The following is a 143,029-nucleotide window of genomic DNA, read 5'->3' as shown; positions in this document are numbered from 1 at the left end:
AAAAAGCCAACTGATTATGGACTTTAAAAAAAAAAAAAAAGGACAGAAGGAAAAACCTCAGCCCTCCTAATGCTAAAAGCTTCTGAAGTCTGATAAATACTATTTGGAAAATGCCTGATGATACATTTCTCTCCACAGCATCCCACAAAGTGCTGGGCATGGAGAGAAGGTAGTAGGAGGGCAGCAAACCGCAGTGGTTTGGAGCACTGGCTCAGCAACCAGGGTGCCTCTCTAAACTTCACTCTCATCATCTGTAATGTTACCCATAGTTGAATGTGAATGGCTTAGAGCAGTCCTCATAGACACTAAATGCTCAATGACTCCTAGTTATTATATTATTATATCATATTATTAGGGGAAGCACATATAAACACCTGCTAATTAACTGATTAGAAAAAATCTATTAAAGCCTGAATAGGCAGTAAAAATGTATATTCTGAGCTGCTCAAAGGTGAAGGTTATTCAGGGAAGAGGAGCTTTTCTCCTTCAATGTGATGGCAGTAAGAGGAAATGTGACCATTCTCCTAAACCAGTCTTGTCCTTGAGTCCTAGTCTCTTAGGGCAAAACAACCACCACTAATAACCTTGTATCCATTGAGTTGTCTCAAAGTTTCCAATTACCATAGAACCAGTTTCAAGTCACTTACTTAATGGCAGGCCAAGCTGTCTGTCCCACCCCTCCCGTGTTGGAACGTCTTTAGAAAATACTTTGACAGCAGCAGATGAAAGAAATGGTTTTGTGGAGGAGGATAAAGGCTCCAAGGCGTCTTTGAGCAAGAAAGGAAGGAAGCACAGCTTCTCTAAATCATGAGGTCATGATTCATATGGTCCCTCGACTCACCTTCCCTGGACAGGGAGCCAATCCAACGTTTTCCTCAGATGTTGAAATATCAGCTAGCCATGATGGACAGAGAAGGGAAAGCCCCAGATTCTCTCAAATGTCTCTGTTCCTCTTCATCTCCACTCCCACTACCCTGGCCTAAGCTGCTGTTTTGGCTCTTCTAGAAGAGACTTCTTAGAAGTCTCATATCCATAGTGGACAGAGGGATTTATTATTATTATTATTATTTGCTTTTATTTCAATTTAAGCTAGTTAACATATAGTGTATCATTAATTTCAGGGTAAAATTTAGTGATTCATCAGTTGCATACAACACACAGTGCTCATTACGTCAAGGGCCCTCCTTAGCGCCCATCACCCAGTTACCCCATCCCCCCACCACCTGCCCGCCTGTAACCCTCAGTTTGTTCTCTATAGTTAAGAGTCCCTTATAATTTGTTTCCTCTCTCTTTTTTCATCCTATTTTATTTTTCATGCAAATCTGATCATGGCAGATCCCTACTTGAGATTTCCACTGTCCTTAAATGAAAGGCAACCATTTTCCTCTGTTCCCACAGACAATTCCATGTGTTCCGACGCTGCCTCCCCTCAGCTTCTCTCTTGCCCAGCTCCCTGCACTCCAGCCACACAGGCTCTCCTTCAGTTCTTTTTTTTTTTTTTTTTAAGATTTTTATTTATTTATTTGATAGACAGAGAGAGATCACAAGTAGGCAGAGAGAGAGGGGGAAGCATGCTCCCTGCTGAGCAGAGAGCCCGATGTGGGGCTCAATCCCAGGACCCTGAGATCATGACCTGAGCTGAAGGCAGAGGCTTAAACCACTGAGCCACCCAGGCGCCCCTCTCCTTCAGTTCTTAAGTACACCAAGACACTCCTCGCTGTCTCAGGGCTTTGGACAGTTCTTCCCTCTGTTGGGAACATTCCCCTCCCCCCCACACACCATTCCTACCCTTCACCTTCACGCACCCCTGCTCTTCTTTGGGGAAGTCTCCCAGACTTCCCTAGACTAGATCAGGTCTCCAGGCCCCAAGTGATACCCTATGTTTCCCTTCCTATCATGTCTCCCAATATCCAGCAGGAGTCTGGCAATACATGAATGTGAATGATTTTAATATATTTAATAAATTAAATGAATGAATTTCATTTTCTAGGTAGCCAGAAATCCCCATTGCAAAATGGGGATTAAAATCAAAATTAAAATCCCCATTGCAAAATGAAAAGAGCATGGGAATATTGTCCAGAGATCTACATCTTGGCCCCACTCCCTTCCAGTCAGCGTTATGACCTTAGGCAAGTCTCTTCCCATCTGGGGACTCAAGAGTCCTTAAAGCGATACTGAGGATCTTGGGCCATTTGGTCTCTCAAGGCCCTCCCAGCTGGGCACACAGTTTTGTGTTGCAGAGTGCACTGACATGGATCCCTCCACCCACAGACAGACATTGGACCCAGCAAGTCACATGGTAGGAAGTGGAGGTGAGCACAAATATGGCTAGTGAAACAGACCCTCCTGCTCCCTCTGTTGTCAGAACACTTGCGCTTGACAGTCACTTTCACAACCAGAGCCAAGGGAAGATTTTGTCACCAGCAGTTTAATTTTTGGTTTCATTACTTAAACTGGTGACTAAAACATCCCATTTCTTCTCGAAACAGCCAGAAAGTGGACAAAGCTCACCACAGCCTGTCCCAAAGTCTATAGGCGGACAATCTAACACAGGCAAGTCTTTAAATCACTTGCCAAGTGTGATGTTGTATTCAAGAATAAACAAGGTCATCTCAGGCATGTTAGCTTGGGGAAGCTCCTTTCTGGCCTGGGATATATTCCTTCCCTCCTTAACTTCCATTCCTTCTGAGTTCCATTCTTAGATCTCTAGAATTAGATTGTCTAGCCTTCTTATGCTCGGGACACAAAGTAATAATTATTCTCTCTTTGTTTCCACAGCATCAGCCCGCGTCTTGCATTTGCCCACTTTAGTTCCAAACATTATTTAAATGCAACAGTTAGAAAATAGAGTCGTTCAAGTGGATCAGATAGGAACCTGATTCCAGGCACTCTCTGGACAAGACATTTTCTCTCAACTATGCAGAGACCCATGGAATGTGCACTTTCCCATACAACACGTTTTATGTGCTGGTGGAACCATCTCTTTGTGGAGAATTATTACATGCATTCCCTCTTGTTGAAATTACCCTCCAAGAACCAGGGATCCCAACTCTGGCACTGACACCTTGGGGTCAGGACTTCTCAGCCATTCAGAATCTGAGAGCCTGATGTTTGTGCAGTATTCCTGCTGAAAGCTTCTCTTTGCTGTGAAGATGACCCAAGAAGTCTTCACAGGGCAGAGCAATGTACCACGGACAAGGAGCCCTTCACTTCCCACGAAGTCACCCCATGGTCGCTTTGGGGCCACCTTCTTTGCATGGGTGCACTTCAAATAATCTTGGGAGCAAGATCACGGCCCCCTGGCCCAGCCCTAGATTGTGAGCACACTTGAGGGCAACAACTGAACGCAGTTCCTGCCGTGTAGTAATTCCTACTTCAAAGGATCAGCCCCACCCAGCTCTGGATGGTCCTCAGGTATTTGAAGATGAGTTCCATCTAATTAGGCTCATAAAAGTTCTTCCAATTTGTTCTGGGTAACTTGTGTAGAAAGCCTGAACACAAAAGAAAATTAAAATACATCCCAAAGTGGTGTTATTCTCCATCTCTTGTTGAACAGAGTGAAGAAATATGGACACTTCTATGATAGCAATACCATTTAGATCTTCATCAGAACAGTAACTGAAACTGTTAATTTCTCCTCTGTACACTAGGAAAAATGGAGAATAGTTTCTCAGCTGAAAATCTCTGTTGCACAATTTCTGTAGGATCACTCGCTCTAGGTAGGGCGATAATCCGTGACGTTGCGACAGCTGGTCTTCTCCCAGAACACACCAACCCCTGACAGCATCCATCTCTTGGATCTGAATCATTCTTGGCAGCGTACAAATAACTCTGACATGGGTGGAAACCAAGATACAGACAGGTTAAGTAACATACGCCGAGTCACGTGGCTAATTAGAGAGCTGGCTCCTAGCTGCCGTCTGAAGTTACTCCATTACCAAGCCGATTGAGATTCATGTCCCTTGTGGTAAAGTGAGGCTTTTAGAGGGAAAAGAAGCACAAAACAATGAATCCAAACCAAAAAAAGAAAAAGAAAAAAAAAAAAAGTCAAATGTTTGTTCCCAGGCTTATTCTCTTTGTACGTGACTTTGGAAAATAGTGCAGTCCGCGTTTTTCCTACCAATGGTTTTAATTTTCCCACCTCTAACATTGCAGGTATTGGCAAGAATCAGAGGGTGTTTTAAAAAACTGGAAGTTCTTGGTTGGTGGGATAGCCCTCTTTGGATCAGAAAGCCCCAGCACAGGGCCACCTCGGTGGCTCAGTTAGATAAGCATCCAACTCTTGATTTGGCTTAGGTCATGATCTCAGGGTCTTAGGATTGTCCACTGCCCTCTGCGTGGAGTCTGCTTGAGATTCTCTCTCTCCCTCCCTCTCTGCTCCTCCCCCGTTCACATGCTCGCTCGCTCTCTCTCTCTCTCTCTCTGTAAAATTAATAAATAAATAAAATCTTCTTAAAAAAAGAACCACTAGAAATCCCAGTACAGTCCAAGTTTCTCCAACCCCCTCCTCCTCCTCCTCTTCTTTCTCTCTCTCTTTCCCCTCTCTACACAGACACAAGATCATTCAGCCAGAAGGAGTTTGGGAAGAAGAGAGATAAGCCAGCAGACTTTTAGGTGCCTTTCACATTTCCCTTTCAATGAACTTAAGTAAAACATCTGTCTCTTTCGGCATATGGCCCAGAGAGTCACCTGTTAATACTGTGTCTCTAGCAAGGGCTCTTTAGCTAATGCAAAGTCAAAAGAGACTGGAATGAGCAGGTAATCAGTATTCCCACAGAGACGGATCACTTGGTGATACATAGAGCAAAGTAGAGGAGACAAACACTTAAAATTTTAAGTGTTCTTTTTATAAAATAATAACAATACAGGAAAATCAAGAGCTAAGCCCTGACAGCACGACTAATTTCAAAATAGTGCAAATTGGTCCGATGTTGTTCAAAAATCCTAAAAGTAAGGGCATCTGGGTGGCTCAGTTGGTCAAGTGTTTGCCTTCGGCTCAGGCCATGATCCCAGAGTCCTAGGATCGAGCCCCGCCTGGGGCTCCCTCTCAGCAGGGAGTCTGCTTCTCCCTCTACCCCTTACCTCCACTTATGCTCACTCTCTCTCTAAGCTCTCTCTCAATATTTTAATTAAAATATTGAGAATAAATATTAAAATTAAATTAAATTAAAATTAAGTTAAAAAATAAAAAACAAAAATAAAATATTAAAAATATTTCAATTTTAAAAATCCTAAAAGTAACAGTGCACAGACTCACCAACCCTCCCCATGTGCTTTCAGGAAACCCTACCAATGGCAGAGGAGAACCTGGAGGACGGGTCTGTCAAAGAAGATGAGGGAAGCCAGGTAGAAGCTAAGGCAAACCCTACAGCTGTGTTGTACCATTCACTCTGCCATGCCCAGTACCCTCTAACACTCACACTCTCCACTATTCTCTCCCTCTCCATTCACCTCTTTTTCAATCAGATCATTTCAACAGTTTTCAGTAAGGAAAAAAAAAAAATCCCTCCTCTTTCCAAGGTAGAAGGTAGGGAAAATTGTCCTCAAGAATGCAGGATTCACTTCATCAGCCTGCATTGATTGTGATAAACTGTGAGCACTCCCAAATGAACGATTTTTTTTTTTTTTAATCCTTAATCAAGGGGAGGTAACAGGCAGTAAACACACACTTCTTGTACGCATGCACATCACGGCTGTGAACAAGGCTAGGGCGTAGCCCCTGAGCTGGCCCCGGGTGAAGCCCCAGCTCATTCTCTTACTGGGCGCCTTTGGGCAAGTTATCTCATCTCTTGAGGCGTCCAATCCCTCATCTATAAAATAGGGATAATAGATAGATACATAGATACATAGATAGATACTTAGTTAAAATAGGGATAGTAATAATACTTCCTTCCAAATGTTGTTGGGAAGACTGAACGAGGTCAATCCTGTATGGGCAGCTAGTCACACTTGACGCAATATAAGTACCTAATGCGTGTGATTGATGATCATTTATCTTCCAGTATCTTTTCTGAGATATCCTACAGGGCATGGGACTGGGACAGGAGGTGCCTATCTATAAAGATTTTCAGAATAATGAAGCCCAGGTTCTAGCTCCCTGGAAATGGATACAATTCATCTCTGAGCATCAAGTGTCCCTGTCCTAGAGACTTCTGGGGGGAGCCTGAGGAGCAAGTGTTCACCCCTTCCGTGACTTGTGAATACAAGTTTGTACCACCAGGATGGCTTGGAGCAGTCCCGCTCTGTACTGGTCCTCGCAGGGAAGGCCGCCTGTGCTTGAAGTGCTTGCACTGTTGAATTGCCTTCTTTTAGTCGCATGGTCTATGATGGAAAACTGGACTCTCTCTAAACTATACTCGGGAGGAGCCTGAGGGCATGAGGGAAAGAGAGGTGCACCTATCACAGATCAGCGATAACTTCATAGGGAGTTCACCCCTCTGTCTCCCAAGTAGTTACAAGCACAGTTCAAATCCCGGCTCTCTCCCCTCCTGTGGAAACCTGTGCAGGTTACTCATCCTCTCTGAGCATGTTTTCCCATCTGAAAAATAAAGAGTTAGTCCTGCCTGCCTTGGAGCCTTGCTCTAAAGACTAGGGGTAATATATAAGGTGGGCACATGACACCTGGAAACGCATCCCACACCATGCAGCGGTTCATGAATCCTTCATAAACAACAGGGTGCATTCTGCAAACTGGAATGGCATGTGATCCTTCCTGGGTCAGAGAGGACAGTTTCCTTCTGTGAATACTGAGAGGTATTTGGCCCATGTGAGCCCGGAAATGAGCAGACCTGGAGCAAACACCCACTTGCTTTCCCTGTGACTTTGCACAGTGGCTTCCCCAGCCTGAGTGTCAGGCTTCTTTTTTTTTTTTTTTTTAAGATTTTATTTATTTATTTGACAGACAAAGATCACAAGTAGGCAGAAAGGCAGGCAAAGAGAGAGGAAGGGAAGCAGGCTCCCTGCCGAGCAGAGAGCCCAATGCGGGGCTCGATTCCAGCACTCTGGGATCATGACCTGAGCCGAAAGCAGAGGCTTTAACCCACTGAGCCACCCAGGCGCCCTGAGTGTCAGGCTTCTTGTATGAAAATGAAAGGACTGGACAGATCATCTCAGAGGTCCTGGAGCTTGGAGACTTGGAGAGTGTGGCCCTAGTATCTAGACTTATGCTCCTGGGCTTGTTGGATAACAATAACAAGATCAAATTATATGCAGCACTCTAATGTATGACCCAGCATCCCACTCTTGGTTACACACTCAGCAGGAAAGTGTACATGTGTGCAACTGTGTGTGCAAGGACATGCATTACAAGGCTAATTGTAAGAGTCGGGAGCCAAAAACAAACTAAATGTCGAGCTGCAATAGAATGAGTAAATAGGGGCACTGAGTGGCTCAGTCATTAAGTGCCTGCCTTCAGCTCAGGTCATGATCCCAACAGTCCTGGAGTTGAGCCCCGTATCTGACTTCCTGTTTAGTGGGGAGCCTGCTTCTCCCTCTCCCTCTGCCTGCTTCTCCCCCTACTTGTGTTCTCTCTCTCTCTGTCAAATAAATAAATAAAATCTTTTAAAAAATATATTAAAAAAAAGAATGGGTAAATAATTGTGGTGTCTTCACACAATCCAATACTACACAGCAAAGGCAATGAGTAGACCTGTACTACACACTAACAAAGGGAAGGGGATACAGAAATACAATATGAGCCAGAGAAGTCAGACATAAAGGAGTCCCTACTGTTTGTTTCCATTTACGTAAAGTTCAAAACCAGGAAAAAAATTAGATGTCCATCAACAGATGAATGGATAAAGAAGATGTGGTACAGGGGCGCCTGGGTGGCTCAGTGGGTTAAGCCGCTGCCTTCTGCTCAGGTCATGATCTCAGGGTCCTGGAATCGAGTCCGGCATCGGACTCTCTGCTCAGCAGGGAGCCTGCTTCCTCCTCTCTCTCTCTGCCTGCCTCTCTGCCTACTTGTAATCTCTCTCTGTCAAATAAATAAATTTTAAAAATTAAAAAAAAAAGAAGATGTGGTACATACATACAATGGAATATTACGCAGTCACCAAAAAATCCACAAAGTCTTGCCATTCACAACGATGTGGATAGAACTAGAGGGTATTATGCTAAGTGAAATAAGTCAATCAGAGAAAGACAATTATCATATGATCTCACTGATAATGAGGAATTTGAGAAACAGGACAGAGAATCATAGAAGAAGGGAGGGAAAAATGAAACAAGACAAAACCAGAGAAGGAGACAAACCATAAGAGATCTTAATCTCAGGAAACAAACTGAGGGGTTTCTGGAGGGGAGAGGGCGGGAGGGATGGCATGGCTAGGTGATAGACATTGGGGTATGTGCTATGGAGGGTGCTGTGAATTGTGTAAGACTGATGATTCACAGACCTGTACCCCCTGAAACAAATAATATATTATATGTTAATTTAAAAAAAAAAGGATGTTCAGTTTTAAAAAAAAACAGACAAAACTAATGCATGATGTTAGAAGTCAAGACCACCATTAGGTTGCAGTAACAACTTTGTGGGGGTCAGAGGAGAGTGTCAGGGGTGTGGGTAAGGCACTGTTTATAGACACAGGTGTGTTTGCTTTAAAAACACGTAAAGCTGATACACGTACAATTTGTGTGTGCGTATATATGTTATATAGTTCAACAAAATGTGTACATAAAAGTATGCACAGAAACATCTTTGGTCTCCAGAGTCCCCAACTTTTATTTCCTCCTCTGTGTGAGACACTGTCCTGGGGAAGCTGAATAAGAAGACAAAGCATCTACCATCAAAGAGCTCACAGCTTTGAGGGAAGACAGATGGGTAAACAAAAAATTACAATGTGATGAAAGGCTGTGATGTGGGTTTGAGCTGAGGAATGTGGGAACCCAGAGAGACAGAGGAGTAACGTTTGAACTGGGTCTTGAAGAGCACTCCAGGCAGAGAGAACCATGTGTGTAAACACAGACTGGGGAAGAGGATTGAGAAGGATCAGCATGGATGAGGAAGGATATATAACCCGGGGCCAAGTGTTTATCTTTTAAGTCCTTGTAACCTAGGCTGAGCTTAATGGACTCTATAATGTAGGGCACAATAAGGAGTTGCTGAAAGGTCTTTAAGCAGCTGAGATTTTCCAAAAGCACTTCCTATCACATCATCGTATCTTCCCATCTTACAGATGAAGTTTCCTCTCCAGACGCAAACCAGCTCCTCCACACCTACTCTAAAGCCCCATTCCCTCTCACCTACCCGAGAACATGACTCTAGAAATGCTACTTCTCTTGCCTGTATCATCAACATTTTTCTTTATGGAAAGAGACAATAGCACCTTTGACAATAGCACACAAACCTGCGATTACTTCTTCCATCCTAAAAATAAAAGGTGCCCTCAGCCTCATTTTTTTTCTCCAGCTACTATGTCCCTTCTTTCTCTGTATGACAAAACTCCTAAAAACATTGTTTATGCTTGACCCTTCCACTTCCTATCCTCCCATTCTCTAGTAAACACACTTCAGCTGTACCCTCACACCCAGAACTCCACCAAAACAATGATCTCCACATGGCCCCACCCAGTAGCCTGTTCTCCAGTGTCTACTTTGATTGACCTTAAAGCAGCAATGAGTTAGTCAATGACTTCTCCTCAAAGCACGCTCTTTACTTGGCTACCAGGGCACTCTGCTGGCTTTCCTTTTACCTTACACCCTGCTCTTTCTCAGTCCTTACTGGATCCTCCCCTTTTCTGGGCTTCTTTGTCTTGAAGTTGCCCCAAAGCTTGGCCTTTGAATCCCTTCTCTATCTCCACTTACTATCCTGGTGATCTCATTCATTTCCACACTTAAATTCTGTGCATAAGCTGATGACTCCCAGATTTATATCTGCGGTCTGTATTTTTCCTCTGACTTTCAGACACATCAATCCAATTGTTGCTGACATCTCCCACTTGGATCATTAGTAGGGATCTGAAACTGAGCTCATGATCAGTCCCTCATATCTGCTCCTCATACAGTCAACCTCACCTCAAAATGGCAACTCCATCATCCCCAGTTCCCTGGTCAGAATGGTCATCCTGACTCTTCTCCAATACAGTGCATCCAATCTGTCAGCAACACACTGCTGAATGGTGGGAAGTAAGATGTAGAACAGTAATGTCATGTACAACAGTCTAGAGGAGTGTGGGACACAAGCCTGACCATGAAGGTTGGACCCTGACCATTACTCTTTGAAAGAGAGTGTGGCCTCTTGCACTATAAGACCTCACAGACAACAAAGTTCTTCACTATGAATGAAAAAAAAAAGAATAATTGATAGTGGAGAGCTGTCATTCAGCCATAGTTGGAAAGGATTGTAGAGACCTTAGTCAAACCAACTGCTTCACTTGGTTAGGGAAACTCTCAACTAGGACTCCTAGCCAAAGGTTGCCAGGCTCTGTACCACACACTTAATTTCCAACACGGTCATATAGCTGTTTAGAAAAGGAGCAGCCCTTCTTATGATTAGCATAAGCCCACTGCCTAACCTAGAGTACTTGTCTGTCAAAAAATGGTATAACAAAAACCATATGGTTTCACTCATATGCTCACATGTGGAATCTGAGAAACCAAACAAACAAGGAAGCAAACAAAACCCAAAAATAGACCCATAAATACAGAGAACAAACTGATGGCCTTCAAAGGGGAGGAGAGTGGGGAAGAGCAAAATGGGTAAAGGGGAGAGGGGGAGGTCCAGGCTTCCAGTTATGGAATGAATAAACCACAGTGATGAAAGGCACAGCATAGGGAACAGAGTCAATGGTATTGTACAGCACTGTGTGGTGACAGATGATGACTACACCTGTGGTGAGCATAGTATAATGTATAGAGACATTGACTTGCTATGTTACACCTGAAGCTAAGGTAACATTGTGTGTGAACTATACTCAAATAAAAACTTTTTTTTGAAAAAAAAAGTAAAGGGTCTAAGATGATCTTCACAAATGCTTAGCATTCATGCTTCCGTTCCCTCCCCACATGTGCTCTAAGACATTACTAATCAATCTTGCTACTCTTTCGCTCTCAACGTAGATTTGATTTCAGAACCCCTTTCAACCCAGGAGCCTAAGAAGTCATCACCAACTGATCTATTAGCTTTGGCAAACAAGTTTAAACCTAATTATCTTCCTTCCTTCCTGGTCCTTGACAAGTAACTGTATAGTCACACATACATACTCAAAACAAACAAAAAAAGAAATGATAACAGTAACACTAGGCCATGAAAATTAGGCTCAAAACCCACCCCCTCTAAAATGGGGTTTCCTATCCTAGGATTTCTACCCCACACTCATCCCTCGCTCAAACCATACACATATCCTCTATTGGTTCATGTGAGAATGGGCAAGTCCTGTCCTCTTCCAAGGTGTATTTCTGAAAATCATATTAGAAGTGGGTTATATTTTCTTATAATAACAATAGAATAATTGGAGGTTGTGCTTCTGATTGAGAAGTTGGCAGCAAGTAAATCACAAAGATGATCAACAGTTTGTCATTCAAAGTCACCCAACAACAGCCTCCTAGAATTAATTAAAGTGTGAAACTTTAAAGTCCCTTAAAAATGGGCCTCGTATATGACACGTACAGATGAGTCAGTGTTTATGAAGTGATCACGCATCACGTAAGAGCACCCAACTCTCCTGAATCACCAGTTAACCCATCTAAAATGAATATGGGAATGTGAATAAATGGTAATTAACTTTTTTAATTTAAAGGATTGGGTTGTCTTTCTTATGAATTAAGAAGGCTTTTGGGGATAAGTGAGATGATCCAGATTTCTTTGGAGAAGAAAAGGAGTTGCCAAGGGAAATCTAAACCATGGCTTTCTCTTTTTCCTGAAGAGACACCATTGGTCAGTGTTTCTTGAAGCTTTCTTTGTGCCAGGCACGATGCTGAGGGCTCCAACAAACAAAATGATTCAAACTCATTCTGCTGACCTCAGAGCTGCATTTGTGGAACCATTCTTTCCAAGACAGCTCTCACATTGTCTGAATATTTGCAGACCTTACTAGAGAATTTGAGTACATCATAGATGTCACCTTTTTTTCCCCTAAAGATTTATGTATTTATTTATTTAAGAGACAGAGCACACAAGCTGTGGGGGGAGGAGAAGAGGGAAGAAAGGGAGAAGCAGACTCTCTGCTGAGCAGGAAGTCCGATGCAGGGCTTGATCCCAGGACCTTGAGATCATGACCTGAGCTGAAGGCAGATGCTTACCTGACTGAGCCACCCAGGCACCCCTGGATGTCCCCTTTTTGTTTAACTTCTTTTCTCTCTTTAATATGTATTTTAATATTTTTACTAATTTTCCTTAATTTATAGTAATCATACAGTACACCAATCATCTGGAATCTACAGGGACTTCTACTAGTGCTTCTCAACCCTAACTGCACAACAGAATCACCCAGGGAAACTTTCCAAAATCCTGATACCTGACAGTACCCCAGACTGCTTAAATTAGAATCTCTGGGGTGGGACCCCGGCATCAGGATTTTAGAGCTCCCAAGTGCTTATCATGCACCCAGGTGAAAAGCGGTCAGGTGTCCTTCCTTGCCGCTCAATAAATCCCTGTCGGTGCCCAAAGCCAACCTCCTGATGCTCTTGGATTCGGTCAGCTCCATGCTCTAGGAAGAGCCTCATTTTTCCCATATAAAAGTGGTTTGTTTCTTTGGTTGGTTGGTTGGTTTTGGTCTAGAGTTATCAGTTAACATGGTAATCAGATAACAGGAGAAAAGCCTTCATGGATGTTGCCAATTCCATTCCTGACTTCCAGGAGCTGTCGAGTTGTGTCTGGGTTTCTTTTTCTGGCCGCTGGGTGACATGCATGCTCCACCCACATCTAGTCCTCAACCCAAGGGTCTCCCAAAAAGGTAGAATGAGTGTCGATCCAAATTCCACCCTGAATTCCCTTATTACTTTTGTAGGGCTGCTGTAAGAAAGTACCATAGACAGTGTGGCCTCAATCAACAAATGTATGCTCTCACGGTGATTCTCTCATGGGCTAGAAGTCTGAGAGCAAGGTGTCCACAAGACCACGCTGCCCAAAGTCTCTAGCAGAGGACTCTTGACTCCCCCAGCTTCCCAGGTTGCTGCGTCCCTGCTCCCTGGCTCCCAGCTGCACCCCCTCGCCCCCCTCCATCATGTGTCATCTCCTCCTCTGTGTATCCTTCATGTGGCCTTCTTGTAAGGTCAGCAGCTATTGGATCCAAATCCCGCCCTCATCCAGGGCGACCTCACCTTAACTAACTACATCGGCCAAGACTTGATTTTCAAATAAGGTCACATTCCCAAATTCCAGAAGGACATGAATTTGGGGGACACAATTGAAGCCAGTACACCTCATAAAATACCTGTGGGTATTCTTTCATTCCTAGGATGCAGACAGTAGAAACATTTTATCCCAGTCTACCTGTAAATCTCATTAGGTAATTAATCCTTCTCTAGGATATGAGAAAGGAAACCATATGCCCATAGCAAAAGAAAACAATTTAGCTAATTAGATTGGCCTTTTAAATGTTTTTAAGACAGAGAAACGAAAAGGGCAAGTGTTATGCTTGTATTGTTCCGGTTTTATGCCATGTTTTTAGTCATTTTGCTAGTTCCATGCCTGTTAAGAACCAGCAAACATGTCATATTTAAAGGGTAATCAACTCATTTTTTCCCCTAATGAAGCTTGACAGGCTATAACACACACACAACACAAACACACACGCACACGTACACGCACACTCACAAAGGAACTGAACTGTAAACACCTTTTATTGTTCAAATTTGACATTGTAACTCTTCATTTAGATGGCCCCAGGAAGCTCCAAGCAGAGCCCAGGCCGATGATGATGATGGTCAGGCTTTGTAGGAATCCCTGTGAGATAATCATCTAACACGAATTGCGTCTACTTCACTAACAACTCTCCTTTACAAAATCGGAGGCAGGTTTTCTCCAGATCTGTTTATATTGCTCTTCAACCACATGCCCCAGGTGTATTTGCAAAATTAAATGGTGTTAGGCTTGGAGAAATGAAAAGAGGCATTTATAAAACCCCAAAAGTCCCTAAGGTTCCTGGGCTGACCTAGAGGTCTGGGTTTGGGAATTCACTATTCCCACTCCCATTTCTTCCTGTCATTTGAGCTGTCACCTTAGAGATGTCACAGCCCATATGTGCTTCCTTCTGCGAAACAAGGCCCATGATCATTGGTTATAGAACATCAGGGGAGCTGGAAGAGCAGCCCGGAGATGGTAGCTTATTCTCACCCCCAGGCCGCCCTGGCTCTGTGCTCAGAAAGGCAGCAGGCAGAAGCAGATCAGGGATGGAAAATGAATAGCAGGAAAGGGTGAAAATCAGGATGCAGGCTCTGGAGTTGGACATCCTGGGTTCAAATTTTAGATTCATTTTTGGGAGGGAGGGAGATACTTAACTTTTCTAAGCCTGTTTGCTCATCTGTAAGAGAATGACAGCACTTGCTTTGTGGAGTTGTATGGAAATAATGTGATAGTGAACATAGCAGAGAGCCCAACACATCATAAGCACCTTAGCAAATGCCGTCAGCATCTCAGGAGTCCATGAACCAAAATTAAGTAGAAACATTCCCTGAATACAGATTCTTTGCTGCCAGCTTTCCTTGGCTGGCACTGATGGGAGCTGTTGCTTTCAGGTCTGCAGCAAAGGAAAAGTGAGCCCTATAGGCAGACCTGTAACCCGGCTCCCAGGACAGGCAGAACAGAAGTACACATCGGGTCTCGGAGGAAACCTCAATTTGCTCTTCAGGGCAGCTTGGGCATGATTTCTGGTCCACCTACCACACCAGTCATCCAGTGTAGAAGTTAAGGAAGGACTATGTGAAGGACCTGTAAATTATTAGATATTTTCCAGGAAAGCATTTGGGAAATGGAAAAAATGAAGGGATGGTCATTTCTTCCCATTGTTATGATGACAGGGAAGCATCCCAAGGAGGGAAGGAGCCCAAGAGAAGGTTGAGCTGCTGATAGAGATCAGACTTTAGGGTCAACTAACTGCCTAGAGCGAGCATGGTGAGATGAAGACTATACAGTGTGTATCCTCCAGCCCCACACCACCTGAATCGCATTCAGTGAGGGTGGGCTGCAGCTTGGGGCAAGGGGGCTTGTTTGGGGCTGGGGTTTTTTGTGGGGTTGTTTTGGTGTTTTGTTTTGTTTTGTTTCACTCCCTAGAGGGTTCTAAGTTTCTTCCAGATTGAGAGCCACTGTTGGAAAGTCTTGTCCAGAGCTAGAGGCTGGGGCTTAGGCTGTTCTGTCTGAGCCTGAGCATCCAGAGATAACCTGGGGGAATGGACTTTGGATTAAGAGAGGAACAGAGGAAGGAAGAGAGGAAGCAGCATGGTGGGAAGAAAGAAATGATCTAAATCTGAAAGGCTCGCCAACGTTAATTGCTGACTTTGACCCTAGGAAAAGCTAGTCTGTTGTGTCTTGTGCAGACACTGTGCTTGGATCCTTGACAAGCGAGACATTATGCAATCGTGACATCATACCCACCCTGGGAGGCAGGCATCCCTGCCCCACTTACCAGAGGAAGAAAGGGAGGTTCAGAGAGGTGACACAGTTTGCCTAAAGGCATCTGGCTCCTGGCCAGCTGAACTGGGATCCCAGAGCAGTTCCCCTGATCCCAAGACCTGACAGGAGCCCTGGTGAGAAGGCCCAGTCTGGATTTTCTTGGAATGTTGGCACTGAGCTGGACGGGACTCAGGTCTGTGAGGTACAAGGAAGATGAGACAGACAGATGAGTAAGTATGTGAAAGCAGGACACTGGAGACAGGAACACCTGGGAAAGCCTAAGAAAGATAAAATAATCAGGATGTCCAGGCCTCCAAGATTCCTCCACGCCTTGGCAGGAGGTGGACATGAACTTGCACTGTTCTTGCACAAGACCCAGGGGTACATAGGCTAGAGCCACCCAAGGAGATGCACGGGGTGGGGGAGGGGGGAGAACCAAGCGAAGGTAGTCAGGAGCCGAATCTCGTTCCTAAGAGCTGCAGTTCCCAGCAGGCAGCACGGCCCCTCCGAGGAGCCGCCAAATAGGACTTGGAAACAAGAAGTGGAAAGAAGCACGGAGAAGCACGCCTGCGTGGGTAGGCGGGGCAGGGAGTGTGCACCCCGCAGGACGGCATCCAGGGCCTTCCAGTGCAGCCGGTGTGACCACATCGCCTCCCAGGGCTCCCCAGCCCGCCTCTCCATGCTTACCTCACCTGTCTCGCTCTCAGAGCATCCTGCCTTGGTGCCCTACTTTCTACTTGGTAATTTTGTTTTTAAATGATATATTCCCAAAAGGCAGAAGAGTATAGAGAAAAATATAATTTGTGCCCACCACCAGGCTTTGTCAAATTCTAACATTCTTTTCCATATTTGCTTCAGATGTATTTTTTTTAAGATTTTATTTATTTGACAGAGAGAGAGCACAAGGAGAGGGAGCAGCAGGCAGAAGAAGAGGGAGAAGCAGGTTCCCCAGGAGCAGGGAACCTGATCAGGACCCGGGGATCATGACCCAAGCAGAAGACAGAGCTTAACCAACTGAGCCATCCAAGCTCCTCTCAAGTATATTTTTTTTTTAGAGCAAAACCTCACAAATAGCTTTGAAGTCTCCATGTAGCACTCCCTGATTTCTTTTTCCTTCCACTGATCCCAAGGGAAAACACTCTTCAGAATTTGATGTTTATTATTCACAAGCATGACTTTTTACCTTTACCACATGGAGACATCCACAAATAATCAGTGGTATTTTCACATATTTTTAACTTAATTGTACTGGAATCATACTGTAAACTTAATAAAGCTGATTTAATGTTAATAGATTATAATAACAATTTTATATAAAATTAGAACTAAATAGATAAATAATATATAGAATGTGATTTTAAATACATATTAATACAGATGAAATCAAACAGCTGCTTGCTTTGCTTTTTGCTAACACCACTGATTTGGGATTCATCTATGTTCATGTTAATTCATTTATTTGGATGCTGTGTAGTGTCTCACTGTAGGAAAATATTATAATTCATGTATTCTTTGATAGACAGGAAGGTTTTCCACTTTTTTCCCAGTGTTCCAGTTTTTTCACTGTTGCAAACAAGAGCAGAATGAGTATTCATGTTTATGTATGGGTTTGCCTGGACTGTGCACCTGGGAGCAGCATTGCTGGGTCGAGGGATTGTGTATCTTTACTTCTTTTCAGCCTCTTTGCCCTATTCCTTGCTGTCATGAGTACCTCCCCAGACAGGAGAAGATCAGGAATAGAGTGGCCTTCCAGAACTCCTGGAACCAAAGATCCGGAAATGCAACCCATTCCAACAGAAATTGCTAGACATAAGCATGCACTACATTTGAGGGTCCACTCTGAGCTAGGCTCTGTGTGCCAGTTGTGGGATCCTCCAGCTCAGATGATCTCTGGGAGCTGAGGAAGGCAAGCTGCTCCTCAGAGATGGAAGTCTGTAGCATTCCCACCAGCTGGGCTTGGGGTTCAACCTGAAACAGATAGCTGCCCTGCCTTTGTTTTTTTTGTTTTTTTTTTCTTTTCCTTTTAAATATTTAACTTCATTTTCCCTGAACATCAAAGTAATATGTACCTTAACAAAGACCTTAGAAATTTTAGAAAAATATTTTTGTGTTAATCATGTAAAATTTCACTCTTCAGAGACATTCCTGATTAACATTTTAGCCTAGTTCTCTCATAATTTTTTAGTATTTTTCCCTTGCACGTATATTCTACTGTACTTGGATTTTTAGCCTAATAGTGTATAACTTCCATATTATTACCTTCCATATTATTAATTTCCATATTACTAACAGACTATAAACATAATTTGAATTTACTCAGATTATTTTATCTTTTACTTTATGTTTTATTATCTACCTAAGAATTCTTATATAGTGGATATTTAAGTTATTCTTAATTTCTATTTTCAAAATTATAAATGCAGTGGCCATCTTTGGGGATAAATAGTTGATGGCCTTTTGGACCCTTAAGAGAAAATCTTAGATGCAATTCTTAGAAGGGCAAAGAGCATTTTTTTAAGGTTTTGATAAACATTACTAAACTATTCTAGAGACACCATATTACAGGCCCGCTGACAAAGCATTCAGAGCACCGAGCTGGCCTACCTTCACCCAGTCCGCTAACTGGAAGCTCTTCTTACACCAGGGCTCACACATGGAAGGAAAGGGAACCTTTAAATGCTCCCAGTTTGGTGGAGAAGAACATTTGGCATTGTCCCCAGCAGTGTGTAGCAAGCTGCTTCCTTCCATGAGAACCAACAAGACAGCAAAATGGATGAATCATACTATGGGAAAGTCAGACTCCAGAACCAGGTACCTTATATATAGTAGACAATTGAAAGAGGCCCTTGGGGACAGAAGATAATGCTATTTAAATTTCCTTAGGTTGAAAGCAACAACAACAATAAAAAGACTCTGGCTACTTTAAACAAAACAGAAAGACTTTGCTGGAAGGATACTGGGGTCAAAGGGCTTTTGGGTATGTTGTGCACTGCACAACTCAGGCCATGGGGAATCATTCACGTCATCTGTGTGAATGGCACTTCCTAGGGTTGTACAGTTCACTGCCTACACAACTGTATTCAACAGCCCTGCTGGAATATCTGATAAAACAGTTATTTCTCAAATCATCTGTGCTGAAGGCCCAGGTGTATTATTGTTGTTGTTGTCAAAATCCATTGTAGATCAATACTTGGGTAAATTAAATAAATGTAAATTACTATAAAAATGAACTACCATTTGGTGTCTCAGTAGTGTCAATTACTACAGAAGTTCCTAAATGCTCAGTTTCTGAATGTCTGAATTTACGTCACGTTAGTTTGGGAAACATAGTTCAGGAAACAACACTGGCCCACAAAACACTTTGATTACACTTTGGGGGTAGTACTGACATAGATCACCCAAATGCAGAGACATGGAATGGAATCAGAAGTCCAGAACAAATAGAACCGGGAAGTCATTCTCCCATTCTCCACATGGTTTTCTCTCTGCCTCACTGCAGAATGACTTTCTCCAGATGGTAGCACGCATACCAACTAAGAGCTCTTTACATTTTATATCTTAAAACTTCAACCACCAGAGAAAGAATTATTTGGTCTCAAATCTAAAAATTCCAGGGAAGAGGCTTAGTGGCCTAGCCTGGGTCTAGAGCTCACTCCTACAGCTACAAACTGTGTCATTTATGGCCAAAGGGTAAAACACATAAGAAAACACCAGCTCCTTTGGGGATCAGACAAATGGTGCTGGGAGCAGTCTTTAGAAGAGGGGTTCAGTGTTACCCAAAATAAGTGAGTGTGCCAGGCAGATAAAACAGTAGGTTTCCAATTATTTGGTCTATGTTTTCCTTTTTCTCTATTCTGCTGCATTCTTCTGAAATGTATTTCCCTCCATAAAGAGGGCTGATAAATAATTAAGTGTGGGAAAAACTAAAGATTTCAGCACTCTCACAGAAATTTAGAAGACATGTTAGTATATTAAAGGCTCTGAGAAGTCCTGCAAGAAGGAAACCTATTTAACTGTGTTTAATCCAGTGTTTCCTGAGCTCATTTGACCACTGAGAACTTTTTTAACATAACATCCAATAACACCCCATGATTTAGTGTTTCAAGAACACGTTTTGGGAAAGTGCTTCTAGATGATGGATATTCTCCAGAAAGATGTGACTCAAATCCTTAAAAAAAAGAAAGAAAAGAAAAAAAACTTTTAAACAAACTAGACAGCTGGGTATTTACAGAAACTGTAAATTATTTGCAAAGAGTCATTTTATAAAAGAAGTTACACACCATCTTGGTTACCAGTTTGTAAGCTCAGAGTTTTATACGCTCAACTTTATTAACATGGGGTACATCTCTGCAATGCCAGACCCTCCCTCTCTGGAACATTCCTTTCCCAAGGCACTCTCTCCCTGGTTGTTCGCAACCCTTTCCATGTGATGTCTAGCACACACCCTTCTTCGAAGTAAGGCGTATTTTTATGCCATTATATGATTGGTCACTGTGGTTTGCAAAAGTGACTTAATAGCACGCAGCCCCTGTCCTACCCCGTGTGCTTGTGTAATAAAGGACCCCACTGAGGTGAGCAACACACCTGAGAGCAGTTTTAACAACACCCCACATCTGGGGAAGCTTGGAGGTGGGGCCCATATTAATAAGTATAATGAAGGCCTTCTCTTTAAGAAGAGATTAGAATCTTATCCCAGATCATCCAGCTGGATTACCAGCACAACTAAAGGACAGAGAAAGCCACTGGGGTGATCAGGATCAGAGGGCAGAATATAGGTTGGCCACCTCTAGTCTGGAAACAAAGGCAAATATATAATCAATGGGTTGATATGGTATTATAAGGCATTGATTGATTTTATCGTATAATGCATGATAAATTCCTGTATCAAGCAGGACCTAATGTCAGAAAGTGCTGTTCTAAATGCTTCACCTGAATTAGCTAATTTAATTCTCACAAAACCCATGCAAAATGGGCACTTTCGGTCCTTCCTAAGGGAATAGGGGAGGAAACAAGGCACACAGGGATTCCGTTCCTGGTCCGTTGGTGAGCAAGAGGAGCTGAGCGTTGAGCCCAGAAAACCTCACTCTAGAGTGCAAACTCGCAGCCACCACACTGCAGCTACCCCCTCCGGCCCTTCCCACCCCAGGGCTGGAGGCCCAGATACCTGGGTTTGGCTGAACAGCCATCAGTAAACAGGACTTTAGGGTTCTCTATCTTACTTGCTTTTGTTTTAACACAGGTGTCAGAGCAACAACCACCATCACCAACATCTGTATTGTTCTTTGCAGTTTGGTCGTCATCACAAGCCATTATGGCAAACCAGGCAGAAACTAGAGTTCCACCTATAGATGAGGAAGCTGAGCCTCTACCCACATGCCTGCCAACCAAGTGGCCAAACCAAGCCCTCTAAGTCGAGAGTCTCATGGGCTTAACTCATTTCCCATGTTGGGTTCTATGGTAGCCAACATCCAAGATGGTTCCCGACAATCCCTGACTCTTGCGTCGCCCTCCCCCGTACTGAATGAGACTCCCCTGTGTGACCACTAGGATGTTGTGGAAATGGGGCTGACTTCGAACACAAGTCATGATAGACGTTGGAGTTTCTGCTCTGATCTCTCTGAACCACTCACTCAGGAGGAAGCAGCGGCTGCATCATGGGGATGCTCCAGCAGCCCCAGAGAGGGGTCCTCAGCGAGAAAGTGGCGCTTCCTGCCCACAGCAGCACAAATGTGCCCACCATGTGAGTGAGCCCTATGGAAGGGGAGCCTTTAGCCCTGGCCAGCTGAGCACGGCCCCAGCTGACATCTTCACTGCAGTTTCATGAGACCCTGTGATTACTATCGTACACATCAGTTTGACTAGCCATGGGGTACCCGATTAAACATTATTTCTAGGGGTGTCTATGATGGTGTTTCTGATGGAATTAACGTTTGGATTGGTGGGCTTAGTAGAATAGACTGCTCTCCCCTGGGCGGGTGGCATTATCCAACTCACTGAGGGCCAGAATAGAACAAAAGATGGAGAGAGGAGGAGTTCACCTCTTTTTCTCCTGCCTCACTGCTTGAGCCAGAACATCTCATCTTCTCCTGTCCTCACACTGGGATTTACACCATCGGCTCCCCGATGCTCAAGCCTTCAGACTCAGACTGAACTACACCACCAGACTTCCTGGGTCTCTAGCCTATAGACAACAGACTGTGGGACTTCTTAGCCTCCATATTTGTGTGAGCTGATTCCTCATAATAAACTGGTTTTTTATATACTATATTCATAGGTGGTGATATTCATTCTGTGCTATATTCATACAGCATATGTTTACTATTGGTTCTGTTTCTCTGGGAAACCCTGACTAGTACAGACCTCAGGCCAAATCCACCTGGCTAAATGACTCCTGAACTTCCATGAGATAGGAGTGCCTAGGTGGCTCAGTTGGTGGAACATCTGCCTTGAGCTCAGGTCATGATCCCAGGGTCCTGGGAGCGACCTCAGTCTCCCACGTCAACAGGGAACCTGCTTCTCCCTCTGCTCCTTACCCTGCTGGTACTCTCTCTTGCTCTGTCCCTCTCAAATACATAAATAAAATCTTTTTTTTTAAAAAAGAAGATTAATATGAGATAATAAATGTTTTTTGTTGTTGTAAGCCATTTTTAACTGTGGTTTTATTTTTGTTTGTTTGTTTTTTAAGTTTGGGGGAAATTTGTTCTACAGCTCACCATAACTAATCCAGGTTTCAACTCCAAAGCTCTTCTCTGATGAGGGTCACTAACCCGCTGTGATCTTGAGAAAGTCTTTGAAACACACACTTGGACTCAGTTTCCTCCCCTGCTAAATAATAGTCTAGGAGAATTTCTGAGTCATTCTTAAGGTAACTAACCAACCATTACAGGGATTCAGGGAATGCTATCAAGATGAACATCTGGCACAAAGAGGCCAGTTCATGACCAATGTCCTCATACACTGTATTTAAGGGATATTTCATGTGTGCATCTGATCTATCAACTCATAGAGATCTAATTCAAGACTCTGCTAGCAATCACCCGCACACGGTCCCTGAGCCTCTCTTTACTCCCCTGCTCTGTGCTGAGGCTCTCCAGAAACAGGTGAGCCTTTGCTCACACTGTAGTTCACCAAAAATGCCTTCCCAGCCCTCCATCTCCCCAAACCTCTCCCCTGCCGAAGGTCCATCTCAGATGCCTTGGACCCTGTGACTCGGGACCACCCACAGCAGGAGAAGCAGCAGGCATCTCGGCAATGGTGGGCTGGTAAATGTGGAACAACCAGCTCTCTGGGGAGAAAAGGTTCGGATTTGCCATCTTTCTTGATTTCTGTGGTATTGACCCTTCTCCCACAGCCGGTTTGAAGCTCCCAACAGGGCACCCCTCAGCGCAGACTTGGGAGGGGACATGCACGGTCAGGTTACTCTGCCGGTACGGGCTGGCCCCAGGGCACCCCTGCATTTTGGACACCTCACCTTCCCTGACTGTCCTCTTCATCATTTTGGAATGTCCCTGGGGCCTGTCTCCCTCTCCCATCCCCAGCATTTCCCCCTCAGCCCAGACCTTCTTCATCTCCTGCCTGGACTACTGGGACAGCCTCCTCCCTGTTCTCTCTGCCCGCACACCCTCCTCACTCCCCTCCCTCCCCCCTGACACCACTGAGGGAGACTTCCTCTACCGTCACCTCATGGCCCCATGTTGCCCATCCTCGAAGTCCTTCAAAACCATGAGTTTCAAGGGGAAGGTCAAGGTTGTTGAATATGCAAGCCCTCTACAACCTGACCTCTGTCCACCTCTCCATCTTCTCATACACACACACACACACACACACACACACATGCAAACACATACATGCGCAGACACCCAAAGCACTTCTCTGAGGAACCATGGCGCTCTTCATGCACCCGATATTCCTACAGCCTTCTGGCTTCTCTCCAGTCACAAATCCCGCTCCCCCACTCTGGGCTCATCAGCTTCACCCTCTTCCTCGAGCCCCTGTGTCTACACATTCCCATGGTGTTTTCTTGAGAACTCAGTGAGGAAACTACCATGGGAAATCACAGCCCATTCTGTGGCCCACTGCCTTTCTCTCCCCTCTCAAAGCCACAAGCTCCTGGAGGGCAGAACCCTAGAGCAAGTCTCCTATTCTTCAGTGCCTGGCACTGTGTTGTGGCCTAATGGAAAGCCTCTCTGGGTCTGGAGGAGAGTGGCACCAGGAAGTCAATGGGTGAGGCAGTGGGAAAGGGCAGAGCCAAGGAACACTCCCACTAAAGCCTAGAATGGACCCCAACAAACAGAGATGTAGGTTGCTGAGGCCAGGGGTTGTAGAAGGAAGGGACTGAGAACTCTATAGTGGCTGAAGCTCCCAAGACCCCAGCCCTATCTATTCTCCCTATCCCTCTCCCTGGCTGGACAGGGACCCCACTCTTCCTAGTTAAAACCCCTCTCTTAGGCTCTGTGTTTTTTTCTGTTGCTTTAAATTGGATGGGTTCAAAATAGCTACTGGACCACATGTTAGAGGCTCTGGTCCAGGCCTGAGCCCAAGGGTGAAGGGCAACCTCTCCCCTTTCCCCCAAAAATATTCAAACCTAGGTCATGGATCACCTAGACAATATCTCAGAGTTTAGGTAATTTCCTTAAAATAATTATAAAAGAACCACCCTTGGCATGTCAGCTCTGCTCCACTTACTGAGAGACCAGTTTCTTCACTCCAGCTGGTTTTCCATCTGAAAAAGGAAGTTAGTGACCAGCTGATCACTAAAACCTCTGACACCGTGGTGCTAAGTCAGTTCCCCCTCTCTGTGCCTTTTCTCATCTGTAAAATGGGATTAATAGTATCTACCCATCTCAGAAGGTTATTGAAGATCAAATGAGATAATGGTTATAAAAATACCATTGTAGGGGGATGCCTGGGTGGCTCAGTGGGTTAAGTCTCTGCCTTCGGCTCAGGTCATGATCCCAGGGTGCTGAGATCAAGCCTGGCTTCGGGCTCTCTGTTCAGCAGGGAGCCTGCTTCCTCCTCTCTCTCTGCCTGCCTCTCTGACTACTTGTGATCTCTGTCTGCCAAATAAATAAATAAAATCTTTTTAAAAATTAAATAAATAAATAAATAAATAAATAATACCATTGTAGGGATGCCTGGGTGGCTTAGTACGTTAAGCATCCAGACTCTTTTTTTTTTCTTTTAAGATTTTATTTATTTATTTATTTGACAGAGAGAGACATAGTGAGAGAGGGAACACAAGCAGGGGGAGTGGGAGGGGGAGAAGCAGGCTTCCCGCAGGGCAGGGAGCCCGATGCGGGGCTCGATCCCAGGACCCCGGGATCATGACCTGAGCTGAAGGCAGATGCTTAATGACTGAGCCACCCAGGTGCCCCACACATCTGGGCTCTTGATTTCAGTTCAGGTCATGATCTCAGTGTTGTGAGATTGAGCCCCGTGTCAGGCTTCGCGCTAGGAAGGGAGCTTGCTTAAGATTCTCTCTCTCCCTCTCCTTCTACCCATCCCCCACTCTCTCCCTTCCTCTCAAATAAATAAATAATAAAACAAAATAAAAATAAATAAAATACCCGTAGTTATATCTATTAGTTATTACTTGTGAAAGTTAATTATTGTGCTGAAAGTCCTTTATAAACATTCCTAGGTGATTTAACTAAACTTTAACATGATCATAGGCATCTCAGAAATGTTAATTTAGAAGAAATAAAAAGAATACATTAAAGTTTCCTAAGTGAGGACCCTTCTCATCATTGGGCAAATGCAGAGATGAGACTTCGACTGGGTGAGCTATGGCAGAACTGCAGACCAAGCCCATAGCTTCATTCCTGCAATTTTATTCCCCAATATCTACACAGAGGACTGGCCATTAGAATCCAGGCATGCCTGTTTATTCTAAGGCTTGTCCCGAATGTTCAGTCAGCCTTTTAACAGAGCTGCTGGAGAGAATTAAAGTAACTCATGCCTGTTTGCCTTTCCCAGGTAGAGCATAACTAGGTCACTCTGGTATTCCAGAACGTCCTCTTTCCATCATCGTCATTTTATTGCAGGTGGTGTCATTATTCAGCCCTTCTGAAGCAAGGTCAAGGTTCAGAAGTAAGCCAGGACTCACTTTGATCTTCACGATCATGGTCACACTCTGTCCAGCAGCATGCCCTTTATCTCCTGGTCTCCAAGCACAATAAAAGTCTAATTAGGAAATCTCTATAATGTCTTTGAGAACTAGTACTTTTGGAGTGGCTGAAGCCAGGGACAGCAGGAATGACACCATGACACTCCACAGCTTTGGCCTGAAAATTACTGCTGACCACTGTCCCAAGCTGCCAACCAAAGAAGGCCGCTCCCTTTCATTTTGCTCTGCAGATAGGCAGGGAAGCTCTTTTGAGTAAACATCTGTGAGTAAATCACCATTGGCTCACGCCTCCCTGGGCCCCTGGTCACCCAGGCCCTCTCTCTGGAATCCTCCGGCCACTATACCCATGGCACGGGGAGTACAGTTTCTGTTACAGTCATTCCAACTGATGTTCAGAATAAAAAGTTGAATTCGAAGCAGCTTACTTTTTCATCAATGTATGCTTACTCAATCTAGAAAGGTAGACAGGAATGGACGGCCAGATGACCTAGCTACAGGTGACCATCTTATCTTGCAACAGTGCAAAAATCCCTGCGGGTGTAAGACACTGAGCAGGAAAGACTGCCTTATGTCTCCCACCACCCCCAAAGCAAGAGTTAGCCAAGGCCCACAGTTCCCTGATAAGCAGATCAGAAACCTCCTCTTGGGATTAGGAAAGCAGCTCATTAGATAAAAGGCATGACAGCAGAGCCCACTGGTGCTTCTGTGATAGGGTAAAATATCATTATTAATAAGAAAATGTTAATATTATGATTATAAAAGTTTTTATATTTGTCAATCAATTTACAGACTGAAAAACAAGCCGTTCTCAAGATTGACATCCTGCTAATACAGCCGAGCAGGTCAGTGAAATGTGGAATTGTGTCCGTATCTGTTGGTAAACAGCCACTGAACCAAGCTTCTTACTGTGCTCCTCCTTCTTGTGTCACCCTGGCCATCCAGCCACTTCCTCCAGAATCCCCCTGAAACACACTCCTGGCCAAGACCCAGCAATCAGAGTTCACGGCTGGCACCAAAGGGGCCCTCAGGACATGTCCTGGGCCAGTGCCATGGCCCATGGCCATTCAGATGGGTGGGTGAACCCACCACACTGGTTGTTAAATATTTTAATGCCTCCCCTGCCTATCTGCACTGAGATGTTTCCAATGGACCAGCCTTCAGGGTTCTTGTACTCTGCACCCCATGCTCTGCCCTTTGGCTTGGTGGCAGCCCCAGTCTGGGAACACAAGTCAGGTGGCTACAGAAAGCCACGGGGCAAATGCTGAGTACCTGGCCAGGCCTTTCTTTAACTGCAAGGGAGGAGTGAGAAATGTCCGCAGTGACTAGCACTTAAAAGTGACCTTCCCCCTCCACAGTGCCCCAAAGCCCCGGGTTGGGTGCCTCTTAAAAACCAGAAATAATAACACATCACAGCCACATGGGCAAGTCCCCAACCTGCCATCTGCATCCATTTCCCTCTGTTCAATCCAATGGAGAGAGATAATAACCTATCTTCGGCTTAATTAACATCTGGGCCCGCTGCTGGGAGATTCCCAAACCCACGTCTCCCTGTAATTGCAAACCTTTATTTATCTGGGCACTTTGATGACAGCCTCATAATGGGAGCTGTGGCCCCAACCCCACCCACATCCTCTCCCTTGCCAGCTGCCCACCTCCCCTTTGCATCCTCCCCAATGAGCCCTATTTCTCTGCTGCCTCTCTACCCCCAGGCCCTCAGGATCCCTTGCCCCTAATCCCTCTCTCCTGTGCCGTTCTGTGCTGAGAGCGCTGGGAATGTGGAGACCAGGACAGCAGTCCCAGAGCTGCCCATGACTTACTCCCCACCGTGAGATACCTGCACTTACAGTGCCCAGCCCTTTGCTTTGCACTCAGTAGGTGCTAAAGCTTGTCAGCAGTCCTCCTTTCTCCTCCATTCTACTCTTTAATCCCCAGATCTCTCATCTGAAAACTGAGTTATTGCTGCTTCCCATGCCTGCCTCCCTGGGTGGCTACAAGCATCAGGAAAGAAAGTGGCTGAAAACTTCCTTATGTTAAGTTTTTAAGTACCACCGACACAGAAAGTCAACCTCCTTGGAAGGAGAGGGGATTCAGTCATGGCCAGACAGGCCTCGCACAGGGCTGGCTCCTGGTGGAGCCACCCCAGGTCACGTTCTGGCCTCCCATAGTGCAGATCTTGAGGAAATATTTGATCTCCATCCCCAAGAAGGTTGGAGAAGCAGCACTCCCAGGAAGTAACAAGAGAAGGCCAGAGCAGGCTTGGCCACCATGTGGCCCAACCCGCCCAAGACCCAGCCCAAGCCCGCCCTTCAAGTCCCTCCAAGAGGATAGCAGTGAAAATGCCTCACATCTGTATCACACTTTTCCATAAAAAGTGGTTCATAGTCTTGATATTCTTTGAATTGCACAATGGCATAAGGTAGCATAAGAATCTCTATTTACAAACAAGGGCACTAGACCTCAAGGAATTGAACTTCTTTGTGCCAGGTCACACAGGGAGCCTTGTAGAAGGGGGGTCAATCCCAGGCCTCAGAGTTGGAATCCTGTGCTTCTCCCTGGTGGTGGTGACCTCCAGAAAAGACACCACTTTGTCTTTCTCCTTCCTTCCTTCCTTCCTTCCTTCCTTCCTTCCTTCCTTCCTTCTTTTTCCTGCCTTGATAACAGTACCTTTATTTCTACTATTTGCAGATTTATCCCTAAACTTATCAAAGGATAATGACTGAGAAGCTAATGTTATATTCCATTGACACGTGTAACAGTAAATTTCCAGAAAATTCTGTTAGATCCCACAAGCCTTTTTTAAAATACCATTTTCAGTGAAAGCATTTCTAAAATGCTTTATACAGTTCTTTCTTTTAAAATTAGATTGGTGGGGGGCACCTGGGTAGTTCAGTTGGTTAAGCATCTGGCTCTTGATTTCAGCTCTGGTCATCATCTCAGAGTCCTGGGATCAAGCCCTGCGTCCAGCTCTGCACTCAGCGGTAAGTCTGCTTGAGGCTTCTTTCACTCTCCCACTGCCCCTCCCCCTACTCGTGCTTTCTCTCTCTGTCTAAAATAAATAAATCTTAAAAATAAAAATCTATAATGAACTCCTCAAACTCAACACACACGAAACAGACAATCATATCAAAAAATGGGCAAAATATATGAACAGACACTTCTCCAGTGAAGACATACAAATGGCTATCAGACACATGAAAAAATGTTCATCATCACTAGCCCTCAGGGAGATTCAAATTAAAACCACACTGAGATATCACCTTACACCAGTTAGAATGGCCAAAGTTAACAAGACAGGAAACAACATGTGTTGGAGGGGATGTGGAGAAAGGGGAACCCTCTTACTCTGTTGGTGGGAATGCAAGTTGGTGCAGCCTCTTTGGAGAACAGTGTGGAGATTCCTCAAGAAATTAAAAATAGAACTTCCCTATGACCCTGCAATTGCACTCCTGGGTATTTACCCCAAAGATACAGATGTTGTGAAAAGAAGGGCCATCTGTACCCCAATGTTTATAGCAGCAATGGCCTCGGTCACCAAACTGTGGAAAGAACCAAGATGCCCTTCAACGGACGAATGAATAAGGAAGATGTGGTCCATATACACTATGGAGTATGATACCTCCAACAGAAAGGATGAATACCCAACTTTTGTAACAACATGGACGGAACTGGAAGAGATTATGCTGAGTGAAATCAGTCAAGCAGAGAGAGTCAATTATCATATGGTTTCACTTATTTGTGGAGCATAACAAATAGCATGGAGGACATGGGGAGTTAGAGAGGAGAAGGGAGTTGGGGGAAATTGGAAGGGGAGGTGAATCATGAGAGACAATGGACTCTAAAAAACAATCTGAGGGATTTGAAGTGGCGGGGGCAGGGGTGGGATACCAGGTGGTGGGTATTATAGAGGGCACGGATTGCATGGAGCACTGGGTGTGGTGAAAAAATAATGAATACTGTTATGCTGAAAATTAAAAAAAAAATAAAGACTAAATTTAAGTTCAAAAAAATTTAAAAAAATTAAAAAATAAAATTAGATTAAGTGTGCCTGGGTGACACAGTTTGTTAGGCCTCTAACTCCTGGTTTCAGCCCAGTTTGTGATCTCAGGGTCATGAGATCAAGCCCTGGGTCAGGCTCTGTGCTCAACATGGAGTCTGCTTCAGATTCTCTCTTCCTCCCCTTCTGCCCCTCCAGCTCATGTGCGCTTGCTCGCTCTCTGTCTCTCTCAAATATATAAACAAAATCCCTTAAAAAATAAAATAAATTAGATTAGGTTATTACAAATGTAACACACTAATAAAAAAAAATAACCCCACCAGTACAGTACAGTATAAAGTATAAAGTAAAAGTTCCCCTATCTTTCCTACCCCCTGGACCAGTGTGCAGTCTTGGCTGGCTGGTAGAGATGTTTCTGACAGGAGACAGCAGGACCTCTATTGGACCACTGGGTGGGGCTTGGAATTCTTTTCAGCCCTTCCAGGAGCACTCAGCAACCACTCACACACCTGGCCAGGTCCCCCTCTCGCCTGGAAAGCAGAGCTGTCCCTCTTCCCCAGTGTCTGGGTTCCATGGAGGGAGGAGCTGAGGCTTCAGTGGGAGAGAAGAGCACAAGCATCTCCCCTCAGGTGGCCAGAAATGGGTGAAGAAGGAACCTCCTTGTAGGGATTCTGCTCTGCCTGGCACACTGGGGAAGAATGAGCTGACCCACTCTGCAGTCTCACAGAAAAGTGTGACAGATGGCAGAAAGGCAAAACTTAGAAGAACTTTTCAAGAACCACATCTGCCCCTCCAGGTACAGGGCTGTCTCAGGAGAGAGGTCTGCTCTCAAAGGTGGCAGAAATTCCCAGACGCCCTACGGAGGAGAAAGCCCACCTCAAATGTTTCCTTTAGTCTTGAGCAGATGTTTGCAGCCTCTGTGTCTGAAAAGTTACTTGAGTTCTGGGTCCTGAGCTATTCAAAGCAACCCTTAGGACCAGGTGTCAACTGAATGATGCTTCCCTTCATAAACTCTTATAAATAGCAATTTCCTCTTGATCCTCCTAGGTCTTTGCTCAAATAAACCTGAGCTAGACTGCATTTCCAAGCTGTTCTTGTAGTTATGTGTAGCTAGGGGCTGAGTCCTAGCCACACACATAGAAGTTGTGTTCATCACTGCTAGGCATGCCTATTAAAATCTCCAAAAGATCATGCACTCTCTTTCTCTGTCCACTGGAAGACATTGTCTGGTAGAAACAGGTGACCCAGAGAGACTTCTGAGACACTGGGGTAGGGGTCAGCACATGTTTTCTGTAATGGGCCAGATAGTAAATATTTTAGGCCTGTGGGCTATGATCTTTGTTGCAAATACTCAACTGTGTAATGCAAAGCTGCCATAGAGAATACATAAATGAATGAGCGAGACTGTGTTCCAATAAAACTCCAGATACAGAAACAGCCAGGCCCAATTTAATCAACTCCTATTCTAGAAAGTGGTGGAGTCACAATACAGACAGAGCCTGGGCCCTGACTGATGGTTTGACAACCAAGACTCTTCATTCAGAACAGTGCATAGGTGAGAAATAAACTCTTCCTATGTTAAGCTAGTGAGTGTGGGACCTGTTAAAGCAGCTAGAATTCTTTATCCTATTTAATTATACCCACCATATTCTATTACTTCTGGTTGCCAAGTTCATGGGTTAGGAAATAGACCAATGAGAAAGAAATCCTAAATATTATTCTGGCCTTCAGAAGTACAGGGCTGGAGAGAGGTTGCAGGTAGGAGATCTTCAAACACATCCTACAACCACCTCCCCCTTCAAAAACAAAAAAGTTATAGAAAACTATGCTTCCTCTAGAACCTAGATCAGGCAAGTTTTGATGACTTTGTCAGAGCCTTTGAGGAGACCACTTTGATGGTTGAACAGGATGATCATCTCTTATGTGAAGCCCTCTACAACTACATCCCCTCCCTTGGATGGATTGGGGTGGGGGGGATTGCCCTTCCTCTGTGTTCCCTCAGTACTTTACACATAAATTTACTATACCTCTTTTGATGTTGAATGGATATCACATATTTTGGTCTTTCCCTCTGGATTATGAGCTTCATAAGGGCAAGGACTGCTTGTGGTTTCCATCCTTGTTTCCTTCTTGTTTCCCACCTCCATTCCCCCAATTCACACTGCCCCCATCCCTCCCCCACAACTAGCACAGTGCTCGGCACGCAAATAGGTGCATTATAAATGTACACAGTATGGGTTGCCCGGGTGGCTCAGTCGTTAAGCATCTGCCTTCCACTCAGGTCATGATCCCAGGGTCCTGGGGTCGAGCCCTGTACCAGGCTCCCTGCCCCATGGGAAACCTGTTCTCCCTCTCCTACTTCCCCTGCTTGTGTTCCCTCTCTTGCTGTGTCTCCCTCTGTCAAAAATATAAATAAAAATCTTTTTAAATAAATAAATACACACAGTAGATGCATTATAAATGTTTCTTCAGTGAGGGAGAGAACAGGAATGAATGGATGGAGACCTGCGAAAGTTAAGGTCAATATTACCTGAGTTATAGATTGGGAAACTACATTATTTATCATCCAAACTAGGACATTTTGAGAGTGAAGGGTGGCTCTGTTATAATTATGTGATGACCTTGGGCATAACTGGGACCGTTCTGAGCAAACCAGAATCAATGGCCACCCCAGCAGTAGGCTTCTCTGGATCAAGGATCATTCTGGATCATTCTCCAGTGATACCGAGCATTCTTAAAGGAATTTGGTGATTTCTGTTAGGTTAAGGACTTTTTTTAAGCTTAAAAATAAACAAGTAAGAAAACTCAGGGTACAAAGGAAAGGAAAGGGTGATGTGATTTGAAGTTTTTCTTGGCAGAAATGTGGGAGGATCAACATAGCTCTCTCATTGCGCTATGAGTGTTCACTGATCATTTCACACTAATGCCAACCACAACAGCTTGAGTTTACAGTACAGCTCATATTCATCCTTGAGCACAGTCCCAGGCATACCCACAGGAACACACACACACACACACACCAGTTCCATCAGGACAAGAGGACCCTAAATTTTCCTGTGTGTACTCTAACTATATAGAGGGTTTCCGATAAAAACCTTGAACATCCTCATTTCTTTTTTTTTTTTTTTAGGATTTTATTTATTTATTTGAGAGAGTGATCGAGAGAAAATATGAGTAGAGGCAGAGGGAGAGGGGGAAGAAGACTCCGCAGCTGAGCAGGGAGCCTCGTGCGAGGCTCCATCCCAGGACCCTGGGATCATGACCTGAGCCGAAGGCTGAGACTTAACAGACTCAGCCACCCAGGTGCCTGAACCTCCACATTTGTACAAAACAGTGTATAGAATTACTTTAAGAGGACTCTGTCCTAGTCATAAACATCTATCTGAGAGGTGAATTAAATTATGACTGCAAATATTTGTGGAGCGTTTTGGGGAAAGGTGTGTGTGTGTGTGTGTGTGTGTGTGTGCGCGCGCACGCGCTCACATGTGCCTGAGTATAGAGTACTAACCATAGTGGAATTACTGATCTGGGCTGATAATCTCATGCTGATGAAATGAATCCCATTACAAAGAACAAATAAAATCCCTGCAGAGAGCGCAAGCAGGCACCATGCTCTCCTGCCACGCCTGATGGAAGAGATTGGGCTGGACACAGAGCCACATGTTACATGTGGGTATCTAGAGCTTCAGACGGAAAGTTAGCCCCTAATCTTTCCACATAATGCACCCCATTTAGAGACCCACCTACTGTTTCCTATTCTTAATAGATTACTTCTCGTTTTGCCTTGTTTTCCGTCCTTCAGTCCTGGGAATATGTTTCATGGAAAATGTTCCTGCCCACGACACATTTGCACTATGGGGGAGCCCCACCGAGGCTCACTCATCCCAACTGTGGTATTTCAATCGGGATATTTCAGTAGCAACCACTCCTTTCCTGTACTACCCTTGACAAAACATCTGCTCTTTCATCCAAATTTTAGATTTTTGAACCTCAAAACAATCTGAAAGAACATTTAAATGTGACTGTCTCCATTTCACAGAAAGAACTGGCCCCCAAGGAGACTTGCTCAAGGTCAAGGAGCTACTATACAGGGAAACCAGAGCTGGAACCGAATCAAGTCCAGTTCTCTTTCAGCCATACCTTATAGCCTTGTCCACAGGAAGACGGCCCACCATCCACCATAGCTACCCAGGCCTACATCTTTCAGTTAATATGGGACATTTGCTAAGACCTGATTCAAGGCATAAGACTAATACCTCTTTTGACTTCAGCAGTGTGAACATCTCCAAACAGGTCTGACCAGCCGTGGTCTCTGGGAGCTTTCTTCCGTGGCAGCAACTGCTGCTGATATGAAAGGAAGGGTCCCCCACACCTTGGTATGTTTACATATCACTGTTGGACAACCATTATGTGGTTTGGTCGAAGCACAGATGGGAGCAGCAAATCATGTGATTCTCTTTTAAAGAGATGAGCTCCTCTGCTGGAAACCAGGTGGTGAACAGTTTTCCCTGAGAATCAGGGACATTGGGGGCAATTTGACATGCAAAGGCTAAGATATATATCTCTACAGAGGAGGCCTTGGGGGAAGACAGACAGCAGCCATAAATAAGGAAGTGCTGGTGGTTTTGCCGTTCGGTAGATGGTACTTGGGAATCATTTGCAAGCCCTGAAGTGGAACACAGAACTGAGAGTGTGCTGATGCAGGACCCTGTGGCCCTCCCCACCCATCCTCCTTGAACTCACATGACCTTGGAACTATCACTTTCTCTTTTTCTATATAGCCATTCAGCTGCAAGAGTGGAACCTTCAGGAATATAGCTTATGGGGTCAGAACATCTGTAATGTGAATATTTCTTCCTGCCTCCTTCCATCATGGTCCCCAAAACATCCTTCCTATTTGGCATCTTATATCTCAAAGGCTTTGAATATTCAAGAGTCCCCTATTAGAATGTTAATTCCCTAAAAAGGGCATTTAGGTATGGGACAGCCACTGTAGTCTGAGGAACAATAGCTTGAGAAGACAAAATTGCAGACCTTACCTCTTGCAGAGAGGAGGGAAGCCCTACACATCAGACACACACGGTGGGCCCCTGGCTCGAAGGAAGAGGGACTCCCCACATTACTGTTGAGAGTTTCTAAAAGAGGGTAATGTGGTGTCTTAGAAAGAGATGAGGGGAAAGTAGAAGCCTGCTACAAGCTCTGATCCCTGTGACACCTGTCTTTCCCTCTCCTGGGCCTCAGTTTCCTCATCTGTAGAGGGAAGGGACTGAGCTGGAGGAGTGCTAATGTTCTGTCTGGCTCTCAGGCTCTCAGCGCTAGGGAGTCAGCTGGTGACCCTTTGAGTTGAAGGTTAGCTAGTCCTGGAAAAGAGCAGAGGGAGAATCCCTGACAAGCAGCTAAGAAGAAATTCTCCTAGGAAAAGGATCTTGAATTGGGGTGGGTCTTGGAGCAGGGCCTGTCACAAGGGGAGGTAGGCAAGCATGCCCCAGGTTATCAACCTCCTCTTATTCCCAGACTTGCTGCAAGTGGGTCCTGGTCTCCATCATTAGGAGAACAAACACCCTGCTGCCTGGTGCCCTCAGGGCCTTTGATCAGATGCCTGGGCTCTGCCAAGTTTCTCTTGATAGTGGCTGGGTTGCTTCCAAACTTAACCTATCTCAACCCAAAAGACACAGGGAAAAGAGTATAGGACTTAGAGTCAGGAGACCTGAACTCCGGCCCCATCTTGCTGAGTGATCAAACTTAGGCAAGTCCTTTTATGGTCCTTTACCTTGCCCTAATCTGGTCCTTAGATTCAATGTGGGTCCCCATTTTAGGACCCACTATGGACTCCAAGCTTTGAGGTAGTGAAAGGGCTGCTTGACAAGCAAGCCTTGCCCTGGCTTGGTCGAGAAAACCTCTGCATTAAACTCCAGTGGGGGGGATCCAGGCCACAGGGGGCTCCCAATGATGAGCCCTGGTCCCTAGAGCCCCAGGATAGAGGTTTCTTCTATTCTTCCCACTAAGGGATGGAGGAAGGCAGAAACACACTTGAACTTAACCTTTACTCCTTTTTTAATTCAGAACATTAATGCTGAAAGTCTTGCTATTATATAATCCAACACATCCATTTTATTCATGAGGTCCTGAGGCTAGAGGGGGATTAGTGACTTGATTAGGTTAATGCGAAGGGATTCCAGGTCACTTCAAGGCCTGCATCCAAGGCTCTTCCTGAAGGCTTTCTGACATACCACATTATCTGAGCCTTCATTTGACTCAAATTAAAAGGGATTGGGGCCATAACCTTGGGGCTGGGATGAGCAGGAATGGGACTCCAACTCCATCCAGAGCCAATTCCAAATAAACTTCCCTTCTCCAGACCAGAATCACCCCTCCCTAGGAAGTTTAGGGAAGTTCCAAGGAAACTCTTGAGAATTGAATCTACTTCGTGTAGAGACGAGGAGTCAGTTGAACCCCAATCTTTCCTCCTTCCCAAACATATGTCCTCAAAACCTTAAGGGGCACCTGTGTGGCTCAGTCAGTTAAGCATCTGACTCTTGATTTCAGCTCAGGTCATGATCTCAAGGTCATGATCACACGGTCGTGAGATTGAGCCCCACATCAGGCTCCTTGCTGGGCCTGGAACCTGCTTAAGACTTTCCTTCTCCCTCTCCCTCTGCTCCTCCCTCCCTCCCACCTCAAGCACACACACACTCTCTCTCTAAAAACAAAAAACAACAACAACTACAAAAAGCAAAAAAAAACTTGACTCCTCCATCTAGGTAATGCCCTTGAACTTTATCAGGCCTATTCTCTTAGGCTGAAATGGAATGGTTCCTTTACTCCCTCACTGCTGTTGCCTGAGTACCAACTAGGTGCAAGGCTCTGTGTTAAGTTTGGTGAATCAGAGATGCCTGGAGACACATGCCTGTCCTTGGAGTGTTCAGCCAACCAGGAAAGATACGGATAATTAATAATCACGATGCAATGGGAAGAGCTCCCCCACCCTCAAACTAGACCTGCTCTTCTAGGGTGAGATCTCACCAGACCAGATCTCAGGGTAGGAGCAAGAGGAGACCAGGTTCCTCTGGGAGCCACCACCCCACCCACCAGGAGCATTCTTGCCAGGAAGACACCACCTGCCCTTTCTATCTCCAACATTAGGCAGCCAGCAGATACTCATTCACACCTGGTGGCAAGAATGCCATACTTAAGAATGACTTGACAAGTATTTATCATCAAGCATCTACCAGGCATGAAATGTAGAGGTATCAAAGAAGAAGGGGGGTGGATCACAGAAAAATTCCACTGCCAGTTTCTGCCATCCCAAAGTGAAAAATTTGGTTATAAGCCATGAGAATGGGAGGAATGTGAAAAGAGCATGGGTTTCAGAGTTTGGACCCTTGGGTCTTGGTCCCTCCTGTGTAAACTTGGACACGACATCTCCCCTCTAGGGCTCAGTTTGCTCATCTGTAAATGAAGGACAGAGCCCAGGGATTGCAGGACCAGGGCCAACTAATGACTGTGTTTGATTTGTTTGTCCTTTCAAGTTTGGGCTGCCTTTTCTTTTAGGTTTGGTTTCAGGTCTGAGCTAGGCTTGGAGGAAGGAGGAGACATGAAGACAGGATCAGGTGGGAAGCTGGGCAATTAGAGAAGCCAGAGAGAAATGAGGCCTTACAGGAGGAAATGGGATGGGACAGAGCTGAAGAGGAGATGTAGAAGAGGGGGCTGTCAGAAGGGCCACTGTCTGGCGGGGTTAGAAACATGACCCTTGCTGGTGCCACTGAACAGACCTAGAGAGGGGAGGGAATGGGTGCCACGTTCCAGGGCCACCTAGCCATTCCAGCCACCAACGTGGTGGTTATTCAGGGCTGCTCAAAATGGGATCACCTCACAGCGGCTCATGGTGGGGGCGGGTGGCCCCAGGCAGCCTGTGGCCTGGGATGGGCCAGCAGGAGCAGAAAAGGCCCCAGCTGACAATAAAGCCAGATCCAGATGTGGCCATATGCAGGAAAACCTGGTACTGGGGGTCCAGAGTGCCCTGACCTGTGGCTTCCCAGCCCTCCCTGAGCCTGGAGTAGTTTCTCGCATGTCACACATGATTCCCAGGCACCCGTTGCACACACACTTCTCACTCCGTCGTGCATCACTTCCCAGCAGATGTGAGGACCACTGATGCATACCACGTGGAGGAAAGTGTTCTGCTTATTAAATTACTAAATCCTGCTAAAAATGAGGGCAACTGGCTCCTACCAGAATTTGTATGTTTCTCGTGATCCTTGGTGGACTCCCGTGCAGTTTTTTCTGTCTCAAGTGTGGTGCCAGGGGTGTGTTCTACCAGCCCATTCCCTCTCCTTTCAAGAGCAGGGGGCCCTTGAAAAGCAGCTCTGTGTCTGGGAGGGAATTGTGCTTTCTCAGTCTAACAGAACCTTTCTCATTTGTTTAAAATCTGTTCTGCTGACTCTGGGGGCAGTGGGTGGGAGGTTTGCTTTAGGAACCAGCGTGCAAGTGCGTAGAGTGGGTGTTCTCTGCAACTCTCAGTGCTGAAAAGGTTTGTAATACTACTGTTTATTTCATGCTGTCCCATCTTTCCCTCGCTCCCCATCAACGCACACCACACATGGTACAAATGAATAGGGGAGAATGTTTTGCGGTCAAAGAAACGCGTCCTCCGGGGACTCGCGCTGCCGCTGACAAGACCTCTCTTGCCACCGGAAGTCACTTCGTTTTTCACGCAGTCCGTGGTGCGTTGCTGGACACAAAGGATTACTTGGGCTCGGGAAGAATGTGGAAAGTGTCTCGCAGCATTTAAAGTACCATCAGGTTACGCAGAGGAGGAACCTGAACCCCAGCTCGCAGGAAGGTAAAGCTAGATGGGATGAGGAAGCCAGACCTCATTGCTCTCTGGAAGGCAGGTTTTATCTAAGGGCTTCGTTTTGCTTTGGGCACCATTCTTTTCCATCCGAGTGTCAGGAGCAAAGCAGTGTTCCGTTTTTGGTTTTGTTTTTGTTTTTTTCATTCAGACTTCTCTTCTTATGCTAGTGATATCATCCCTGGAAGACTGAGATGTAAGAAGAGGTGAATCATGTATCACCTTCGGATCTCTTCTAGAATTACAGCAGCCAGAGTGCTATGGGTGCAGTGGGGATAAAAGCCAAAAGGTAGAGCGGAGGAAGGAGGGAAGGGGAGGGCACCAGGAGGGAGGGAGGGAACTGGTTCTTTTGCAGGCTGCTTATTTTCTTCTTCCTCCTTCCTCAACCACTAGACCCCCCTTCCCTATTTATAAATCAAATAACTGGAAAAATCAGACTTAAAGAAACAGTTGCTTTCCATTTATTGATGGTGTTGGTTTAAATGTCATTTGTCTGCACTTTCTGACCAATCGCCCTACCCCCATCAGTCACAGATAAATGCCAACCTTGGCATTGGCATTAAACCATTAACTGGTTGAGAATGAAAACACACAGGGGCACCTGGGTGGTTCAGTTGGTTACATGCCCAACTCTTGATTTCGGCTCACGTCATAATCTCAGGGGCGTGAGATGGAGTCCTGCATCAGGCTCCGTGCTCAGTGGGGTCTGCTTGAGATTCTCTTTCCTTCTGCCCCTCCCCCCACTCTCTCCCTCTCTCTCACACACACACACACTCTCTCAAATGAATCTTAAAAAAAAGGGGGGGGATGAAGACACACAGACCCTGCCCCACCACCATGTACCAGCCACGTGATCTTCACCCTCTTTAATGTTCTTATCTGTTTCAAAGAGCACAGGAACTTGACAATGTGTGAAAATAATTTCAAATGTGAAATCCAGTCATGCAAGATAGTGATAGCTGCCTGCCAGGCTGGTGAGAGCTGTACGGAAAGCACATGGTTTGAGTATCTGGGGAAGGGAAGATTAGACTCTCCCGATCTCTCTCTATATGGGGGTTTTAAAGCTCATGCAATGATGTATATCTGAGGCATTTGGGCAGAGGGGTAGGGACTCTCAACCAAACCAAAATATAAGACTCAAAAGCCTGGACCTTGTCTTAATGCCCTTAAAAAGTGATTCTGAGTATTTTTTTAGTTATTTCCCACCCACTTACACATTGCTTTTCGTTTCTCAAGGTAATCTTTTCTTTATTTTCAAAGATCTTACTTATCCATTTGAGAAAGCAAGTGAGAGAGAGCATGAGAGGGGAGAAGGTCAGAGGGAGAAGCCAACTCTCGGTGGAGCTGGGAGCCGGATGCTGGACTCGATCCTCGGACTCCAGGATCCTGACCTGAGCCGAACGCAGTCACTTAACCAACTGAGACACCCAAGCACCCCACGTTTCTCAAGTTAATCTTATGCCCAAACCAACTCTGTTAATTAGGAAGACAATCTTTCACCATCCCTCTATGGTTCTAACAAATTCCAGACTCCTCAGGATCTGTGGGTCTAGCTGTCCAAAACATAATTACGACGAAAACAAAACAGAGCGGCCTCGGGACAGCATGGAAGGCCAGAAGTGGGATCATTTCTGCAACACAGGAAATGGAGCCCAAAGGGGCAAAGGGAAGAAAATAATTTGAGGAAGGCACAGTTTTGGCAGTGTCTCATTACAACTTCCGGCTGATCGGGTATAGCCAAACCAGAGACATCTGTTTGGAGTTTACAACAGAACAAGCTCACAGAAAGCATGAACACACACACACACACACACACACACACACACCCCAAGCTCTACCAGTTCTTGTCTGCCTTGACCTCCACACTATTCCCCCACTGGGTCACGCTGGGTTGTAGAAGGGAAGGAAATAGGTTCTTCCGCCGGCCTCCCCACCGGCCCCACCTGCGCCATGACTCATTCGCGCCATGATCAGAACTTACCAACCTTCCTCTCTCTTGATTTTCCTCCAGGAAAAACAGAGATGGCCCCACTCCTCACAGAGCCCCAAGGACACTTTCTTGAAGTCTCCGGCTGATCTTTAAAGCCCCTTGAGCTGTTTGTAAGAGAAAAGGTGACCCAGAAGAAGGTGGTAAAACCTCAGAAGACCTTGAAAGTCACTCCTTCCTAAATTACCTCACAAGTATGGGAGTGAGGAACAGAACTCACCCTGTACCTCCAAGAATTAACTCCGAGAGACCAGAAAGTCCACACCGCCACAGTTTACTGCATGAAGAATATGGGAGGATAGGCTCAAAGATAAAGCAAGGGCTGGCCCCAGCCGCGGCGCCCACCCTGCTGGAGAGCGACAGAGGCCCTGGACTACGCAAACAGCGGGTTCTGGAATCACCTCCAAGCACCGTGAAGGCCAAACCCTGTCCTACCGCGCCATGGCACCGATGGCCAGGCCCTCCTCCAGCCCTGTGGCCCCCCCAGAATTTTCAGCAGCACTTCCAGACGCTCACCTGTTCTGTGACATTGTCCTCTTTATTCTCTCCCCACTGGCGTGCAAACACAACCAGAGCAGTGCTACTCTTAAAAAATAACAAAATGTTTTATACCCATTTCTGTATATACAACTGAACAACATTTTACATGTCCCTTTTGCACAGCAAAAGATATAAACATTTAGCTCTGGGAACACAGTTATGTACAAAAAAAAATGTCAAAAATACTTCACAACAGTGCAAAATATTTTACACAGTATCATGGAGGGAGATCTTTTGAGCAAAAGGAAGGTGTGTTTTTAAAGGAAAACTCCTTTTTTGTTGTTTTAAAGATATTAGATGTCTTTAACTGTAAACAAAATGCAACTTTCTTCCATTTCCCCCCACCACCATCCCCAAACAATTATTTGAGGAATTTGGCAGAATTTCAAGGGTCTGAGTCTGAGGTAAACAACCCAAGCTCTCGCACCAAAAAGACTGGGGGCAAGGAGGTGGCATTACAGCCTAAAACGTTGCGAGAGAGAGAAAAAAAAAATGTTTTTTAATGACATGTCAATGACAGCGCTAGGCCGCTCCCTGTTACTGGGTCCGGTCAGGGGAGGAAATTAACCCCTCTTCCTCAGGCCCCAGCTGCCCCACAAACAGGAAACTGGCCAGCTGGCAGGCATCCCTTGCTAACCAGCGGGCCCTTTTCTCACCGTCCGCCTGCCCCCCACCCTCACGCCCCCAGCCCTGTCTCTCTCTCCCTCCGTGCAGTCTGACCCCTCGCACCATCTCCACATGCAACCTGAGCCCCGCTTCAAACAGAGCCAAGTGTGCTGACGGAGAGGGCCAGGGTAACTCTGGGCCTCAAGTGTCCCATTTCCCCTTTCCTGGGGGCAGGCGGTGGACGGAGGAGATGTGTGTTGTCCAAAAGACTGGTGGGGAGTCACGGTGGGGCGCGAGTGGTGCGCACAAGGGGCTGCTGAGATCTCAACCCGAGTGGGGCTCCTCTGGGTTGGCGCCGTCGTTAGGGCCCGACCGGTCCGCTGCGGTAGCAGGGGAGGTGGCGTCCGGGGCCCCGCCTTCGATGGAGCTCTCGCTGCCGGTACTCTCGCCGGACAACAGGCGCGTCACCCGCAAGTCGGCCTGCAGGCTGCGCACATCGTTGCCAAAGCTGAGTTCTCCCAGGTCGTTAATAAGCTGAGACAGCTCTGCCTTCATGTCCGAGGCGCTGCCCAGCAGCAGAGGCGGCGGCCCAGCCCCAGGGCCCAGGGATACCCCGCCACCCCCTAGTGCCTCCTCGCGGCCACTTTCCAGTGTGTCCAGCAAGTCCCCACATTCCAAGTGCATGGCCACCACCAGTGCTCGCTGGGCCTCGGCCTCTTCCGCTGCCGCGTCCCCTTCCTCAGCACGGTCCGCCTCCTCCTCCTCTTCCTCCTCCAGGCAGCTCTCCGTGCGCTCCTCTTCCTCTTCCTCCTGCAGCTCCTGCTCCTGCTGTTCACCGAGCAAGTCCTCGGTGATGGAGCCCAGCTTAGGCGCGCTGCGGCTGCGTTCCACCGGTGGCTTATAGCAGCAGGGTCCGTGCAGGAGCAGCTTGCGCAGAGGCACTAGCGGGATGGTGTGCGCGCCCACCAGCTCCTGCTGCTGGTGACGCGCATCGTCCCTCCGCTTGAGCCGTTTAAATTCCGCCAGCGCGTTGGCCGACGTCTGGTACAGCAGCAGGGCCATAGCCTGAGCCTTCTCGGGCTTGGACACCAGCACCGCGTGGCAGCGCAGCATTACCGCCTTGTGCTTGAGCTCGTGCCGGTATACCCAGGCGAAGACCTTGGGCAGCCGCGCGTCTGCCACGCAATAGGTAACGCGGTGCAGCAGGTAGAGGTGGCCCGGGCGGCGCAGCGCGCGCTCCTCGGCATGCACCATGCGGATACCCTGCGCGCTCACAGTCAGCTTCATCTTGGTGCCCTGACGACCAGCCTCGCTCTTGCTCCAGATCTTGCCCACCGCTAGGTCAGTGCAGCCGTCGCCGCGCGCCTGGATGGTGGTGGCATTGCCCAGGTAGAGCACAGTGTAAGTGGGGTCCTCGCTGGTGATGTGCAGCTTCTTGCGCTTGGAGCGGAACATGCTGCCCACCCGGCTGAGCGCGCCTTCGGGGCACGCCCGCGCCAGCGAACTGAGCGCCGAGTAGTGCAGGCTCACCGCGTAGCCCTTAGGCTTGGACGCCTGCCGTGGCGGCGCCTCGGCCAGCAGCTCGAACTTGTGTTTCTTCCACGGCAGCATCTCCGGAGGGCGCCCCCGCGCAGCTGGGCGGCGGCGGCGGAGCGCCGGGTACGAGCCCCGCTGAGCCACCCGCCCTGGCCGGGCTCGGCCCGGGCAAGACAGAAAAATAAAACTAAGCTGGGAGTGGCCCACTGGTAGAGAGGGGCTTAGGGAATATCGTCCTCAGGGACCCCGCCGAAGTGGGTACGGGTTAAAATTTTAAAAGAGAAGAAAATAATCAGCTGCGAGTTGGGGGCGGGGGGGCGGTGAGGAGCGCGCACAGATTTACCCCAGCCACGGCAAGGACGAGGGCAGAGAGTCTTAGGCAAGCAAATTGAGAGAAAGACGAAATCAGAGTGGAACGTTAAAAAGAGATGCGCGCGCGCAGAGGGAGCCCCAGCCAAAGCAGCCGGGACGGGGCGAGAATATGCAGGAACTCCTCCGTGAACCTGGAAAGGGCCCCCGCGCTCGCTCGCTCTCTCTCTCTCTCTCTCTCACACACACACACACACACACACACACTCCCCAGGGCTGGAACTAGAAAGAGCGGAAACTCGATAGCGAGTGTGCCCAGGGGTCCGGGCTCCCGCCCCCCAGGGGGTGCTGGAAACCGAGAACCCCTCGGCGGGGCTGATCCCAGAATGTGCGGCTTGCCCCGAGTGCGGTCAGATGCTGCCCCGGCTGGCCGCGGCGGGCCCGGCGCAGCACTCCGGCGGTGGCTCACTGCATCTTCGCTCCGGCCGGACGCAGGGACTCGGACTCGGCGGGCTCACTGTCCCAGCTGGCTCCGCCAGGGCAGCGTGGGGCGCCGACGGCGGTACGCGCGCATGGTCGGCTCCGGGGACGGTCGCTACCTCATTTCTTCCCTCCGGGGGGGGGGTCCGACTCCGCTCCCGAGGTCCCCAAGGTCTGCTGCCCGCCCTTGCGGTGCGCCCCTCCAGTGCTGCAAGCGGTAGCCGGCTTGCCAGCCTCACATCCTTGCGGTCCCGGAGCAAGATCTCGGGTAAATATAGGCCGGCGCGAACCATTCGCCGCGCGGGGACAGGGGAGGAGCACAGAAGAGGATGCGTTTCGGGCCCGGACGCCCGGCGGGTTCCTGGTCTCTTAAAGGGACCTTGTTGCAGTCATTTGTCGAAGGAAAGGGGAAACCGGTCCAATCCCGCAATTACATCTCAAATTTACCAGCATCTCATTTATCTACAGGTATCGCCAAGACCCGGGGTTACCCCCTCGGGAAAGGCGACTTGAATTCTGACACTCCACCCTCCGGCTGAATTGCAACTCACTGAATAAATGTGTGTCTACATCGAAACTTCTGGGGGAAGTGGTGGAAGATGGGATTTAGACTAATTTACTATGTAAAGAGGTTGGGGGAAAGAGTGGTTCTTTCCTTGTGTGACAGCTCTCTGAGAATGACTGGTGTTGTTTAATAATGTATTTTTTCACAATTTATTTTTCATTAAAGGAAGGAAGGAAAGCCGGAAGCAAGGAAAACAGCGAGACTTATCTTTTAGGGACTTGGAGCCCTTTCTCCACAGACAAGCAGATAGTGAGAAGTGAGATGAGCGTAACGTCCTGATGAGGGTGAACAATATTGTACAGAGTCCATAAATAAAGTGTTTCTGTCCCTAATCCCTAGCAGTGGCCCTTCCTGCTCTCAGGCCTCAGAGAAGACTAGTATTCGGAGACCTATACCATTCCTAAGTAATTCTTATGTGTGGTTAGAACTCATTTTGTTTTCGCAGGCCAGTCATTCCGTTTTATTACATCATTGACACATTTTGGGTGAGAATTCCTAGTAAAAATCCAAATGATGTTTTTTATTTCACTAATAATACTCAGCCACCATCCACTAGGAATGACGATCACATTATTATCCTTTTCTCCTGGGCTGCCTGAACAGCATAGCCTCAGTCCTCTGACCAGCTTGACCCTTGGCTGGTAACTCATTTCTGGGATCCTCAAACAACAAGCTTGCCTCGGTGATCTGCTCAGTGAAAGCAAAAAGACTTCAACTCTGAGTGTGGGATAAATGTCCAGATGATCCTACATCAAACTGCCAAGTTTGTCCCAGAAGAGGACAATGGAACCCCTTTCCCCACCAGCCTCATCCCCTGAGGATCTTGGATATCTTTGGCTTCCATGCCAAAACCACTGATTTCAGAACCTCTGCAGCCCCTCCTGGAAATTCTCTGGAGCCCTACCTTTGCCAACTTTTAGCCTTTCTTTTAAATTTAAATAACCTTTCTTTAAATTCTAACCCAATTTTCTCAGACTCATTGGTGCTGAGCTTCAACGTAACTTTCCTGAGTACTTTTTGGTGCCAGGCCCTGAGCTAGGAGCAGACCCATTTCCTGTCTCCAAGGAGCTCCCAGTCCAACAAAGGATGCAAACTGCACCCAGCGCAGGCTTCCGCTGAATCTAGGAGAGCACCCTGTGTCCTCTAGTGCCTGGTACACAAATAGGCACTACTTGATTGCTGAATTAATGAATGAGATGTGCGCGTGAACAGGAAGACAGAGCAGGCTATGTGCCCTGAGAAAGACCCAATGTACTATGAGAAGTGGGAAGAAGAGAAAGTTCATTTTGAGTAGGAAAATCGGAACAGGCTCTGCAGAAGGTGATGTGTGAGGAATGAGCAGGCTTTCTCCAAGCAAGAAAGAATTAATGGGCCTTCTGGATATAGAGGACAGCAGAATTCTAGAACGTGAAAATGCATGCACACATGCAGATGAGGGTGGAGTTTAATGATTATAACAAGGAGAGAAGAAAGTTCCCTGGTGGTGCTTTTCAGGCCCTCCTAGTCTCTGAGGCAAGGAAAGCCTTTTCATGGCTAAGTCTTGCCCCAGGGTGTGATGCCTTACTTCCCAGCTGCACTAATGGACTAATGAAGGGACACCGGACCTGGTGCTGGAATGAACTAGTTAGGAAAATAATAAGCCACTTAAGTCAAGGTGAATTCCTATTCCGCTCGAATTCCTGGAAAATCTTGCAAAGGCAATCGGGTAGACCGCATGGGCTCCAAACCGAAAAGTGGTAAAAAAGCACACCAGATTCACCTGTGTTAAGTGACCTTAGATGGTCCATAATCTCCAAGTCTAAACTCTACAAGTAGAAGTCATGTTCAAGCGGGTACCATTTCCAAGTTGCTCAGAGGTCCGAGGGTCAGAAGGGCCTGGGGAAGACAAGAAAGGGCCAGTGGTGGGAACTAAGGCTGGTCTCAGCTTCCACAAGGGCACCCCCTTCGGCATCAGGTGGTAGCAGGGAGCGCTGGGGACTACAAGGGCAGGGAGGGTTCCACTGGCCAACCGGGCTTCTCTGAGGCAACGAGGACATCAGTTCTGGGGGCAGAGGCCCACAGAGTTGCTCCTCTGGGCTGGTGTCTGTGACGCCTGGGCTGCCTTCTCAATAAGTTTGTTTTCAACCTTGGGAGGGCAGAGAGGTTCTAGGTAAACGTGAACAGTCTGACGTGTGAGTCACAGTCTGTGCTGGGACTCACAGACCCAGGAGGAGGAGGGCCAGGCTGTCTCTTGCTAGCCTGGGCCCAGGGCCTGGACCTGGGCCTGAGCCTGGGCTGGCTGGCAGAGTTTCTTCAGCCGGGAAAACTGGTAGCACCATCTATGAGCCCACACCACGGACCTGAGACACAGGGCAGTTCCAGAACAGAACAGGAGCCACGGCTGTTGGGAAACAGTCAGCAACTGCATCAGACCTTGGACTGGGCTTTTTGTGTGTGATGCTGCCCCATCTACTGGTGCCAGGCAGAAGTGCCATTCCGTGGACTGGTTTCTCTTCCTACCCGGTAAGGCAGTGGTTGAATCAACTCACCGCCAAGTCACACCAGGTAAGAAACCTGGCCTCAGACCTGACATGGAGAGTCAGACTTTGAGCTCACAGAAAGCATTCCAGGCCAGCTCTCTCCCACCTTATTTCTTACATCATGGTCCTCCCTCTCGGGTTTCCTCCCCCAACACCCCATGGAATTCCTGTTGGCTTCGGAGATAACAAATGACTAATCTAGGATCCTCGAAGTCATCCAATAAACATTTGTTTACGGTGGTTGTGATGTAGTTGCTGGGGATACCGTATGAAAGCAGACAGACAGGTCTTTGCCCTCATGGGATTTATATCCCACAGGGAGGCAGATAATACGCAAACAAATAATAAAATCTCAAACAGTGATAAGTCTCAACACACACAAAAATTCAGGGCTAGGAGCAGAAGGTGGCTAGTGGAGACCACATGGCCAGGAAAGGAGTCTCTGGGCAGTAATCTCAAGGAGATGGAGTCAGCCATGCAGGAACATTCTAGCCTGTGCTGATGAGTAAGGAGGTTACAAGGCACGTGTGGTCATTGCACACATGAAATACAGTTGGTCCAAACTGAAGTGTGATGCAGGTGTGAAACACATGCTGAATTTTTCAAAGTTAGAAAAAATGAAAATGTCTCAATCGTCTCATAATAATTATATGTGGAATGATAATATTTGGGCTATGTATTGTTAAATACACCATATTTATTATTAAAATTAATTCTGCCTGTTCCCTTTTACCTATTTATTGTGGGTTCTAGAACACTCACAGCTATAGATCTGGAGAGCATTGTGCGAGGCTACAATGCAGGTCTGAAGGTGGGAATGAGCTCAGGGGGTCCAAGGACTCCCCAGCTTCAAAAATCCTACTGTGTGATGACGGCCTCTGGCCTTTCAGCCCTCCTCATTTCTAACTCCTATTTTATCAATTCTTTACCCTCCTCAAGACCTCCAGGATTGACATCAGCATCTGTTACAGGCTGAACTCACCCACAGGCCACACCAGGAGCCCCTGGGCCAATTTCTGGGTCCTTTAAATCAGAATCTCCACTGAAACACCTCTGTGGTTGAACACATCCTAAAGTTTGGGGAGCCCCCTGCCCTGGCCCACCTCATATCTTCCACTACCGACTTTCCTAGCCTCTTATCCTTCCTTCTCCCCCTTTCCAGGCTCCCTCAAAGTGGAGGGGGAACCCTCCAGGAGAGTGTGCTATGTGAGAGAAGCCAGACATAAAAGGTCACACATCATCAGAGTCCATTCATAGCAACTGTAGGCATTAGGTGAATGCACAGTGACAGAACACAGGTGGGTGTTTGCCAGGGGCTGGAGAGAGGAAGGAACGGGGAACAGCTGCTTATGGATATGGGGCTTCCTTCTGGGATGATGAAAATGTCTTGGAACTACATAGGAGTGGTGGCCGTACAACATTGTGAACATTAATTATTGTTTCGTTGTTGACCTCAAAATGGTTAATTTTATGGTATACACACCTCATCTCGGTATTTTTTCTAGAATGGAAGAAGGAGGCAGAGAGAGGTCAGAGCGATGTGATGTGAGGAGCCAACGCTCCCTTGTAAGCTTTGAAGGTGGAGGGAGGGGCCACATGCCAAAGAAGGCAGGCAGCCTCTAGAAACTGGAAAAGGTCAAGACAAATTCTCCCCCAGAGCGTCCACAAAGGGGACCCTGTGACACCTTGATTGCAGCCCACTGAGACCTGGGTTGGGCTTCTAACCCACAGAATTGTCAAGCTCCCGTTGACTTACACCAAGTGTATGGTCATCTGTTACAGAGGTCATACTCCTCTCTGCCAGCTATCTCATCTCTTCTCCTAATTCCATTTCCTCCCCCACTCACCTCAGTGAGCACCCTCCATCCTCACCACCCTTCCAAAGCTGCCCACTCCCCAGCAGAGCCAAGTTCAGGACCTAGAGTTTCTTCAAGAAAACCAAGGCAGTAAGAGCAATGTCCATGGTGTGCCAACCCCAACTAACCCACTCACTCAGCCACATCCATACCTTCTCCCTTCACCCCTTTCCTCCAGGCACCCACGGGCACATGGGTGGCTCAGTCGTTTGAGCCACCAGCTCTTGGCTTGAGCTCAGATTATGATTTCAGGGTCGTGAGATGGAGCCCCACGTGGGGCTCCGTGCTCAGCACCGGGTCTGCTGAAGATTCTTTCCCCCTCCCTCTCCCTTCCACGCTGCTGCTTATTCTGTTCTCAAATAAGTAAGTAAATAAATAAATAAAACCTTTTTAAAAAAGAAGTCTCTTCTCCTTTTAACCTGTCACTCCCAAATCCACCCCCCACACTGATACCAAGCCACAGATTTGACCTTGTACCTCCTCCCACTATAACCACTTGGTGGGTTCCTACCAACACAGGTTGCAGCCTCAGCGTCTCAGCAGAATACATGAGAATTTTCAGGTCTGGCACCTGCCTACCTCTCCAGCTTCATTCGCCGACTTTCCCTGGCTGACCCCTTCTCACTTTTAAAAAGCCAGCTCAGGCACCATCTTGTCGAGAAAGGGGGCCCAGGCCTCCCTAACTCCTTCTCCATGCTCCTTGTATCTCTATCTCTGCACTTGCCTTTTGGAATGTTATTGTCTTTAACTCTGCCTCCCTCACTGGACTGTGAGCTCTTGGAGAGCAGCAACTACACTGAATTCATCTTTCTGTCCTCAGCTCCTAGCACAATGCCTGCCACCAAGTCAGTACTCGATAAACAGTGTACAATGAACAAACATTAACCCCGTGTTTATTTTCACAGCAAGCGAACTATCACAAGCACAGGCTGTCAGAACTGGCAGGGCTCTTCAGGACAATCTTTTTTGTTTTGTTTTGTTTAAGATTTTATTCCTCTATTTATTTGAGAGAGTGAGGGGAGGGAGAAGGACAGGCTGACCCTATGCTGAGCATGAAGCCCGACACAGGGCTCGATCCTACCCCTCTGAGATCAGAACTTGAGCTGAAATCAAGGGTCGGATGCTCAACCGGCTGAGCCACCCAGGTAACCCCTTCAAGGACAATCTAGTCTCCCCTCTCCTGGCTTCACAGATGAGGACACTCAGGTCCAAAGAGTGCACATACATGGCTGTACCATTATTCAGCAGCCAAGCCCAAATCAGGTAGGACCCACGTGGGTCCTCCATTCAAGGCTTTCTCCTTCAGCTAAACATAAAGCCAGAGACTTTTAAATACACAAATATGCAGAGCACATTTCCTGCTCCCTCCTTCTATGAAGGGCTATATCTGGGGGGTGGGGGTTCATGGCTTCATTTGGTTGAATGGGCAGACTCAGCCCTCATCAACCAAACACTTCCCCCCATAACCTAAGCTGCCATTTGCCAGGTCCCTTAATGGAAATTCCCCTTGTTATTAGCTGTCGCTGCCACCAAAGAAGTCGGAGTCAAGCATGACTGTCATGGGATTTACACAGTGAGACTTTGGTCTCTCTAGCAGTCAAAATCACGTCCAGGTCCATGAGAGTCTGGTGGCCCACTGGGCTCCTCTGCTCAGCCCAGTGACCCTTAATTTCTCTGGGGTTTTCACTTCAAAAACAATGAGAGTTGTAGCAGTTCTTATCTTACAGGAAATGGCATAAAGAAGGACCAATGAAATTAAATGTGCATGGTAAATGCTTGGAGGTTTTCACATTGAGAAAGGATATTATGCAACTTGTGTTTTCGTTTGTCTCTTGTTTTGGAACGTCTCTCTGGGCATGTTGACCTGGCGCATCTTTAGCGAGCCTATGCAAATGAGCTGGCAAAGTTACAACTATTCCATCACAAACGGTAAGGGCACAGGCCTCGCCCCACTAGGTGCTGGGGAGATGCTCAAGGTCTCACCTTGAAGGTTCTAATCCAATATCCGTTGTTTCTGAAAGAACTTGAGGTACTTTCGGTATGCTGTAGGAGAGGAGATACAGGTGCAAATAATGTGATCTGAGCTAACACAGGCTGAGCTGAACACTAAACACTGGCTCAGAGGGAAAAACAATCTGCTCAGACATTGAAGACATTCATCAGGGAGGGGAAGGCTTCACGCTCCACTGAAAAACAAGCAGGTTGCTATGGACAGAGACAGAGGAAAGGAATCCAGAGGGAGAAAATGGCCCATGTAGATGGTGGTTAGTGTTGAACACTAAACAACTAGGCCAAAAGCAGGGAACTCAAGCATACTGAGCACTTACTAGGTGTCAGACTCTGTGTTAAATGCTTTGGATCCTTCCAGATGTTTCATTCTCCTAAGAGTGTGGTGAGGTCCGTGATATTCTCTTCACTAGAGGGAAAGGACTGAGGCTTGGTGGAGTTCAGAAATTGACCTAAGATTGCCCAGCTCTCTGGGTGTGAGTCAGGTGAGGACCTGACCCTGGAGGGCCTTGAATGGCAGGTGGAGGCATTTCCCAAGCTGTGGTGAGTCACTAGGCATCTGAGCAGGGACTTGCTGTGATCAGAGCCATGGCTCAGACACCCCCATCCCCGCCCTGACTCACTGAGGGTCCCAGGTCCTGCCCCTCTCTGAGCCCTGTCCTCCCAATGTGTGAGCTGAGAAAATTCCCTTCTAGTCCTTAGTTGCAGGAGGCTGTACTGGTTTCCTAGCGCCACCATAACAAATTACCATAAACAGGTGGCTTAAAACAACAGAAACTTTTTTCTCTCACAATTCTGGAAGCCAGAAGAAAGAAGCATTTTCCTTGCCTATTAGCTTCTAGCTCTAGCCAGCAATTCCTGTACTCCTGAAATTAAGAATCTTTGTCTCTGTCCTCACAGTCCCCGCCCCCCACCCCTGTGCTTTCTCTGTGTGTGTCCAAATTTGTATCTTCTTATAAAAACACATTATTGCATTAGGACCCATCCTGATTCAGTATGACCTCCTCTTCCCTTGATTACATCTATAAAGACCCTCTTTCCAAATAAGGCCACACTCACAAGTATCTAGGGTTAGGACAATAATCTTTGTTTTTGAGATACACCATTCAACTCAAAACAGACGCCATGACAGGAAATTGCAGGAATGAGAGAGGAAATTAACAAGTCAGACACCTACAAACTCCCGAAGTCACCCTGTGGCCCATGTTGGCCATGACGCCCCTCCTTTCACGGACTGCTGGCCTACAGTGTCTGCCGCCTAGACAGCACCCAGCCAGAAAAGCAAAGGCATGACAAAGAAATCAAAAGAAGCAAAACCTTGAGCCTTATGAGAGAGCCTTTCTCATCAGTGCCACCAGAGGCAGGAACCCGGTTGGTTTGTCCCCTCTGGAGTTGGAGGGAGGAGAAATCATTAGCCCCTGCATGGTTAGCTTTAAAACACACAAAACCTAGCCCCTTAACATTTTCACTTGTGATAACAGAATTTGTAACAAACATTGACTGAAATTGCTAGAGATGGCGGTTCACGGTGCCCTCAGCCTTCCCAAGACAAGCACTGTGGGATGTCATCCTCTCCCCAGGATACATGGTGAAGTCATGCCCTGCGATTGCCAGCCTGAGCACCCTTCCTGAGACCACCCTGTTAATGTCAAATACTGGGGTGACATAGGGTAGTGAGAAGAGGAAGGGAACCTTCCAGGGTAAGAAGTCTGTTAAGCACCTTAGTGATCATCTATTCCAGCCCCCACTTTGGAGCATGAACCTGCTTTAGAACATCCTGATGCTTGCTTGAATACCCCTGGTGGCAGGGAGCTCACTATCTTATAAAGCTGTCCACTCCATTTTTGAACCACTCTGATTATTCAAACAAATTAAACCTAAAATTGCCACTCTGTAGCTTCAACCCATTTGTTCTAGTTCTGGCTGCCTTGTGTCTACTCAGAGCAATCTTCTCTCCCTTCCCTGTAACAGTCCTTCACATAAATAGAAATGGCCCCCACATATCCTTGGAATCCCCACTCCCAAGGCTAGTCATACTTCCTTCACCTTTTTCTCATTCCCTCACCATCCAAGTTGACATGCTAACAGTTGTTAGCACATTAGAGTAATTTAAGGGGAGTGGTTGGAAGTCCATTCTGGTTGAGTAGGGTCTAACTGGCAGTGTAGGTCATGGCTCCACCACTGACCTGAGCTATTTAACCTTGGTTGAGTCCCTCTACCGTGGTTGGCTGCAGGACAACCACTCAAATTTAAGCTCATAGGGGCAGGGTGTTTGTCCAAAACTGAATCCCTGGGCCTAGCGATGAACAAGTGAATGAATGAATGAATAAATGAATGAGGAAAACCTGGCACTTCTTAGCTGCAGATTTTAGAGTTGGTCATTAGTAACTACATCTACTCTCCTTTACTTTGCTTCACTTTATTGGGTCTCAATTTGTGCAACTAAATATTCAGAAAAATAGGGGCACCTGATTTTTTTTATTTCGACTCAGTTTCTGACCTCAGGATTGTGAGATGGAGCCCCAAGTTGGGCTCCGCACTGAGCGTGGAGTCTGTTTAAGATTCTCTCTCTCCCTCTGCTACTTTCCCACCCCAGAAAAGAAAAACAAATGCATAAGGTGGGAATGAGAAGTTATTGTTTAATGGGTACAGGGGGAAAAGTTCCAAAAAATAAAAATTCCCTTTCTCACTTGACTACTGTAAGGACAAAAATAATTACAAAGTCATCTGTGAGTAAAAATCCCTGGCTATTCCACATAAAACTACAAGCGTTTTGGGGGTCTCCTGGGTGACTCAGTCACTTGAGTGTTTGACTCTTGATTTTGGCCCAGGTCATGATCTCAGGGTCATGGAATTGAGCCCCATGTTGTGTTCCATGCTTAGCAGTTTGCTTGTCTCTCTCCCTCTGCTCCTCCCCTGCTCTCTCTCTCTCTCTCTCAAATAAATAAATAAATAAAATCTTAAAAAAGGAAACTACAAGAGTTTGGGAAAAATTCATAGGTTCTAATATAATATATATAGGCTCTTGTAGCCTTTATCAACAAAGCAAAAGGTATTTTACACTTTTCATTGCACCAGCAGGCAATCAATGTTTGTTTGAAGCGATTTAAGTTAGTCACTTACAAGAACCCAATTAAGGGCCGCTAAGAATCCACCCACTTTTTACAGGGATAAATTGAGAATGGCAGATGATCGAAGGGAGTTTTCCTTACTGACTGAATGACTGCAGACACTGCCAGACTTCCATTTTCACAACCCTCAGACTCACGCAAACAGCTTTACTGTCCCAATGGAACGAGGTGCTGTAGAGAATGGGTGAGAGGGAGGAGCAGGGCTGCAAGCTTGCCTTGGAACAAGGTTTCTGCCATTGACCTGTTTTTGGCCAAAGGGTAAGAAGAAAAAATGGAAACCCACCCACTCTCCCTTCTCCCTCCCCAGACAGATGTGGGGTCCAGGGAGGCACAGCAGTGTGGAGATGGTGAGCAGAAAGCCACTCCAAAATTTGTTCCTGGGTGTGGGTGTCAGGGTTTGCAACTACATTTGTTTAGCCGAGGTAAATCAAGGATTATGCAACACTGTCAATGAGGAACACTCATTCTCTGTTGCTATTTGGAAGCTGGATATGACTCAGTATCAACAGAACCTCCTCCAGAGGTCAGCTGTGCAGAGAATCTCGGCTTCAACAGAAGATCTCAGCTATGTGGGGAATCAGGAGGATCTGACCAGTTTTCCAACATGGACCTGGTAGATGAGCATTTCCACTGTCGTGTCAAAGTGATGAAAGGAGTTTGGCTGGGTTGTGTTGTTCCCCAAAGTGTGTGGGTAGAATGGCTTCTACGGTGGGAGGTCAGGAACCTGGGCTGATTCGTCTTTGCAACACCTTCCACTTGGTCCGTAGCCGGCACTGTGCTCTACCCTCACCACCACTATCACCACTACCAACTCAATGTCACTTTCCTCTCAATCTGGATCCCATAATCTTATCTCATCAGGACCCTCAATCGCCTTCCTCCTTCTTCTTAATGAACTAGTCTCATAATCCCACATGTGGATTTTTACCTGCATTATCCAGTTGTTCGGGAAAGAAACTGTTCAGCTGTGAAAATTGGTACCCCATGAACTACGAGGCAATGATCTTTCAGCATTATCTTATTTGCTACTTCTGCAGGACAGGGATTATTCTTACCCCAATAAACAAATAAGAAAACTGAGGCTCAGATAGTTCTTTTTCCACAGTGAGAGATTTGAGAAATGTCTTGAGGGAACTATTAGAATTATTTTTGTCTTACTTATTTGTCAGCTAAGAATAGTTGCTGCTATTGTGATCTTACAATGTCAGTGTCTGCTTGACTCTCTGCTAGTCTCGATTAAATTTTCACTTTATTTGGTTAAGATTTTTTGGAGCCTGTAGATAATGACAATAGAACCCCAAAGTGCTTGCTCTCTCTAAATCTCTGGAGATGACAAATCTGGAAAAGGAAACGAGGGTGCAATCCCAAGTCCCTGACTAAGCTCTAGGAATGAGACGGCAGGCTGCTTTCTCTCACCTACTGTTGTAAAATCCATGCAATCTTACTTTATGAGTTAAGCTTTACTTTTTAAAAAAGATTTTATTTATTTATTTGACAGAGGTCACAAGTAGGCAGAGAGGCAGGCAGAGAGAGAGGAGGGGAAGCAGCGAGCCAGATGTCCCGCTCAAACCCAGGACCCTGGGATCATGAACTGAGCCAAAAGCAGAGGCTTTAACCCACTGAGCCACCCAGGTGCCCCAGAGTTAAGCTTTATTTTTAACCACTCAGCTTCAAGAGAATTCCAGGAACTGTCAATTTACTCTCTTCCATGGATCCTTCCCATACCTTACCATGGAGATTATGCAGTATTTAAAGATACACCATTTCTATGTTAGGAAATGGGAGGGAAACACATTCTGATTCATTCCTTCACTGATCTGCGGTCACTGACTTCCGGAAGCTTTGCCAACTACTACATTGCTTTTCAGCAATCCCCTGGCTGTTTCCCGAAGTTCACTCCAACTCAGTTAAGAGTTAGCTCATGGTGGGCTGGGCAGGGAATCCAGAGATAGTGGGTGATATGGTCCCAGCAGGTCATGCCCCTAATTCGCTGTGGTTGACCTTTTAGCCAGTCCAGTGCCTTCCCCTACATCGAAGGGAGTGGACTCCTCTTGCTACCCAAACCGTGGTGGCCCTTGGGCCAGAGCATTTGCATCGGCGTCACCCGGACACTTGTTAGAAGTGCAGATCTGCATTTTGACGCCATTCCACAGAGGATTCACAGGCATGACCAAGTCGAAGCAGCACTGGGTTCTGAAACGCACGCTAACAACCCTCATGCTTCCCTTTTCCCAGCAACATACGAGATGACTGATGAGATCTGGGGTTTGATACCTGACGCCATACAAATTCCATCCTTGACGTGAGCAAGCTTCTTCCTCTCTGAAGCGGTGACACTGCGGTGGTTCTCACGATGTAAGCAAAACGCGCAGCACCCCACAACCCTCACCCAGCCTTCCATCTGCCCGTCGCTGGGCCATGAACGATGGAGTGGGCCCCAAAAGCCCAGGTCGCAGAGCGAGCCGGCTCCCTGTTTTCACTTTAATAATAGGAAATGTTAGTGCAATTCTAAGTGGAGTTGTTGTTGTTTAAATAAAGCATTTAAGTCATCCGGTTGGCTTTCCTTGCAACCTGGCCAAGCTCTGGAAACATTCCTGACGCTTCCTTTCTGAGCTCCCATCCGGGCCGGGACTTTTCTCCCCAGTTCACAGCTAGGAAAGACGAAGTAAACAAAAACTATTTAGATTCTGGGCTTGACGGCGTTGTGGCCACACCTTGTGGCGCAGGCGAAAACCAGCGCCAGCCTGCGACGCCACTTGGAGCGGCAGAAATGTCCTTCACCCGTGTCTCCGCCCTTTAGTGACAAAAGCAGCTGGGAGGCGGGGCTAAGACGCGGAGTTCGCTCGGCCATGTTTTTCAGGTCTCCCCGTTCCTCACCGGACGTTAAAGATCGACGCACGAATCTGGAAGGTACCATTATTTTTGATTCAATCATTCTATCCGAATTTGAGATATTCGTAGACATAGCTATAGAAATTAAGTTCCTTGGACATTTTCATATTTATATTCTGTATCAGTGGCAAGGAGAGGTATACGAAGGGCAGCTTGCAGTAAGTCATTCCGCCTTCTTTTCAACTCGAGCCTCCGCTACTTGGGCTCGTTTATACGTCACTTCCGGGGACCGAGCTCTTGAATACCGGAAAACGCGCGTGCGGTACCGGGAGCGTTCGAGCTAGCGCTGTACTGCCATGGGCCGGCGGAGAGCGGCAGGTCCCGAGACCCTCGGCCGGGCCCTTATCCGCCAGAAGACTCAGCGAAGCCGTAACCACCGTCACAGCGACTTCTGGGTAAGACAGAGCTTATCGTGTTTCGTGGCCTTTTTTTCTAGCTATGAGAGTTTGAATGCTGCGAAGCCTCGGGGTCGGAAGTCCCAGGAAAATTTTGTAGGGAAAAGGGCGCCTCAGGAGGGCTCGGAGAGAGGAGTCTGTCTCCGGCGGATAAGCAGGCCCCCTTTCCACTGAGGCACAGGGCCCCGAGGTAGAGGCGGGAAAGGAGAGCTAGTGTGATGATGAGGCTGTTGGGAGAGCTTGAAGCGCTGTGAATGTAGGCAGCGTTTGATAGTTTTGGAGCAGAAGAAACCTAAAAGCTACTTCTTTTGGTCTTGTCCAAAGAAGGACTCCTCCAGGAGCGGCCGGTTGCCACCAGAAATACAAAATAACTCAGATGCTTGCTGCATCCTTTTTATTCCCTAACGGTGTCGGTGGACGGTGAACCCTGCATCTCCAAACTGTGGTGAGCTGGCCCAGGACTTCCCTGGACCTACGGATGAACACAATTTCAGGATCCTAGAAAAATGGATGAAGTAGTTTGATGCTTGCTTTTCTGACATACCCCCTAGGTATTTGAGATTCACTGTGCTGTGTGTGCGCCACTGTAATACCATCTGATGTCCAGCCATTTTGTGCGCAGAGTAAAGGCATACGGGGCTCTTCCATAGTCATCAGGTCCAGGTGACTCTAGACATTAGATTACATTAGGTCATTTTTAGTTGATTTTGAGGGAACTTGTTACAGTATAACCGTTACAAAGTGGGAGGAAGATTGAATATGAATTCTTAAGAATTGGATTTTGATTCTTACTCTGATTTTTTTTTTTTTTTTTGCTGACCTGTGGCCTTGAACCCACCACCTGCTCTTTTAACCTTCGGGTTTTTTATTTATTTGTACCTGTAATGAGAATATAGCTAGAATAGTGTTTATCAAGCTTTGGATTGCACCTGGCAATCAGTTAAGTAGGTTCCAACTAGTGGTTTTTTTAACCCAACAGGATAGAACTCAAAATATCAGTGTATTACATGCCATAAGGTAACTTTGTTTCAGCATTTTTCCCCCCATATTCTACTGCTTGGCACAGAATTGTATCATTGTGTGTATCACAGCATTTGAGTCCCTGTGTAATCTGTATTTTTTACTGTGGGTCTCCATAAAAATTTTCAATTATGTCTGCCAGGATCAGAGAGTCTGGATTCAGATTTTCTCTCTACCATTTATTAGCAGAACCTATAGACAAATTATTTTTATCTATTTGAAACTGTTTCCTTGTCAGCAAAATAGAGATACAGTAAAATTTATTTCAAAAGGTTTGAAAATTAAATGAAATAATGAAGGGAAAGTGCCTGTCGTATCTCAATGTTTACACTACTTAAATGTTAACTGATACTAGCTTTGACTCTAAAGGGGCTGACACCACCCTCACGACCACAGAACAGTTTCTTGGGAGGTTAGAGTTTGTTCAGTTGTCAGAAGCAGAAGAGAACAGCTGTATTATTACCCTGTGTTTTATTCATAGCTGCACACAAGTGAGCTCAATGATGGCTACGATTGGGGTCGTCTTAATCTTCAGTCAGTGACTGAACAAAGCTCCCTGGATGATTTCCTGGCGACTGCGGAACTTGCAGGAACAGAGTTTGTAGCTGGTAAGTTGTTTATTCCTGAGTACCTAAGACACTCTGGTCACTCTTCCAGCTTTGCTGACTAGATGCAGATTTGTCTACTTGGAAGTGTTCTGTGGACCGTACCAAACTCATAAATGGGTAGTCTTTAACCCAAAGCCAGATAGCCCAGAAGAGTGTAGGAAGGTCTGTCTAATCAAGTAGAATCAAGCTGTGACATTCAGAATGTACCACAGTTTTAAAATTAAGCTCTAAAAAACCTTCAGATTATACATTGTATCGAGTTCAAGAAACTCAGTCTTTGTAGAAAAATGACCAATCAGCATTGTGGCGGACAGTACCAGAATTTTCCAGAAAATGTTTTCTGATACCATTGTTAGAAGCCAACTCCCCTGGTCGGCTGTTGTTATGTAGGCAGTTTGAATTGTATTTTAAAGCACTTGTTGACACACTGTAGTGAATTTTCCATGCATGTAATTTTGTTTTAATCACTGCTCTCCCATGTTTTTCTATAAGTGTCTTCTGAGCACTTAGAAAAGTACCTGGCACAGGTAGCATTATAAACTATTTCTGTTGCTCTTTTGTTGTAAACCTTATTGTGCTGTTCAGGGAATTCATTCATTTATTTAAATGTTCTTATTGGGCTCCAGCTGCTCTCAGGAATTGTACTGGCTACTGAGAGTACAGTGTTGAATAAGATAACTTTGTTCCTGCAGAATTTTGTTTTAGGGGCTATGAAAGAAGTCTGTAGCAAACAATGGGATCATAAAAGATGTAGTTAGTATTCATTCTGTCTGAAGGACGGCTAGGGCCAAGCAAGGAAAGCTTTACGCTGGGACTGAGTCTCAGAGGATGAGTAGGTGTTAAGACAGGTGAGGTGACACAGGACGACGTATCCAGGCAGGTGGAGGACTCAAGCTAGTATGTGAGCAGTAGCTTACCTTGTTCAGAAAATGGTTGTAAGTCGGCCTTGCGGATACTTGAAGTACACAGGGACAAGATGTGATGCGCAAACACTAGGGGGTGGGCAAGGGCTAGAGCCTGAGAGAATAAGGGCTTTAAAGTAATCTTTCAACAGGTTTAAGCAGGTGTCAAACATGATTTTAGATTTCATTGTTTTGAAAGATCACTGATGGATTTTGAGGAGGAATGACCAGTTACATTAGTCCAGCAAGAGAAGTAGGCCAGACTGAAATAGTAGTGATGGAAGAATGGCACAAATAATCAGAACAAGATTAATAGGGAGATGGAACAAACCAGATGTTGTAGAAAGGCATGGAGTAAGTGCAAAAGAGTGGGGAGCGGTAGAGCCAGCACTGGAGGAGAGAGAAAAGGGCATAGAAGGAGAGGAAGGTGAGGAAGTAGAGTTCGTGAGCATGCTGTATTCTTTTGGAGATAGTTGACTATGGCAGGGAGAAGTGTGTGTGTGCATGCGAGCTTATCTGTGTAATCCAGGTTAATACCAGCAGGTGGGTAGGCTATGTGGTAAGAGCCAGCAGAGAGGGAGAGGTTGAAAATACAACATTTGGTTTCACAGTATCAAAAATGTAAAGTGCATATTTTATGACCTGGTGTTAACACAATATCTACACTAGATCAGTGGTTCTCAGGTGTTAGCATCAGAATTACCTAGAAAGCAGATTCCTGGGCCCCTTCTCTGGAGTTTGAATAGGTGTGGGTTGAGCCTGAGAATTTGCATTTCTGACAAGTTCCCAGATAATGCTGTATTTAAACAGTGAATACTTGGAAACAACCTAAGTGTTCAATAGGTGGGAAAATGGATAAACTGTGGCATAGACGTGCTATGGAATACTATGTGGCAGGTAAAAGGAATGAGGTAAATATGTGGATACTTAAGTGAAGGATGTCCATGCCCTGTTACCATATGAAAAGACCAAGTTGTGGAGTAGTACACATGGTATGGTACCATTTGCATTAAGAAAATAACCTGACTGGGTCACCTGGGTGGCTCAGTCAGTTAAGCATCTGACTCTTGATTTTGGCTCAGGGCCTTGTGATCACGCCTCACATTGGGTCCTGCATCGGGGTGTCTGCTTAAGATTCTCTCCTCCCTCCTCCAAAAAAAAGGAAAAGGAAATAATCTGACCAATCTGTATATCTATGTGTATATTAGGAAATAACTTAGAGGCCTTCTCATTTAATCAATAATCTGCAGGGAGAGAACTGAGATTGCAGGGGTGGGCAGAAGGAGGTTGGGGATGGGTCAAAGAGAATGTTTGCCTTTATGGTTGAATTTTTTTAAAAGGAGAGTTTATGGGGGCGCCTGGGTAGCTCAGTGGGTCAAGCCTCTGCCCTAGGCTCGGGTCATGATATCAGGGTCCTGGGATCGAGTCCCGCATCAAGCTCTGCTTGGCAGGGACTCTGCTTCCTTCTGTCTCTCTGACTGCCTCTCCGCCTACTTGTGATCTCTGTCAAATAAATAAATAAAATCTTTAAAAAAAAAAAGTTTATGTATTATGTAGTTAAACATTTTTTAATTTTTAGAAACATGAGGGGAAATAGAGTTTAATGAGGAAATGGAACAAAGTCTGAGTCTGGAAGGAGATGGGAATAGAATGGGGTCAAAAGGAAGCTGAAGGTTGGTGCACACATTAAGAAATGTGTAGATGAGAAGGTGAAATGGTGGGTATCTAATAGTTTAAATTTTTCTATTAAGGTAGAAGATCATCTGAAGGGAAAGTAGTTAGAGTTCAGGGACTGGAAGAACCAAGAATATAGAGAGATTGTCTTCCTTCTAGGTCAAGTCCTAGGACTTACCTAATGTTGAGCCCATAACATTTGTAGTGACACTGAATTGTCATATAATTAATATACATTTTACGTATCTTTGGAATCTCTGTAATGATAAGAATGTCCTTCTGTATGCTAGTAAGATAGTTGGTGCTTGAGGAATTTCAGGATAGCTTCAGGATGAGGTTTGGTCTCTAGACAGACCTAGTTGGTAATTAGAGGATTGAAATTTTTCGGCACTACCAAGTTAATCACAAAGGTAATTTAATCAATCATGCCTACACAGTGAACCCTTCATAAACCTTTCAAAAATCCATTAATACCTCATTGTTTCATACCTTCTCATCCTTTCCCTTAGTAATGCAGAGGTGATAGAATTCTGTTTCAGTTTTCTACAGTCTGAAGATCCTACTGGACATACAGAGATAGGGGTTCTTAATCTAGAAACTACATATTTCACTTGTCTGTGTGAACCCTGCAAACTGCATGCCAAGTGTGTGTGTTGTGTGCGTGCGCGCACATGTGAGAGAGAGAAAATGCGTGTTTTTGGATGGGTCAATGGTTTTTAAATAAATTTTTATATGGGCCCCTGGCCTAACCAAGGAGGGCAGAATAATAAGAGATGCTAAATGTTCTTTGGGAACTCTACTTTTAAAAGATGACACAGGTAGTACTCTTTATTTTCAGCAAATAAGTAAGCATGATGTTGCGCTGTTTTGTCTTTACTCCTGGTTCCAATAACTGGAGCTTCTAAAACCCTTGTTTGTAACTTCCTGAGTTGGGGGTGAGAGGAGGGTCTTTTGTTATTCATTATAATCCTCTTACAGCCATTCCAGAGTTTATGTTCATGGGGTGACTTGTGGACCCTAGGTAGCTTCTGCAGGGGGCTGATTGCACAAGGAACCAACCCTGTTATTAGGGGCTTGGAGTTCTGAAGACCTCAGTAGAGGTGCTAGAATTGAGCTCGCCACCAGTAACCAGTGATTAAATCAGTCGTGCCTGTGCAATAAAGCCTCCATAAAAGCCCATTCAGAGACTTGGCATCTGAAGTGCAACAGCTTTGGGGGACTGTGCCTTTAAACCTTGGGAGGCTCATACAACTCTTGATAGTGTCAGAATATATATGTGCTGCCGAAGCAAGCACTTGATAGTGTCAGAATATAATGGAATTGTAGGACATCAGTTGTTGTCCGGAGAGATGGAGAGCTCATTCCTGGTGTGGGAAAAGACACACTGGGTGTCAGGAGTATTCTGAGTAAAAAGAGTTCAGAGCCAAGTGGCTGCATTATCGTGCTACTTGCCGCAGCCCTCAGAGTAATGCTGCTGAAATGAGAACGAGAATGGATAGTTGGCTTTATCTGAGGGTTGGGAGATGAGACAGGGGGTGCAGTGGGTAAGGAACTTTGATGTTCAGTTGGAGAATGGTTGTACTATATGGTTTTGGCCAAATAGGAAAAGAAATGAATCTGTGAGCCGGACAAGGGACTGTAAGAAAAGGAAAGACTCAAGGGGCTAGAGGCATGTAGAGATTAGACAAAGCAGAGTGGGAACATCAGCTGGGAGATCACCCTTGGAAGGAGGAATTCTGTGAAAGAATTACCAGATACGGGGCTTGTGGTGTGTGTTTTTTGACTTTTGGTTGAGGATGCATGAATGAAAATAGTGGTTGGGTGGACTGGACTAGGCAGATGGAGCTCCTAGATGGTGTTGATGGTCTGACAAGGGTAGCAGACTAATCTGCTTAAAGATCAAGAGAAACATTGCTGAAGATGTTATCTTTGAATAGGACCTTCCCTTAGCCATTAGGTAAGAAGCTTAACTGGCTTCTCTCAGTGAGTCACCTGCCCATGGAGACTAGGTGGCTGTGTGTGAAATCGAGACCCAGAGCCCTAGAGCAGAGAGCTCTGTAGTTTGTACATGGACATGGCTTTTTTTATTATTATTCCTTTGAATTGTTATATAGTAGTAATTGTGAATTGGGTATTCATCATAAAACATCCTACATAAATGATGGCTGTGTGATAATTCACTAGTTATAGTTCACCAGTTTTAGTATATGTGCTGCCGAAGCGAGCACTAGTTCACCAGTTTTAACTGGAGTGAGTCTCCTTGCTGAATCTTTACTTCCCCACCCCCTCCCATTGGGTGATAATTATTCCCCATAAGTAAAATGAGATGGGTTGTACTCAATCTTTGCAACCCCTTCCCACTCCTACAGTTTCTGTTTCCTTGAAATGCATTCAGTATATGGAGTTTTATAAAATGAGTATTTGAAAAAATGATTGGCCTTTAGAAAACTTTAGTAAAGATTTTTCTCTTTCATTCCTTTTTTGGTAGATAACTTCACTTGGAAATTATTTATCCAAGGCTGGAGGCATCTACATCAAGAAAGCTCAAATTCTGTTTTAGATGCTATATTTTTTCATTTTAAGGTAATGACTAATATCCACTCAATAGATTGCCACTTTAGTTACAATACTTTCTTTTATTCTCTAAACAGAGAAGCTTAATATCAAGTTTGTGCATCCTGAGGCTAGAACTGGACTGCTGTCTTTTGAGGAGAGCCAGAGAATTAAGAAACTCCACGAAGAAAACAAACAGTTCTTGAGTGTGCCACGGAGGTGAGTTGAGCAGAAATTACAAGGCATCCTAAGTATAAAATTTTTCATTTGATGTTCTCTCTTTTCCTGTTTCCTTTTATCACTGCCATTATTAAATCCAAATTCCCTGTTTAATTTTGGTAATTCACATGGAATTTTTTTTTCCTTTGTGATTGTTTCAGACCAAAGTGGGACAAAAACACTAGTCCAGAAGAACTCAAACAGGCAGAGAAAGATAACTTTCTAGAATGGAGACGTCAACTTGTCCGGTGAGTGTTGGAATATAGAAAGATTGGTCTTGAAATTCTGAGCCTAGCATTTTGGTGTGTTTGCATTGGTCTTTGCATTTTGAAGGCCTGATTCTCTTAAAAAGGAAATGGTAAATTTCTTCTTTCAAGTGCAAATTATGTGTGTGACCAGCGTTATTGGGTACATGTGCATCTTTGCACAAAGATGATAAATTGATTACTCCACTCCATTCCTGGCCTTCGCTCCCTCATACTCTTCTCTAGCCATTAGTCACCCTGGAGTTGATCACTGCTCTCTTAAGCATTCTTCCAGAAGGAGGTGTGTGGGAGAAATGTCATTTTGAATGTCTAGGGCTTAAATAAATTAAGTATAAAATTTCAAGTTTGATTTTCATTTGGCTTAGCAGAAATTAATAACAGTTTGATAGTTAATAATTGCGATGCAGTAAATTTGAGTGTTTCTACTATTTGAAACTTTCGATTATAATCTGGCAAAGATAAAAACTTCTCATTCTAAAGCCAGGCTAGAAGAGGAACAAAAATTGCTGTTGACTCCATTTGAAAGAAATTTGGACTTTTGGCGCCAGCTCTGGAGGGTGATTGAGAGAAGGTAAGTTACCATTTTCCTTTTGTGTAACTAAGACATTAATGGTATTAGATTAGATTCAGATGTTGGTAAACGCTCATAGACCCCGGGAGCCGGGGGTGCTCAGGGATTAAACTATGCAAATGGCTATTGAGAATTATTATAAAAACTGAAAGTGTGATGCTATATTTCTTTCAAGTATAGATTTTTTTTTAATTAGGTAAACATGTTGATAAGCGTGTGAGAATGGTGAATGTTTTCTGTAAGATGAGTTCTGAAGTACCTACAGTTATTTCAACAAACGTCTGTTGATTTCTATTGGAAATATGGGTGTGAAAGAGGTAGATGTCTGCTTGCAAAGAGAAAATATGTTGTGGGGAGGGATCAGGGACACAGGAATGAAGTGCTGTCTTTGTACTCAGATGATCACTACATGGTAAATCCAGAGTGTGATTCCTGCTGTGTTACAGATAGAAAGACAGTGGGCCGAGTTATAACAGAGGAAGGAGCACCTGGTAAGGATTGTGGGACTCAAGGAGTGATTTGTTTTAATTGGAATTAGTAGTGATGGTCGCACAACTTTGCAAATATACTAAACACTACTGAATCATAAACTTTTATTTTTTTTTTAAAGATTTTATTTATTTATTTGACAGACAGAGGTCACAAGTAGGCAGAGAGGCAGGCAGAGAAGAGAGAGTGGGAAAAGCAGGCTACCTGCTGAGCAGAGAGCCCCATGTGGGGCTCCATCCCAGGACCCTGGGATCATGACCTGAGCCACTGAGCCATCCAGGCACCCCTGTATCGTAAACTTTTAAAAGGTTTAATTTTGGGGCACCTGGCCCAAATCTCTCTGCCTGCCTCTCTGACTACTTGTGATCTCTCTCTGTCAAATAAATAAATGAAATCCTTTTAAAAAATAAAATAAATAAAATAAAAGGGTTAATTTTATGATGTATGGATTATATCTCAATTTTTTTTTTTTTTTTTTTTTTTTTAAAGTCACTTGCATACCTTCCCCATCCTGCTCCTGCAGGGGCGGAGAGAAGGCTGTTGGGCTGGAATATAAGGGTGTCAGGGTAGCAAGGCAAATCTCTAAAGAGTCTAGAAAGTAGAAGCTTGCTGCTGATTCCCAGACTCTGTGCAGGCCCCTTTGATTCAGTTAGGCTTGAACGAGGCTCCGGAAGACCCACTGATTTCCTGGGGAACTTCTGTGGAGTACAGTGGATCTCTTCTTTAGGACCTCTTGAGCAGTTGAAGATGTGTACTGCTGCTTCCAAGGAAAAATGGTAACAAGGTTATATGTTAGGAAACCTGGCCTTGGAATGCCCCCATCTTCATATTTAACAGTATTGTTTTGTTTTTCTGCTTGTTTTTTTGATTTTAGGTTTTCTCCTATTTCCTATATTGTCTGACTTTACTCCCTATTCCTTTTTTTAATTTATTCTGGTTTCTGACTTTTATGTAAGAGGCTTTCCTCAGGTATCAAGTGACCTTTTTTAAGATGTTTATTTATTTATTTGGGGGATAGAGAGAGAGAGCACAAGCGGTGGGGGGAGCAGGGAGGAGGGTAGGGCAGGGGGAGAGGGAGAAGCAGGCTCCCCACTGAGCAGGGAGCCCAGCACAGGGCTTGATCCCAGGACCCTGGGATCATATGTGACCTGACCTGAAAACAGATGTTTAATTGACTGAGCCACCCAGGCACCGCAGTGTGATTATATTTAGGAATGAATTCTTAGGGCACCTATGGGGGGCTCAGTGAGTTAAGCATCTGCTTCAGGCTCAGTTCATAATCTCGGGGTTCTGGGATCAAGTTCTGCATTGGGCTTCTTGCTCAGCAGGGAGCCTGCTTCTCACTCTGCTTGCGCTCCCGCTGCTTGTGCTCTCTCTTCCTTACTCTGTCTGACAAATAAATAAAATACTTTTTAAAAAGAAGAAGAAGCAGAAGCATTATAAACGTGATTGACAAGACTACCTGTTTGGTTGGAATTTGCCGACTGTGGACTTCACTGTATAGGACCAAGTAGGGGTCAATTTTATTCTGTTGGAATACCCCTAAGATGTTAGGATTTGTAGGGGTTTTCCCTAGAGTCTCAGTTTCTTAAAGAGAATGGTCTCCTGCCAAGAGCATGACTAAAGGTGGTGGGTGTTAGGATGCAAAGAAGTTGTGCATTTTCACTATTTGGTACATAGACTTGTTTAATCCCCTCTTCTTCAGTATGGCACCTTTTTCCCACCTTCTGTGCTTGAGGTCCCAAGTCTTCAGCTTCTCGGGTTCATTTTCTCCATAATAGACCCTAGCCTTTTGCCACTGGGATAGGAGATTGAGGAGGTGTAGTTGCCTGCCTCGAAGGCACAGGGAAGCAGACCTAAGAGCTCCTCATTCAGATTGATTGCAGTTCTACACTTCACCCTTGCCTAGAGACCTTGCATCGGACACTTCTTATCTGCTCCCTCAGGGCTGGGGAGTATGAACAGGCTTGCTTCTTGACTGGGCTACCATGTCTCAATTGCTGCTGTTCTTTCTCTTTGCCCTATTAAACTTCAGAGTTTACTTTCATTCTTAGAGGTTTTGAGAGGGAAGCATATGTGTTCATTCTTTCACACTTGACAGAATGGCCCTTTACTCATGTTTTTATGTCCCTAAATAAGCACCTGGTTTCCTGAGAAGGAGCTTGTTGTACTTGTTGAAACTTCACTTCACTTCAGTTATTTTACAATGTTACTTGCTCTGTTACTTTCATTATGAGGTATTTCTTTTTTTATAAAAGAGCATGTTTGTAACTTGCAGCATATAGTTTTTATCACATGGAAGTGGTTCTGATTGACATAGAAATATTATTGAAGTGACTACTGCCACATTTTTTAACAGGAAATATTTATTGATGTGTTTGGTACAACAGATGTCTCCTGTTTGGTAACAGGCTAGCTAAGCCATCTGCCTCTTTAATTTCAAGTGTAGTTATTGGAAAAGATTTGATGTATACCCTGTCACTGAAATGCAGGAAGCTGCTGGGACACGGAGGGCAGAACTCTGTATTTAGGAAGATAAGGCACTATTGTACTGCGGAAGCTGGTACACTATCAGTACTTTGCTCTGCAGCCTCAGGCAGCACATGAAGCAAGCGGTCTGAAGTTTGTCTTTCCTTTCTGGTGTCTGCTTGTTTGCGGGTAGACCTGATGTTGGTGGACCTTGCAGTTTTAGTTTATTAGACTTTGTCCATGTTTTGCAGTCATTGTTGCATTTACTGTTAAATCCTCACAGTTTGAAAGTGGTAGGTAATACCTTAAAGAAGAAATACTGGGACCCACTTAATTAGAGAACTTAACAATTTGTCATTAATTAGCAAGTCTGTGAGTTCTTGGAATCACAATATTATGCTGGAAATTTATTCTGAAAGAAAATGCACTTGGATTCTTAAAGCCCTGCCTTAAATGGTAAGTTTGATTTAATACATTTCCTCCGTGTCCAGTCTAGTTGCATAAACATTACCTCAGAACAGGCTAACCAGACTCGGCTTTTTAGGAGACTGCTGTGAGCATGCCTGCAGCTTATTTCCTTCTGGTGGCAGCTGGCCACTAGCGCATCTCTCCTAGCCATGGAGGCAGGATGAAAGGAGGATCCTCCCAGAGCAGTGGGAGATTTACTCTCAAAGCGCTTGGCTACTCTAGTCCCCACTGCATTTGTGAGGGCTCTGAGGAGCTTGCTCTCGGCTACAGAAAGTTTTCTTGTTGCTGCATCTTCTGTGTGATGCAGAAGTTGGACTCCTTGGTCCTGCTTCAGTGTGCCATCTTAAGTTGATATTTTCCCGTTTTGTATTTTAGCCATTTAAATGCCTCGTTGTTGATACTGGTGGATGATGAGTTGCTAGATTTGTTTTTTTCTCTTCAGCCCTGGGCTTAACTAAGATACAGGCTTTGATAGTGGCAGCTGTCAGCAAGTGATTTATTCATTTTCTTTTGAGGCCTTACCACCAGTGTAGATTAGGTACTGAGTACACAGTAGACCTCCCCTTGGACTGAAGTATTTGGAATACTCTTGCCTTACCAGAAGAGTTTACTAGAAGATACAGTTGAAGCTTTAGAATGAAACATCAGAGGCTCTCTAGCAAGAGAATGTTATGATTACAAGCATGTCCTCTGGTCCAGACTGACTTCCCATTCCAGCTCCATCACTTAGCAGCTGGTAACCTTAGACAAGTGACTTCACTGTCCTATGCCTCAGTTTCCTCATAGATAAACTGGGGGTAATTGTACCTTAAAACATTAAATGTGTCAAATGCTTAATATGTGAAACTGTTTGCTATTGTTATCATATGGTCAGTGTTGCACCTCACAGTGATTAGAGTATCTCCCCTTTCTTTTTCAGTGATATTGTGGTCCAGATAGTAGATGCTCGAAACCCACTCCTGTTTAGATGTGAGGATTTGGTAAGTGAAGTGTGACAATTCAGATGTGAAGTTCTTGGAGCTTCAGCGGGAAGACAGCATCACTGGTAGCAATCCTGCTGGCAAGCGTTCAGTTCTGTCCTCTAGCTGTGGTTAAGGAGGCCTCCTCATGCGTACTGCTGCTCCTTAGACAGGTGTCTTCCTTCAGAAACTAGTATTACCATCTGCAGGAAGAACAAACACATGACTTTTCTAGCTTTTAGTTTAGAAGCCAGTTTGTTAGTAGACATTTACCAGTGTTTCTCATTTTTTAAGAGACATCAGTTGAACTGGCATTGTATTTATTAGTCACAGCTTACCCATACTATTAAGTTCTCTTTCTTCACACCTTAGTTACTTCCTCTTGTGATATTTTACAAGCAAACTAAGTTTGTAAAACACCAGCAGGAGTAACAATTAAGGAGTGAAGGCTACATGAAATGAAATACAAGTTGTAAATTAATAAAACACTGTACACATGTAAAGTATTCCTATTAGTGTTTGAATCTATAATAGTAATAGTCCAGAATATTTTTTTTAAAGATTTTATTTATGGGACGCCTGCGTAGCTCAGTTGGTTGAGCATCTGCCTTCGGCTCAGGTCATGATCCCAGCAAGGAGACTGCTTCTCCTTCTACCTGCTGCTCCTCCTGCTTGTGTGCTGTCCTCTCTCTTTGACAAATAAATAGACAAAATCTTTAAAAAAAAAAAAAAAAAGATTTTATGTATTTATTTGATAGTGTACAAGCTGCGGGGAACAGCAGGCAGAGGGAGAGGGAGAAGCAGGCTCCCCACTGAGCAGGGAGTCCAGTGTAGGGCTCAGTCTCAGTACCCCAAGATCATGACCCTAGCTGAAGGCAGATGCTCAAACAGCTGAGTCATCCAGGCACCCTGCTGCAGAATATTTTTAAATTCACCGGTGAGGGACAAAAATCAGAATGCTAAAACTCTTATGAAGTCTGCTTTTATACCTTGTTTCCTAGTGAAGAGCTGTGGTTGGGAATTAATTTCAATTACTGGGTCTTGTTTTTCTTTTAGACTTCAAAAAGTATTTTTTACATGAAAAGATAAGATTAGGGACGTCTGGGTGGCTCAGTTGGTTGGACGACTGCCTTCGGCTCAGGTCATGATCCCGGAGTCCCGGGATCGAGTCCCACATCAGGCTCCCAGCTCCATGGGGAGTCTGCTTCGCTCTCTGACCTTCTCCTTGCTCATGCTCTCTCTCACTGTCTATCTCTCAAATAAATAAATAAATAAAATATTTTAAAAGAAAAGATAAGATTATATTGGCTGTCATCACTTGGCTGAAAAATAGTCCCTGCTGGCTGGGAAATGTCCTAATTTTGCATTTCTTAAACTTCTGTATAAAAGAAACAACTCAGCACTATTAAAGAGAGGAGCTACATTATTTAAAGAAAAAGAATCTGTTATACTTCAGCAGGGTAGGAGAGTATTTCCTTTTACCCTTTCCAGTTGCTAATGTTGAGGGTATTTTTAGGTATATATTATCTAACTTTTTCAGAGCTTGTTGAGAAGGATCAGTAGAAAAGTACCAGGATGGAAAATCTTTAAATTAGGATTGACTTAAAACTGAGGGCAGTAAAAACCTTTAATACTGTATGGGGGCTTTCAGTATAATTAGCCCAATTTTCACTTGTTTGAAGAGGCCTTTCTAAATACCTTTGTCTTGCCTAGGAATGTTATGTGAAGGAAATAGATGATAATAAGGAAAACGTCATTCTGATAAATAAGGCCGATTTGTTGACTGCTGAGCAGCGGAGTGCTTGGGCCACGTACTTTGAACAAGAAAATGTGAAGATTATCTTCTGGTCAGCTTTGACTGAAGCCATTCAACTAATTGGTGACTCTGAGGTAACCCTGGGAGACTTTTTGAGGTTGCGTTTCTGGGAAGAAGATTTCAGTATCTGGTTAGTAAGCTTTGTTATTCTTATTGAAGATTATTGGGAATCCAAATGCTCTGATAGTAGGGTGATGTATAGAAAAATGAGTCACAAGGTTACTTTCCCTGGTTGTGAAATAATCTGACGTCTCTGGGGCTATATGGTACACACTGATACAAGCTATAATTTTTATTTTTTTGGATTTTTTTTTTAAGATTTTATTTATTTATTTGACAGAGATCACAAGTAGACAGGCAGGCAGAGAGAGAGAGAAAGAGAGAGAGGAGAAAGCCGACTTCCTGCTGAGCAGAGAGCCCGATGCGGGGCTTGATCCCAGGTCCTGGGATCTTGACCCAAGCCAGAGGCCCAGGCTTTACCCACTGAGCCACCCAGGCGCCCCGATTTTTTTAGATTTTTGACAGGAAATTGTATAGGAAGTCTAATAATGACTTTGTAATTGTTTTTAATAGGAGGCGGTACAACCGAAGGGTTTAACTCTACTTCTCAGGACTTGATTAGAATCTCTTTTGACATTGTTTTCAAAACAAACAAATGAAATAATCCTAAAGATATACCATTTTATCTTGTTTTTTTTCTTTTAAGATTTTATTTATTTTTTGAGACACAGAGAGCACAAGCGGGGGGGGGGGGGGGGGGGGGGGGGGGGCAGAAGGAGAGAGAAAAGGAGAAGCAGACTTCCTGCTGAGCAGGGAGCCCCATGCGATGATGCGGGGCTCCATCCCAGGCCCCTGGCATCATGACCTGAGCCAAAGGCAGATGCTTAACTGAGCTTCCCAGGCACCCTATACCATGTTTTGTTTTCTTTTGTTTTAAGATTTTATTTATTTATTTGACAGGCAGAGAGGCAGGCAAGGGGCAGGGGGAAATAGGCTCCCTGTTGAGCGGAGAGCCCCATGCGGGTCTTGATCCCAGGACCCCAGGATCATGACCGGAGCTGAAGGCAGAGGCCTTAACCCACTGAGCCATCCAGGCGCCCCAATATACAATGTTACTTTTTAACCTAAATTTTACAGAAACAGTTTGGAGTGTTTTTGTTTTTGTTTTTAAGTAATTTCTGCACGCAGTGTGGGGCCTGAGCTCATAACCCCAAGATCAAGAGTCACATGCACCACCAACTGAGCCAGCCAGGCACCCCTGGGGTATATTTTCTAATAAAAAATATAACTATTAGCTAGTAATAGCTATGAAGTACAATTAGTAGTAGAATCTTAGAGCTGAAAGAGACTTAAAAGATGCCTTTTTCCCTAGCCTTTTCCTTTCATCTCTTGTCAACCATCTGTAGGCTATTTTGTATGTTGAGCTGAGTGCCAGTGAACAAAATGCCCTCCCGTTGATGAGTTCACAGGTAGCTCGATGGGTTCACAGGTAGCTCTATGAATTCCTTCCCTCACCTTCATGGCAGACAGTCATATAATCTCTGTTATTTATCTGTGTTAAATGATAGAGACTAGGTAGCTCATTCTTTCTTTCTACCTTTAGAAAGTTCTTCAGTTCAGTGAAGCCGAGGCAGCCTCCCTAACCTTTGATCTATGGACTCTTCTTTGTCCCCTTAGTTTTCTCTGTGTATATTTTCTGGTGTCCTACTCATCATGGACACAGTATCTGGGACACTGTGATCAGAATACTCCCAGTAATTCTGTTTTTGTTTTTGTTGGTTCACCCCATTTCAGAGGAGCTGAAGCTCGTGGCTCATTTAACCTGTGAACAACAAAATCCCTCAAATATTTTTTAAAAAAGAAAAAACTTAATGCAAATCTGATCCCATATTTACATGTGGAAGAAGTTTTTCATTTTGTGTTTACCTCAATTTAGGACATGTAATTACTCTGAAATATTGTTAGCGATTTAGGGCTAAGATAGAGAATTCATTTTGGTTGTACAGTTTGCTTTTCTCTCCTCCTAGCTTTGAACCTACAAGTTTTATGTGTTTGTCCTCTATATTCTTTCCAGTCCTTAATAACATTGTTAAATAGATTAGGACCAAGGGGAGAACTCCGTAACCTTTTGTGAACTTACTGAGCCCCCCTGTAAGCATTTTGATGTGATGAATACAGGTGTGTTCACAAGGATGTAACAATAATAATTATTCCATTGTTACTACTGTTAATAAAAACTAAACCATAGGGCCATCTGGGTGGCTCAGTGGGTTAAAGCCTCTGCCTTCGGCTCAGCTCATGATCCCAGAGTCCTGGGATCAAGCCCCGCATCGGGCATCGGGCTCTCTGCTCGCATCGGGCTGTCTGCTCAGCAGGGAGCCTGCTTCCTTCTCTCTCTCTGCCTGCCTCTCTGCCTACTTATAATCTGTCTGTCAAATAAATAAATAAAATCTTTAAAAAAAAAAAAAAAACTAAACTAAACCATAGGAAGCTTATTCTGTGCTATTTACCGTTGTCCTAAGCACTTTATACATTGTATTCATTTAATCATCTCAGCAGTAAGTGTAAGTTTTTGTTATCCTCAGGCAGTCAGTCCGGCTTCTTGGGTTGTCTTCTTAACCGTTATTTCTGTGTTTCAACTCTTTTCTGGAGATGAGTGTTTTAAGGAAATTTTTTTAAATAAATACTTATCACTGTATTACTTAGCCCTGATGTATCAACCCCATAACTATAAAAAAATGGAAAAAAGATAGTTTCTATATAGGTGGTATTCCCTGAACTGTTAACTGAGTAGTACCTTGGTGACTGTCTTTCTAGGACTCCCAGCTGCCTAGTAGACTTGCTTCCATACCCAGTTCTGAGTTGCGAGAGCCTGGTTATGGAAGATACTGTTTCTCCCTTTTTAAGTTAGCTGTCTTTTACTTCTCTCAAGTCTTCTGAAGTGTCTGCCGTTTTTCATGATCTCCTGAGACCAATAACCAGCTACTGTTGTGATATCAAAGCTAGCATCACATCTGTCATTTGACTGTCAAACATGAATTTATTGGAAATAGTTTGATAGTCACTGTTTTCTCTCACCTATATGAAATTTGGTTCTTCCTTTTCAATTGTTTGACCCCTTCTTACTTGGGGGAAAAAAAAATTTTCAGATTTCAAGCTGAGTACTTTTGTTTTCTCTTGGCTATCTGTTAAAATGCACTCTTTTCCCCCCACCAAGGGATTGACTTTTCTCATCTTTTTATTTTTAATATAACTGGCACAAAGTTCTTCGTTGTCTTTATCATTTTTTCTGAACCTAAACTGCTCCTAGTTTTAGTAGTTTTTTTAATATACATTCACATTCAGTTCACATTATTGTTTTCTGTTTCTTTCATATTTTTAAACAATCCAGAAGAGCTCATAATGAAGAGATACCGTCTTTATATTCATTGCTCTCATAGAAATTGCTTCTAGTTCTGTAGTTCTATTATAAGCCATGCTGCCATGTTTCTTTTTGACCTGCCAGGCCTGAGCATGAAATCATGCCTATTTTCCCTAACATTTTGTTTATATCTGTACTTTCCTAAAATTTAGGATACTTGTTAATTGAGTTCATAATGTCCTCTTCTGTGATGGCTACTCATTCTAACACTAGGTAATTTAGAAATGATTTAAAGTTTGCATCAATTCTAAGTCCAAACCCAGTCCTCTTGTTAATTCAAATTAATACTGTATATTGTCTTGCGTTTGCTTTATTATCAGTAGGAATTCAAAAGAATTAACACATCCTTGAAGAGTAAATGATTCGTATCTTTCTCTTTGCTTATATGAGTAAGTTTCACATGTGGAGTTGAGTTTTTTTGCTTCTGCATTTCATCCAGAGGAAGCTGTGCTCCACAGTGCTTTGATTTATTAAAGGCAATTGCAAAGGAATAGCAGTTCCCTGTAACATGCAAATAATGGTCTTTAAAAATGGAAATGTAAAAAGAAACTCCAGTTATAAACCATGCCCTTGTTTTGTGCAAAGAAGAGAATGTTAAATATTTTATCATTAATAAGAAATGCTTTGTTCTATAGCCTGGTGCAAAATAATGTACTGCTAAAGAAGTCAGCTTGACACCGGCTTTTTCTAAACTCTTGCTTTTTTTAGAGATGTAAACATTAGAGATGTAAACATTAGAGATGTACAGACATAATGTGTAAAGTGAAGGTCCACTGCTCCTCCCATCCCCAGAGAGCACCACTTCTGCTAGTTTGTTGTGTCCTTTCACCAAAAAGTTTACCATGTCTCCCTGTTTTCATCTTTTCTGGTCTCCTTCCTAACTTATCCTATCCTGTCTTCATCTGAGATAACCAGCGCTGAGTACATTCACTAGAGTGGAAGGTGCCATTGTCATACACTTCTGAGCTTTGTTGGTTTCTGTCCTCTCTTCAGGAGCAGGTGAAAGGGGATGCTGGAGAAACCAACACAGCCGAGTCCAAAAAGTCCAGTTGTGATGAGGCTGTGGTCTCATGCAGTGAGCCCAGGCATCTCCCAGACACCAGTTCCCTCGCACTCCGTGACGTTGACCCTAGCGATGAAGACTCCAGTGAGTATGAGGACTGTCCAGAGGAGGAGGAAGAGGTTTGGCAGACTTGCTCGGAAGAGGATAGCAATCCTGACGAAGAGGCCTGTGGCCTGGACTGGCAGGGAAGCTGTCCTGTGGATTCTGAGGCTCAGGGTAGGAAGACCCTGCAGAAGGAGTGCACACACAATTTCACCCACCTGGTATCAAGGCAGGAATTGTTGGAGATCTTTAAGCAGCTGCACACTGGGAAGAAGGTGAAAGACGGACAACTTACAATTGGACTGGTAAAATGAAATAGGTCCTCAGATTGTTACTGCATGGGTACTTCTTTCTTTCTTTCTTAAGATTTTCTTATTTGAGGGCTGGCTGGGTGACTTAACTGGTTGAGCATCTGTCTTTTGCTGAAGCCCTGGGATCAAGTCTCCCATCGGGCTCCTTGCTCAGCAGGGACCCAGCTTCTCCCTCTGTCTCCTGCTCCCCCTGCTTGTGCTCATGCTCTCTCTCCACCTCCCTCCTTCCCTCTCTCTCTCTCTCTGACAAATAAATAAAATCTTTTTAAGAAAGTTTTATTACTGGAAAGAGAGAGATAAAAGATGCGGAAGGGGCAGAGGGAAAGAGGATCCCAAGCAGACTGTGCACTGAGCATGGAACCCAAAGTAGGGCTTGATCTTGGGATCCTGAAATCATGACCTGAGCCAAAACCTGAAGCTGGACGCCCAACCGGTTGTACCACCCACATTCCCCACCACATGGGTGCCTTTATTTCTGATCTTGGTAGCTACACTGGAACCCAAGAGACCAACCAATCTTTTGGCATCATAGGGAACATTATTGCTCTCTTGTTGCCTATTGGCATTGTGGGAATAGCTAAAGTCCAGCTCAAAAGAGTGAACGCTTAAGACTTACATTGGTTACAGCCCTGTTTATATCAGTTATCTTCTCTTATTTTCCATTTCAGCCCTACCACTCCTTTGACTTAGAAAGAGGTAGCAGAATGAGAACGCCTTTAAAGTTGTCTTCAGACTTCAAGTTCAATAATCTTAGGCTTTTGGTTTCATGTGATCCTTGCCAACTTGTACTGTAAATATTCCAGGTGTATTTTAGGGAAAATCCCAGCATCTTTGGGCCAAGTAAAACGTGACTGCTGTTTTAGTTGCATAAGAACAAAGGGAGGGGCACCTGGTTGGCTCAGTGGGTTAAGCCTCTGCCTTCGAATCAGTTCATGGTCTCAGGGTTCTGTGATCCAGCCCCTCATTGGGCTCTCTACTCAACAGGGGGCCTGCTTACCCCTCTCTCTGCCTGCCTCTCCGCCTACTTGTGATCTCTGTCTGTCAAATAAATAGAATCTTTAAAAAGAAAAAAAAAAGAACAAGGGAAAGGAGATCCCATCCTTAGCTACATATACACTAGTTCTAGAGGTGGCTGTGAGAAGTGCTACCTCAAAGATGTACAGCACAGCTCCAGAGGCCCCATCTTTAGCTAAGGAGATGTTAGATGTCAGAGAAGGTTATTGTAAAGGTCTCTCATCCAAGAGAGCAAAACCGTGAGGGAAAGTAGATCATGACGGGTTTAAAATCTTCTAACTCTTAAATTACATACCAAGTACAGCTAATCCTAATTGTTTTGAAGTGTGCTCCGACCCACCCCCCCCACCACAAGCCTACTTAAAATGATTGTAGCACATCAATGTTTCACTTCAGAGTGCTAGTTAAAGGAATTGTCCCTAGAGCTGGGCAGACCTAGTACACTGCCTAGTTACAGTGGGGTGGACTCACTTGCTGTGAAGCTTGGAGAACTTAGGTCATTTCCCTCAGCTTCAGAGCTTCAGCTTCTTTTTTTTTTAGTATGATTGCTAAAAATTCATTTTTTTCATGCTACCAGAAACCAGCTTCCCTAAAAGCTAGTTTCTTTCTCACACTTAGGGAAGTACTAAGCAGCCCCTCTACTTTCTGAATGTTTTGCTCTAGAAATCCCAAGAATAGGTTAATTTCCTCAGTCTACGAATATTTACTGGTCATGTGCCGCAGGCCAGGCATCCTGTTGGTCCCTAGCAGTGTATTGGGAGCAGACAGACCCAGTCCTCACCCTCCTAGAACTTGGAGTTCCAGGTGTGGTGCGTGTGAGAATACATCCTGCAGCCTGTAGGAGTGTGTAGTGAAGGAGCCTGATCTACAGAAGGTGGGGGAGAGAACAGCAACAACAGTGGCCTCCCCCCAACTAATGACATCGAAACAAATAGTAATAAGTCATATAATCAAGATATAAACAAACACAAAACATGAGAATATTGAGAACGATGAGCAGTCATCTGAAATCTTTATGTAAGAGGTTTCTCACCTGAAAGTATAATGTGAGGTTTTGACAAAGTGACCATGGGAGAGCCTTCCAGACAGACAGAAGGTAAATGCTCAAGCAAAGCCTCAGGAATGGAAATATGTTCGTGGAACAGCAGATAACAGTTTGGCTAAGTGTGAAGAGGAGCGAGAGCAAAGACTGGAATAATGGGTATTGTCTATAATGAGGCCTAGAATAGAGGTGGAAGATTTGGGGTTTTATGTTTAGTGGAATTGGTATTTATAATCTTCCAGTCACACTGATAAAGGATTCTTAGAAGTAAGAGGGAATTGGATTTGGAGGTACAGGAGGAAGCCTGAGGAAAAGCCTGGAGCAAGGCTGCCATGAGAACCTTTATATGATCCTGCTAGGAGTAATTGAAGAGCTTTAAGAGCTTGCTAATCCATATCAAGTCAATGTGTCACTTAAAATTTTTAACCAATCAAAAAAAATTTTTTAACCAATAAGACAGAAACTTCCTAACAAGTCATTAAAAATTAAAGATTAATTTTATGTGGTGGTGTTTAAAATGCCTGTCTAATGCTTGACTTTACCCAAAGTGTGAAAAACACAGCAGAAACAGCGAAATGCCTGTGAGATGGGACATCCTGGGGAAAGCTTGGAACAGAGGGCTGAGGTTTATCGTAACATCTGCTGTTACAGCAAGACCTATAAAAGTAAAATGTACTTAACTTGACTATTCATCACTGCAGACAGTGATGAGGAAGAATTTATTTACCAGGAAACTTGTCTGAATAAATATACCCATATTACCAGGGAGAAAATTGTCAACAAACAGCATCTATTTCAAATGTTTTAAAGCCCCCAAACACTTACACTACTGTTGTGCTTTGTGTGTATTTACTTTGGTTTCGACAGAGGTAGTGTTTGACTCTTCAGTAACTGAGGTGTCTCTCGCAGGTGGGCTACCCAAATGTTGGTAAGAGTTCCACAATCAACACCATCATGGGTGACAAGAAAGTGTCTGTGTCTGCCACACCTGGCCACACCAAGCATTTCCAGGTATTTCTGCAGCATCGACTTCTCAGATTCCTCCCTCTGAGTGCTTCTTTGAAGGTCCTTGCTGCTCGTGTGCTGGTCTTTTCCCTTCCTCTGCTTTGTGCCCAGCATAAACTTCTCACTTACCTTTCAGACCCTCTACGTGGAACCTGGCCTCTGCTTGTGTGACTGCCCCGGCCTGGTGATGCCATCCTTCGTCTCTACTAAGGCAGAGATGATTTGCAGTGGAATCCTCCCAATTGACCAAATGAGAGACCACATCCCCCCTGTGTCACTAATATCCTTTCCGCTTTATAAAAATTGGTTATTCTTGTGTATATTAGGGCTTCAAGTTTGTTTGGGACATTGCTTTGCATTGGATAAATTCACAAATGCTATTGAATGGAAAAACCTGAAATACTGGCTAGTGATCTTTCTAAGTTTATACAATGAGGTAGCCGCAGGACTTTGGGAGGAAGACCTCACGTCCCAATGGCAACTGTGTCGCCTGTTATCAGCGGGAGAGCCCGGGCTTTGGATCTCGGCTCCCAGTTGAATCCTGACACTGGTGTTAGACTATTTCTATTACCTTTGTAAGCTTGCATAACCTTCCAGAAACATTACTTTTCTGAAAAATTCCAAAAAAACTACTTCACAGTTGATGATCTCACAGTGAGAATTGTAATCATTTCATCCAACATTATTGCATGCTTACTGTGTGCTCCACACAACACTTACCAAGTAATCTCATTTAATTCTTAAAGCAGCCCTTGACGTGGGTACTGCTGCTATTCACATTTTTTCAAGCTTGAGGAAAGTCAGGCACAGAGAACTTAAACAATTTGCCAAGATCTAGCAGCTAGTAAGCAGCTGATTAGGAACTCTTTCACCTCCCAGCATAATGAGTTACCTTCTGTGAAGCATCTAGAATAGTGTCTGACATGAAAAAAGTATTCAGAGACAAACCTTTTAAGAACCATGGTGTCTTAAGGTTTTATCGTTCTTACAAGCCAGCATGTTAGCCTGTTTACTATTCTGTGTGCGCTGGTGGGAGACAGGTGACTCCCTGAGACCGGCTCACCAATCTGTTAGTTCCTAGGTAGGGTAAGTTATAGTTCTTGACATGATCCTTCATGACCTCCCTGAAGGCCACAGCTTTTCATGCACCTCAGTTTAATTTCTCTGTAAGAGAATGAGGAAGAAAGAATTCATTTAGGATAGGTAAAATATAGTGTATTGCTAAAATAGAATAGTACACAATAGTTAAAAAGACTGCACTGCATTAAGTCTACCTGTAGTGACCTGGGTAAATCTGAAAACATTACACATACACTCTGACACCATTTCTGTAAAAACTGTCATCTTGCAGAAGCATACTTTGAATTAATAGGTACTGGTGAATGTCAAAGTCTGCAAAGTGGCCTAGTGACTGCACACAGACTCCCATACCTCCAGGGGGCGAGGTGGGGCTGGTACAGTGTTTGAAAGGTTTGCATTTTCAGCACTTTTTTTTTAAGATTTTTTTTTTTTAATTTATTTATTTGACAAACAGACATCACAAGTAGGCAGAGAGGCAGGCGGGTGGTGGGCGGGGCAGGGAAGCAGGCTCCCTGCTGAGTGGAGAGCCCGATGCGGGACTTGATCCCAGGACCCTGAGATCATGACCACTGAGCCACCCAGGCTCCCCTTTGGTACACTGTTTTTTTACATTTTTTTTTTTAATAGATTTTATTTATTTATTTGCCAGAGACCAAGGGAGAGAGAGCGAGCGAGCACAGGCAGACAAAGAGGCAGGCAGAGGGAGAGGGAGAAGCATGCTCCCTGCCAAGCAAGGAGCCCGATGTGGGACTCAATCCCAGGACCCTGGGATCATGACCTGAGCCGAAGGCAGCTGCTTAACCAGCTGAGCCACCCAGGCGTCCCCAGTACAGTGTTTTAATAGATGACATTGTTACTTCCTCTTGATAGTTGGGAACACATGTTACACTGAATGCTTCTCTGTATATTTTCAACTTCTCTGTGAATTAGTAATCAGTTACGTACTGAGTACTTATCACAAGCCAGGTTAGGTTGGGTTCCATGGAGGCTACAGGCATCAATCAGCCGTGGATCCTGCCCTTGCCAGATTCAGTTGGGGGGTGGTCAGATGGAGCATGTCCATGAATAACTGGTACAAGGTAGCATGGGGTTTAAAGGAAGAAAAAGTATTCAGAAATTAGTGAGTAACTACCCTTCTTTTCTGGAGAGGTAAAAAGGTTTCTGTCCTGGAAGTGCTGAATTAGGAAGCATGTGTCTGAAGCTGTGGTGGGGAGGGGTTCAGTTCAAGGGAGTGGATTCCTTGACAAGCCTATGTTTGCCAGAATATTCCAAGACATGTCTTAGAAGCTACCTATGGCATTAATATCATAAAGCCTAGAGAGGATGAAGATCCGCATCGACCTCCAACATCAGAAGAACTATTGACAGCTTATGGATGTGAGTTGTGATTTATTTTTAAAATATGAACGAAAAAGTAACAATATAGTTAATGAGAGACCTACTCCTGCAAAGATACAAATTCACATTATTCCTTAGTATTTGCCATGTCCTTTACATTGTTAGTACTTCTGTTGTCTCTGTTGGCCTTGCCCACAAGCTATCCTGCAGGTGGGTTCAGAGTGCAACAGTGAGGGAGGGAGAGCTGACCACTGCCTGAGTAGTAGATTACTTTATTGTGTTAAGCGCTTCCTGGAGTTAGAGAAGGAGATCGTTTGAGTCCCTGGACGACTCTTCAGGTCTGCCCTTTGTGGACCTTGACAGTAGCAATCAGTCCCACTCCAGGGGAGACATGATTTCCCCTGCCCTCCTGGTCTCCAGCCCCTCCCTGTAGGAAGCCTACATGCAGACAGTGTCAAAAGCTCTGGGGGCATGCCAGCAGCTGTCCCGTGTGTTGAAGAAAAGGCCCTTAGGGCATTCACTGGTTTATTGGTACTCAGGTGTAGACATGCATTCTGACTGAAGCCATGTTGGCTTTTTCTGGAGTCTTCTCCCAAACAGAAGTGAAGGAATGTTAGGAAGAAAATGAATATGCTGTGATAGTAGGATAGGAGAGTTGTGAGGGCAGCATGGAAAAGGAAGTCCTCAGAAATTGGGACAGAGTGGAGCATGGTCAAGAAGGGGACACAAAACAGTCTCCCTTGCTTCCTTCCATCGGTCCCTTGAAAACCTTGTTTGACTTTAAAATGAGTCCATCACTCTCCCACCTCTCTGTCTTAACCCAGTGCTACATGGGAGCTAGCTACCTATCATTCTTCAGCTGATTGTGGTTTATTTACCTTAAATAGAAACTTTAAAGGTGGTCTGGAGGAACCTTTGTCTACCTAAAGAGATAGCGTTAGAAACATTTCCACACATCTGTGGCATACATGCCTTTAAAGGAACTGCCACCAGTGGGGAAGGAATTCAGGTTATTTGAGTGATTTGATAAAAGAGAAAAAAAACATGTATTTTTTTCACAGAGAAAGGTGATTTGATATGAAACACACTTAAACCATAACTTGAACTTAGGTTGAGAGACTTTTATTTTTTTAAGGTTTCATTTATTTATTTGACAGAGAGAGAAGGAACACAAACATGGGAAGTGGGAGAGGGAGAAGCAGGCCTCCCGCCGCTGAGCAGGGAGCCTGATGCGAGGCTTGATCCCAGAACCCTGAAATCATGACCCTAGCCGAAGGCAGACTCTTAATAACTGAGCCACCCAGGCACCCCTAATTGAGAGACTTTAAAGAAGAATGAATACTAAGCAGTTTTGATGAGAGTGGTGTAGTCACAAAATCATAGAACTAGAAAAGACCTTAAAGATCACACCACCTTTCACCTCCTTTTCTTTTTTCTTTTTTTTTTTCACCTCCTTTTCTTAAGACAAGTAGTCTGAAATCAAGGGCATGAAATGACTTGCCCACGATGGTGTCTGGTCAGTGGTATAGCCTGGATGAGAACCTGATTCCTAATCCCGAACTCTCTCTGGGACCAGAGCCTGAAAGATGGGGAAAGGTGGACCTCCACTGCACCTTCCATTTATTTTGATTTCAGATAGAAAGAAAAGTAATTGAGTTTGAGTTTTTTAAGATTTCTCATCTAAATCTGATAAAATCAGAATAAAAATAGATGACCACATATGTACAGTTTCTGAGATCATCTGCAGAATAGTTTCTGACAGTTCATTTTAAAAGATGTTGCTAAATTTTAATTTACATTTCTTTAAATACTAGTGAAATGGGACATCTGTCCATATGTTAGCCATTTCTGTTTCTTCTGGGAATCACCTTTTTGTAAGCATCTTTTGTTCTGTTAATGATTTGTAGGAGTTCTTCATGGTTTCTTTGGTCCTGTAGACATTAACAATTTTTTTTTTTTTAAGATTTTATTTATTTATTTGACAGAGATCACAAGTAGTCAGAAAGGCAGGCAGAGAGAGATGGGGGAAGCAGGTCCCCTGCTGAGCAGAGAGCCCGATGCGGGGCTCGATCCCAGGACCCTGAGATCATGACCTGAGCTGAAGGCAGAGGCTTAACCCACTGAGCCACCCAGGCACCCGACATTAGGCACCCGACATTAACAATTTTTAATAGCCTTTTTTTTTTTTTTTTTTTCCTTTTTGGCTTGATGGCGTTTGGTGTTTTACTTGGGGAGAGTCTTCCCTATCTAAGGACAAAATTGTTTCCCTCTAATATCTTTTTTTTAATACTTTAGATTTTTAATCTGCCTACATGTATTTTTTTTATATTATGTGAACTAGAGTTTTATTTTCTTCCAAAATGGCAGAGCCTGCTACACAGCTAGTAGGTGAGGAAGCCGAGTTTTGAACCCCACCTATCTCTGCCAAAGCCTATATTCTTATCCGCTATGCTTTGCTACTCCCTCTAATTGAGTCAGTATTAGAGGGATCTTTGCAGTATGTTTGAGAAGCTGAAAAAAGCATAGCTAGATCACTAAACAAGAAGAGACTTACTGTTTTCCTTTGGTGTTGCTAATAATAGTGACAACATAGCATTCTAGAGGTAGCCTCCATGATTAAATGTTCATAAAATGAAGAGATGAAAGAAATAACTGGAGTAGAGAGAAATTGAATGTCTCTGTTACCACTTGGTGCTAGGATATCAGAACAGTATCGTCTGTTCATCTGGATTGCCAGATGTCTTTATAGTGCTAACCAGATGATCTTCTGCAGTGATGGTTGCTTTTTGAAAGCTAGTGACTCAAGGGTGCCTAGGTGGCTCAGATGGTTAAGTGTCTGCCTTCGGCTCAGGTCCTGATCTCCAGGTCCCAGGATTGAGCCCCATGTTGGACTCCCAGCTCAGCGGGGAGTCCTCTTCTCCCTTTGCCTCTCCCCACTGCTTATGCTCCCCCTTCCCCCCTGCTCCTCCCACCCCCGGCCAAATGAATGAAAATCTTTTTTAAAAAATAAAGCTAACAAGTCAGGATGCACAGTTAGTGGGGTAACAGACTAAATTTCCATCACCCGGTTGTCTTTGTTGTGACTTCGGTTTTGCACCGTTATTTGCCTCACAGACATGCGAGGATTCATGACAGCGCATGGGCAGCCAGACCAGCCTCGGTCTGCTCGCTATATCCTAAAGGACTACGTCAACGTAAGTGAGCCCGGCTCCTTGTTGCTCTGGAGTAGATAGGCCTTCATTCTCACACTGTGCTTTTAGATGCTGGCAGCCTGTTAAGTTAGAAAAGAGATACTTCCTCACTGAGGTTGTGTTGTCAGGCCACATGGGCAAGGTTCTCGCGGCTCTTCTGGGTAAGGGGATCCGCAGCCTTGGCCAGACGTTCTTGACCAGGGCAGCTAGCGTCATCTGGACCTGGCATGTCACGAGCAGTGTAAGGCGAGGCAGAGGGCGCTGCACCTATCATCGGTGAAAGTGAGAAAATGGTGCCTCTGGTTTTTCCATCTCCCGCAGCCCTTGCTGGTTCCTGTGACAGTTGTGTCCCCGCCCTCCCTGCAGTGTAGCTGGTCATGTGCCTTTCTCCCTGCGCATGCCCTCATAACAGCAGCACTCCCAGCGAGCCCTGCTGAGGGCAGTGCGAAATGTTTTCTTTGTGTCACCTCGTTAAAAACACACAGCGAGTCTATGAGGTTATTATTCTCATATTACAAATGAACAGTTGCCAAGTTTGGGGTTTTCCTTGTAAGTAAAATAAGAATTAATAGTACCTATCTCATGAGATTATTATGGGAAATAAATGAGAAAAATACAGGTATGTGGAGACACACACACCACTAAGCTCAGGGCCTCACACATAATTAACCCCCAATAGTATGTATGGGTTAAGCTGAATTCTTTTCACAAAAAAAGCATTCTGGATCTCCAGTAATAACTGGCTATGAGGATTTGGCTTTGTTCGGCCTTCTCAGTGCCATGTCAGCAGAGCTCTGGCAAGCACAGGAGTCAGATTGGGCAGCATACCCTCTCGCCTTCAGTTCTGGAAGAAAGAAGTTAGTAGAATACTCGTATTGATAAATTGTGTATTGATTCACCATTTATAAAACTGTGGAAGATGAGTTAAAACCAACCACAGTTTATAGAGTGCTTACAGTGGAAGTGGAAAATCTGCGCCCAGTGAGCAACCGCGGCCAGCCCAGTGTCCCCATTAGTATCGTCTCACTGTCCAGTTGTGTCCTGGTTTTTGTTTTGGAAAATATTTATCCTAAGTCTACTCATGTCAGTGTACTGAAGAACACTTCTGTAGAAAATGCAGACAAGGTAAAAAGGAGCACAGTCATGTGTTCGTTAGGGCTGTGGTTATAGGTGACAGAACTCTGCTCAGCTCTCTGCATCAAAAAGCAGGAAGCTTGCCAGAGGGTGCCTGGCGGAGATAGCTTCTCAGAGGACTTTTTCTTCTGGGATAACACACACGGCACCTGTGATGTGCTGTTACGCTTCTTGTTGTCTTTGTAGGGTAAACTTCTGTACTGTCATCCTCCTCCTGGAAGAGACCCTGTGACCTTTCAGCAGCAACACCAGCGACTCCTAGAGAACAGAACAAATGGTGGTGGACTGAAAATACATTCAGGCAGAAGTAAAAAAGTAATACAGATTGAAAATATAGTTGATAAAACTTTTTTCCATCAAGTAAGTTTTAAAGTTTTTCTTTACTTTCTGATCCAACACATTTTATATAGCAGTTTTGTTGAAATACTCATTCACATAGCATAAAATTCACTCTTTTAAAATACAATTCAGTAGTTTGTTCTATATTCAGAGTTATGCAACTATCATCATAATTTTAGAACATTTTTTCATTCTAGAAAGACATACTATACCCATGAGCAGTGACTCACCATTCCCCTCTCCCCCCAGCCCCTGCCAGTCCCTCATCTACTTTCTCCTAGATAGATTGGCCTATCCAGATAAATAGAATCACCCACTCTGTGGTCTTTTATGACTTGCTTCTTTGAACTTGGCATCATGACATCAAGGTTCATCCATGTATCAGTACTTCTTTTTTATTGCCAAATAATATTCCATTGAATCGATAGACCACATTTTTTTTATTTATCTGTAGATGAAATTTGGCTGTTCTTTCTTCTGTGCTACTGTGAACATTCATGTACAAACTTTTGTTTGAACATAAGATTTTTCAGTTCTTTGGGGTATATAATTAGGAGTAGGATTGCTGGGTCCAGTGGTAACTCCATGTTTAACATTTGATTTACCACCAAACTTTCCGAAGTGACTGTGCCATTATACATTCCCACCAGCAGTGTATGAGGGCTCTGATTTTTACATCCTTACCAGTATTTCTTTTATATATATATTTTTTTAAATTTTTTTATTTAATTTTTTTTAGTTTTTTTTTTTTTTTTAATTCATTTGAGAGAGATATAGAGACAGAGAGAGGACAAGCAGGGGGAGAGGCAGAGGGAAGGGGAGAAGCAAACTCCCTATTGAGCTGGCAGCCCAACTTTGATCACAGGACCTAGAGATGATGACCTGAGCCAAAGGCAGATGTTTAACCATCTGAGCCACCCAGGCGCCCCATTACCAGTATTTCTTTTCTGTCTTTCATTTTAGCCATTCTAGTATATGTGAAGTGGTATGTCATGATTTTGATTTGTATTTCCCTAAGGATAAATGATGTTGATAATCTTCTCATGTGCTCATGAGCACATGAATGTCTTCTTTGGAGAACACTTATGCTGTTGAGTTATAAGAATTCTTTATATGTTCCAATATAAGCCTTTGTCATAATATGCAAATATTATTTACCATTAAGTGGGTTTTCTGAGCCAATACATATTAATTTTAAAGAACAAATATATATGTAGAACAGTTAAATCCTGTAACTGTATTTAATATATTTATTAAATGCTTTTGTGACTGCTACAGCCAGAAAAGTTGGGGTGGGGCATGGGTCATCTGTATCCAGAAAATGAGTCTTACTATATTTATATGATGCTTTATTTGTGTCCCTCACACCGTTTGTTAAGGTGGGCCAAGCAGATAGTATTGTCCCCATTATTTACCATTGAGGACACTGAAGCCCACGGAATTTAAGTGACTTATTCAAGGACACTTGTCTTAAATGGCAAAGCTGAGATAGAACTTAGATTGTTGTGGCTCCTGGTTTGAATTATTTTCAGTCTTACCAATATTTAGAAGGAAATTTAATGATATGCAGAAAGATTACAGGTTCTTCCTTGGGCCTACTATTGGCATGCAAAACGTGTAAATGGAAGTTTTAAGTGTTTACACAATGTTTCTAAAGGTCATGTGCAAGAAAGCTAAAAAGTCACAGATACCAAAGCTTTAGCCTCTAGAGTAACATTTTACTATTATAAGAAGATCATGAAATACTGCTTTGCATTTCCAGAATGATGAGGGATTTTTTTTTTAACTCAGTGAACTTAAAATTTGTTTAGTTCTTTTTGTTTGTTTGTTTGTGTTCCACTTAAGTCACAAGTTTACAAAAACTTTTTTGTGCACTTTCTATGTGTGCCTACTATGCTAGGACCTAGGATACCAAAATGAATAAGACACTGTTTTCAAGGAGATCACATTCTAGCTAAGGGGAGATGGGCAAGTTAACAAATAACATGACCTACCAGGTCTGGGCAGAGGTGTAAGTCAAGTACTTTGTGAACCCAGACTAGAGAGCAGTTCCTCCTGGGGCAGGGAGGAGAGTAGGCGAGTGAAGCTACGGAGGGGTGAGGAGACCTCAGCCGGACTCTGACAGACAGCTAGAAATGTGCCAGTGCAGGGAATAGTGAGGGCACGCCCCGGGCAGGGGGAGTAGTCTGAACAAAGGCATGAAGAGATGGGGGTGTGGGTTCTCTGAGTAAACAGTCCATGCTGTCAGTAGCCTGTGCACATTGTGAGGGAACAGGAACTCGATTCCCCAGGCTGCAGGGAGCCACCAGGGGCTTGTGAGGACAGGAAGAGGAATATGTGAGGAGAAGTCTAGTGGAAGCCTGGACCCTAGATGAGAGGAGTCTGCAAGACTCCTCTCACTTGCAGTAAAAGTCGGTGAATACCAGGCTTAGAGCCGGTTGGTGGAGAGGAGGGGATAGATGCACCAAATCCTACAGCCTGCAATCCAGAGAACTCAGTGGCTGGGTGTATGCAATACACGAGGAAGGCAATGGGAGTGCTCTGTTGTGGCTAGTGAGAGATGGTATTTGAAGCTCTGGGACTAAGCAAAGTTGAGGACAAAGAATGCACTGAAGACAGAATGCTGAGAAACTTATTTAAGAATGGGGAGAGAGAGGCGCCTGGGTGGCTCAGTCAGTTAAGCGTCTGCTTTCAGCTCAGGTCATGATCTCAGTAGGGGAGCCTGCTTTTCCCTTTGCCTGCCACTCTTTCTGCTTGTGTGCTCACTCTCTCTTTCTGAAAAATAAATCTTTTTTTTTTTTTTTCTTTTTTTTTAAGTGAGAGAAAGGAGCGTGAAGGAAGTGGAAGTCTGCTGTCTTAGAGTTCTCGATAAGTAATTCTGTGCTCACATCTCAAATAATGCTGTCTTACTTCCTAGGAAAATGTGAGAGCTTTGACCAAAGGAGTCCAGACTGTGATGGGCTACAAGCCAGGGAGTGGCCTGGTGACTGCAGCTACTGTGAGCTCTGAGAGCAGGACTGGGAAGGCCTGGAAAAAACATGGCAACAGAAATAAAAAAGAGAAAAGTCGCCGACTCTACAAGCACCTGGATACGTGAATGTGGGCTGTGACAGAAATGGCCTCTGCCTTGTGCATCCAGAATAGAAGAGGAGATGTTCTGGCCTGCGATGCTGTGGCCACACCAAACAGTCTGTATCCAGACAGAGAGGCTCGTTGGGGCACAGACTCTCACACAGTCATCTTGGAGCTCCAGAAACCTTGTCTTAAACTTAAGAACTTAAGATGAGGGAACGAATGAGTATATGTGTGTGAGAACAGATACACTGATGCATACTAATTTGTAAGTTGGGGTTTTTTTTTGAAAAGTACTAAAATTAAATTGCCACTGACAGATGTTTTATTGGTTTATGTAGACACACTGCCATTTGGACATTTTACGTTCTTTAAACAGTTTGAATTTGCAAGACATGACTGGGATTTTAGATGGCTTCTTTGGGGAACATTATTTAGGTTAATGATTCTCAACCTCACACATGCCCAGCACACCCCTGGGATGACAGAAGGCATATCAGATCTTGGAATAGGGGACTGGCGTGTGTAGTTTCCAGAAACTTCTGGAGAGCACGACCTTCCATGGAAAATCTCCATCAACGTGAGCCGCTACTACAGAAGGAAGCAAGCGGTTTTTTTGTGGCTAACTGCAGGGGTGAGAAAATCGGGGGATAAGCAGCTAGATTTTGTTTTAGTCATAGGGATCCCTGATCACCTTGGTACTTATAACCATCAAGAATGACAAAGATAGGGGCATCTGGGTGGCTCGGTCAAACATCTGCCTTTGCCTCAGGTCATGATCCCAGGATGCTGGGATCGAGTTCCATGTCAGGCTCCCTGTTTGCAGGAAGCCTGCTTCTCCCTCTTCCATTCCCCCTACTTTTGTTCCCTTTCTTGCTGTGTGTGTATGTCTCTCTCCTGTCAAATAAAAAAAATATTTTTTAAAAAAGAATGACAAAGGCAGTTTACGTTTCATAGTGCCATTGTGTGTGATAAATACACCATGGCTGTTTGAGCCTCTCACTTTATTTTTGTCTCCATTTTTCTGTGGGCCTCATTATTCCCTTAAATCAGAAACCTACCTTGTTTTGCAGGTAGGTTTGTAGGACCTGCTTGTTTTGTGTGATAGGTATTTTTGAAACTCTAATGGAAGTTATGGATGCTTTCTCCAGAAAAATGCACATTTCCATAAAAAACGCAGACACTCAAAGTTCATCTATGAATTCGCAGTTAAGCCTTGCCCTGTGTGGCCATAAGGATTTTTAGATCTATTTGAAAATGCCTTCCGCCTAGAGAATAAAGAAGTGTACTTGTTCATTTAACAAACCCTCCTGTGTGGCAGGAGAGGGCACTAGAAAATGGCCACAGCAGGAGAAGGGCCTGAAGCAGGAAGGACATTAGCAAGAGCCGCCACACGGGGCCTTAGAGCTTATGGGGGAATTCTGGATGTTTTCTCATAAGTACTAGATAAGCCAAGGAAGGGTTTATAAACAGGGGATTACTGTTTTCTTCTTTAAATGTGGAGCGTAAAGTTACTCCAGACCAAGGTTGAGGCAGACTGAGAGGAGGCAAAGCTAAGAAGGTTCTAAAATGGTGTTGGTCCATCTGCAATAATCTACTTCTAGTCATTCTTTTAATCTGAGAAAAACGAGACAGAATTAGTAAAAAAAAAAAAAAGCTCATGACAGGAACAGCATTGGCATGTTAAAATATACTTTGTGCCGGGGTGCCTGGGTGGCTCAGTCGTTCTGCATCTGCTCTCAGCTTAGGTTGTGATCCACTCAAAACCCCACATGGGGCTCCCTGTTCAGCAGGGAGCCTACTTCTCCCTCTCCCACTCCCCCTGCCTGTGTTCTCTCTCTTGCTGTGTCTCCGTCAAATAAATAAATAAACTCTTAAAAAATATATATATATATATGTATACATATATATATATGTATGTATACTTTGTTCCATTTACTGAACAGGCACAGTTGTGTGGGAGAAAACTTCCATACTGAATGAACAAAGCATGTACGGATTTAGAATAAGTTTTGCTTTAATGGTAATGTAATAGCTAAAACATGAGACTTTACAGAAAAAGTAGGTACATATGCTTCCATGCTCTTATTTTTGTAACAGTTTTACTGAGATTCATATACTGTACAAAATCACAATTTAACGCACACAGTGTAATGGTTTTTAGTATATTCAGAGTTGTGTAACTTAACCACCATAATCAATTCTACATTATTGCCACAAAAGGAAACCCAGGACCCTTTAGCTATTGGGTCCCAGTCTTCTCATACCCTCAGCCCCAAGCAACCACTAATCTACTTTATATGGATTTACCTCTTCTATACATTCCTATAAATGGAATCACAAGCTAAGTGACCTGTGACTGGCTTTCACTTAGCCCATGTCTTCAAGGTTTATATGTATTTTAACACCTCTCAGTACTTCATTGCTTTTATTTATTTATTTTTTTTTAAAGATTTTATTTATTTACTTGACAGAGATCACAAGTAGGCAGAGAGAGAGGAAGGGAAGCAGGCTCCCCGCCGAGCAGAGAGCCCGACGTGGGACTCGATCCCAGGACCCTGAGATCATGACCCGAGCCGAAGGCAGCGGCTCAACCCACTGAGCCACCCAGGCGCCCCACTTCATTGCTTTTAATTGCCAAATAATACATTCTATTGGATGTATATACCACATCTTGTTTATCCATTTATCACTTAAAAGACATTTGGGTTTCCAGGGGCATCTGGGTGGCTTCAGTCATTTAAGGGTCTGTGTCAGCTCCACTCATGATCCTGGGGTTCTGGGTTCCTGTGATCCAGCCCCGCGTCAGGCTCTGCATGCAGTGAGGGGTCTGCTTCTCCCTTTTCCTCTGCTGCTCCCTCCACTTGTGCTCTCTCTCTTTCTCCCTCTCTCTCTCAAATCATTAATAATGATATGTGGGTTTCTACTTTCTGTTATATGAGTAATCCTGCTCTGACATTTGTGTGCAAGTTTTTGTGTGGACACAGGTTTTTAAATCAGGTATATATCTAGCAGTGGACCTGCCCTACATTTAACCTTTTGAGCAACTACTATTTCAGAATGGCTGCACCATTTTACATTCCATCAACAGGTTCTAATTTCTCCATGTCCCTTTTTTTTTTTTTTAAGATTTTATTAGAGGGACGCCTGGGTGGCTCAGTGGGTTAAAGCCTCTGCCACCAGCTCAGGTCATGATCCCAGGACCCTGGGATCAAACCCTGCATCAGGCTCTGCTCAGCAGGGAGCCTGCTTCCCCCTCTCTGTCTCTGCCTACTTGTGATCTGTCTGTCAAATAAATAAAATCTTTAAAAAAAAAAAAAAAAAGATTTTATTAGCATAAGCAGGGGGAGCAGGAGGGGAAGGAAGAAGCAGGCTTCCTGTCTAGCAGCACTATCCCAGGTCCGTTGGGATCATGACCTGAGCTGAAAGTAGATGCTTAACCAATTGAGCCACCCAGGCGCCCCTAATTTCTACATATCCTTGTCAATACTTGTTACTGTCTTTTTGTCTTAGCCATCCTAGTGGGTACCAAGTGGTATCTCCTGGTTTTGATGTGCATTCTCTTAATGACTAGTGATGTTGAGCATCCTCTCATGTGCATACTGGCCACTTATATATCATCTTCGGAAAAATGTCAATTAAGATAGATCCTTTGCCCATTCTTTAATTGAGTTATCTTGTTATTGAGTTACAAAAGTTCTTTGTACATTGTAGGTACAAGTCCCTTATCAGATCTGTCATTTGCAAATGTTTTCTGCTATTCAATAGGCTGTCTTTTCGTTTTCTTAAATAGTGTCTTTTGGAACACAAGTTTTAATTTTGCAGAATTCCAGATGTATCCATTTTTTTCTTTGGTTGCTATGTTTCTGGTGTTAAGTTTAAGAAACTGTTGACAAATCCAAGGTTTACTAAGATTTACCCCCTATGTTCTTACATAGTTTTTACATAGAGTTTAATAGTTTTAGCTCTTAGATTTACGTCTGTGGTCCATTTTGTGTTATTGCATATGGTATGAAGTAGATAGACCAGCTTCATTCTTTAACATGAGGTATCCGGTAGTCCCAACACCATTTGTTGAAAAGACTAGTGTTTACCCATTGAATTGTTTTGGCACCCTTGTCAAGAATTGAACATAAACGTGAGGGCTTATTTCTGGATGTATACCCTTTGGTATTTAACTTCGTGAGTATGGAACAGTTGTGAAGAGCATCTGACTCAATTTTCTAGTAAGAGATGTTTGTGTGGATGCCCCACACCACTACATGTCCCTTAGCCCACGATGGGGTCACCTGCAGCCCCAGTGGGCAGTTCCTGTGCAGGTCTTTCCACCACAAGCCCTGTATTCCCTGCTTTCCTTTCTCCTGCCCCACAGGGCTTGCTCAGCCTGCACACAGGGCAGTCTAGAAGGGCTGGGGCTGTAACACCCCCAGAACCACCACCAACTGGTAAAGAATGGGGGCTGGTAAGTGCCCCAGCGTCTGTCACTTGGTGCACACACTGTACGCGTGCCTTAACCGTGTCCTCAGGGGAACTGAGCCCTGCCTGCCCACAGCCAACACCCTCTCACTAACTCACCCGTGGCCTTTCTCCTGTCCCTCACTTTCTCCACTCCCTCATTTCTGCATCATGCAGAAATGCAGTATTGCCTCCCAAATAAACTAAACTTAAGGGATGCCTGGGTGACTCAGTTAAGCATCCAACGGTGATCTCAGTGTAGGTTGAGTTCAAGCCCCGCATTGGGCTCCAGTCAAGAAAATTAACTAAACCTAGGTCCTCTGCTTAGATAGAGTCTGAAGAACCAAAACTAGGACACCCTGAAAGGGGCTTTCTGTTTTCATCTTGGCTTCTGCCCACAATGTGTCTCATTAAGCATCCTTTAGTTTTTTTAGGTATTCTCACCCATGTAGCAGTTAGTACTTTACACTTACAAATTCCAGTCATTGACATTATCTCTATTGTTTGGAATTTCTTCCCAGCATTTTATTACAAGAAATACACCGCCCTTTTAAAGTAGAACCTGCTATATATCTGTCATCTGCTTACTTTTCAGGAAACTAGAAGGAAGTTAAGGTTTTGGTCAAGATGCCAGTAGCCACGTATGCTTTCTTTGAAGGTAAACTGGAAAATGTGGCAGCAAGCCAGAAATCTGCTTAATGCCACGCCTCTAACTTCTTTGTGGGGAGAAGTGAGGAAAATCATTCAAAATACCCACCCTTAACCATTTGTTGTCTGTGCGTTCCTCATACTATTGACCAGTTGAGGGCCCTACAGAAAGGAAAGATTTTGCTTTCAAAAGACTGATATGGGGTGCCTGGGTGGCTCAGTGGGTTAAGCCTCTGCCTTTAGCTCAGGTCATGGTCTCAGGGTCCTGGGATCGAGGAATCCCGCATAGGGCTCTCTGCTCAGCAGGGAGCCTGCTTCCTCCACTCTCTCTGCCTGCCTCTCTGCCTACTTGTGATCTCTTTCTCTGTCAAATAAATAAAAAAAAAATCTTTAAAAAAAAAAAAAAGACTCTGATATGAAGGGAAAACAATTTTGAACAATCTGGAAGTGAAAGGCATCATGTAAGTGAAAAGTGCCCAGGACACAGTAGACTCTGAATACATCTTGTAAATGTTGTATTGAAGTACATATTACTGAAGTGTAATATGTATACAGAAAGTGCACAATTGTGAGTATAGGTAAGCTGACTTTTCAAACAACACATTGATGCAACCAGCACCTTGATGAAGACATGGAAGGGTCAGCATTTCATGGCTCCTTTCAGCCACAAACGGATCTTCCCCGGGGTAACTGCTATTCTGACCTTTTCACCAGATTTTGTATGACACACACACAATCTAGTGTGTCCTCCTCTATCTGGCTTCTTCAGTCCAACATTGTGAGATGTGGCCACAGTCTTATATATACTTATATAGTAATAAATCTGTCATTGCTGGTTTATGGTTCTATTATTGATGGACATGAAGATGTTTTTGTAGGCTTGTGTTTTTTTTAATTTTTAATTTATTTTCTAGAACTGTGTTTGGGTCACAGCAATATTAGGCAGTAAGTACAGAGTTCCCATATTTGACAGTCCTCATGTAGGCACACCTCTCCCACCCTCAATACCCCACACTCCAGTGGTACATCTGTTAACAGGGAACCTACACAGACACATTATTATTCTCCAGAGGGTTCTGATTTTTAAAAGTAGGGCTGCTGGGGCTCCTGGGTGGCTCAGTGGGTTAAGCCTCTGCCTTCGGTTCAGGTCATGATCTCAGGGTCCTGGGATCGAGTCCCGCATCAGGCTCTCTGCTCAGAGAGAGCCTGCTTCCTCCTCTCTCTCTCTCTGCCTTCCTCTCTGCCTGCTTGTGATCTCTCTCTGTCAAATAAATAAATTAAATATATATATATTTAAAAAGTAGGGCTGCCATAGATGTTGTAATACAGGGGTTGTCAAATAGAACTTTCTGGCCACAATGCAAATAAATGTTCTATAATCCAGGGCTATTCTATAGGTAACTACAGCCAATGTTGACTGTTAGGCACTTAAAATGTGACTCGTAACAACTTCAGAAGTTAACTGCTAACAGTAATGACTCTTAACTCTTGCCCAGCCCAATAATCAAAGGTCAGAATGGTGAGGATTTTTTCATGAGAGTGGGGGAGGAAAAGGGTGGATTTCACATTTATAATTTGTACATCTTGGCTACTTCTAAAGTAGCAAGATTTGCAATAGTTAGCAAGAGTTAAATTAGCAAGAGTTTCAAATATTCAAATACTGAATTCTATTTAGTTGGCTCTTTAAAAAGGTGAGTAACCCAGCTGGCTCAGTCGGTAGAGTGTGAGACTTGAGTCTTGGTGCGTGAGTTTGAGCCCTGCATTGGGGGTAGAGATTACTTTTAAAAAAAAAAAAAAAAAGGTAAGGCTTTCCTTGATGTAATGTTTCAACATCCATGAGTTCCATCAGCCCCTGCTTAGCTTCTAAGCTTTGTGAAATAAGTGACTTTAAGGAGCAGGATGTTATTAATAAAGAACTTAAAGGGGAAGAAAAAGCACAATTTTCACAAGACCCAGCAGTGAGTTGATGTGAGTTTGAGTTTTAAGTAGAACCCCGGGCCCCAGGAGTCCTACCACCTGCTTCCCTCATGACACTCCAGCGTGTCCACAGTAGGCCTGACTGAGATTTGGAAATGCCATTATTTCAAAACGCATCCTCTGAGCAGTGGTTTCTCTGTCTTCCTAGCAGGTAAATCACACTGGCAGAGAGCCTTTTTTAGTGTTGCTGCTTGAGTAGCAGCCACAAGCCCTTCCTCTAAATAGTATGCCCTACAGGAACGCTGGCAGGGGGGTTAGCATGTCCTCAGAAGGGAAAGCAGCTGAGCTGCAGGCCTGTGTGTGTCCCCTCCCCCACCCCGCCTGGTGGCTGGGACCTCCCGGCACGCGTGGCCCCAGCCCCTGCAGGACGAAGTCCAGGCTGCTGCAGCCCCTCCCTGTCCAGGACAAAGCCCTTGAGCTCACCGCTCCTGCCAACAGGAAATGCCTCTAAGCGGGGGAGGGAGGACCTGTGTTCTGGTCCTTGTGTTAGCTTTTCTTTTTGGCAAGCTCTGGACAATGGCCAAAGAAACAGGAGCTTTAGCTTCTGGGCAGGGCTGCTGCAGGGTCTCTCAGGAGCCCAGGAAAGGAACTGATCCACTTCCTGAGGGCCCACCGAGTGAAAATCCTTTTGGAAGGTCCTGGCCGAATTTGGGAGGGGTTTGCACAGCAGGGAGGGCATGGGTTAGCCTATATAATCCCAAGTGTTGCAATGGATGAAGTCCCACTTCTTTGACAGCTGGGTGGCTCGCCCGCCATCCGGCCTGTCTCCTAGTGCCAAAAGCAACTTACTCCCCAAAGCGCCCCTCGTGGGGTTCTTAAAAGTCCTCCCAACACACCGGCACTCAAGATGGTAGGGGCACAAAAGGATCTTAAACACGCTCTAACTACAGTACCTACCCCATTTGTATGGGCTGTTTAAAAACCCATTCAGTTGGGGCCACCTGGGAGGCTCAGTTGGTTAAGGGTCTGCCTTCCGCTCAGATCATGATCTCGTAGTCCTGGGATCAAGCCCCAGGTTGGGCTCCCTGCTCATCAAGGGAGTCTGCTTCTCCCTCTCCCACTCCTGCCTCTCCCCGTACTTGTGCTCTCTCGCCCCTTCTCTTGCTCTGTCAAATAAATAAATGCAATCTTTAATAAATAAATAAAATCAATTGACTGGGCAGTGCAGTCGGTTAAGCATCCGACTCTTGGTTTCAGCTCCATGATCTTGGTTTCAGGCCATGATCTTGGGGTCCTGGGCTTGAGCCCTGAACTGGGCTATGCCCTCACTGGGGAGTCTGCTTGAAACTCTCCCTCTCTCTCTGCCCACCCCCACCCCCTGTCTAAAATAGATAAATCTTTTTTTAAAAAATCCATTCATTAATTCAGTAACTATTGGAGGAGTACAGGCCCAGTGGCTTGTGTCCCTACAGGATCAGGACGCAGAGCAGCCTGGGCAGGGAAGATTGCCTCGGGAGGCTCCAAAGCCCACCCTCTTCCCATTGTGTTTTCCTGTGAGCCAGTGTGTCCAGGGACTGACAAGAACTCCCCACGGTCTGTCCGTCCCCACTGAGGGCCATCTCCACAAGCCGGAGTTTCTCGTAAGAATCTCACAGGAAGCCTGTGGGAGGTGGCGTCATAGGCTGAATAGTGGCCCCCCAAAATACCAGGTCCCAATCCCTGGAACCTGTAAATGTCCCCTTATATGGGAAAAGAGTCCACAGACGTGATTCAGGTAAGGATCTTGAGATGAGGAGTAGTGTGGATGATCTGAGCAGGTCACAAATGTAGTCTTTCTGGGAAAGAGGCAGAGGGAGGAGATCTGACACAGAAGAAAAAGGGGGATGTGAGTGCAGAGGGAGAGATGGAGTTAAGTGCTGAGGCCTCAAGCAAGGAGCACTGGAAGCCACCAGCCGCTGGATAGAGCGAGACAATGAATGGATTCCCTTCCTAGAGTCCCCTTGATTGTGGTCCCCGGAACCTGCTTTCAGAACCAGAAGGGAATATATTTCTGTTATTTTAAGCCACTCAGAGCGACAGGTAATGGATCAGTGCAGATTCCAAGCACTCTTGCCCAGAGAGCTGGACTCAGCAGGGGTCCTTTCTGACAGATGGCTGAGGGATCCTCACACCTCACTGCCCGGAGGGACTAGAGAGGGGACTCCCTCCGACTTAACCCCTCAAACGAAGGGTTTTTAGTCTGGGGTCTCATCCTGCACGAAATCCGTAGTTGCATTTCAGGACTTCCACAAATTCCTAAGATTGTATGAACAACCACGTGAGTGTGCACTCATGTTCTTATTTTTTGTGGATGAGGTTTTCTCCACAAATTCTCAGAGTTCACTGAAAAGGCTGAGAACTAACCGCCAGAATGAAAAACTACTGAGGGGTCCAAACTTGGTCCAGGGTGGGGTGGGGAGGAATGAAGCAATTTCTCCAACCGGGCCCAGCCTCCAAGGGTTTATACTGAGCCTGAGGGACAAGGAAGTCTTCATAAGAAGTAAACCAATTAAATTCTGGTGTCTTCAAGCCTCAACAAGGCAGAGCCCAAGGCAGCCCCTACCCTACAGGAGCCCTGTGAGAGGGTGACAGGACACAGGCAGGGTATGTCCTCATTTCAGCGAGATAGTGCGCGGAACAGATTCTCTTTTGGGAACAGTAGGTAGGCCACGTGACCAGAAGAACCCGGGATCCAGGCAATCATAGGTCAGTATCCACACGTACGCCAGAAGAACCCACAAAGAACCAGCAGGCCGGGCCTGCAGACTGTGGGTGTTTTTTATAGCCTACGAGAAACTCGGCTACTATATTTTTTCTTTTTCCTTTATTTTTTAAAGATTTTATGTATTTGAGAAAAAGCGAGGGAGATTTTTCCTTTTGACTTAAACTTTTTTTTTTTTCAGATTTTTTATTTATTTATTTGACAGAGATCACAAGTAAGCAGAGAGGCAGGCAGAAGCAGGCTCCCCGCCGAGCAGAGAGCCCGATGCGGGGCTCAATCCCAGGACCCGGAGATCATGACCTGAGCTGAAGGCAGAGGCCTTAACCCACTGAGCCACTCAGGCGCCCCTTAACTTAAACTTTTAACCTTGCCTTAGTTGTCTTAATCATTTCCATATTTTTATTTTGGCCCCTTCTGTTGAATAATGTATTTTCATTTGACTTCTACTTATTCTATTGCTTCTTTTTTTTTTTTTTAAAGATTTTATTTATTTATTTGACATAGAGAGAGAGATCACAAATAGGCAGAGGCAGGCAGAGAGAGAGGAGGAAGCAGGTTCCCCGCCGAGCAGGGAGCCCGATGCGGGACTCGATCCTAGGACCCCGAGATCATGACCTGAGCTGAAGGCAGAGGCTTTAACCCACTGAGCCAGCCAGGTGCCCCTATTCTATTGCTTCTTTAATGTCTGTCTCTCTCCTACTGGACTGTAAGCACCATGAACGTAGGGACTTGATTGTTTTTCTCAAAAACGTGTCCTCAGAGGCACCTGGGTAGGCAGTTAGATAAGTGTCTGCCTTCCGCATAGGTCCTGGAATCGAGCCGGTGTCCTGCACACTGCTCAGTGGGGAGTCCACCTCTCCCTTTGCCCCTCCCCCTATCCTGCTCATGTTCTCTCTTGCAGTCTCTCAAATAAATAAAATCTTTAAAAACAACAACAACAAAAAAAAACCCTGTGTCCTCAGCTCCTAGCCTGACATACCTGACAAATAGTGTTTCATTTCTCCTGTGAGTGGTCATAACTTTAAGCATAAATTAATCTGTAAAATAATGTAGCCACTTTGCAAAACCGTCTGGCAGTTCCTCAAAACCTCAAACATAGGGGCGCCTGGGTGGCTCAGTGGGTTAAGGCCTCTGCCTTCAGCTCAGGTCATGATCCCAGGGTCCTGGAATTGAACCCCACATCGGGCTCTCTGCTCAGCGGGGAGCCTGCTTCCCCCTCTCTCTCTCTGCCTACTTGTGATCTCTGTCAAATAAATAAAAAATCTTTAAAAAAAAATAAATGAAATCACATTTAAAAAAAAAAAAACTCAAACATAGTTACCAGGAGCCCCAGTAGTTCCACTCCTAGGGACACGCCCAAGAGAACTGAAAACCTCTATGCACACAAAACCTTTTACATGAATGTTCACAGAGGCATTATTCATAATAACCCAAACGAGCAAACAACCCAAGCGTCCGTCAACTGATGAACGGATAAATAAAATGTGATGTATTGACACAATAGAATATTATTCAGCCATAAAAAGGAAGGAAGTTCTGACACAGGTTGTAGCATGGATTAACCTTAAAAACATTATGTGGAGTGAAAGAAGAGATAGAATTTCCAGAACAGAAATACCTGGGTGGCTCAGTCTGTTAAGCAACTGCCCTTGGCTCAGGTTATGATCCCAGGGTTCTGGGATCGATCCCCACATGGGGATCCTTGCTCAGCAGGGAGCCTGTTTCTCCCTCTGCCTGCTGCTCCTCCTGCTTGCGAGTTCTCTCTCTCTCTCTCTCACACACACACACACACACACAAATAAATAAAACCTTTCACTAACTAAATAAATAATAGAATTTCCAGAACACAAAAATTGTAGAGACAGCAAGTAGATTTGTGGTTGCCTAAGGCTGCCATTGTGGAGGGGAAGGTAATTTCTAAGAGTACTGGCTTCTTGGCAAGTGATGAAAATGTTGTAAAATGAGATAGTGATGGTGGTTGTACAACCCTGTGGACACCCTAACCACCACTGAATTGTAAACTAACAGGGTCAATCTTGTGGTATATGAATGAGAAGTCTGTAAGGCTGCTATTTAAAAACAAAACAAAACAAAACAAAACAAATACCTAAATGATAGGGTCACCTCCTTGTTTAAGCAAATTTACTAAAATCAACGAGGAAATTTTAAGATGATCATAGCTTTGTTTTCAAGTACAGCTCTGTGTACCAGCATTGTGTGGCAATGTGGCTGGAAGGGACAGTAGGATGACCAAGACCACCGCCCTCCTCGGCTCGCTGGGGCACCTTCCAGGGTGACTTTCTGGAAGTCTGGCTTGGGGACTGCGGGGTAGGAGTGGGTTGTGTCCCTCTTCCTGGCCCCCCACCGCCCCCTGTCCATTATACCCTAGGATCAGACCTCCCGCTCCCGCCGGGAGCCGCAGCACCCAAGCGCTGCACCAGGCGCGAAGTAAGGTGTATTGTATTGTTCGGCTCAGAAAAATGGAGTGCCTTACCTTGACCCGCTCAGCTCTGGCCGGCGCGGCGGGGGGCGGGGGGTGACCGCGAGGGGTCCGTCCGGGCGCGGCGGTCGGGCGCCGGGGGCCGCAGCCTTTGTGCGGAGGCCGCTGCCGGCTCCCGCCGCTGGGGGGCGGCCTCCCGCCCGCCGACCCCCGACAATAGCGCTCCGGGTGGGGAGCCGCGCGGTCCCGGAAACTTTTCCCCCGCGCCGCCGCCGCCGCCAGCGCGGGCCGCTGCCGCCTCAGGGGGCACGGGCCGGAGGAAGGGGGCGCGGGGCGGCCGCGCGGGAGGCCGGGGCCCGGGCCGGGCGGAGCGGGAGAGTCATGGGGGAGGCGGCCAGCCCCGCGCCCGCGTCCGCGCTCTGGGACTGGGACTACCTGGACCGCTGCTTCGCCCGCCACCGCGTCTGCATCTCCTTCGGCCTGTGGATCTGCTCCTCCTCCTGCTGGATCGCCGCCCACACGCTGTAACAGGGACAGGACCGGGCGGCGCGGGGGTGGGGGCCGGGTTGGCCGCGGGGGGCGCGGGGCGCTAACCTCCCCCTCCCCCACCAGCTCCCTCCTGGAAACCTGGAGGGAAGGGGGCAGAGAGGGAGGAGACAGGAGGCAGGGCAGCTCCGCGATCGAAAGGAGCCTTCGGGGGCGGACTGGAGTCGGACAGGACTTCTTTCCGGATTCCGCGCACGGGGAGGCTGGCGCGGGGCCCGCGGGAGGAGGCTGGGTGGTGCAGTGCATGGGGTCCGGGGCGGCAGCCGAGAGTCCGGGGTTCTATTGTCAGCGTCTCCTCGCGGACTGGCGGTGTGAGCTGGGCAAGCTGTCTGAGCCTCGATTTCCTCACGTAGATGGGGTTGATAACTCATGGGTCGGATGGCAGGATTAGATGAGTTAGTCCCGGTAAAGCTCTTAGTATCATTAGCGCTCATTAAACATCCTTATTACTGCTCCCGCCCTGCCACCGCCTTTGGCAGAGGCCAGGACCTAGGACGAGGCTCCCTGTGTTTCTGGCCTCCCTTTGCCCCAGGCCCTCTGATCTGCGAGGAGGACTGGCGAGGACCTGACTCTAACCACAGCCTTTGCCCTGTCCAGCATCTGGAGCCGGTTGGCCAGGTGGTCACCGTAACCTGGGTCCTAAGCTGGCTGAAGTCTGGCCCAAGATGGCCTCCAGGTCTCGGGCCACCCTGTCCCAAGCTGGTGCTACCCAAGTATTCCCTGGCAGAGAAGAAAGGAGCAGCACCCCAAGGGAGGCGGGCAGCGGCTCAGCTTGGGCACCCCATGGACATTCCACTCCCTGTGTGATATTGCTGCGGAAATTTGGCAGCGCCCCTACCCAGTCACTGGAATGCAAAACAAACAAACAAACCTTAGCACATTTACTGTGGGCCCATGGTGGCATTTATTAACTCACCTCATTCTGTTACTACTCCCATGCACTCAGGGTTCTGGAGATTCTGACGGGTTAACTAACTTGCGCAAGTGAATGGAAAGAACGGAACCCCCAGACTCTTATAGAAAAGAGCAGGTTTGTGAGGATTAAACTGTCCAGCGGACACTAATGAGGCAGCCTAGGTGCTTTATTAGATATTTTCCTGACCTGGAAACTCGGATTGGGAGAGGTTAGGTACACACACACACACACACACACACCCCGGGCAAATTGCCTCCTCTGCTTTTTCAGCCCGCCTTCTGTCTGGACACCATCCTCCCTGAGCCCAGTCTTATCTTCAGAGATTGTATGTCCTCCAAGCTGGGTGTGGCCAGGGGAAGGGTCCCCTGGGATCCCCCTCCCCTGACAGCAGGGAGCAAAGCCTCCACCTTTGAAGCCAGAGGGTCCGCCATGAACTCACCTAGTCAGCATAGACCCATCTTTTATCAGCTCTCCAATGTAAAGGTTGACATCAACTGCTTCTCATCTGAGTCCGAGGGTCTCTAGAGTCTTTGCTCTTAGACTTTGAATTGGTGTCAGGAGCCCAGAGCCCAAATGGAAGGTTTCTGTTCTCACTGCAAGCTTTGGGCTTTGCTGGCAGATCAGGAAACCACTGGGCACCCAGCAGCCTTCCCTCCTCCTCCATTGTTCCCCAGGACAGGCCCTCAGAACCAGCCAAACAGTCCTGATAATGTGGAGTGAGTTACATCTTGTGGTTGAAGGAAATGAAACAAGAGCTGCAGGGGTGCCTCAGTTTCTCCATAAAATGTAGCACAGAAACTTCTAGAACAAAGTGTTTCTGAGATCCAACCCAGTGTTTCTGAGAAATCTCTCACCCCTTCCAGGCTGTTGTGCCTTTCTGTGCTTGTTCTGGGGGAAAGGGGCAGGGCAGGAAAAGGGGAGTAAGGGAGAGAAGACAGCAGTGGGGGCCCCTAGGGAGAAGTCAGCCCAAAGTGCCATGGCATATTTAAGAAGTTTTGTTCTCTGTGTGTGTGTAAAGAACATGCTTAAGTTGGGCAAGGGCTGGCAGAAGCCAGGCCACCCCTCTGCACGGACAGACAGCTTTGAAGGATTTCACGTGAATTTGAAAGGAACAAGTTGCCTTTTTAATTTGGGCAATTACTTTTATAACTGGCATGTTTCCTTTCAGTAATCAAACCTGACAGTTAGTTTGTCAGCACTAAGTGGTAGGTCATGAACTTGAGTTGGCCTGATTTGTAGGAGGAAAGAAATTCCTCTTCATTAGAGAGGCAGGTCTGGCTCCTGCCATGGGCTCGTGCTGCAGTCTTTGATCTTTGATTTTCCCATCTGTGAACCAAGTTCAAAAATACCTGCTGAATCCCTGTGGGAGAGAGTGCTTCACAGGGACACAAAGTCACAAGTGCCCTTTTCAAACACCTGCTTTGGGAATCCAGTCTTGGCTGCTGTGTCCTGTCCATACCCACCCACTCCCCTATCTGTTGCTACAGGCGTCTCTATCTGAGGTGTGCGAAGAAATCCGGACAGGACCAGTCAGTGCTGTGCGTTGCCTGCTGCCTCCTCAGCAGCCTCTGTGACACCATCGGGGCCATTCTGGCCAGACAGCTCACGATCCAGGTGCGTCAGGCCCACAGGAGACAGTGGCTTCTGTCTGGTTCCATCACTGTTGAGAGGCGCTTTCGCCTCCGACCTGTGCCCTGTTGGTCTTTCTGCCCCCGTCCAGGGCTCTTGCCCTGATGACCACGTGGCTCACTGCTCAACTCCTTCGAGGCTTTGCTAGAGGTCAGCTTCTTGGTGAGGCCTCCCCTGAGCACTCATGCAGACCCATGCCTTACCTCCACCACAGGGACCTCAGCCCCTTCACCTCGCTCTGTTATTTCCCATAGCTGACCCTCAATACACCCTCTGCTTTCCTTACTTCCTGTGCTTGTTGCTTTATGGTATGCTAACCCCTACTAGAGGGTCAGCTCCCAGGGGCAAGAGTTTGTACTCACTACTTTATCCCTGTCACTTCAAACAGGAGCAGATGCTCAGTAAATAGGGATGGTTGTGGTGATTGTGTTCAGAGCCTCAGCTCAACAGGAGCGGCTGAATGCTTTTCCCAAGCAGTGATGCAGGCTTTGGGGCAAGTGATAAACAATGTCAAGCTTGCCCACGGTCTAAGCCCTCAAAGCTGTGTAAACAGGGCCTATCCCAATAGGCTGGTGCCCACTTCCGATATGATGGAAGGCAGCCTCATGGCTGCGACACACACTGGGAGAGTTCTAACCCTTCTTCGAATAATATTGTCTCACAAAGAAACAACATTTTGTTTCCGGTGCCCATTCTCATTCGCTGACGGAATACAGGGAGGTCCAGCTCCATCCGGGTCATAATAGCTGATGTTTGTTAAATACTTCACTGTGAGGGGCCCCTGAGTGGCTCAGTCAGTTAAGCGTCTGCCTTCGGCTCAATTCATGGTCTCGGGGTCCTGGGATCAAGCCCTTGCTCAGCGGGGAGCCAGCTTCTTCCTCTGCCCCTCCCCCCAACTCATGTGTGCCGGCTCTCTCTCTTTCAAATAAATAAAAATTTTTAAATTTTTATTTTATTTATTCATTTGAGAGACAGAGAGAGAGAGACAGAAAGCACAAGTAGGGGGAGAGACAGAAGCAGACTCCCTGCTGAGCTGGGAGCCCAATGTGGGACTCAATCCGAGAACCCAGAGATTATGACCTGAGCCAAAGGCAGACGGTTAACCAACTAAGTCACCCAGGAGCCCCTAAGTAAAATCTTTTAAAAATAAATAAGTAAATACTTCACTGTGTACTTGGCACTGAGGGCTTATCTCATATTACTTCATTTAGTCTTCAAATTATCTTATGAACTGGGGTCTCTCCTTATCCCTGTTTTACACACATGAATCTTCAGGCTTAGAGGTTGAATAACTTTTACAAGGTCCACTAAGCAGCAGTGTCAGGATTCAACTCCAGAATCTATTCTTTTATTTATTTATTTATTTATTTATTTTGAGATTTTATTTATTTTGAGAAGAGTGCTCACATGCACATGTGAGTGGGGGGTGGGGGCAAAAGGAGGGGAAAGGGGAAAGAATCCCAAGCAGGGAAAGAAGCTCCAAGCTGAGCATGGAGCCCAACTTGGGGCTCAGTCTCGTGACCCTGAGATCAGGACCTGAGCTAAAATCAAGAGGTGGACGTTCAACCCACTAAGCTACCCAGGCACCCCTGCAGAATCTGCTGTGAACCAGTGACTCCACTGTCAGGGTAGCTGGTACCCCGGTAGGTAGGAGCCTTGTCCGTTCCTCCAGGAGATGGTCTAAGCATTTTCCATGTATTGCTCCATGTAATCTGCTTAGCACTGAGGGAGGCACTGTTATTATCCCTATTTTACAGAGGAGGAAACCGAGGCCCAGAGAAGGCCAGTGGTTGGGCTAAAGTCCCACAGCAGAGACTGGCCGTGCACTGGGAAGAACGTGGAGTGAGAAGGGCAGGGCTGGTTCTGCTGGTGGGCCTCTGCCCAAGGGATCGGTCACTCACACGGCACACCCCCGCCCCCCCCCGCCCCCCCCCCCCCCCCCCCGCTCCTCGTCCGTCCAGTGGAGTTGATAACCAGCCTTTCCTGGGGTCAGTAGGCGGCTTCGTTGGGATCACCACAGTAGTGGGAGAGGAGACCCAGGATAAGAGGGGCTGTGGAAGCTGGAGAACGTTCGAGCACCAAGAGTCTGTCTCCTTTGCTCCCAGGTATTCACAGGTGCCTACCTCGCTGCTGCTGACTTGGTGAACTTTGTCTTCATCCTTTTCCCCATCTGCGGCTGCCAGTGGAAGTCTGGTCGCGGTGAGTGTGTGCGCCTCGCTCCTGTGTGTTCATCCGCTCTCATCAGCGGGCCCTGTGCTCCTTGTCGTGCCTAAGCCGGGCCTCTGCTGGGCGCAGACAAAGAATGAGCTCCTCCACCCCAGTCGGAGAGGAGGCCGGGCCCTATAGAACCATCCGTGCTGCTGGTGAGACGGTGTGTACACGCCACACGCAACCAGAGGGAAGGCGGGGCCCGTAGGCGTCAGGAAAGGACGTGACCTTGGAACAGGGGCCGCAGGGAAAGATAATCCAGGTGAAAAGGATCATACGAGCAAAGGCCAGGAGGTGGGATGGGACGAGGCGGGGGGAGGTACCGAGCTATCTCACGGTGCAAGTCCAGGATGGCCAAACAAAGCCCCGTAACTTTCGGAAATGGATGCCAGGAGTAGGCGTGGGCCACCTCCACTGAGCGGGGACTGCAAGTCACTGAGCGGGAATGGGTCACCCTGACTCTGTGGGATTGGGCCTTCCTGAGAAGGGGCAGCAGTGTGCCCAGATCTGTGTCCAGAAAGGGAGTGCTTGCCTCAGTGGGGTGAGGTAAGATGTCTCCAGCTGCTCAGTACTGCCCAGAAGGGACATGTTCTTAATAGAATCTTCAGAGAACTGGGGTGCCTGGGTGGCTTAGTCAGTCAAGTGTCTGCCTTTGGCTCAGTTCAAGATCCTAGGGTCCTGGGATCATGTCCTACATCGGGCTCCTTGCTCAGTGGGGAGTCTGCTTCTCCCTCGGTTTGCCACTCTCCCTGCTTGGGCTCTCTCCTCTGACAAATAAATAAATAAAACCTAAAAAAAAAAAAAGAATTTTCGGAGGACATCTGTCTTATATTTCAAGGAGACTTCCAAGACCGTGCTCCTTTTTTGCTCGGTTTTGGGCCCCAGCACAAGCATGGTAGTGCTTTCCCTAAGGCTGGGCCAGTTCTGCTCTGTGCTAGGCTCTGCAGAGATTCCAGAAGCTACTGGGGCATGGGCCCTGCCCCCGGGGCTTCCAGTCTTGTGGAAGCTACTCTGTGCACAGATACATGTGAAACACAGAACGCTATGAGAGGGCTGAGCAAGGAGAAGAGCAGCAGTCGTGAGGGTGCATGGCCTGGGGTGGTGGGGAGGAGGGACTTCTCCAAAGAGGAGGCACAGCCGTGGGGCCTTGAAGGGTGGGGAGGATCTGGCCTTGGGAACTTGGGAACCCATTCTGGCATCAGGGCTGAGCTGACAGCTGGTTTGCACATGTCGCTGTCCGTCGAGTTCTAGATCCCAGGAGCCTGTGGCATTTTGCTGTTTGTTGCAGGTCGGGGCTCCCAGGAGAGGACGAGGAGACAGCGGCTCAGGACCAGTGTATTTGCTCTGGCCCTGCCGCTGAGCCTGGGACCAGGCTGGGCTCTCTGGGCCACCACCCCAAAGGCCTTAGGCCCCATCCGAGGGTCCCAGCGGAGGCTGCTGGAAAGCCTGCTGCAGGTGAGGCTGAGCCCAGGAGGACATGGGGGTGGGCGTGTCCCTTCCCTCCTCATGGTCCCAGCAAATGCCCTGGGTAGGGGTAGGGTTCAGGCTTGCCGTCACTGGGAGGAAACCACTAAAATTGGGAAAGGATGGGTCTGGGATATATGGACTGTCTCCTTAGGCCACTGAGTGTGTCACCTGTTCCCACAGGACAATACTGAAGTCCTCGGCTACCTGCTGGGTGGCATTGCTGTCTTTGGCTCCTGGGCTTCCCGGATCGCCCCGCTCTCCAGAATCGTGAGGCTGGGTCAGGGCTGGGACTGTGGGTTACCGTGGCAGGTCTTGGGGCCCTTGGGAGCCTCTTCCAAGTTCTAGGTCCTGGGGTGGATACTTGTGTCACTTGTGTATTTTGTGTGTGTGTGTGTGTGTGTGTGTGTGCATTTCCACACATGCAGGGGCTGGTCAGCCAATGCAGGGGAGCTCATGAGGCCTGCTAGGGCCTCTCACGGGAGAACCCATTGTGTTCTCTCCATAGCGAAGAAAAACAGGCCGTCAGGGAAAAGGCACTGGGGTTCAGATGTCTGTTTAAGACATCCCATTAGGAAAATGAGAAGGTTTCAGAGGAGAGCATCACACAGCCGCCAGGCTTCTGGATTTCCGGGAGCATCTCACCACGGAAACTTCCCGGGCATCTAGGCTGAGGGAAGCCCTGTGTTGGCTGGTTCTGGAGGGGACGCAGCCGTGACTTGAGATGCTATGCTCACCCTTGGGAAACTTACAGTCTCGTGGAAAGACACAGAGATGCAAAGCAGGAGAAATGCTCAGAGAAAGATAGAATCAAATGTTTGGGGTTTCAGAAGGAGAGAGGGCTCCCACGCTGCTCCAGTGAGTGAGGGTGAAAACGTCACACTGCCAGGCGGGCGTGGGGGTGGGAGTTGGGAGCGGGGAGTGATGCCAGGGCTGCCTCAGCGTGGCTCCAAACCAAAGGGAAGCCCGGAGGAGGCAAAGGTGAGCGTCACGGGCTCCTCACTGCCTCTAAAAAAAAATCACTTTCCCCAGAACATCATTTTTTTTTTTTTTTAAAGATTTTATTTATTTATTTGACAGAGAGAAATCACAAGTAGGCGGAGAGGCAGGCAGAGAGAGAGAGAGGGAAGCAGGCTCCCTGCTGAGCAGAGAGCCCGATGCAGGACTCGATCCCAGGACTCTGAGATCATGACCTGAGCCGAAGGCAGCGGCTTAACCCACTGAGCCACCCAGGCGCCCCAGAACATCATTTAATAGCAGTTCCAGGAGAACAGGATTCAGGGATGGTAGCTGCTTCGTTGGTCATTTGTGGAAAGCAGAAGCCTGGGGGGCTGGCTGGGAACCCCCTGGGCATGCCAACTCCAGATCAGGGGAGGGAAGTGTGGGAATCCCTGGGACATGCGGCTTGAAGACCTTCAGAGGGACAGGTGCCTGCCTGTATCAGTGCCCTGGGGCCACCGTAAGAAAGGGTCACAAACTTGGGACAACAGGCTTCAAGGTTCTAGAGGCCTGCAGACCAGTGTCAAGGTGTCACAGGCCCGAGCTCCCTCTGGAGGTGCTAGGGAAGGAGTTTTTTCAGGCCTCTTCCCAAGTTTCTGGAAAGTTCCTCGGCTGATGGCTCCATAACTCCAGGGTTCACACAGCATTCTTCCTCCCTGTGTGTGTCCTCATGCGGCCTTCCCTCTGTACGTGTCTGTGCTTCAGTTTCCCTATTTTAAAGACATGGTCATACTGAGCGAGGGTCCACCCTAACGGCCTCATCTGAACATGGGCATCTGCAAGGCCACATTCACTGGCTCTGGAGGTTGGGAGCATCTTTTGTGAGGGGAAAAACAAGTCAACCCCTGCATCAGGCACCTAACATAGTCCCATGACTGTGTCCTTCCTGTTGTTCATTTTATTCACAGCATTTGTCACAGCCTGAAGTTAGCTCCTTCAGTTATTAACCAAGTTGTTGGTCCCCATTAGAACATGAGCGCTCTGAGGGCAGTGGTCTGGTCTGTTTCATTCCCTCTGTATTGCAGGTGCTTGGAGCCCACCCGTGGTAGGTGCCAGAAGACACTTGTTAATGATTGACCTAATCTGGTCTGGGAAAAAGGAAACTAGTGGAAGCAGGAATTAGAAGGGCTTTCTCAGGACACAAAGAGCAGTGCTGTTCTCTGTGGTCTTGGGGAAGAGAACCAAAAGCAAGACTGGAAAGAGATTATGGGTTGGGGGGGCATCACATTTATAATTCAGATTCTTCGCTTAGTTTCTGGAATGTAGAAACTGATCAGTATCGTTATTCCTGTTTTAGGAGGGAGTGGGCTCCCCATCACTAAAGGCGTTCAAGCCTGATAGCCCTTGGCAGGCAGATAGAGTTAGGTCGTGTTAGGGATTAAATTGGGCAGTCTCGGAGGCACCGTCTCTGGTCCCAGGCAGAAGAGCCCAGAGCTAAGTACCCCTTGTGAGGGAGAAACTCAGCAGGGTTTGGGTTTTCTGGGAAGCCTAGCCAGCATGGCTGTGAATGCTAGATCCCCTAGAAGCTGCTTCTAATTTACCCCTGGTGCGAGTGCTGAGGAACAGAATGGTTGGGTGGCTTTGGTGGAAGAGGTTCCCATTCTTCCGGAAGTGACACACCCCCTGACCAGTATGGCCTCTGCTGGCAGCACTGGGAGTGTCGCCATTGCAGGATGCCCTACCTGCTTCCAGCCCCCAGCACGGATTTGCCAGGCAGCCACGGGGCTGGACAGCGCCCCTGGGTTCTCTGTGACCAGCCAGACAAAGCCCACAGGTGCTGAACCTGCCACATCCCGAGTCACCAAGCCTACCCCAACCTAGAGTGGGTGCTCAGCACCCACGGTGTGTCCAGCGTGCCAGCAGATAGAGCCCCACAGGCTCTTGTGCCGACAGTGAAGAGAGACTGAGTGTTGAGGTCAGTGGGAGCCAGGAGTAGGTGGACACATGAGTGACAGCAGAGAGCTCACCCGGCTTGGGATCATCCTAAACAGCAGCAGGTGCAAGGTCAAGGGGCAGAAGGCAGGTCCCAGCGCTGGCCCTGCAAGACACCTCCTCTCTCGAGCCCTCAGTGTCCGTAGTAAATGGAGCTGGGCAGGCTGGGGGATCCCCCAGGAGTTCTCATCACAGCAGTGCAGACTGCTGCTTCCTGGGCTGAGTCCAGGGTGGCTGGAGGGTCAGGGGCCCCCCGCCCCCTACCCCATCCAGAGCACTGGTGGTCTCTATGAACCAGTCTTCTGGGCATGGCCCAAAAAAAAATAAAACAAAACAGGGAGCCCTGGGGAACCAAACTTGAATAAATGCAGAGGGAAAGGAAATATTCCCAAGCAGTCTTTTCCAAAGTTAAAATAAAAATGGGGGAAATCAGCCAAGCAAGCCAAACCTTGCTTTTTCCTCTGGGTTTTTTTTTTCTCTAATCATAGCCTGTATATCTCTAAATTCAGTTATTTAATAAGTAAAATAAATTATATGTAATTTATATTTATATAAATTTTAACATACCATGTGATTATATATAATTATAAATATGTAGTATTTGTATATACATATATAAATGTATATATAAAGTGACTTCATACCTGTAAAGGGCATTTAACATATGAATATTGAATATGGGTTATTTGCCTTTTTTTTTTTTAAAGATTTTATTTATTTATTTGTCAGAGAGAGAGCAAGAGAGAGAGCACAGGCAGACAAAGTGGCAGGCAGAGGCAGAGGGAGAAGCAGGCTCCCTGCCAAGCAAGGAGCCCGATATGGGACTCGATCCCAGGATGCTGGGATCATGACCTGAGCCGAAGGCAGCCGCTTAACCAACTGAGCCAGCCAGGTGTCTCTGCCTTTTTTTTTTTTAATCAATAATGTCATTACTCATTCTCCAAAAATAATCCCTGACTTCAAAACTTCCAGGACCTTATCTCTAATGTTCCTGGCCTTTCCGGCTGGCCAGTTTCAGCACTGACGGTCTCAGGAAGAGACGTCAGTCCCTGGTTATTCAGAATTCTTCTAATTCCCTCCCATTCTCCCAGGTGACATTAATGAGCCCCTCCCCAGTGCCGGGTGTCAGGGATGCTGAAATGGGGAGGACGCTCTCAGGAGCCCTCTGTCTGCTGGGATGCGTCATGTGTCATGGGGCCTGGAAGTGGGAGTTTCTCACCCCCCTTAGGGTGGAGGTAGTATGAGAGTTTTCCCAGAGTTGAGTTTAAGCCAGGTTCTGAGGCATGAATAGGAGTTCACCAGGCAAAGGAAGCAGCTTGAGCAAAAGTGTTATTAAAGCAGCATCTTTAGGAGCCAGCCATGGGCAGAGAGAGGGCTGCCATGCCAAGAGCCTAGGTCTTAGAACTCAGCTCAGAGGAAGCTGGGGAGTGACAGTGTTCCCCCCCGCCCAGTTCCCTTTTCTCTCTGTCCAGTGCCAAGGTAAGGCGTTTTCCTCCATCCACCTGTGGACCCGGCTCCTGTCGGCCCTGGCTGGCCTCCTGTATGCCTCCGCTATCGTGGCCCATGACCGGCGGCCTGAGTACCTGCTTCGGGCGACGCCCTGGTTCCTGACCTCTCTCGGTCGAGCTGCACTGGACCTCTCTGTATCCACCTGGGGCCTAGGAGGCTTGACTGCTCATGTCTCATCTCCTCCCTGTCCCTGTGGTACCCTCTTTCCCTTTTGCTAGATGGAGCTCTCTCCCAGGGGTCAGGGACTATGGTTGAGTCCTGGGGCAGATAGATGCAATTGCAATTATTTGCAATTTTGTATTTTGTTTCCTTGATGTACAAGTAAGAGAAGGAATGATCTCTTGGCTGGAGCACTGCAGAACGGCAAGGGGGAGTGTGCAGGTTCCTGGCCCTGGGAGCAGAAGACCCGTGCACCAGTCTCATTGCTGCTCCTCCCCTGGGCAGGGCCCCACCTTCCCAGAGACCTGTTTTCCTCATCGTTGCCCTTTCTCACAAGGCTAGGAATGGGCTTTGTAAGCCGACGTGCCGTGCAGGGCTAAGCATCCCCCTTCTCTTGTCTTTGGCCTGGGCTGGGGACGCAGAGATAAACACTCATAGGGGCTGCCCTTTGTCAGTGACTGCTGAGCACCCTTCTGGTTCCCCAGAGGGTGTTGCGTGACGCACGGACACCCCAGGGACCTTGACGTGAGAGCCTCAAGGGCAAGCTAAGCTCAGAAGGTGGGCAGATAGAGAGGTAGACATTGGGTAATTTGTGTATGAAAACGTGTGGATTCATCATAAATAGTTTAGAAATAGTTTAAAATGGTGATTTTTCTCATGGGCTGTATTTGTTTTCTAGGGCTGCCATATTCAGTTACTAGAAGTTCGTGGCTTGAGACAAAAGAAATGTATTCTCACAGTTCCACGGGCTACGAGTCCGAAGTCCACGCAGGGCCGCACTCTCCTGGAGGCTCTGGGAGAGAACCTTCCCTTCCTCTTCCAGTTTCTGATAGCCGCTGATGCTCCTTGCCTCTGGTAGCATAATTTTATCTCCTGCCTCAGTCTTCACAAAACCTCTTTCCTTCGTTTATCTCTGTGTGTCCTCTGCTCTTACAAGGACTCTAGTCATGGGATAAAGGGTCCATCCTAACCCACTATGACCTCATCTTAACTCTATCAGCAAAGACCCTTTAAAAAAAAACAAAAAGATTTTATTTTTAAGTAATCCCTACACCCAGCAAGGGCTCGAACTCACAACCTCCCCCCGACACCCCAGATCAAGAGTGGCTCATTCCCCAACTGAGCCAGCCAGGGCCTCCAAGACCCTATTTTTAAATAAAGCCACTTTCTGAATTTCCAGATGGATATGAATTTGGGCGGCGGGATACTATTCAACCCATTCCGTGTACTGTCCCTGTAAGCCAAGCCCTTCAAGGAAGATGTTTTCAAAATGCTTTTGTATAATGAGTATTTGCTGAGTATTTACTGAATTCTAGAGGCAGGGTCTTGCTGGCTGCTGGGCCCTTGCCAGGGATATGTAGAGAAAGTCAGACTCGGTTCCTTTTTTTTTTTTTTTTTTAAGATTTTATTTATTTATTTGACAGACAGAGATCACAAGTAGGCAGAGAGGCAGGATGGGGGGCGGGGGAAGCAGCCTCCCCGCTGAGCAGAGAGCCTAATGCGGGGCTCGATCCCAGGACCCTGAGACCATGACCTGAGCCAAAGGTAGAGGTTTAACGCATGGAGCCACCCAAACGCCCCAAACTGGTTCCATTCTTAAATGAGCTCATGTCTGTCTGGGGCCAACCCTGGCAGAATCATCCCATGAGTTAGAGAGCCTGGGCATAGGGGGCCATCAGGGTGCAGAGGTGAAGGCAGCCATGGGCGGCTGAAATGCTCTGCTTCCTTGGACCTTAACTCTCCCTCTCAGATCATATTCCTCTCCTGGGTGATGAAGAGCAAGATGAGACGGGCCTTGGGATTTGCCCCGGAAGCCAGAGAGAGCCCGGACACCCAAGCCCTCTTGACCTGCGCAGAGAAAGAGGAAGAAAGCCAGGAGGCAAGGTCTTGCCAGCTGGAAACCTGCTGGTCCCACCAGGGGCTGCATGTCCCTCAAACTAGGACACTTGGTCACTTTAAAAAACTACTGTTTATGGAAAAAAGAAAAAAAAAAAACAACGAACTGTTTTTGCCCAACACTAAGGGTGCCCGTAGGATTCTCTGTTTTTCCAATTACAATGTATTTTTTTACGTTTTTTTGATCATTTAATAACTTTAATATATTTTTAGCAACGTAGATGGAATAGTCAAATGTCCATGTATGCTCTTTAGCAATTTACTTCCATATATATATATATATATATATATATATATATATAAATTAACAGGTCAAATTAGAAATAATATGATTTGCCCTCATAGTTTGGAGAAACTTGTATTCCCACTTTCACATGCATCCGTGACGTGTGCATTATCGCCATCACTAACACAGCCTTATTTCAGTTGGTATTGCTAAAAGCTGGCCTTTCAAAGTGTTGTTTATGGTCGTGTCTGCCATTTACAATTACGTCAAACCAGCACATGTGTTTGTCCCCTTTTACTGACTCAAGAAGGTGACCTCTGTAAGTAGGCAGAGCTTCTCTTCTCCTGAGACAGTTTACCTTTGTCAAAAGCCCTTGGTTCCCAATAACTGAGAAGTCACCTCATGATATAGCAGTGCTTATAAGGACGGAAACAAAGCAGCTCTCACTTTTCTAAGATAATTTCTTGAGGAAAGAAATCTTGCCTATTGCCTGGGCTCCTCACTATCCTCGTTTTTCTCTCAGAGAGCATAAAGGAGACTCTCTGAGCAAACTGGCCCACTCCTTCGAACGTTCTAGATTTAACACGGAAATCTGACTCCGTTCATGGAACAGAAGGTAGTGGGGCATGACCAAGGTAGAGGAGTGTTGTAAGTGTTCGGCCCAGAGCTCCCATGTTCCCAGCAAGGCTCTAACAGGAGGTTATTTTCATTCCATTCTAGAAACCTAGGAAATTGTATCCCCAAAGGGAGCCAATGTGCGTAAAGAGAGCCCCATGTGTCTTGGTGTTCGGAAGGAAGTAGAGCCTTTGCAATGTCTTCTGTAGCTTTTTTTTTTTTTTTTTAAGATTCTATTTATTTATTTGAAAGAGACAGCATGGTGGGGCAGGGGGAGGGTCAGAGGGAGAAGGAGATTCCCCACTGAGCAGGGAGCCCAATGTGGGGCTCGATCCCAGGACCCCAGGATCATGACCTGAGCCAAAGGCAGACGCTCAGCTGACTGAACCACCAGGCACCCCTCTTCTGTAGTTCTTTCCATGTGGTCCTCAACATGTGGTCCCTGGACCAGCACTGCCCACCGACTCGTTGGGGGTGCAATTCTAGGGCTCCACCAGCTCTGCCAACCCTGAAGCTGAGGGTGTCTTAATGCATCCATTGGATACTTCTGATGCACACTAATGTCTGGGAACCACTGGTTTATAAAAGTATTTATTTAGTGCCTACTGCAGTGATTCTCCAGACTTTGCCATGCTTTAGAATCATCTGGGGGGCTTGAAATACCAGGTCACACCTCTACCAATGGTTCAGAATATCTGCTGGGGGTGGGCAGAGCTAAACATTAGCTTGTTTTTGTTTTGTTTTGTTTTTACGATGCTCGGGTGACTCTACTGTGCAACAAAGTTTGGGAACCACTGACCTACTGTGACCTCTAAGAAAGAGATAAGAGGGGATGCCTGGGTGGACCAGTCAGTTAAGCATCTGCCTTCTGCTCAGGTCATGATCCCAAGGTCCTGGGATGGAGGCCCACACTGGGCTCCCTGCTCAGCGGGGAGTCTGTTTCTTTTTCTGACCCCCTCCCCCTCACTCTCTCTCTCAAATAAAATCCTAAAAAAAAAAAAAAGGAGATAAGATAATATCTTCTAGGAAGCAGAAAGTGAAATGTACCATGAAAGGACAGAAAAAATATTTTAGGGATTCTTTTGAACAAAATGGGACCTTGTTTTTGGAAAAATGTCTCCTGACTAAGAATTCTGTTTTTGTCTCCCCACCTCCCCTTAAAAGAATTCAGATTGGGTGCCTCTCACTACACTTCCACCCTGCAAATCACTCAGGACAATGGCAGCCATCAGTCGCTACTTGGAGCTGACCATCGAGCCGGTGCAACAGGTACATGGCTGTGGCCCACAGCCAAAGGATGGGAAGGGTGGGGAAATAGTCGTGGAAGGTTTCCTGGAGGAGGTGACACTTTAGCTGCGGGATGGGCAGAATGAGGCAAGAAAGCATGTTAAAGGAGGAAGGAGCTCTCTAAGGCCTCAGTGGAGGCCAGGTGAAAGACTGGAGAGGAGGCAAGGGAGAGATTGTCCTACTGTGGAGCCTGTCATCCTGAGGGGCAAGAGTCCAGGAGGCAACAGGACCAGAGACTCACCGTCATATGTGCCTTTTAGAGGCATCCCTCAGGCAGTGCTGGGGGGCAGACTAGCTCTCCGTGCCAGCTCTTGTGCTATCCCCGGTGTGCGTCCTGACGCCTTCCCCTCCCTCAGTCCCAGTCCCGGCAGTGTCACCACATGGCATCCCACACTGGCCATGTCCAAACAGAACTTGGGATTGCCATGTCCTCTCCCTCCCCCGTCCTCTTCCTGGCAGTTGGTCAAGCCTCAGACTCCTCTCTCCCCCTCACTGCATGTCCACTCCATGTGTGAATCTCCTAAATACCGCCTTTAAAATAGAGCCAGCAGCCTCCTACCTCATTACCTTCTCCACAGTCAGTCTTGTCCCACCCCCTCCACCTGCAGTCAGCAGCCAGAAGGGGCAATTACATCGTGCTCCTTTCTGGTCCCAAACCCCCGGCTTCCCATCTCATACAGAAGAAAATTTAAGACCCTGGAGCCCAGCACTCCCTTCCTCCCCACTCTCTTCCCTCTTCACTCACTCCTCCTAGCTGCCTGGGATTTCTCTCCATTCCTGTGCCTAGAATGCTCTTCCTCCAGGTTGCTTTTATATGGTGCCTCCTTCCGGTCTTCCAGACTTCAGTTTATTTTATTTTATTTTTTTTTTTAAGATTTTATTTATTTATTTGAGAGAGAGAGACAGTGAGAGAGAGCATGAGCGAGGAGAAGGTCAGAGAGCGAAGCAGACTCCCCATGGAGCTGGGAGCCCGATGTGGGACTCGATCCCGGGACTCCAGGATCACGCCCTGAGCCGAAGGCAGTCGTCCAACCAACTGCGCCACCCAGGCGTCCCCAGACTTCAGTTTAAACATCACCTTCTCTGGGGGACTCAGTCTGTTGAGCATCTACCTTTGGCTGAAGTCATGTCCTGGGATTGAGCCCCGCATGAGCTCCCTGCTCAGGCGGGGAGTCTGCTTCTCCCCTCTGCTCCTCCTCCTGCTCATGCACTCGCTCTCTCTCTCTCTCCCTTTCTCAAACAAATGAAATCTTAAAAAATAATAATAATAATAATAAAATAAATGTCACCTTCTCAAAGGCCATCCTGACTACACACTCAAAAGTAGCCTCCACCTGTCATATATCTCTTTTTTTTTTTGGAGGGGGAAGCAGGCTCCCTGCTGAGCAGAGAGCCAGATGCTGGGCTTGATCCCAGGACGCTGGGATCATGACCTGAGCTGAAGGCAGAGGCTTTAACCCACAGAGCCACCCAGGCACCCCAATATATCTCTATTTTATTGCCTTTTTAAATGCTCTACAAAGCACTTCTCACTATCTTTTACTTTTGCTTTTGTCTATCTCCTTCTGAGATGTAAACTTTGCCTCCTTCTATCTTGTTTGCCCAGCCACTGGTGCATGGGGCCCTTGGTAAAAGATGTTTGGATGTTTTGGAGCAGGCTTGGAGCTCAGTAGTAGTGGCCCCCTTGGGATGGGCTGGTGCTCAGAAAGAGTTTGGGCCTGAGAGATGGGTTTTACTCTTTGTTTTGTCTCCTTGGAAAGTGGGCACAGGTAACTCCGGGATGCCAGTACCATCCAGAGAGATTCAGAGTATGCTTTCACAGTGAAGAGCCCACCTAGGCTGTTAAACCCTTCTTAGGATGGGAAGTCTGGGGAGAGAGCCGGGAACCTGGCAGCATCTGGGAACATTTGGCACTAGAAATTTTTAAATGATCAAACTTTTGAAAAATAATAGTGCAAAGCTTGCATTCAGTCTAACCCTTCCAGCACCTGAATCTTGAATGGATTCCTACTGCAGAACAGACTCCGTGAAAGAAAAGTGTTTCCCTCCTTTATTCTCCTCTACTGAGGCATTTGGCACATTTTTTAGCAAATACACCCCCTTGACTTCTTCCTTCTGTGTCCACCAGAGGGCCACTGCCCTCTGTCGCTGAGGCAGCTCCCAGCAGCCAGCCTGAGCCCTGAGGTACAGCCTGGGGAAGGATGCTGCTTCTCTGGGCTCTAGGGCCACCACTCCCAGTGTGTTTATTGAAAGCTAACTACTTGCCAGTCTTTGAGACAGTAGTAACAGCCATTGCTTCCATGATGCTTCTTATGCTGGTCATAGCACTTAGATTACTGGACTAAGTGCTTTGTAACCAACCATAGAAGTGATCCCTCTGATCTAAGGGCTTCCTGTACATGAACTCATGTAAACCTCACAGCTGACCTCTAACCTCATTTTATAAATAAGGACGACAGGGCACAGAGAGGTTAAGCAACTTGCTCAGTGTCACACAGTTTGTCAATGGCAGAACCAGGATTCAGACCTGTCTGTGCCCTTGCCCTCAAGCAACACTGCCTCTTACTTGACATAATGTCTGACACCAAGTAAGCATTTTATAAATGGTTGTCTTTTATGTTATTTTTTTTTAAAGATTTTATTTATTCGACACTGAGAAAGAGAGAGCATACAAGCAGGGGGAGCAGCAGACAGAGAGGAAGAAGCAGACTCCCCGCTGAGCAAGGAGCCCAATGCAGGGTTCGGTCCCAGGATCCTGGGATCATGACCTGAGCTGTTTAACCTACTGAGCCATCCAGGCACCCCAATGGTTGGCTTTCAAATTATTATTAATGCAAATTCTCATAACTATTATTATTTCTGTTGTTATTATTGAATAATTAACTGTTGTATTATGATTTTAAATTGAGGCACAGGGAGTGTTAAGTAACTTGCCCAAGAGCTCATACTTAGGAAAGCATAGGAATGGCTTTCAAGCCTGCCTGAGCCTGGGATCTGAGCTTTTTTATTTTTATTTATTTATTTATTTTTAAAGATTTTATTTTTTTTATTTTTTTTTTTAAGATTTTATTTATTTATTTGACAGAGAGAAATCACAAGTAGACAGAGAGGCAGGCAGAGAGAGAGAGGGAAGCTGGCTCCCTGCTGAGCAGAGAGCCCGATGCGGGACTCGATCCCAGGACCCTGAGATCATGACCTGAGCCGAAGGCAGCGGCTTAACCCACTGAGCCACCCAGGTGCCCTAAAGATTTTATTTATTTGACAGAGAGAGATCACAAGTAGGCGGTGGGGGGGTGTGCAGAGAGGCAGGCAGAGAGAGAGGGGGAAGCAGGCTCCCTGAGCAAGGAGCCTGATGCGGGGCTCGATCCTAGGACCCTGAGATAATGACCTGAGCCAAAGGCAGGGGCTTAACCCACTGAGCCACCCAGGCACCCCAGACCCGAGCTTTTTTAAGGAGAACATGTTCTCTGTGCTCATTTCATGCCCTGCTCAGTTAGCCAATTTTTTTTCTTTTTTTCATGACAGTGTCCTGGGGGACAAGGTTGTGATGAACTAGGTCCCTTGTTGCCATGGGCATCACTATGTGTCCTGTCTGCACAGCTGTCTGGGAGTAGACAGCAAGGCCCACAGGGATGCTCACTTGTCTTCCCAGCAGTCCCTCCTTGGCGCTGGGCCCAGGGAGGTTTCCCATGCAGCCGAATTTAGGGTGAGCTCAGGGGCTGAATGCTGTGGGGTCATGGGGATCAGTGACTTGGAATATTTGAAAACCCAGTTCAGGTGTCATCAGGCCCTGAGGAATTTACAGACTCTAACTTTGTTCCCTGGGGCACCTGTGCCCCCCGCCCCCCAGCCTATCTAGCCAACTCTCACATAAAACCATGCATGTGACCCACCCGGGGCTGGAGCCCTGTGTGATTTGGGGCCCAGTATGAGTAGCCAATCTCATGTGTCCGGGACATTCACATCTTAGTCCTGCGGACCGCCCCCCCCCCACTTCAAAGGAGACAAGGCAGGGAATAATATCCCCTTTGCTGGATGAGGAAACTGAGGCTCCAGGAGGATGCGTTTCTTGCCAAGGTGTGTGGTTCACTGTGGAAGAAGTGGTTCTAGAAGGCAGGCTGTTCCCCTGTGGTGTGTCAATGGAACAACCCAAATCCCATCTGGTTCTGAAACCCCGGCCAGCAGGGCTTTGGGGATCTCCAGCAGAGTCCCCAGAGCCCTGTGGAGGGCAGCTCTCTCCTGAGATGGATGGATGGATGGATGGACAGACAGACAGAAATCTTTCAAGTTTCTTCCTCACTTTACTCTCCGGAGCTGCTGGTGGGTATGCGGCCATGCAGTGCGTTTTGGCAGTAGCTCTCCAAATCACAAAAGCTCATACCTTCTGATCCAGCAATTTGGCTTCTAGAAATGTATCCTTTAAGTACCCTGAAACCTTGGATGTACAATAGAATTTCCTGCAGCCAGTGTTGTAAAAGCCAGAGATGGGAAATGCCCTCAAAGTCCAGTCAGTAGAGGACGGTTTCACAGTTTGGGAACACCTACAGGATGCCACGAAAGGAACAGAAAGAGCAACAAAGCCACTGCTGTAGAACGAGCCCCCGACATATTGTGAAGTGAGACAACTCACGTTGCCTAGGAGAGTGTAGATGTGTTGCCACTGTGCTTGGAACTAGGGAGCTGTGTTATCTGCATTTGCTTGGATATGGAGAGATCAGGAACCCGAGCCTGGCAGCTCCTGGGGAGAACTGGGCTGCTCCGCATGCAGGTGGGGGCCGACCTTGCATTCTACACCCTTCTGTACCTTTTTTTTTTTTTTTTTAAGATTTTATTTATTTATTTGACAGAGAGAGTGAGCACAGGCAGATAGAGTGACAGGCAGAGGCAGAGGGAGAAGCAGGTTCCCCGCTGAGCAAGAAGCCCGATGTGGGACTCGATCCCAGGACGCTGGGATCATGACCTGAGCTGAAGGCAGCTGCCCAACCAACTGAGCCACCCAGGCGTCCCTTCTGTACCTTTTTAAAAAAGATTTTATTTATTTGAGTGAGAGCGCGAGTGCATGAGTTGGGGGAGGGGCAGATGAAGCCATAGATTCCCCGCTGGGCAGGAAGCCCCATGCGGGGCTCAACCCCCAGGACCTTGAGATCATGACCTGAGCTGAAGGTCAAGCTGCTTAACCCTTGGAGCCACCCAGGCGCCCCTTGTCCCCTTTGAATACTGAGTACTGGAATGCTTTGACAATTCAAAAATAAAGCAAGCTAAGCCTCCCTGCCTGCCCTTCCCCATACAACTTGCAGGCAAGCTGCAGCACCACCAGGCTGCCCGGCGATGGACAGATGAGCCCTGGAGACACCACCCTGCAGGAGCCCCCCTCGTACCCTCCCGTTCAGGTCATCCGGGCCCGCGTGTCTTCCAGCAGCTCCTGCGAGGTCTCCTCCATCAACTCGGACCTCGAGGTACACGCTACCACCCGCCAGGTGCATGGCTGTCCCCCACTGCCACTTGCCGGTGCCTCCGCGGGGCTTGCACAGCTGTTCTCGAGGCTGCCCACGCTAAGCTCACGCTGGCTGGCCGGTGAGCGAGCACGCAGGGCGCTCCCGCCCCCGGAGGCGCTCACGTGGGGCGGGACTGAGAGCTTCCCAAGTCAGATGAGTTAGGGCCTAAGGGCATGTTGCTGTGCTGTTTTAGAGTTGTCTGCATGTTCAAGTCTTAAAACGCACAAGTAATCGATTAACTTTCAGAGTCTGAGTGTTCCCCGAACTCATTTGACCATGGAGCATCTCTTCCCCCGCAGGAGCACCCACTACCCGCATGGCGCTATCAGGGCTGCATACAGGAGCCCCTTGCTGGGCACCGTGCCCAGCACTTTGGCAAACTTCGCCTCATTTTGAGTCTTTGGATCTGTGAACAAAACACAGGTCATATTTTGGATGCCACAAGTGGCTGTAACTCTCGGGTCCGAGCTGTACAGTCACTGTCGGTCCCCAGCTGTGGTTCCCAGCCCGGTTCTAGGAGGAAGTTTTCCCTTTGCCTACGGAAAATGAGAACAAGGGCAGTGTTGTAGGCTGTGATGGCAACGCGAGAGTGGCCGCCGTCTTTGGTAGGGCTTGGTTGGAGAAAGGAGGACTGTCCTTCCTCCGGCGTTTGTCTTCTACGATCTGGGAGTTAAAGTGCCCTTTTATAAAATGATGATAATGCAAGTGGTAGTTGTGTTGAGTTCTGGGTTTGGGTTTTTTTAATGGCCTTATCTGGCCAAATAGTTCAGTTAGCCATCCTGGGTAAATCCCCTAAACTTGGACTCATTGTGGACCCCAAAATCCAGAAGACTAAGAGCCACTGATCTGTGGATACAGTCCAGATTCCTCAGTGTGAGGTTCTAGACCTTTCACGGCTACCCCAGCCTCATGGGACTCGGCCTCCTCCCTTATTACCTCAATGTCCACCCTGGCCGTGGACTGTTCCCTGTACCCAGGCCTCTGGGCCTTTCTCCTTGGGGTTCTTCGTGGCCCATGTATCAGAAGCCTACCCAGATGTCACCTGCTGGGTGACGGTTCATCCCACCAACACACACATGAGATTAATGGCTCCTTCCTGTGAATGCCAGAACATAGACCTCTCTTACACAACTTCTATTGTTGGCTGTGTCCTGTGGTGAGCTGTAGGGGCTTGTCTCCCCAACAGGCTGGGCATGAGTTTTTTGGGACTAGGGCCTGAGTTGCACTCACATTTCTCTGTCCCTCGATTCTAAAACATAGCGGGTCATTGAGAGCTGGGTTTTGAGTGAGGAGTTCTGCAGCAGACCGAGCACTATTTGGGGTCTATGTATCCCTATGTCATTCAGTATTGTTTATTTCCTGGTTCCAGTCTCAGAATTTGTAGGACACCCACAGCACATGACTTGGCAGCTTGGATCTAGCAATCTTGGCAGAAGGCTGGGCAGGGCAGGGGTTGGGGAGATGGGGAGAATGAGCCTGATGGCCAAGTGCGTTCAGTGAGGAGGAAAAGACAGTTAAGTCAATGGGTCAGGGAGGGGCTGGGGAGACCCAGCAGCAGTATTTGCTCTGTGGAAACAAAGGCAGCCAAAGTTGACGTAAGGACTGGACAGTGACCTTCAAAAATTGGGAAATTTGTCTTGGTGGTAGGTTTGGGCCTTTCTGTGATTTGTGGTCCTTGTCCTTCCCCCATTCCATTACCTCTATCTTTCTAGACATTGATTTTTTGAAACTATCGAGTACAAAGGGATTAGGGTCACACTTTTTTTTTTTTTTTAAAGATTTTATTTGTTTATTTGACAGACAGAGATCACAAGCAGACAGAGAGGCAGGCAGAGAGAGAGAAATAGAGGGAAGCAGGCTCCCTGCTGAGCAGAGAGCCCGATGCGGGACTCAATCCCAGGACCCTGAGATCATGGCCTGAGCTGAAGGCAGTGGCTAAACCCACTGAGCCACCCAGGCGCCCCAGGGTCTCACTTTTAAATTAAGCAAATGGCAAGGAAGGCTTTTGCCTATGTTAAAAAGAATATGATTTTTTTTTTAAGAATTTATTTATTTATTTGACAGAGAGAGATCACAAGCAGGCGGAGAGGCAGGCAGAGAGAGAGAGAGGGAAAGCAGGCTCCCCGCTGAGCAGAGAGCCCGATGCGGGGCTTGATCCCAGGACCCCGAGACCATGACCTGAGCCGAAGGCAGCGGCTTAACCCACTGAGCCACCCAGGCGCCCCAAAAGGAATATAATTTTTGAAGCTCACCTGCCCCAGCCCAGCCCATGGCACAGTCCTTCAGCTTCACTCCCAAAAGCATACACACACCACAAATGACAAAGCTACTGCGTCCTGTAAAGAAATAACTTAGAATTTCACTAGATACATATACTACCAGATCAAACATATTGGAAAACTCCCAATACAGATGGTTCAGTAGATGAGCGGGAGATAGTGCAACAGCTGTGGAATCCGTGTCCTCAGCTGCCCCACCTTGTCTGTGTCTGTCTTGATAGCTTCTGCTTGTCCCCTCATACCCGTAAGTGAATGGCATCCCAGCTCCTACCATGAAGGCCTGGGAGCCCCTCTGTGTGGTTAAAGTGATGTGTTTATCTCTCCGGTGGTGCTTTATGATGTTGTAACTCTCAGAGGGTGGCTTTAGGTCCATGTGCCGGGCACATACCAACCATGGTGAATACCTACTTCTTGCTGCATTAGGGAGGCAGGGAAGCAGGCAGCCATGCCCACAACACTTAGTTCACTCCGTGCCTGCACGCCATCAGTCAGGATGATTGTTGTGATCGCTGACCCTGAGGACATGCGGGTCGCATGCCAGACGCTGGGTGCTCTGTACTTTACACGCTCCGTGTAATCCTCCCAACAGCCCTGAGGCAGGTACCTTTGTTATTCTTTTTTTTTTTTTTTGACTTTTTATTTATTTATTAGAGAGAGAGAGAGAGAACACAGGAGAGAAAGCTAGTGGGGGAGGGGTGGAGGGAGAGGGAGAAGCAGACTCCCCACTGAGCAGGGAGGCCCACGCAGGGCACCATCCCAGGACCCTGAGATCATGACCTGAGCCGAAAGCAGATGTTTAACTGACTGAGCCACCCAGGCACCCCTACCTTTGTTATTCTTGTTTTCCAGAAGAGGGGACTGGAACTCAGTGAGTTTAAGTAGCTTGCCCAAGAAAGCATTCTTAATAGTAGTAATGATAATAATCATGATAAAAATAAGAGGGAGCAGACGAGGGGTTCAGCCCCAGCTCTGTCTGGCCCAGAAACCCTCCTGTTAACTGCCGCAGTGCCTTGGCCAGGACTCCTACTGGGGAGGTCTGCAGGACCAGGCTTATTATCCAGCATTCCCAGTTGATAGAAGAGAAACCCGACTTGCTGTCCAGGACTCTGGCCACCCACCCTGTGCTCCGCCTGGGTGCTCAGGGCCAGAAAACACAGGCTTGCAAGTAAATCCGGTAACAGCAGAACAGATACAGATAAGGCAGAGACAGATAAGGCCCGGTGAGCTCACGTGGAGGGAGGCTTCGGGTTATTTTCACCTTTCCTTAAATGTGGAGGGCTCGGTTGGTCAGGGCACCCGAAGGATGATGCCAGAGCTTTCAGTGTGACTCATGACCCTGGAGGGAGGCCCTGTGTTTGGACCGTGTGGGCTTCTGGGCATCTCCACAAGAGAGGCACGCTGCACAGAACAGGATCCATGGGTTCATTCGCTCACTCACTCGCCCACTCAGCATGAGGCTGCCCGCTCCTGCAGAGCCACCGAGGGTGGACTGAGCAGATGCTGAGGAAGGGTGAATGTCCCTGTGGTCTGCAGTGGGGGCTGTGGCCCTGAAGGAGCAGGGCTTTTGGGAGTGGCCTTTTCCCTTTCTAGAGTAGCCAGCATCTGACTTCCCCCCGTTGTTGAAACTTCCCGTGCCTTTCTCCTCTCCTTTTTCCTCTCCTTTCCTCTCTTCTCCTCTCCTTTCCTTCCTCCCCCACCCCGGGATAGAAGAAAAGATTGAAGTCCAGCTTTGTGATGAAAGAATGTCTAGTCATTTTTCCCTCTGTGCTCCCTCGCAGTGCCATCGATCTGGAGAAAGAAGCTTTGTAGAAATTTTAGAAGAGGCTGTTTCTGGCTTTGGAACAAAGTCTGTGTCTTGTGTACACTTGTGTATACATGTGTGGGGGTCAAGAACAGGACGGAATGCCAGATTGCTCTGTCTAAAGAGGGTCAAGTCCCTGTGTGTCCCTGCTAATTCTGTGCCTAAGGCTGTTGTTGGCAACCGAGACCGCTCATTCCCTCTCCAAACCCTGCTTCCAGCACCAGCAGACCAGGATAGATTCCTTTGGCTGTTTGCTATTCTGAAGACCAAAATCATTCTTTTAAGGAAAAAAAATTATGTATGTGTGTGTGTGTGTGTATGTACACATATATAAGATGTATATGTACACATATATAAAATATATTTAAATTCTTATAAAATATATTTTAAATATATATTTATTATATATAAATTTATATTTATGTATATATTTATTGCATACCTTTTAAAAATATATATTTATATTAATGGGCTATAAAAGTGCTAATTTTAGAAGAAAATACGTGTAAGTATGAAGAAGGAGGCCAGACATTCCAATAAGTACCAAAGATCAAGATCAAGTTCAGGACATACATCCTGCCCTCCAGGGAACTGTGTCCTACCCAGACAGCAGGCACCACTTGCAATGAGACCATGAGAAAGAATAGTTCCTGAAAGGTGTGTTCAGTCCGCTCATTCCCCCAGGGTGAGCAGAGAGGCTCCCCTGGTCCCCAGAGGGAAATGAGCTGTGCAGGACATGGCACAGACTCGGGCTTCTCTGGGCTCTCGCTGACATGCCAGGTGGCCTTGGGCCCCCACTGGACTGCTTGAGTTTCAGCTTCTCCTTCTGTATCTAGGAATCCTGAGACTTGTGCTACCTGCATTACAGGGTAAATAGAAGGATCAGGTGGGGGGCAGCTGGTGTGCCCCACACAGCGTCCGTGGGAAGCAGGCTGGAGGCGGGCTCGGGTATGACCTCTGGGCTTCTGGCTGTGGCATCAGTATGGCAGCACTCATCCTTTCTCTGGGCCTGCTCTGAAAGTGGAAACAATGATTTTGGGAAGGCAGGGAGGCACCACCAAGGTCGGGATGTACTGTTCCCATAAATGTTCACTCTGAAACCCCAGCTCTGGACCAGGCCGTCTTTAAGGTCCTGTGCAGCACCATGACCTTGAGTGTAAATGTGTATTATGGAGGAGGCAGGAAGAGTTCAGGCAGGTGGGGAGGAGGAAGGCGTGGGGAGGTGAAACCCTGCCCCATCTAGGGCAGGTGCTATAGAACAGCTTAACGAACTAGAGAAATAGAAAGGGTACCATTTGGAAGAATATGGTGTAAATTTTAAAAGTCTATAAGGTTCCATTTCAAAAGGAAATTCACTTAATGAATTCTGGGAGAAAATCGTAGCTGGTATGTACCTGGCCAATCTTAACACTTTATAATTGGAAGAAACAAAAAAACTTTCATCATCTTTGGTCCTGAGTCCAACACCGTGTCACCTCCCCAGTCTTGGGAGAAGTCACTTCTCCCTAAATGTAAGAGGACGAAGTCTAAAATATAAGCCTGGAAAGTGACCATGTTTCCTCAATGGTTAGGACACACCTCAAAGCCTACAGAAACAAAGGAAATGTTGCCCCGTGCCTTGTAGGTGGGGGGCTGTGTGTTGCTTTTTGATTTCAGAAGCATGAAAAAGTGTGCTTTTAGAAAGGAGCTGAACTGACATATTACCTGCTGTGGTTCATGGAGGTGGTGAAATCAGGGTCCTAAAGACAATTTCAAGACCGTGGTAATGCCCACTGACGATAAGGGAGAAAAGCCGTTTGCACATTTTGGTTTGTGTGTGTATGTGTTTGTGTGTATTTCAGAGAGCTATTCAATACTGTTCATGAGGCTCTTGGAGTAGAATTATGGGATAGAATTTATTTTATGTTTATTTTTTAATTTATTTTGTTTTTGAAAAAAATTCCTGAACAGAAATTAACACATTTTGCTCTTGAAATAGGGAAAGCACAAGAATATGTGATTTATTTTCACTTTTGGAGATGTGGAGAGAGTTCTCAGAGACACTGGAGTTCATTGCATCCTTGGGCACACTGTCATTTTTGGCTTAAGAAAGAACTTTAAAAAGAACTCCCTACTACTACTGCCACTAGAGGGCACTCTTCTTAAATTTTAAACAGTGATGGCGAAGTTTGGGAAAGGAAATTTCAAGCTTTCTTGCCAGTCCAGTTGGGGGACTCTTAGTTCTGTTTGCTTGGCTTTAAATAAACTTTTCAAATTTTGGAATAATAGGTAGTACAGAAAGATCCTGTGCGCCTCTGTGCAGTTCCCTGTAATGTTAACATCTTACACAAGAATGCCATTTGTCAAAACTGAGAAATTAACACTAGTACATTACTATTAACTAAACTACAGACTTTTATTTGGAGGTTACCAGTTTTCCCATTAATACTCGTATTCTCTTCTGTATTTGATTCTTCTTCTGCATTTAATAATGTTTTTTAACAAACACAGCCCCTCACTGTGTAAAATCAGATTACTATTGCTACTTTGCATGAACATCTGTATTTTCGAAAGAAAAATAAAAGTTAGCAACTTTTCTTTCATTTCTTTTTTTTTTTTTTTAAGATTTTATTTATTTGACAGAGAGATCACAAGTAGGCAGAGAGGCAGAAAGGGGAGGGGGAGCAGGCTCTCCTCTGAGCAGAGAGCCCAATGTGGGGCTCAATCCTAGGACCCCAAGACCACGACCTGAGCCGAAGGCAGAAGCCCAACCAACTGAGCCACCCAGGCGCCCCTCTTTCATTTCTTTTTATTTCTGTTTCACTTGTTAAAGTTGTTTCACTTTTCAACCCCTGTGTCCTCCCAACATTTCTGTCATTTGCAGTATGTTGAACTATCATTTTAGTAATTTCATATCTTCTCCAATTCACCCTGTTTTTTTAAAATTCTGGTTTTTTTGTTTGTTTTTTGTTTTTTCAGTTTATGTCTCCCTCCCACAGCAGGCTGTCATTAAAAGATGAATACCGTGGAATTATCACGAATCTTGTTAGGTCTAATAATCGCACTGTTCTTAGGACTTTTTAGAAAATGTCTTTATTTATGAGAGACATGTTGAAATATTTACAGATAAAATTATTTATTTTAAAATACTTAAGCAAATAAAAAAATTGGAGAGCTAGAACAGATAAAAGAGGGTGTGTCCCTGGGTGTTCATTAGATATTCTTTTATTGGTATATGGTTGAAAATCTACAATTAAAAAGTTGTTTAGTGTGCCTGGGTGACTCAGTGGTTTAAGCCTCTGCCTTCAGCTCAGGTCATGATCCCAGGGTGTCGGGATCCAGCCCCGCATTGGGCTCTCTGCTCAGCAGGGAGCCTGCTTCCTCCCCTTTCCCTGCCTGCCTCTTTGCTTACTTGTGATTTCTCTCTCTGTGTGTCAAATAAATAAAATTTTTTTAAAAAGTTGTTTAAAGTGGAAATTTAAGGGGCGCCTGGCTGGCTCAGTCTGTAGAGCATGCAGCTGTTGATTTTGGGGTTGTAAGTTGGAACCCCTCATTGGGCATAGAGATTACTTTTTAAAAATGCGTTGGACCTGGGGCACCTGGGTGGCTCAGTGGGTTGAAGCCTCTGCCTTCAGCTCAGGTCATGGTCCCGGGATCCTGGGATCGGGCCTCTCATCGGGCTCTCTGCTCCGCAGAGAACTCTGTGCTCCGCAGGGAGCCTGCTTCCTCCTCTCTCTCTGCCTGTGTCTCTGCCTGCATGTGATCTGTCTGTCAAATAAATAAATAAAATCTTTAAAAAAAAAAAAAAAGCGCTGGACCTTCAACTTAAAAAATAATAATTTAAAAAGTAATTTAAATTTAAAAAATTTTTTAAAGATTTTATTTTATTCGTCTGAGAGAGAGAGAGAAAGAGAGTGCATGCACAAGCATGGGAGAGGGAGAAGCAGGCACCTACGCACAAGGATCCTGAAGCCAGACTCGATCCCAGGAACCTGGGATCATGACCTGAGCTGAAGGCACATGCTTAACCGACTGAGCTACACAAGTGTCCCTAAAAAAAATTTTTTTTAATGGAACTTAAAAGAATTGAACAGTAGAGGCTTTGTTTTAATGCGACAAAGCCACATCGTCTGGACTGTGCAGATCGGCAGCTATTCAACAGACAGATACGTCTGCCGGAAATCTGCAGATTCATGACTCTATGTCGGAAACACGTATCTCCCAGGCACTGCATGAGGTGCTGGATGAACAAGAGCAGACCATCCTGCAAACTTCCAGAACCTGAGTCAGACATACTCGAGCCTTGGGGTGGAACCACCCATGCAGTAAAGGCTAATTAAAACTGGATCTTGGCTGGTAGAAAATATTCTGTATTTTCAAGGGGATTTTATTTGCATCTTTCTTAGTTTTATGGGTTTGAGTTAACTCATCTCAGCCACGTGGTTAATAAATGGAAGATTTATTATTATGCCTGATAATAATAATAATAACTTCTAATAATAGTAATTTTAAAATCTAGTACAGATTATAATTTTTCCAAGGACCTGCAGCCCTTTGTAATTATCGCAATTATCCTATTGATCATTTAACTAGATTGTAGCCACCAGGAGCTGCTGCCTTTCTGCTTGCTCAAGTCCTCTGTTCCTCTGCCCCCAGATCACTGCAGGGCCCTGCCGCCTCGCTCACTGGGCAGACCGTGCTGGCGCTGAGCCCTGCTCTGCTCTGCTCTGTGACGCTGGCGAAATCTCGCCAACACTTGTTTCCATCTCTCTTTTTATTCTGCAGCAGAAGTATTGGGAAGCCCTAAACTCGGAGCAGGTATGGACAGTCATACTCTCTCTATTCCAGAAGGGACGTCCTGTGGCTTGATTCCATTTCCTGTTTTTGTGAGCCCTTCTTGGATGGCCGGGCCCATGCCACATTCCTTTAGGTAAAAAAAAAAAAAAGAAAAAAGAAAACGAGAGGCAAGTCTGAGGATCAGGGGATTTTCCAGCCTCTCTCAGTTCCAAGTGCTTTCTGCTGTGCCCCAAATCATCAGGTAGGGACTCAGAAGATGTGGAACCCCAGGAGAAGCATGGTTTGGCAGACAAGCCCGTGGACAAGCCGAGTAGCAGCAGGTTAGCGGCAGTGGTGGTGGTGGTGCTGGGGGCCGGCTGCATCCCCCCACACCGTCCCTCTGGGACCCTGGGCAGCTGGCGCTGTGTCCACACCTCCCTGGCCTGCAGGGGAGAGCTGAGCTTGTCTGATGACAACTACCTGTGCTGCTCATCTCCCAGGAGTCTTTCTGGTAAGGGTGGAGATCATCTTTTGCTCAGATTTTCTTTTTGCCTGGATTCCAGCAATGTTTTCATTGCTTAACATGAGGTTTCAAAACGCAGTCTTCCAGGAATTCGGAAGGAAGAGATTTAAAATGTTTCAGAGGCTTAACCCTCTTCAAAGAGTGCACTTAATCGAAGAGGCTGGCTGCTTGGTGGCCTCTGAGTTGGTCAAGAGCAGAAAGAACAACTCTGGAGAAGCTTTCGGGAGCTGGAGCAGTGATTCTGAAATATTGCGGCGGCTAAAAATCACCTGAGGCACTTGTTAAAATGTCAAACCTTAGGTCCCAAACCAGAGAGGGGCGAGGGTGGATGCCCGGCATCTGTCTTTTTTTTTAATGGGCACCTTGGGCGCTTCTGGTGAGGTTGATCACAGCCCGCTCCAAGAGCTGTGATCTGGAACGTGGGCCTGAGCCTAAAATCAGCATTCATCACAAAGCATACTGTCCACCCTCAAAGAATGAAACAGGCCCCTACCTCCGCCCCTGGGCACCTGGGCCACAGAGCCTGCAGGGCCAGCGGGGACTCTTTGGGGATTTGCTTGTTATCTCCTGCCCACATCTGCAATCACGCATAGATAAGTTAGCGCTTGAAGTGGCTGGCACAGCCCCAAACAGGTACGGGGCGGGGGTGGGGGACCGAGCTGCAACAACCTGATCAGTTTAGTCCTTGGCCCGCGGGGTTACGGGAGGAGGTGGCCTTTTTAACACGATGCTTTTTTAGGCACCAAGTAGGGGAACTCAGTTCAGTTATCAGTAAATCACTAATTGAATTGGGCTCTTCCTATTTCAAACAAAGCCACATTTTGTATTTTATAACTGGCATGCTGCGGGCATTTCTCTCAGTAGCTCAGAGAGCCCTACAAACCTTATCTAGGACCCTTATGATTGGACTGTTGGATTGAGCTTAAGTTTGAGCAGCTGGCAGTGTTTTTCTTGGAGGGCATGCCATGACTGGCTGTTTCCTTGCCCGGCTAGATCATCTGGCCTAGGCAGACACGATCTTTTCCTGTGTTGTTTCCTGGGTCTCTTGATACTGTCAAATGTGACCTTGTCACTCCGAGTTATCAGTCATAGAAACTCAGAAATTAAAGAGATCATATTTAGTTGCTGATCCAACACCCCGGCTTTCCCCTCGAGAAACTGAGGCCCAAAGAAGAGAAAGCAAGTTAGTGGCAGAAGGAGGACTTGAGTCCAACCCCCACTTGCCTCCGTGGCTGGACTCACCAAGAATTCCCTGCTCTCGGCCCCATGCAAAGTTCTCTCTCTCCTTGGTCACATGAGAACAAGAGGAGGACTTTGCAAACCATGTATCATCAATGCTTATATGACTTGCTTCTCTTTTCTCAACTTTTTGCTCCTAACCTTTCCCATACTTGTGTGAGTCAGAATAATAGAATAATCAATCACTGGCAGTGACCACCTTCTCAATTAAGTTTTAAGTGTTTGCTTTGGACAAGTCTGCTGAGCCTTAAGTTTAGAGGAAATGACGTGGTGGGGAGGAGGGCCAGGTGGCAAGGGCAGACGGCGCTCTGCTCATAAGGAACTCATCCTCTACCTAAAAGGACAAGGCAGTGCCCATGTTCAGCTACAAATGACTTGTACAGGCAATACAAAGAAATAAGGGTGTGCAAGCTCAATGAGTAAAAGCAGTCAGAGTAGGCTTCCTGGAAGAGGAGGTACCTATCTGGGCCATAAAGAATGCGTTGAATTTGCCTGATCTATTCCAGGAATGACTTAGGCATGGAGGTGGGAAGTCTTGGGATAAAAGGAACATGACTCATTCTCACTAGAGTAAAAATGGAAAGGGGGGCTGGGGAGTGGGTCTGTTGGTTCCGGGTGGTTGTCCGTTAACTACTTGCTTTAAAGTTGTATGTGTCCCATGAGTTCCTAGAAACGCAGGCCTGATTAACCTGCCCTTACTGTTTCTCCTTGTCTGTGCCTGGGTTGTGAGAACCAGGACTGGAGCTGTTGTTAGCCGTGGCGCATTGTAAAAGATGGGAAGCATCTGTTCCATCCAGGTACCATTTGTGTCTTTTCTCTACAGTGGGACCCTGAAGACGTAAACCTTGAAGGGAACAAAGACAACGTAGACATGCTCGGATCCCAGGTACACAGGGGCTACATGGGGCCAGTGGTCTTGACGTCTGACGAAGAACACCTAATGCAAGGCCATCAGCTCAGAGCCCTCAGCCAAACATTTGTCCGGAACGGAGCAGGAATCAACCTGCAGTGACCCCCATGGCAGGCATCTCTGCTTCTGCAGAGGTGGCTCATGAAAGTGAGGAGCTGGGTGTGGTCACTGAGCTTGGCTGCTCTGCGTTGTGGCTCAGAACAGAGCAAAGACTCTGGGTCCAGGGACAGACCTGGGCATGCGCAGTTTGCTCTGAAGATCAGAAGTCCACAGACCACTCTTGCTTTGAAGTAGAAACTTTCATCTACTGGGCCCTTTCATCTTGCTGGGCCCTCTCTTCCTTTTCCCTTCCGATTCAGCCATCCTCCACATCTCTGCTAGGTGCCAGGAACGAGTTCATCTAACAAGCAGCTCCTATGTTTGGATCTCCACGGACCTCCATTCTGCAAGTCCTGGCTACGCCCAGGAGATGAGAAGGGTGGGCCCGTATGCAGATCTAGGACACCCTCACCAGTACTGATGGGACCTGGCTCCCATCAAAGTTTTCTGCTTCTGGAGTTTTCTGCTGGAAGTTGGAGATGGGATTGCTTGGTCGACCAGAAGTTTGTGAGATCATGGTTATTGAAAGGGCAAGCTAAGTTCATTGCTCTAGGTACCAGGAGCTGCTCCAACCCGCCAAGGTGTGTGCTGGGCAGGGTTTGCAGGTGAGCGGGCCTGTCTGCTTCTGAAGCTAACATGAAAGAGGCATGGTGAGAGGTGTTAAATTCAAGCACAGTCATCTCATTTTAGCATTATTTTGATACCATGATCACGGGAGAGGGGAAGGTTGGAGGGAATGGGGCCGATGTGGGAGTGAATAAATTTACTGGAGTGAGTAAGCCATGATTGAGTTGCAGCATCTCACTGTGGAGTGCAGAGATGTCTGAATCCCAGCACAGCCACAAAAGCCAGCCATGAAGGGAACTGGAAGGCATGTCAAGAAACATAGCTTTGCTCCTGGCTGGCCCCTCAGAGCCTGTGTGACTTAGTTGCAGTTACCTAGTTTCTCCAAAGGGGTAGTTTAAATCCCAGCAGCATGAAGAAGGGGGTGCCTCAGGAAAGCAAGGGGATTCCACAGACCTCAGCGGAGATCTCCATTTTTTGAGTGGCCTCTGAGCTAGAAGAGAACTTAAAGCCACCCTATTTATCCCCTTTATCCAACTGCTCTGATCCCTTGGTGTCTTGAAATGGAGTTTGCCAAAGCCAGTTTTGCTTTGTGCTCTTAACCATGGAAGCTGTTCTTGGAAAGGAGATAAGAGTTGGGGTGGAGAGCGCATTCTGGAAGAAATCCTACAGAGGACTGGACCCAGGGAGGGATGGAATCCAGTCCAGGAAAGAGGAAGCTGATGTGGCCGGAATGGATGGCGCAATCTGGGCTAGGTGGTGAAAAGGCTGGCAAGGAATCAGACCACACAGGCAAGGAAGTTAGCACTTAATATCGTGGCTCATTGGCAGCCGTGACCAGAACTAGAGTAGGAAGGTGACTGACATGCCTCCGGTAGGCCACAGCTTTTCAGGAAGCAGAAATGTAGTCATGGGCACAGTATGAACATGGGGAACATATTTAACTGGAGCAATAGCAGCAGGGCAGAAGGTGGGCTCATCTTTAGAAAGGCAAGAAGGCCCAGGGATAGGATACCATCTCTGGAATTTACCTTTTGCATATCCTCCTTCTCTCAAGAGGAGGCTGGCCCATGCTCCCAGGGGGTACCAGAAATTGCCTGAGTCTTGATGAAATGGCCATTTACCCAAGAACATCAAATAGTCTCGCTGATTTAAGCAGCACAAACTACCTGAGTCCCGGATGTTGTCTGTCTCCCTAGTTCCCATCGTCCCAGCCTTGCTTCACAAACCAGTTCCTCATGTTGTGGTCCAATCTTGTCTCAAAGCTGAATCCTGAAGAAGTCTCTTCACCCAGAGTGAACTATTAAACTGAAAACTTTGGAAGCAAACTTTGGCCTCCTTGTTCAATAAGAACCTGTCTGTTAGGCAAAGCTCTGGACCCCAGAGCCTTTGTAAAGAGGTGCTAACCCAAACTCTTTTCTCCTAGTCGGAGTGTCCCTGTCCCGGGCCTCCATTGCAGCCTCATCCCTGTTGGACCAGGAGGATAATGGGAGTTACCTGCCCTGAAGACTCACTGAGCAGTGAAAGGGTTACCTACAAGGGAAAAGGCTGGGAAACAAACCGTCATCATCTTCTCTCGCCCACTCATCTGGATGTGGGTGATGGTTTAATGTGGCCTCAGTTGTGCTGCCTATTATCTCCATGGCTTGGAGCATGCTACCTAACCTTTGTGAACTGAGTGAAACAATACCTATCTACAATGCCTGTTGTTAAGACTAAGTAAATCAACATACATGAACTGCATAACACAATACCTAACTCTCAAAGTAAACTTGAAAAGGGATTAGTTTCCATTCTCCCTAGACCTGCTGGGCACTTAGGTGCTCAAAGGGCTGTCAGTAACAAAAAACTATTAGACTCACAAATAGAATGATCTTCAGAGGGTTGAATCCCCTCGACAATCCTAATAAATGATTATGTAGTGCCAACTTAAGATCTTCCCAGAAAAAGAGAGAGAGATTTCACTATTGTATATTCTGATGTCTGTACCCTTTAGGGAGAGTTCTAAGACTTTCTTAAAATCCTGTCTAGATCCTGAAAAACCACTATCTCTGTATCTCCTGTGAGCAACATCTGAGGCCACACTCACATCATGTTTGTTACCATGGGATATGAGCCCGGACAGAGTAAGGAGAGGCACTCGGGCAAGGCGTGTCACTGGGCTCTAACTCCCAAATCTGATTTGGCGTGATCCTTCTCAAGTCATTTTTCTTTCTGGGTCACAGTTTCCTCATCTGTAAAATGAAAGGCCCGCTTTCTTTCATCCCTTCTATGAATGTGCTGGTGAATTTGTTTTCCGCAGAAGATGGACATCTTTATAAACTCTTTTAAGACAAATTTCAGATCTACTTTGAAAATGGGATTCAATATATAACCATAGTTCTGTTTGGATTTTGCTATCCAATGAAGATAAAATTTGTCTTTGTAACATGAAGGGATCATGGGATTTGACATTTAAAAATTTTGCAGGGTCCTTTCAATACTGAAACCCAAAAACTATGCCACCTTGCTTCCAAACTTGGGGATTCTGGTGAGTTCATTTAGTTTATTAAGAGGTTTTATTATTGGCAGTTTATTTTGGTGAAGTCATATTCTTGCTAAACCATGTATTATATTGAAGGAAATATGAAAAATATTTTCCACAGTATGAGAAAAAGGACCTGGCTCAATCACTGATGTCTTAGGAGTGTCTCAAGACTGACTTCAGAATACTTTCAAGATGGTCTCCACTTCTTTTTCCGTGCCTAGTTGATCATTCTTGGCACTTTTCAATGATGTGAGCATTGGTCTACTCTCTCCTACTTTACAATGTTACCCCCCACCCCCACCCCCCTCGCCATGTTCAGGTCAATGCTTTGGCGTTGAAGCCTCGGCCTTCAAACAAGCCCAGATACGGCGCAAGGCTGACGCAGATCTCTTCAAGCTCACACATCCTGCCGGTAGAAATCCAAAGGTCACCATCAGGTGAGAGGGACGTTCTTAAACAAGAAAGAAGTTCAAGAAATGGTGCTAAATCGAATGATTTGGAGAACATCGGCTTTGCTTTTTCCGTACCAAATTCTGAAAGCTAAACAAGGCACCAGGCATCCTGGACTGCTTCTTCTGGGTCAGACACGTCAACAGCGCGTTAGCGTTTAAGTGCCTTCAGATTCACTGCAAACTAATCTGTTCCTTGGAGAATGCATCACCCTCTCCCGACTCCGCCCTGCCCTTCTCCTCCCGGGTCCTCGGAGTCTGCAGCTAGCTGCGATTACAGCAGGGCTTAGCCCCAATGGGGGGCGGTCAGGGGCGCTTGCCCCTCCTCAACCCCTGCGGACCCAATCAGAACTGAATCCTGCCTCCTAGTGCCGACCTCCTCCCGGAGAAGCTGCCAAACCCCAGCGTCCTGCGGTCCGCTCAGTCCACCGCCGGGCACTTCCGGGAAGGGAGGGGCTGCGGGGCTCCGCGCGTGCGCACTCCGCGGCCACCGCCTCCCTCCGGCTCGGCCGCGCGCGGTTTCCCGCCTAGCGGCGCCCGTGCGGACTGGGGAGGGTCGTCTAAGGGCTGCTGTTGTCTGGATCGCCATTCTGGTGTTTTAAGGGGATCGTTCTGAGAAGATGTTGCCGTGACTAACGTAGTTGACACTACTGGACATCCTTTACGGTATACTGTACATCAGTCTTGTGTTTTAAATACACATTAAAAAAAATAATAAAGATAGTGCGGGTAATGTTTGTTTTCAAAAAGGAATCAGGTTGTAGCAAAATATTTATGAAGAAAAAGAACAGTGCCCTGCTCCTCCCCTCTACCCTCAGCAGCCTTCCTTCTCAAGCAACCGAACCTTTTTCTTTTTCTTTCTTCTCTTCGGTTCTTTTCCCTCCCCACCCCCTTCCGTTTTTCCCCTCCCTCTCCCTTCCTCCTCCTACCAGTTTTTTTTTTTTTTAAACTTTATTTGACACAGAGATCACAAGTAGGCAGAGATGCAGGCAGAGACCCTGGCGGGGTCGGGGGGCGGGGAGGGCGTGGGGAGCAGGCTCCCCGCTAAGTGGAGAGCCCGATGTGGGGCTTGATCCCAGGACCCTGAGATCATGACCTGAGCCGAAGGCAGAGGCTTAGCCCACTGAGCCACCCAGGCGCCCCTTCCTACCAGTTTTAACCTGCTGCTTGTAGTTTTCTCATTAGGTTTGATTTCAAACACGCCTTTTGGCTCTCATATTCTAAGATTATACTTTTTTCTCTTAGCTGCATTATCTCCAGCTTGCACGAATTCCGGGCTAATAAGAAAGAGCAGCTTCACATGTGTACTGAGCACTGTGTATAAAGAACTGTCTTCACATCCTGTGGGTTGCTATGGGATCAGCCTCCAGTGCCAGACCTTCGTTGGTTACGTGGTGATTCCTAAACCAGCTTCCAGCTTCTGAATCCAGCCTGGTCCAATTCACATGTTCCTTCAAGGCAGGCTGGCAAGTTCCACTCCTGTACTCTGGACTTGACCTTTCCCTTCATCCTCTTACACCTCCCCCGGCCATCCCTACTTAGCACTTGGAGCATCTCCAGCGCAAGTTTGAGGAATTTCCAAAACGCGCAACTGGACAGAGTGCCCTCACCTACTGCAGCCATTTTGACCTTTCCCCAGAGATATCCTGGCCATAAAAGAGCTGTCCATAGGCCTTTCCTTCTAACTAGTAATTGCACGTGGTGAATACGTCTATTCCAAAGCTCCGATTTGTGTGGCACCTGTTCAAATATAGTCTCTTGGGCTCCACCCCTTTGTGATTTCCTAGATCCGGGCAAGACCTAGGAATCTTTACCAAGCTCCACAAGTGACTGAATCCATTACAGATGGTCCAGCACCACTCTTTGAGAAACACTGCCCTAAGGAAATTACTTTAAAACGGATCTATTTGCATGAGGTGTTCTCATAAAACTATTTAGGACAGAAAAAAAAAAAAGTTGTCAAGTCCCCATACCCACTGTGGGGACAGATTAGACATAACTTCAATGAAGCAATGATATTTCACCATTGAATCTAAAAGATTAAGGAAAAAACCCAAAACCTGAAAGATTGGAGAACCACAGCCTGAAGTATTAGACCTTGAATTACCTTAAAATCATCTAGTTCACTGCCTGAGTGCCTTGCTCATTCTCACAAATGTATAAGTAACTTTGTCATGGATATGTTTATGAATTTTATACTTTCAATGCTTTCTACATTTTTTCAATTAGTATATATTTATTATATAATTAGATAAAATAAAGAAACTTATAAATACATATCTGGTCCCCCAAATAGATGGAGAGGTGAGGGAGTTGGGGGAAATTGGATGGGGAGACGAACCATGAAACATCGTGGACTCTGAAAAACAGTCTGAGGGTTTTGGAGGGGCAGGGGGTGGGAGGTTGGGTGAGCCTGGTGGTGGGTATCAGGAAGGGCACATATTGAATGGAGCACTGGGTGTGGTGCATAAACAATGAATTCTGGAATACTGAAAAGAAATTTAAAAATAAATTAAAAATTTTAAAAATCTGCATAAACATTAGAAAAAGGGAAATCCATACGTAACTGTACTGTATATTGTGCATGCATTTTTTTTTTCAATAAAGGCTGATTCTTTCTACATCTAACTCCCTGGCTGTAGATTCCAAGTTGATAAACACCTGTGCATGCATTTTTATCTTGCTCACTGTGTGTATGCAGAAATTCTTATTCTTAGGACACATGCCCAGCTGTTTAGGAGAGAAGCATCATGACTCAGCAACTTTTCAATGGCTTGAGGGGGGTGAGGAATATGTATTTCCAGGTGTATATGTATATGAAAAGAGAGAGATACAGTAAAGGAGATAAACTGAACGACGAGTGAATAGGGGTGAACGGTGTGTATGTTTGTTGTGTGATTCTTTCAACTTTTCTGTAGGTTTGAAGTCTTCCTGCATCAAAAGTTGGGTGGGGAGGGTACAGGAGTAAAGCTTCTCATAGTCCGCCCCACCAAGAGATGGTTGTCTGGCTGTCCGGCTGTCTGGCTGTCCAGCAGTCCATCCCACTTGTCAGTCAGGGAGGACCCTGAAGCCTCCGGGCTTTGCAAAGCAACCAGGCGGATTCCTAGGGACTGTTTTTCAAGCAGCTTCCCTGTGTGGCTGGAGTCACAGCCCGCTAATTGTGGGATGATGTCCTGACACAAGGGATGGACAGATTCCAGTTTGTCTGGTCCTGAGAAAAAAAATAAGTTTTCTATCTTCGACACCCCTGATAAGGCGTCTCCAGGGACATGAGTAATTGTCAGACCCTGGGGATGAACCAGAGCTAAGAAAGCAGGACAATGGAAAGCCCTGAGCACCGTGACAAGGAAATTCTTCCCCTGAATTGCCTTTTCCTATTGAGATAAGATAATACACAATAAAGGACCAGGCTTAGAAGTGCTGCCACCGATCGCAGGGGGAGCAGCCTGAGCGGAGGTCCCCAGTAGGGCTTGCCCTGCCTGCCACAGGGCAAAGTCATTGACCTCGGATGCAGAAGGCCAGCAGTCACGTCCTGGTCCCACCACTCCCTGGCTGGGATGATGAGGGAACATAAGGCTGGCTGAGGACAAAGCAGAAGCGGACACCCTGCAACCTTTCCCACCCCCACTCCTGAGTGGGACATTCCTTAGGAATCTCCCAACTATCTCAACGTTAATACCTTGCTAGAGGGGAAAACAACCTTAATCTGACAATGGCAAGGCCTGAAGGCCTTGGGTATCTTGTAGGTCCTCATGATGAGGGAGCAGGAGGCTGACTGAGGACAGAGTAAAAGCTGGCGCCTTGCACCCCCTCTCCACCCGCTCCCTTCCATATGTGTGGCATTCCTCAGGCACCCCTGACTGCCATAAAACGATAAATAGTTAACTTGCAGGGATCACAATCCTGCAGGACAGGAATCTCCCTTGCTCTACAGATGTCCTAGATATCTAAATAGGGAGGTTACCTTATCAATAGCACAAATTTCCAGAGGCAAATAACTCTAAGTTCCTGAAGCCCTAATGTCTCTCTCTCCCCACCATAAACTGGAGGAGGCTGAGGAAGAAGGGAATGTAAATGATAGCAGGATCATAACACCCCACCAAGAATCTCCCAACTATCTTGATGTTAATACCTGACCTAAAGACGACATTGATCAAGCCATAAGGGCAAGGCCTCCCCCCGGCACCTTGTAGGCCCTCCTTAACATGTGAAAACTCTGTTGAAACCTCCCATCCCTTCACCACCTCCCCCCAACCGCAAGGTATATAACATGCCTGCCCTCACAACTCGGGGCAGCAGCTCTTCCTGCCCATGGGTCCTGTCCCCGTGCTTTAATAAACCACCATTTTGCACCAAAGATGTCTCAAGAATTCTTTCTTGGTCATCGGCTCCGGACCTCAGACCACCGAACCTCACCTAGGTTCTAGAACTTCATCACTCATATGAAAGTTCTATTGAAACCTCCCTTTTATCTTACCTCCCCCAACTCTGTTGTCTATAACCTGCCACCCCTCCCAACCCCAGGGCAGCAACTCTTTCTGCCCATGGGTCCTGTCCCCCTGCTTTAATAACCCCCTGTCTTGCACCAAGATGTCTCAGGAATTCTTTCTTGGTCATCGGCTCCGGACCTCACCCCACTGAACCTCACCTATATTCTAAACCTTCATCAGTGAGACTGATTCTTGCTCTTCTTCTTAAGAAAGTTCACTCCTCTCTGACCTGCCTCCTCGTTGGGCGCCACACACTGCAAACTGACCATGAGTGGCCTTTTCAGCTCCTAAAGGCCGGTGAAGTATCAGTTATCGTCATGACTTTGTAGGCATGAAGCAATTCGTTTTGTCGCCCCCCCCCTCCGCGCCTTTTGAGTCCACCTCACCTGGATGTCTTTTAGGCCTTGGCTGCACTTTTATTCTGAGATTGTATGAGTAAAGCTTCTTTGAACTTCTAAACAGGCTGGATTGAGATATTCTGAGATGCTCCCTTTCTCCAGGGCAAACCAAGAGGAGCAGAAGGTGTCACCCCTTTGATACCCCTTCACCAGAAAATAAATCCCCACAGGCAAGTGGTGACTCTCCCATGCTGGCCTGAGGGAGGGAGAGGTGAGAGGGAACCACTGAGCTGACCCTGGTCTTGTGAGCTACAAGGGAGGACACGCCGGCCTTCTCTCAGTCAGAGATGTGGCCTTGGCTTCTTGGGTGAGGTAGAGCAGAACAGGGAGAGCAGAGAGAGAGAGAGCAGTGCCTTTGACTGGGCTTCAGGAGGAAAGGATTGAGCGGAGTGGGTTGTATACGTGCAGGGCCCCCAGACACCAGAATGTCTACAACCCAGCTCTACCACCACCACTCCAAACCCTCCTCGAAGAGGTTTTGGG

The 143,029-nt window shown here is 46.3% G+C and overlaps 3 protein-coding genes across 7 annotated transcripts; 2 read left to right on the top strand and 1 right to left on the bottom strand.

Moving 5' to 3' along the window:
- Positions 1–40,765: 40,765 nt before the first annotated feature.
- On the bottom strand, positions 40,766–44,189 carry FAM43A (family with sequence similarity 43 member A). Its single transcript, XM_044252037.1, has one exon. The coding sequence runs from the start codon at positions 43,263–43,265 to the stop codon at positions 41,979–41,981; it is 1,287 nt and encodes a 428-aa protein (XP_044107972.1). The 5' UTR covers positions 43,266–44,189; the 3' UTR covers positions 40,766–41,978.
- Positions 44,190–57,200: 13,011 nt separating this feature from the next.
- On the top strand, positions 57,201–89,731 carry LSG1 (large 60S subunit nuclear export GTPase 1). The gene is made up of 14 exons (XM_044252036.1): positions 57,201–57,344; positions 58,846–58,972; positions 64,200–64,320; positions 64,482–64,568; positions 65,071–65,157; positions 69,503–69,563; positions 71,256–71,432; positions 75,773–76,189; positions 79,161–79,262; positions 79,393–79,536; positions 81,590–81,713; positions 84,789–84,868; positions 86,186–86,359; positions 89,256–89,731. The coding sequence occupies exons 1-14, from the start codon at positions 57,246–57,248 to the stop codon at positions 89,433–89,435; spliced, it is 1,980 nt and encodes a 659-aa protein (XP_044107971.1). The 5' UTR covers positions 57,201–57,245; the 3' UTR covers positions 89,436–89,731.
- Positions 89,732–101,984: 12,253 nt separating this feature from the next.
- On the top strand, positions 101,985–136,010 carry TMEM44 (transmembrane protein 44). 5 transcript variants are annotated; one of them, XM_044252031.1, is made up of 11 exons: positions 101,985–102,155; positions 104,581–104,707; positions 106,828–106,921; positions 108,219–108,385; positions 108,578–108,664; positions 112,798–112,968; positions 114,744–114,872; positions 116,895–116,999; positions 122,315–122,473; positions 131,360–131,389; positions 133,933–136,010. In XM_044252031.1, the coding sequence occupies exons 1-11, from the start codon at positions 102,013–102,015 to the stop codon at positions 134,119–134,121; spliced, it is 1,401 nt and encodes a 466-aa protein (XP_044107966.1). In that variant the 5' UTR covers positions 101,985–102,012; the 3' UTR covers positions 134,122–136,010. The 5 variants fall into 5 exon arrangements, with proteins under 5 accessions (XP_044107966.1, XP_044107965.1, XP_044107968.1 ...); XM_044252030.1 differs by having other exon boundaries at positions 131,357–131,389; XM_044252033.1 differs by lacking the exon at positions 131,360–131,389.
- Positions 136,011–143,029: the final 7,019 nt, after the last annotated feature.

This window comes from Neovison vison, chromosome 6, assembly GCF_020171115.1.
Source record: "Neovison vison isolate M4711 chromosome 6, ASM_NN_V1, whole genome shotgun sequence".
Taxonomy (NCBI): Eukaryota; Metazoa; Chordata; class Mammalia; order Carnivora; family Mustelidae; genus Neogale; species Neogale vison.
The sequence above is the reverse complement of the archived record's forward strand: the minus strand, read 5'-3'. Positions and strand labels throughout refer to the sequence as shown.

Coding starts and splice junctions, on each gene's coding strand:
- FAM43A (XM_044252037.1), bottom strand. CDS start 43,265: ATGCTGCCGTGGAAGAAACACAAGTTCGAGCTGCTGGCCGAGGCGCCG.
- LSG1 (XM_044252036.1), top strand. CDS start 57,246: ATGGGCCGGCGGAGAGCGGCAGGTCCCGAGACCCTCGGCCGGGCCCTT. Junction 64,569..65,070: donor TGGAGACGTCAACTTGTCCG/GTGAGTGTTGGA, acceptor TTCTAAAGCCAG/GCTAGAAGAGGAACAAAAAT. Junction 65,158..69,502: donor TGGAGGGTGATTGAGAGAAG/GTAAGTTACCAT, acceptor TTTCTTTTTCAG/TGATATTGTGGTCCAGATAG.
- TMEM44 (XM_044252030.1), top strand. CDS start 102,013: ATGGGGGAGGCGGCCAGCCCCGCGCCCGCGTCCGCGCTCTGGGACTGG. Junction 108,386..108,577: donor TGCTGGAAAGCCTGCTGCAG/GTGAGGCTGAGC, acceptor CTGTTCCCACAG/GACAATACTGAAGTCCTCGG. Junction 112,969..114,743: donor GAGCTGCACTGGACCTCTCT/GTATCCACCTGG, acceptor TCTCCCTCTCAG/ATCATATTCCTCTCCTGGGT.